The sequence below is a fragment of the Chionomys nivalis genome, unplaced genomic scaffold (genome assembly GCF_950005125.1).
Source record: "Chionomys nivalis unplaced genomic scaffold, mChiNiv1.1 scaffold_29, whole genome shotgun sequence".
Classification (NCBI taxonomy): Eukaryota; Metazoa; Chordata; class Mammalia; order Rodentia; family Cricetidae; genus Chionomys; species Chionomys nivalis.
This window is the reverse complement of record NW_026646888.1, coordinates 2,188,902-2,333,080: the sequence shown is the minus strand read 5'-3', so window position 1 is coordinate 2,333,080 and position 144,179 is coordinate 2,188,902.

The window sequence follows — 144,179 nt, the reverse complement described above, 5'->3', positions numbered from 1 at the left end:
CAGATCTCCATGCTGGTTGGGTATTCATAAACAAAGCACCTACCTTGCTGTGTGCAGGCAGGCCAGTGAAACAAAGGAACTCCTGCCTGCCTGTTTTCCCTGAGGATTCGACCCAGCGCCCAGACATGCTGAGCTAGGTGGTGTTATGTGCCCAAAGAAGGAAGGGGGCAGAAGGAAGAAGGGTTCTGGAGCAAGCTGGGTGGGATAGGAACAGAGAGGCAGTCTGCAGGGAGTAGAGTCTCTGCAGGGAGCCCAGGAGGGGTGGTGGGTGAGGGACTTCTGAGTTCCCTGTCTGGGGCTGCTGCCGCTGGTCACAAACTCACCCCAATGATGGCTCTCCTGGTACTGAGCTCAGATCTCCGTGCTAGTTGGGTATTTCGTAAACAATGTGCCTACCTTGCTTGGTGCAGGCAGGCCAGTGAAACAAAGGAACTCCTACTCGCCTGTTTGTCCTGAGGATTCTCCCCCAGTGCCCCGACAGGCTGAGCTAGGTGGTGTTATATGCCCAAAGAAGGAAGGGGGCAGAAGGAAGAAGGGTTCTTGATTCAAGCTGGGTGGGATAGGAACAGAGAGGTAGTCTGTGGGGAGTAGAGTGTCTGCAGGGAGCCCAGGAGGGATGGGCTGATATATGGCTTTACATCTGCATCTTCAATTTGATTCCATTGGTCCACGTGTCTGTTTTTATGACAACACTTCTTCCACCTCTTAACCAAACACTACCAGCAAGCACCACCACAAACAGTTAGTTTGGTTTTGGTTTTGTTTGGAGACAGGGTCTCATTAGGTAGGCCTAGCTGACCTGAAACATTCTAGGTAGATTAGGTTGGCCCTGAACTCACAAAGACCAACCTGCCTCTGCCCTCCAAATTCTGGGTTTAAGGATGTACCACCACACCTGTTTGTTTTAATTAAAATAAAATCACATTATTTCCCTTTCCTTCCTCCCTCCATCTATGCACTACCCCAACTAACACCTTTTAAATTCCTGGCCTCCTCCTCTCTAATTGTGCGCTAATGTGTGTGTGTGTTTGTGTGTGTGTGTATGTGTGTGTATACACAGATAAATATAGAGATGCAATACTATCAGTGTTGATGTACATGATTTCAAGACTGCCACTTGGTTGCCAGGCCATGGTGGCACACATCTTTAATCCCAGCACTCAGCAGGTAGAGACAGACATATCTCTGTGAGTTCGAGGCCAGCCTGGTCTACAAGAGCTAGTTCCAGGACAGGCTCCCAAGCTACAGAGAAACCCTGTTTTGAAAAACTAAGAGAGAGAGAGAGAGAGAGAGAGAGAGAGAGAGAGAGAGAGAGAGAGAGAAGGAGGGGGGGAGAAAAATAAGAAAAGACTGGCCATTTGGTATTGGAGAACTGACTTGGAGGCTCCCATGGGAAAGACTCCTTCTCCCTCTCTCTCTTTCTCAGCATTCCTTAATTGCTTGTAGTTCTTCTCCAGGGCTGGGGCACCACCTGTTTCCCGCTTCTGCATTAGCTTGCCTATTGTTGTTTTCCTCAATCAGGTCTTGTTTAAGCAGCCATACAGTTGCATTATCACAGGTTTAGTTTCCCTGTGGCTTCTAGGAGACACAAACTCATAGCAGAATTCCTCATCTCTGACTTTTGAAATCTTTCTGAGGCTCTCTTCTGAAATGTTCCCTGAGTCTTGGGTACAGGAGTTGTGTTGTAGATGAATCCACCGGGGTTGGGCACCCATGATCAGTTGTTCTCTATATTTAGGGTACTTGTGTTCTGTAATGGTTACTGTCTGTTGGAAAGAGAAGTTCTTTGGTGAGGTTGGGAGTGACTTATAAAGTATTTAGAAGGCATTTGGAATTATACTGGTTTAATAAAGTAGCAGTAGTACACACTCCTCTATGACCCATAACCTCACTAGCCCAATAGGTGACTAAGTTTCAGTACCAGGCATGCTTTCCCCAAAACCCCACCCCAAAGTGGGCTTTAAATCCCAGTAGACAACTTCTGGTTACCACCAAAACATAGAGTGTCAAGAATGCACCTTAACAGAGATCTTCTATGCTGGTGCTTGCTGTACTTCGTAGGACTATTGGTTGCTTCATTCTCTCATATTTTGAAAAATACCTTCCAGTTCCATGAAAGTTATTCCTCAGGGAGGAGAATTTCAGGGCAGATACAGCTCTGAGTCTAATGTCAAAAGTGCATAGTATATACAGCAATAGAAACTGAGCCCCACCTTCTGATAACCAAGGCAATGACCATAGCCTGTACTCCTTCAGCAGTCTCTTGGACTACCCGAACTAACACTCAAAAGGGGGCTTTTTGTATTCGTTACTGGGGTTCCTTATTAGGTAGTTTATAGCTCTTGAGGGGAAGATGGTCAGTCCAAGTGGCTTAATCTCATTTAAACTATTTCTTTGTTTGTATACACACATTTGTATTATGTGTAATTTTGGGTAAATGAAAAATATGATGCCACGTGGCCTTGTGAAGCATCCTCAGGAACCAGGTTTGGTGGCACATTCATTAGTTCCAGCCCTCAGGAGGCAGAGGTAGGCAGATCTCAATACCAGTATGGAAGTGAGACAGGAGGTTAATTGTGAGCTGGAAGCTAACACGGGTGTGTGCTGAGTGCCAAATTGGGTGGGAGAGTAGACCCTACTGAAGAGACAAAGGAAAAGAAAGATGAAAGGGAGGAAAGGAAACGAAGGCTAGAGGGAAAGAAAAGGGAGGGAAGAAGGAAAGGAAGGAAGGAAAGAAAGAAAGAAAAAGAAGGAAAAAAGAAAGCTACCTATATATCTTGGAGAGAAATTGTGCCACAGAGTGAATGCATTTGTGTGTTATTCTAAAGTTCCACTGCTCTAACAGTTCATATATCAAAAGCACCTAGAAAAACACATTTATTCTTTTTAAATACAGACTAAAGGTCCCAGCTAATTGCCTTGTTCCCCTGCCCTCTACCCACTCGAACACACAGCCACTGGTGAGTCTCTCTCTTTTCTGTGTCTTTCTCTGCCTCTGTCTCTGTGTTTGTGTGTTTTTCTTGCACATAAACAACTTTCAGGCAGGTCAGCTGCTCTGTCATATGTTAAACCCCCAGGGAATCACCAAGCACCAAAGATGGCCATAAACAGCAATAATAATGCAAATACAATATAAAAATTTCAATTGGTTTAATAGACACAGAAAATTAAAACAAATAAACTGACATAATACCTTGAGTGACCCACCCTAAAAATTACACACCCACAGAAATATACTAAGGGAACACATTCTATCTGCAATCAAAGATGAGAATTGGCTCTCATTCCCTGACAGGTGTATTAAGTGTTAGGTGTGAATAGGAGGGCACCTGATTTTTGGAATTGATCTTGTATCCTAAAACGCTACTAAAGGTGTTTATAAGCTGAAGGAATTTTTTGGTGGAGTTTTTGGGGTCGCTTATGTACCCTATCATATTGTCTGCAAATAATGGAAGTTTAACTTCTTCCTTTCCAATTTGAATCCCTTTGATCCCTTTATGTTGTCTTATTGCTATTGCTAGATTTTCAAGCACTATATTAAAGAGGTATGGAGAGCGTGGACAACCTTGTCGTGTTCCTGATTTTAGTGGAATAGCTTTGAGTTTCTCTCCATTTAATTTGACGTTAGCTGTCGGCTTTTATAACTAGCTTTTATTATACTTAGGTATAACCCCTGTATCCCTAATCTCTCTAAGACCTTTATCATAAAGGGATGTTGAATTTTGTAAAATGCTTTTTCAGCTTCTAATGAAATGATCATATGGGTTTTTTCTTTCAGTTTATTTATATGATGGATTACATTGATAGATTTTCGTATGTTAAACCAGCCCTGCATCTCTGGGATGAAGCCTACTTGATCATAATGGATAATTTTTCTAATGTGTTCTTGGATTAGGTTTGCGAGTATTTTTTTTGAGTATTTTGGCGTCGATGTTCATGAGTGAGATTGGCCTGTAATTCTCTTTCTTGGTTATGTCTTTGTGTGGTTTTGGTATCAGAGTAACTGCAGCTTCATAAAATGAATTTGGCAATGAGTTCTCTGTTTTTATATTGTGAAATACATTAAGGGGTATAGGTATTAGGTCTTATTGGAAGTTCTGGTAGAATTCTGCATTGAAGCCGTCTGGACCTGGGTTTTTTTTTTGGTGGGGAGGCTTTTTATAACTACTTCTAATTCTTTGCGACTAACAGGTCTATTTAGATTGTTCACCTGATCCTGGTTTAAATTTGGTATATGGTACTTATCTAAAAAAGTGTCCATTTCTATCACATTTTCCAATTTTGTGGCATACAGGTTTTTGTAGTAAAATCTAATGATTCTCTGAATTTCGTCTGTGTCTGTGGTTATGTCTCCCTTTTCATTTCTGATTTTGTTAATTTGCATATTCTCTCTCCACCGTTTGATTAGTTTGGATAGGGGTTTATCAATTTTATTGATTTTCTCCAAGAACCAGCTTTTTGTTTCATTGATTCTTTGGATTGTTTTCTGTGTTTCTATTTTGTTGATTTCAGCCCTCAATTTGATTATTTCCAGTCTTCTACTTCTCCTAGGTGAGTCTGCTTCTTTTTTTTCTAAAGCTTTCAGGTGGGATATTAAGTCTCCAATGTGTGCTTTCTCCATGTTCTTTATGTGGGCACTTAATGCTATGAACTTTCCTCTTAGCACTGCTTTCATAGTGTCCCATAGGTTTGAGTATGTTGAGTCTTTGTTTTCATTGAATTCAAGAAAGACTTTAATTTCTTTCTTTATTTCTTCCTTGATCCAGGTGTGGTTCAGTGGTTGACTATCTAGTTTCCATGAGTTCATAGGCTTTCTGGGGAGAGCATTGTTGTTGAAATCTAACTTTAATCCATGGTGGTCTGAGAAGACAGAGGTGGTTACCGATATTTTTTTTTAACTGTGTAAGTTTGCTTTGTTACTGAGTATGTGGTCTATTTTTGAGAAGGTTCCATGTGTTGGAGAGAAGAACGTATATTCTTTCCTATTTGAGTGGAATGTTCTATAGATGTCTGTTAAGTCCATTTGATTCATTACCTCCCTTAATCCTCTTATTTCTCTATTAGGTTTCTGTCTGATTGACCTGTCCATTGGTGAGAGAGGAGTGTTGAAATCTCCTACTATTAGAGTGTGTGGTTTGATGACTGCCTTGAGTTTTAGTAACGTTTCTTTTACATAAGTGGGTGCTTTTATATTAGGGGCATATATATTCAGGATTGAGACCTCATCCTGAAGAATTGTTCCTGTTATGAGTAAAAAATGTCCCTCTCCATCTCTTTTGATTGATTTTAGTTTGAAGTCAACTTTCTTAGAAATTAGTATGGCCACACCGACTTGTTTCTTAGGTCCATTTGCTTAATAATCCTTTTTCCATCCCGTTCCTCTGACTAGATGTCTGTCTTTGTGGTTGAGGTGAGTTTCTTGTAAGCAGCAGAATGTTGGATCCTGTTTTTGTATTCAATCTCTAAGCCTATGCCTCTTTATAGGTGAGTTGAGTCCATTGATATTAAGTGATATTAATGACCAGTGGTTGTTAACTCCGGTTAATTTTCCTTTCTTTCTTTCTTTCTTTCTTTCTTTCTTTCTTTCTTTCTTTCTTTCTTTCTTTCTCTCTCTCTCTCTCTCTCTCTCTCTCTCTCTCTCTCTCTCTCTCTCTTTCTTTCTTTCCTTCTTTCTTTGGCAGTAGAGTTTGTGTGTTTCCCTTCTTCAAGTTGTACTGGTGAAGGGTCATTAGATGTCTGAGTTATTGTGGGCATTGTTGGACTCCTTGGATTGAGATTTTCCTTCTATTATTTTCTGTAACGCTGGATTTGTAGCTACGTATTGTTTAAATTTGTTTTTATCGTGGAAATTTTTTTTTCTCCATTTATAGTGAACGAAAGCTTGGCTGGGTATAGTAGTCTGGGCTTGAATCCATGGTCTCTTAGTTTCTGCAGTACATCTATCCAGGACCTTCTGGCTTTTATGGTTTCCATATAGAAGTCAGGTGTTAGTCTGATAGGTTTACCTTTATAGGTAACTTGACCTTTTTCCTTTGCAGCTCTTCATATTCTTTCTTTATTCTGTATATTTGTGTTTTGATTATTATATGACGAGGAGATTTTTTTTTGATCCAGTCGATTTGTTGTTCTGTATGCTTCTTGGACCTTCAAAGGAATATCTTTCTTAAGGTTGGGAAAGTTTTCTTTTATAATTTTATTAAGTATATTTTCTGGACCATTGAGCTGTACTTCTTCTCTTTCTTCTAACCCTATAATTCTTAGGTTTGGTCTTTTTATTGTGTCCCAGATTTCCTAATGTTTTGTTATGAGAATTTGTTTGTTATGCTTTTTTCTTTGAATATAGTATTTATTTTCTCTGTGGTATCCTCAGTGTCTGAGATTCTTTCTTCTATCTCTTGTAATCTGTTGGTAGTACTTGTCTCTGTAGGTCCTGTTCATTTATTCAAATTTTCCATCTCCATCCTTCCCTCGGTTTGTGTTTTCTTTATTACTTCTACTTTATTCTTCAAGTCTTGAACTGCTTCCCTTACCTGTTTGATTACTTTTTCTTGGTTCCTTTGGTTTTCTTGGGTATCTTTGAGGGATTTATTCATTTCCTCTACCTTTTTGTTTGTAATCTCTAATTGATCATGGCAGTTTTTCCTCTCCTGTTTAAGGTCCTCTATTATTTTCATATAATTCACTTTTGAGTCGAATTCTTCTAATTCTTCTGGATTAGGGTGTACACTTCTTATTTTGGGATTCCTGGATTCTGATGATGTCACGTTGCCTTTCAAGTTGTTGGGGGAATTCTTGCATTGGCGCCTGCCCATCTTTTCCTTCAAATGGAGCCAGGAGAGGCCTGGTGTCTTGGACCAGTCTTTGCTGTGACTAACTCTCTGGGTGTATCTTCTCAGTGTAGGGGCAGGAACTGTTCCCTTCCAGATGAACTCCTCAACACCGAAACAGGGACACCTTGTATTCCAATGACCCACGGAAAAAAAGGGCGAATGCATGGTTAGGGCAGGGTCAAGTAGAACACAGGCAACACTGCAGTACAAGCTGGAGTTGCCTGCGCTCCCTTTCGGGGGTTGTTGAGGCCTGCCCACTAGGCAGGCACTCACTGCTCTGGTTGGGTAGCCTTAGTGAAGGGGGGTTTGTGCTCTCTACTGGGACAGTGTACTCCAGGATAGCACACACTCACCCGACCAGATGGAATTTCTCAGCACCTACACAGGGACTCCTGGTAGCCCCAATGAGCCAGGGAACAAGGGAAGTAGGAGGCAGGAGGAGCGGGTCCAGGAGAGCACAGCAGACCCAGCAGCCCCAGCAGCAGGGGCCCGCGTTCCCTGTCGGAGACCTTGAGGCCTGCTCTCTTGTCAGGCACTCACTGCTCTGGGTTGGTAGCCTTAGAGAAAGGGCAGGAAGCTGTTCCACAGCAAAGGACCTTGCAGACAAGGCAGGCTTGGGGGTGGGGGTGGGGGCGTGTGTGAAGGAAAGAAAGCCCTACAGCAGGACCTGGGGGAGGGGTGTTTGTGCTCTCTACCGGGACAGTCTGCCCCAGGATAGCACACACTTACCCATTCAGATGGAACTTCTCAGCACCTACACAGCGACTCCTGGTAGCCCCAATGAGCCAGGGACCAATGCAAGTAGGAGGCAGGCAGAGCGGATCCAGGAGAACACAGCAGACACTGCAGCCCCAGCAGCAGGGGCCCGTCCTCACTGGCGGGGACCTTGAGGCCTGCCCTCTAGTCAGGCACTCACTGCTCTCTAGTTCTATCTTCTTATTGGCTAATTCTCACATCTTGATTAACCCATTTCTAATAATCTGTTTAGCACCACGAGGTTGTGGCTTACCGGGAAAGAATCAGCGTGTCTGTCCTGATGTCTGGTTCCATGGCATCTGGCCCAGAGGGAAGAGGCATGGCGATTGCCTCCCTTCCCTCTTCCTCTCAGCATTCTGTTCTGTCTACACCATCCACCTAAGTGCTGGCCTATCAAATGGCCAAGGCAATTTCTTTATTAACCAATGAAATCAACACAAAACAGAAGACCCTCCAACATCACACACAGAGTCTTGCCCTCTAAGTCGTGCTGGACTGAAACACAGTGTGTATGTAGTCTAGGCTGACTTTATAGTCCTGAAGATGCTGCTGCTTCAGGTCCTCCTTAGCTGCACTGAATCACTGTTAGTATTGTGGGTTAATCAAGGACTCATATAGCCCAGGCTGGCCACTCTGTAGCCAGCGATGACCTTGAGCAGGATCCTCATCTTCTCAACTCTAACCGCCCACTGCAGGAATTCCTGCTCTCCAGCCACTCTGCCATGTTAAGTAGGAAAACCTCCAGGTCAGGGTAGGCATGGGTGAGTTCCAGGCTGAATGGAAACCTGTCTCCAAAAGAATATGCTAATTCTAAATGTTTTGAAGTATCAAATCTGGAGACCAGGCCTGGCCAGATGGGTGGACGGGACTGTGTGGCAACAGGACATGCCAGCATCCTCGTGTCATCTTCGCCTCCTGGGGAAGGGAGCAGGTGTGGGAACTTGCTAGCCCATATCAGTGAGACACCCTGTCTCCAAGATTAAAGTAGGGAAGCACCCATTTGCCTCAAGATGGGGAGCTAGATGCAGGCAGATCTCTGTGAGTTCAAGGATAGCCTGGTCTAGAGAGCCAGTTCCAGGAGAGCCAAGTAAACACAGAGAAACCCTGTCTCAAAAAACAAGCAAAAAGATTTAAGGAACAAAAGCATTTGATGAATATTCCTGGTCTACGTTTGTGCTCAAAGGGTGAGGACACACAGACAGCCACACACAAACAACCACACACAGACTTATGGCCATGCATGTATCATGCACAAACACATATACACATTTTGTAGAGTTCTTCAACCCTGTCTTGTCTGTTCCCCTTCACTGCTGACTGTACCTTGTACTCATGGAATTCTTTTTTCTTTGTGAAACCACATGACTCCTAAACCTTACAGTGACATAACTATTAGTTCCTTATAATAAAGCAATTTTTTGAGGGTGTTCACAACAACATTCCAGGAGGGCGTGGTCTATCATACCATGTTGGGGTCGAATAAGATCCACAGGGTGTCATCGTCCCACCTAGCTCAGTCAGTAGAGCATGAGACTCTTAATCTCAGGGTTGTGGGTTCGAGCCCCACGTTTGGCGCCATTCTGTAAGTAGGAGCTGCAGGCTGTGCTCCTGCTGCCCCAGTTCCTGGTCGCCTGGCTAGCTCATGTCCCAAAATAACAACACACAAACTGTATTCTGCTTAGCCTATTATATCTAGCCTCTTCTCTGTTAACTCGCACCTGGACTAGACCATTTCTAATAATCTGTATAGCACCCCAAGGTGCGCTTACCGGGAAGATTTTAGCCTACTTCCATCCTGGGTCGGAGCTTCATTGCATCTGTCCCAGAGAGCAGAGCTAAGGTGTATAAGCTCACTTCCTCTTCCTCCCAGCATTCTGTTCTGTTTACTCCAGCCACCTATATACTAACCTATGAGGGCCAAGCAGTTTCTTTATTTTTTAACCAATGAACTTCCTCCATCAATTATGTATATAGAATTCTACCTGCATGTATTTTTGCATGCTAGAAGGTGGCATGAGATCTCACTAGAGATGGTTGTGAACTACCATGTGGATGCTGGGATTGAACCCAGGTCCTCTAGAAGAGCAGTCAGTGCTCTTAACTTCTGAGCAATTTCTCCACCCCTGCATGGCCACGTGGATCATGCTGTCCTTGAACTTACAGAAATCTGCCTGCCTTTGCTTCTCCAGATGGGATTAAGGCGTTTACCAATTATGCCCAGCTGAGAGCTTCTTTAGAGGCTGTGGCATAAAAATACAGCTATACTTCAACCCTTGGCTGAAGAAAGTCAATTATCATAGAGGGACATCCTCTTAAGTGCAGATTGAGAAGGTCACACTTAGAACAGCGAGGAAGGAAAAGAACACCTTCCTGGCTAGCCATATCAGCCTGTCAATCTTGTGATCAATGGGGTTATGATGTCACCACCGTATTACCTTCACATCTCGAGTACTAACATTCTTATTCCAAATAAGTTGTGAACTGTAGCTCTGTTTTTCATTTTTCAAATCCCATATCTGTATTTCTACTCTTATTTATCACATTATTTAACTAATAGTCATTTCCGTATTTTGCTTGGTGGGTCAGAGCAATTGGCATTCACTCTAATTGTACTTAAAATATTGTTTTTAAAATTTTTCCTTGAATAATAAAATACATTGCCATTTAAAAAATAGCTTTATAGCCATGTGTTCATGCATGTATCCCAGCACTTGGTTGGTGACAGCAGGAAGACAGGGAGATAAGAGAGACATCTTTGGCTACATTGCAAGTTCCAGACCAGCCTGTAGTATATGAAACACTATCTTTCAAAAGTAGCTTTAGTGAGATATAATTCATATGATAGCATATGATCTACATATTGTTTAAAATGTGTAACTGCCTAGGTGGTGGTGATGCACACCTATAATCCCAGGACTCATGAGGCAGAGGCAGGCAGTTAGTCCCCTGTGGGTTCTTTCATAGCCAGGTCTGTTTCACATACAAACCGTGTCTTGAAAAAACAGAAATAAACAAACAAACAAACAAACAAATAAATGTGTAACTGAGTGGCTTGTAGTATATTGGTAGAGTTGTGCAGCAATCACCACAGTCTAATTTAGGACTATTTTACCTTCCCCAAACAAACATATATTCTTTGAGAATCACTGTTCATTATTTGTCTCTCTTCCATGCCATTCTTCCTTTCCTGTTTTGTTTATTTTTTTCAAGGCTCTTCTTGAATAACTTTGAGCTCTAGATCTTTTTGCCGCACCTCCTAAATGCTGGAATTACAGTTGTGCACCACCACATTCGGTATCCCACTTGCTGCTTTGGACATCTGGCCATGTTGTGTAAATAAATTTATACAGGAATTAATTTTTTGCTACTTACAGAAATGTTTACAAGGTTTATCCATATGGCTATGTATCTGAATTTATTTCTTTTTATTGCTGAATAAACTCCATTGTATGAATGTACTTGTATCACATTTTTTTGTTCATGAAGGTGATGCATATTTTGATAATTTCCATTTTGGGATTGTTGAGAACAATGTACTATGTCCGGTTTTTGTGTGTGTGTGTGTGTGTGTGTGTTGACTCATGTTTTCCTTTCTGGTGATTGGAGCAAGCAGTTGTGATCATTGTGCAGCTTCCCTAAGGCAGTCCCAGAATGTTCCAAATTTCCAGTGGTGTAAGGGTGATTTGGTTGTCTGCTTGACTGACATCCCCTTTGCTGAAGGCACTTAGAGCAATGGAGTGTATAGCAGCTGCCAATTAGAAAATCAGATTACTCCATTCTCCAAGATTTTTACTTATTAAAAAATAGACATCAGAAGGTTTCATTTTTATATTTACTTTTTTTAATTAAGATTTTTTAAAACATACAGTCTCCTCCTTTTACATAACTATCCCCATTCCCAACCCTTCCTCTCCTCCTGCTTCCCTCATCTTCCCCATCCCACTCCCCCATCCACTCTTCATAAAGGGTAAGGCTTCCTATGGGGAGTCAACAACGTCTGACACTTCACCTTGAGGCAGGTCCCTCCCCTGAGCAACGTTATCCCTCCAAAAAGAATGTGCTCCTAGATGCCAGTTCAAGTGCTAAGGATAAAACCTGATCCTATAGCCTGTGGCCCCACAGACTGCCCAAGCCTTACACTGTCCCCCATATTCAGTGGGCCTAATTTGGTCTTCTGCAGGTTCCCCCGCTGTCAGTCCAGAGTCAGTGAGCTCTCACTAGCTCAGGTCAGCTGTTTCTGTGGGGTACCGGGCGCGACATTAACCCCAACCAACCAGCTCCCTCATGCTACACCCGGGTTTAATTCCCTGCACCCACATTGCAGCTCGCAGCTGTCTGTAACTCCAGTTCAAGAGAATCTGACATCGTTATACCAATGCACATGAAACAAAGTTAAATAAAGTTAAAAAAAAAGATAAGTAATGTAGAAACTATTCTGGCTGGAACATTTATTTCTGACCAAGGAAATAATTTAATTGAAATGTCTGTAACTTATCCTGCTCCAGATGAAGTTTTTTTAAGTGTTTAGATAATTCTCAATAAGTGAGTAATAAATTTAAGCATGTAATAGATATTTGTACAACTAATTTAGGACTTTAAAATATAAGCTACATATTGAAACATCTAAGCAGTCTAGAACACAGTTGTTAGCGTCAGTGTTATTTGTTTTGTGTTTTGAGACAGGGTTTTGCTATGTAGTCCTTTCTGGCTACGAACTCAAAGGATCTGCCTGTCTCTGCCTCTAGACTATTGAAGGCATGGGATCAGACACCCAGCTTTAGTGGTTTTTGTAATGGTGCATATAGAGTTAGGACTCTGTAAAGTGCTACATAAGGTTAAGTCTTGAAGAGTTAACATGCATCTTGCGTTGTACTACATTTGGTTCTTCATTTAGTTATGTGCTTTGAGAATAGATTGGTGATTAGCAAAAGCTAAACCAGTAATAATAGCCACAAATAGTTCTAAGTATTTGGGTATTTATGTATTTAGCTTATTTATTTATTTATTTATTTATTTTTTTATTTTGATAGTCTTACATAGTCTTCTGTAGTCTAAGCTGGCCTGGAACTCATGAAGTTTAGGATGAATCATTCCTGCTGCCAATTCTACTTTAATGCTGTCGTTATGGGTGCACATCACCGAACCTGGGACATTTGAATATTTTCATTCTTTTGGAGTTTAACAATCTACGTAATTGTTACATTGTATGTTAGATAAGTAATGATGTTCATTTGTCAAAATGATGTTTAATTAAAGTATTGCTTTATATAAAATTTTAAAAAGTTACGTTTTTGTGTGTATGTGTGTGCATATGTTTGTGTGCTTTGATTTGTGTGTAGAATCAGAGTGCAAGTTTGCAGATTTTGTACTCTCGTTCCACCTTTATGTGGATTCTGGTGATTGAATGTATTTCATTAGGCATGTGCAGAAAGTACTTTTACTTGCTAAGTCATTTTGCTGCCCTCACTTTACATAGTTTTAATTTTGTTGTTGTTGTTAAAATTGCAGAAGAATAGACTTTATAGACCTGGTTTTGAAGGAGGTTTTATTGGCCTGATATGATCTCAAGCATGTTTGTTGTTCTGGTATTACAGAGTAGAATACCAGTTTCTTCATACATATTCCCTGTCTAGTTTCATTCTTTTTATTGGCTGCATCTGTATTATTCTTTTGTGTTTTTTGATGCAGGGTTTCTCTGTGTAGTCCTGGCTGTCCTGGAACTTTGTCTGTAGACCAGGCTGTCCTGGAATGGAGATATCCACCTCCCTCTGACTCCCAAGTGCTGGAATTAGAGGCTTGTCTCACCACTACAGGCAGCATCTGTACTTTTAAAACTTTTATTTTTCTTCTCTTTTGAAAGTTGTGTCTTTACTTGTTTCTTTACATTTGTGCTTGCCATTTTTAAAAATTCTTCCTCCTATTTCCTGTAATTTAGAACTTTGAAACACACATTGTTTGGTGAAATAGTCAAGTAAGTGAGCAAGCATCATTGCTGTGAAAACAATGTCTTTCCTGGGGAAGCTCTGATGTGAGTAAACAGTAAACTTCAAAAGGTTCTGTATGGAATGTGATCTTGTCAAGCAATATGGATGTATAAAAAACAGACTCTGGACCTGATTGGTTTTCATATGGACTTTGATTTAAGGAGTGGCTTTTATGGAGCACATTTGGTAATAATAGAACCGGCCAAATGTTTGGGTTTGTGTGAGGTGAAGGACTTTATGACATTGGTAAAGAAGGGTGGTCAGTGGAGACCATGAGCCTTGGAGAAACAAAGAAGAAGGTGGGGTGAGAATAGCTCTTGAAGTCCAAAGGAAATATAATTGAAAGCATTCAGATAGTCATGGTGGTGCAAGCCTGTCATCCCAGAACTTGGGAAGTGGAGGCAGGAGAAACTCAAATTTGTATGCAGTCTGCTCTGTGTATCAAGTTCTAAGGTAGTCTGGGGTACACAATGAGAACCGCTGGCAAGAAAACATTTAAAATAGATGTGGATCTGAGTGAATGTATCTTTTAGGTTTTGAATCATTTTTAGATGACTATAAATTTGCATGTAGTTGAACAAAATAATACAGGGATTCCTCTGTACTCTTTACTCAGTTTTCCCCATTGATAACATCTTATAAATACTACGATGTCAGGTCCACAGTATTGATATTGTACCTTGATAATTAAATTGACATACTTCATCATCACAAGGAATGCTCAGGGTACCTTTCTTATAGCTTGGCTCATTTCCCTCTGCCTGTATTTTCTCTTCCAACCTGACAACCAGTCATGTGTTTTGTATCAGGTTTTCAAAGAACCATATCTTATATACCCTACCTAACATTCTAGGATTTACTTTTTCCACTTAGCGCTGAGGTTTATCCTTTTGTTATAATGTAGCAACAGTGTACTTTTTTTTAATTGCCGAGTAGTTTGCCACAGTATAACTGTACCACCTTTTATCATTTACTCTGAAGACATCTTGGTTGTCTCTGGGTCTTGGCTATTATAAATAAAGCTCTTATATAAACATATACATATAGACTTGTCTTTGAACATATGCTTTTCTTTTCTTTTTTTTAAATTTTGTTTTGTTTTGTTCTTTTCGAGACATGGTTTCTCTGTAGCTTTTGGAAACTGTCCTGGAACTACCTCTTGTAGACCAAGCTGGCCTCTTACTCACAGAGATCTGCCTGCCTCTGCCTCATGAGTGGTGGGACTAAAGCTGTGTGCCACCACCGCCTGGTTGAATATTGCTTTTGATTCTTTTAGCTTATCCATGAGTAGAATTGCTAGTGTTATAGTAACTAACTTGATTGCCAAAATGTTCTAATTCCTTCATGTCATTACTAGCATTTGGTGTTGCCATCTTTACAAGTTTGGTTAGTCTCTTATATATGTAACAGTTTTAACTGTAGGTGTTTTGTGTTTTGTTTTTTTTCAACTGGTTCTTAGGTAACTGAGGCTGCTCTTGACATTCTGGTGTTCTCCTGCCTCTATTTGAGCTACTGCATCAGGCTTCATTGTAGTTTTCATTTTAATTCTTGTTGTTAATGATGTTTAACATTTTACATGTGCTCATTTGTTTTATATATCACTCAGGGCTTCTTGCACTCAGGTACTTCACCACTGACCTCTACCTACTGCTTTTTTTCTTTCTTTTTTTTTTGGCATGAGCTTAATTGTTTTTTCCTGAAAGGTCGAGGTATTTTTTTTAAGAAACTGGTTTAATATAAATAAACACACGCATATGTGTGTATGTGTGTGTGTGTTAAGGAAAGGGGCAGTTGTACACACAGTAGTAAGGGTGGGTATAGACTTCTCAAGATAGAGTTGCCAGCAAGACACTGTTCTTTGCAATAATGTATCAGGATTAGCTTTTCAACTAGAAAACACCATTGTTTTTATTCTTTTTTAATTAATATTTCCACCTGCTCCCCGTTTCCCATTTCACTCCCCTCCTCCCAAATATTGCTCCCTCCCGCCACCCCCTTCCCTCTATCCCCACTCCTCTTCTCTGTCCCCCCACCATTTCCCCTCCCTTTCGATACTGAAGAGCAGTCCAAATTCTCTGCCCTGCAGGAGACGAAGGTCTTCTATATACGTCCAGGAAGGTGAGCATCTAAAAAAGCTAAGCTCCCACAAAGCAGGTTCATGTATTAGGATCGAAACCTAGTGCATTGTCCTTGGCTTCTCATCAGCCTTGATTGTCCACCATGCTCGGAGAGTCCAGTTTCAACCCATGCTTATTCAGTCCCAGATGAGCTGGGCTTGGTAGGCTCCCAATAAATCATATCCACTGTCACAGTGGGTGGGTGCATCCCTCGTGGTCCTGATTTCCTTGCTCATGTTCTCCCTCCTTCTGCTCCTCATTTGGACCTCAAGAGCTCAGACCATTGCTCCAAAATGAGTCTCTGTCTCTACCTCGAACCATTGCCAGATGAATGTTCTAAGGTGATTTGTAAGACATTCATCAGTATAGGATAGGGGCATTTCAGGTTCCCTCTCCTCAGTTGCCCAAGGTACCAGCTGGGGACATCTCCCTGGACACCTGTGAACCCCTCAAGAGTCAAGTCTCTTGCCAACCCTAAGATGGCTCCCTTAGTTAGGATATATACTTCGCTGCTCCCGTAACCTCCCTTCCTATATCCCAACCATCCCAATCCCCCAATCTCCTCCCATCCTCCCCTTCTCATGTTTCTCATCCCATTTCCCCTTTGCCCCATGCCACCTCACCCTCAAGTTCCCAGTTTTTGCCCTGCAATCTTGTCTTCTTCCCCTCTCCAGGCAGGTGACTATACGATTTTCTTTGGGTTCACTTTCTTATTTAGCTTCTCTAGGATCACAAATTATATGCTCAATGTCCTTTATTTATGGCTAGAAACCGATTATGAGTGAGTACATCCAATGTTCCTCTTTTTGGGTCTGGGATACCTCACTCAGGATAGTGTTTTCTATTTCCATCCATTTGCACGCAAAATTCGAGAAGTCATTGTTTTTACTGCTGAGTAGTACTCTAATATGTATATATTCCACAATTTCTTCATTCATTCTTCCATTAAAGGGCATCTAGGTTGTTTCCAGGTTTTGGCTATTACAAACAATGCTGCTATGAACATAGTTGAACAGATACTTTTGTCATTTGATGGTGCATCTCTTGGGTATATTCCCAATAGTGGTATTACTGGATCTTGGGGTAGGTTGTTTCCAAATTTCCTGAGAAATCGCCACACGGATTTCCAAAGTGGTTGCACAAGTTTGCATTCCCACCAGCAACTAATGAGTGTGCCCCTTTCTCCACAACCTCTCCAGCAAAGGCTATCCTTGGTGTTTTTGATTTTAGCCATTCTGACAGGTGTAAGATGGTATCTCAAAGTTGTTTTAATTTGCATTTCCCTTATCGCTAAGGAGGTTGAGCATGACCTTAAGAGTCTTTTGGCCATTTGAATTTCTTCTGTTGAGAATTCTCTGTTCAGTTCAATGCCCCATTTTTAATGGGTTAATTATCATTTTAACATCTAGTTTCTTGAGTTCTTTATATATTTTGGAGATCAGACCTTTGTCTGTTGCAGGGTTGGTGAAGATCTTCTCCAGTCAGTGGGTTGCCTTTTTGTCTTAGTGACAGTGTCCTTGCTTTACAGAAGCTACTCAGTTTCAGGAGGTCCCATTTACTCAATGTTGTCCTTAATGTCTGTGCTGCAGGGAATAAACGTAGGAAGTGATCTCCTGTACCCATATGTTGTTGAGTACTTCCCACTTTTTCTTCTATCAGGTTCAGTTTTTTCAGACGAATATTGAGGTATTTAATCCATTTGGACTTGAGTTTTGTGCATGGTCTATTTTCATTCTTCTACAGGTTGAAAACCAGTTCTGCCAGCACAATTTGTTGAAGATGCTCTCATTTTTCCATTGATACTTTTAGCTCCTTTATCAAAAATTAGGTGTTCATATGTTTGTGAGTTAAAATCAGGGTCTTCTACTCGGTTCCATTGATCGACTTCTCTGTTTTTATGAAAATACCAAGATGTTTTCAATACTGAGGCTCTGTAATAGAGTTTGAGGTCAGGGATGGTAACGCCTCCAGACGATCCTTTATTATATAAGATTGTTTTGGCTATCCTGGGTTTTTTGTTTCTCCATATAAAGTTAATTATTGTCCTCTCAAGATCTGTGAAGAAAATTGATGGGATTTTAATGGGATTGTATTGAATCTATAAATTGCCCTAGGTAGAATTGCCATTTTTACTATGTTGATCCTCCCAATCCAAGTGCAAGGGAGATCCCTCCATTTTCTGGTATCCTCCTCAATTTCTTTCTTCATAGATTTAAAGTTCTTGTCAAATAGATCCTTTACTTCCTTGGTTAGAGTTACGCCCAGATATTTTATGCTATTTGTGGCTATCGTGAAGGGTGATGCTTCTCTGATTTCCATCTCTGCTTCCTTATCCTTTGTGTATAGGAGGGCAACTGATTTTTTGGAATTGATCTTGTATCCTGAAACACTACTAAAGGTGTTTATCAGCTGAAGGAGTTCTTAGCTGGAGTTTTTGGGGTCGCTTATGTACACTATCATATCGTCTGCAAATAATGAAAGTTTAACTTCTTCCTTTCCAATTTGAATCCCTTTGATCCCCTTATGTTGTCTTATTGCTATTGCTAGAATTTCAAGCACTATATTGAAGAGGTATGGATAGAGTGGACAACCTTGTCATGTTCCTGATTTTAGTGGAATAGCTTTGAGTTTCTCTCCATTTAATTTGATGTTAGCTGATGGCTTGCTATAAATAGCTTTTATTATATTTAGGAACGACCCTTGTATTCCTAATCTCTCTAAGACCTTAATCATAAAGGGATGTTGAATTTTGTCAAATGCTTTTTCCGCATCTAATGAAATGATCATATGGTTTTTTCTTTCAGATTATTTATATGATGGATTACATTGATAGATTATCGTATGTTGAACCAGCCCTGCATCTCTGGGATGAAGCCTACTTGATCATAATGGATAATTTTTCTAATGTGTTCTTGGATTCGGTTTTCCAGTATTTTATTGGGTATTTTTGCGTCGATGTTCATGAGTGAGATTGGCCTGTAGTTCTCTTTCTTGGCTGTGTCTTTGTGTTGTTTTGGTGTCAGAGTAACTTCAGCCTCATAAAAGGAATTTGGCAATCACTTCTCTTTTTCAATATTGTGAAATACATTAAGGAGTATAGGTATTAGGTCTTCTTGGAAGTTCTGGTAGAATTCTGCATTGAAGCCGTCTGGACCTGGGCTTTTTTTGTGGCGAGGTTTTTTATAACAACTTCTAATTCTTCGCGACTAACAGGTGTATTTAGATTTTTCATCTGGTCCTGGTTTAAATTTGGTATATGGTACTTATCTAAAAAAGTGTCCATTTCTATCACATTTTCCAATTTTGTGGCATACAGGTTTTTTTAGTAAATTCTAATGATTCTCTGAATTTCGTCTGTGTCTGTGGTTATGTCTCCCTTTTCATTTCTGATTTTGTTAATTTGCATATTCTCTCTCCGCCGTTTGATTAGTTTGGATACGGGTTTATCAATCTTATTGATTTTCCAAGAACCAGCTTTTTGTTTCCTTGATTCTTTGGATTGTTTTCTGTGTTTCTATTTTGTTGATTTCAGCCCTCAATTTGATTATTTCCAGTCTTCTACTTCTCCTAGGTGAGTCTGCTTTTTTTTCTAAAGCTTTCATGTGGGCTCTTAAGTCTCCAATGTGTTCTTTCTCAGTGTTCTTTAAGTGGGCACTTAATGCTATGAACTTTCCTCTTTGCACTGCTTTCAGAGTGTCCCATAGGTTTGAGTATGTTGAGTATTCGTTTTCATTGAATTCAAGAAAGACTTTAATTTCTTTCTTTATTTCTTCCTTGATCCAGGTGTGGTTCAGTAGTTGACTGTCCAGTTTCCATGAGTTCATAGGCTTTCTGGGGATAGCATTGTTGTTGAATTCTAACTTTAATCCATGGTGATCTGATAAGAAACAGGTGGTTACCGATATTTTTTTGTAACTGTGTAAGTTTGCTTTGTTACCGAGTATGTGGTCTATTTTTGAGAAGGTTCCATGAGCTGCAGAGAAGAAGGTATATTCTTTCTTATTCGAGTGGAATGTTCTATAGATGTCTGTTAATTCCATTTGATTCATTACCTCTCTTAATCCTCTTATTTCTCTGCTAGGTTTCTGTCTGATTGACCTGTCCATTGGTGAGAGAGGAGTGTTGAAATCTCCTACTATTAGAGTGTGTGGTTTGATGACTGCCTTGAGTTTTAGTAACGTTTCTTTTACATAAGTGGGTGCTTTTATATTAGGGGCATATATATTCAGGATTGAGACTTCATCCTGGTGAATTGTTCCTGTTACGAGTAAAAAATGTCCCTCTCCATCTCTTTTGATTGATTTTAGTTTGAAGTCAACATTCTTAGAAATTAGTATGGTCCCACCTGCTTGTTTCTTAGGTCCGTTTGCTTGATAAACCTTTTCCCAGCCCTTTACTCTGAGTAGATGTCTGTCTTTGTGGTTGAGGTGTGTTTCTTCTAAGCAGCAGAATGTTGGATCCTCTTTTCGAATCCAATCTCTTAGCCTGTGCCTCTTTATAGGTGAGTTGAGTCCATTGATATTAAGTGATATTAATGAACTGTGGTTTTAACTCTGGTCATTTTTCCCTTTCTCTCTTTCTTTATTTTGGTAGTAGAGTTTGTGTGTTTTCCTTCTTCAAGTTGTGCTGGTGAAGGGTCATTAGATGTCTGAGTTATTGTGGGCATTGTTGGACTTCTTGGTTTGTGATTTTCCTTCTATTACTTTCTGTAGGGCTGGATTTGTGGCTACGTATTGTTTAAATTTATTTTAATCCTGGAAAATTTTGTTTTCTCCATTTATAGTGAACAAAAGCTTGCCTGGGTATAGTAGTCTATGCTTGCACCCATGGTCTCTTCATTTCTGCAGCACATCTATCCAGGACTTTCTGGCTTTCATGTTTTCCATTGAGAAATCAGGTGTAAGTCTGATAGGTTTACCTTTATAGGTAACTTGACCTTTTTCCTTTGCAGCTCTTCATATTCTTTCTTTATTCTGAATGTTTTGTGTTTTAATTATTATATGACGAGGAGATTTTTTTTTTTTTTGATCCAGTCGATTTGGTGTTCTGTATGCTTCTTGGAAACTCAAAGGAATATATTTCTTAAGGTCGGGAAAGTTTTCTTCTATAATTTTATTAAATATATTTTCTGGACCATTGAGCTGTACTTCTTCTCCTTTTTCTATCCCTATTATTCTTAGGTTTGGTCTTTTTATTGTGTCCCAGATCTCCTGAATGTTTTGTGATGAAAATTTGTTGGTTATGCTGTTTTATTTGATCAGAGAGTTTATTTTCTCTATGGTATCTTCAGTGTCTGAGATTCTTTCTTCTGTCTCTGGTAATCTGTTGGTGGTACTTGTCTTTGTAGTTCCTCTTCCTTTATCCAAATTTTCCATATCCATCCTTCCCTCGGTTTGTGTTTTCTTTATTACTTGCACTTCAAGTCTTGAACTGTTTCCCTTACCTGTTTGATTTCTTTCTCTTGTTTCTCTTGGTTTTCTTGGGTATCTTTGAGGGATTTATTCATTTCCTCTACCTTTTTGTTGGTAATCTCTAATTGATTATGGCAGTTTTTCACCTCCTTTTTATGGTCCTCTATTATTTTCATAAAATTCACTTTTGAGTCGAATTCTTCTAATTCTTCTGGATTAGGGTGTACACTTCTCATTTCGGGATTCCTGGATTCTGGTGATGTCACGTTGCTTTTCAAGTTGTTGGGGGAATTCTTGCATTGGCACCTGCCCATCTTTTCCTTCAAATGGAGCCAGGAGAGGCCTGGTGTCTTGGACCAGTGAATATTTCCATTCTTTTGGAGTTTAAGACTCCATGTAATTGTTACATTGTATGTTAGATAAGTAATGATGTTTGTTTGTCAAATAGGATCACTTTAATTAAAGTATTGCTTTATATAAAATTTTTAAAAAGTTACTTTTTTGTGTGTATGTGTGTGCATACGTTTGTGTGCTTTGTTGTGTGTGTAGAGTCAGAGTGCAAGTTTGCGGAGTATGTTCTCCCATTCCACCTTCATGTGGATTCTGGTGATTGAATGTAGTTCATTAGGCATGTGCAGCAAGTTCTTTTACTTGCTGCCCTCACTTTACATATTTTTTGTTGTTGTTGTTGTTGTTGTTGTTAAAATTGCAGAAGAATAGACTTAATATACCTGGTTTTGTAGGGGGTTTTATTGACCTGATATGATCTCAAGCATGTTTGTTTTTCTGGTATTACAGAGTAGAATATCAGTTTCTTCATACATATTGCCTGTCTAGTTTCATTCTTTTTATTGGCAGCATCTGTATTATTGTTATTCTTTTGGGTGTCTTTGATGCAGGGTTTCTCTGTATAGTCCTGGCTCTCCTGGAACTTGCTCTGTAGACCAAGCTCTCCTGGAATGCAGAGATCCACCAGCCTCTGACTCCCAAGTGCTGGGATTAGAGGCTTGTCTCACCACTCCAGGCAGCATCTGTATTTTTAAAATTTGTATTTTTTTCTATTTTGAAAGTTGTGTCTTTACTTGTTTCTTTACATTTGTGCTTGCCATTTTTAAAAATTCTCCCTCCTATTTCCTGTAATTTAGAACTTTGAAACACACATTATTTGGTGAAATAGTCAAGTAAGTGAGCAAGCATCATTGCTGTGAAAACAATGTCTTTCCTGGGGAAGCTCTGATGTGAGTAAACAGTAAACTTCAAAAGGTTCTGTGTGGAATGTGATCTTGTCAAGCAATATGGATGTATAAAAAACAGACTCTGGACCTGATTGGTTTTCATATGGACTTTGATTTAAGGAGTGGCTTTTATGGAGCACATTTGGTAATAATAGAGCTGGCTGAATGTTACGGTTTGTTTGAGGTGAAGGACTTTATGACATTGGTAAAGAAGGGTGGTCAGTGGAGACCATGAGCCTTGGAGAAACAAAGAAGAAGATGGGGTGAGAACAGCTCTTGAAGTCCAAAGGAAATATAATTGAAAGCATTCAGATATTCATGGTGGTGCAAGTCTGTCATCCCAAAACTTGGGAATTGGAGGCAGGAGAAACTCAAATTTGTATGCAGCCTGCTCTGTGTATCAAGTTCTAAGGTAGTCTGGGGTACACAATGAGACCCGCTGGCAAGAAAACATTTAAAATAGATGTGTATCTGAGTGAATGTATCTTTTAGGATTTGAATCATTTTTAGATGACTATAAATTTGCATGTAGTTAAACAAAATAATATAGGGAGTCCTCTGTACTCTTTACTCAGTTTTCCCCATTGATAACATCTTATAAAACTACAATGTCAGGTCCACAGTATTGATATTGTACCCTGATAATCAAAACGACATTCTTCATGCTCACTAGGAATGCTCAGCGTACCTTTTTTTTATCTTGGCCCATTTCCCTCTGCCTGTATTTTCTCTTTCAACCTGACAACCAGTCATGTGTTTTTGTATCAGGTTTTCAAAGAACCATAACTTATATACCCTACCTAACATTCTAGGATTTACTTTTTCCACTTAGCGCTGAGGTTTATCCTTTTGTTATAATGTAGCAACAGTGTACTTTTTTTAATTGCCAAGTAGCTTGCCACAGTATAACTGTACCACCTTTTATCATTTACTCATGAAGACATCTTGGTTGTCTCTGTGTCTTGGCTATTATAAATAAAGCTCTTATATAAACATATACATATAGATTTGTCTTTTAACATATGCTTTTCTTTTGTTTTTTAAATTTGGTTTTTTGTTCTTTTCGTGACATGGTTTCTCTGTAGCTTTTGGAAACTGTCCTGGAACTACCTCTTGTAGACCAAGCTGGCCTCTAACTCACAGAGATCCGCCTGCCTCTGTCTCATGAGTGGTGGGACTAAAGCTGTGTGCCACCACCGCCTGGCTGAACATCTCTTTTTGATTCTTTTAACTTATCTATGTGTAGAATTGCTAGTGTTATAGTAACCAACTTGCTTGCCTAAAAGTTCTAATTCTTTCATATCATTACTAGCATTTGGCGTTGCCATCTTTAGAAATTTGGTTAGTCTTTTATATATGTGACAGTTTTTCATTGTACCTGTTTTGTGTTTTGTTTTTTCCAACTGGTTCTTAGGTAACTGAGGCTGCTCTTGTCCTCCTGATGTTCTCCTGCCTCTATTTGAGCTACTGCATCAGGCTTCATTGTAGTTTTCATTTTAGTTCTTGTTGTTAATGATGTTTAACATTTTTCATGTGCTCATTTGTTTTATATATCACTCAGGGCTTCTTGCACTCAGGTACTTCACCACTGACCTCTACCTACTACTTTTTTTTTTCTTCAATTCTTTTTAAATTAAGGATGAGCAGAATTGTTTTTTCCTGAAAGGTTGGGGTTTTTTTATTTTTTTTTATTTTTTGAGGAAATGGTTTAATATCAATAAACACACGCATGTGTGTGTGTATGTGTGTGTTAAGGAAAGGGGCAGTTGTACACACAGTAGTAAGGGTGGGTTAGACTTCTCAAGATAGAGTTGCCTGCAAGACACTGTTCTTTGCAATCATGTATCAGGATTATTTTTTCAACTAGAAAACACCATTTGTATGGAGCAGGGAATTGCCAAATGTTTCTTGCATAATTCTAGAGGAAGAACGTCTTTCTAAGTAAGGGCTTTATTTTGTTTGAAATTTTTAAGTCAGTTTTAAACTATAAGTACTTATATGTGATACTAGTAATGAATCAGAAAGTGGCTTCTTTTTAAAAGTTCTATGAAAAAATACTTGATATCACTAATCATTTGAGTAATGAAAGCAAAACCACAGTGAGATATCATGTTATTGCCTCTTCTATGTTCAGAGGGTCATTGTGGAAAAGACAAAAGAAGTAAAGCTTGTGGTGCACACCTTAATTCCAGCTCTTGGAAGGCTGAAGTGGGAGAACTAGGAGTTCAGCCTAGGTAAGTGTACCGTTGCCAAATAGTGCATAGTGAGCTCAAGATCACCTTGCAGTATTAACCCCCCCCCCCCAAAAAAAAAGAATAAAAGAAAAGAAAAAAAAAGACAAAGTCATTTTGGTAAAGACATAATAACAATCTCTATAGGCTGTTGGTGGAATTATGGCTTGGTACAGTCATTATGGAAAATAGTATGGAGATCCCTTAGAAATTTAAAAGTAGAAACAAGATGATCAGCAATAGATAATGATAGCATGGTGTTTACAAGCATGCATGTATACACACAGTGGAAGACAACTCATACTTAATGAAGGGAATCCCATCATTTTATGTGATCTAATCTGGAAGACATTATAATAAATGAAATAAGCCTAGAACTGAAAGACATGGAAATACTGATTGTTTTAACTTATAAATACAATATAAAAAGTTGAACTCAGAGACAGAGGCTAAATGGTGGTTATCAGAGGCTGCCTGGGAGAGGAGATAGAAAGATATTATTCCTAGGGTACAAAGTTTTAGTTAGGCTGAGTATGTTCTAGAGGTCTATTATACATCACAATTGCTATAAACAATAATGTAGCTCTTTAGAATGGCTCAGTGATTGATGTACCATAACAGTTTCTACAAACTGCCTCTGACAAAACTATGCTGTAATAGAATGGAATAGAAAACCCTTGTAATAGAATTGTTTACTTTCATACAAAGAAGATTGAGAAAACACCAAAATCTGCATGCGGTGTGTGCTCATTTCATCTTTAAGGGGTTTGTGTGGTGAGATTCATGACACCATCTAAATCAGAATGGTTCAGCAGGGCCTATATTGAATCCATGTATGCTAAATACGTTCATGACAAGATCCAGGACTTTCCTTATTGAAGATCAGAAATCACTGTAAAAGTATTGTAGCCGAGAATTATAAAGCTAAAAAATGTAGTCTTTTTAAGGAATAAGAGAAACACATACTTGAAAATTGCAAAGAGTGTGGATCTTAAATGTCAGCAATAAAATGTGATAGGTAAGTGAAATGATAGTTGGTTACTTCAACTTAGACATTTTGTAATGTTTATCTGCATTAAGACTTTTACCCTGTAAATTTATCTGTTGGTTATACTTTAATAAATCTGAGTAAAATTGAAAAAAATGAAAGTATGCACTATCATCATTAGAACAAAAAAAAAGACATTGGCCTCTTTCAATAAGTTAAATTCTGGCAGATTGCTAGGGTAGGAAAATTAAGCCTTTAGTGTTTTATCAGCTGTCAGCTGTCATGCTTTGGACATCATGGCCTAGAATCTGTTCTTGTTATAAGCTTATTAAAGTAAGCTAGGGGTTTATTATTAAAGTGAATTCTGAAAAGAATCTCTTGGGCCATCTTTGTATTTTTTTATTAAATATCCTACCCTCGGCTTGTTAAGGAATTTTATTTTTTTTACACTACAGTAAACTGGGTCCTGGAAGCTCAGTTTTCTTGCTGCTCAATTTTTTTTATTTTACAAATTTTTTAATTTTCAAAGTTTGTTGATAAGAGGGGAGAAATTGTCAGGATATATGAGACAGAGTCTCAGAGGGTTCTCATTTCCTTCTTTTTCTTCTGTTTACATTTTTATTGATTATTTGGGAATCTCACATTTTATGCCTCCATGGTGCTCACCTCCCAGTCTTCCCGTATCTATTTCCTGTCCACCATGATCTCCCCACTTCAAAAAAGACAAATCTATTTTGTATTGACTGTATATTCACTGAAATGGTAAAATTCTTTGTGGACAAGTTCCCAAAGGAAATGAGTCTTTCTCAGCCTATATCCATGCCAGAAACCATCCATCAGCTGAGGAAACTTTGCAGTGGCTGGGATGGGGCTGGAATTGATGTCCTGCACCCATTCTACTGCCTGTATTGCCTGCACTGAGGGGCAGAGCAGGCTCTCCCATACTCACAGACATTAACATGGCTTCAGACATCAACTCTGACCATGGGCTTCCTCATGGTCTTTGGTGGTAACGTGGACCACAGACATCAACCTGGCTGTTGGCCATATCAGAACCCTAGAGACTGCATGGACCGTGTCCCTCACACATGGTCTCAGGTGGTTACACATGCCACTCACACGGGCTTGGTGCACCAAGACAGCAGAGCCTGAGGACATCACCAAGGCATTGGAAAGTAGCACAGACTGTGTAGGTCCATGTGGATCTCAGGCTTCATCTCTGTCTGGTAAAGCAGCATGAACCTCTAACACCAACATAGCCTCTTGTGCTATCGTGGACCACACTGGTCCTTCGAGGAGGTCCAATCAAGAAGATGAATGTTGCCTCACGTCAGGTCTCCATTGGTGCCCAGAGCCAGGAGGAACTGCTGCCTGGCAACAGCTTGAAGGATGTTGTATATCATGCTGTACTTGAACCTTTTGTGCATACCCTGCCTCCAAACTAAGCATCCCCTGCCTCAACCTCTCAAATGTTAGGATTATTGATATGACCCACTATGTCCAACAAAGCAGACTGGATATTTTTCTTCATTTTTAGGGTAGACCCTCGATCTTATACACACTAGACAAATTCTTAGCTTCATCTTCATACCAGAGAACTTGGTTTATTTTATAGATTGATTTTATTTTTATTTTATGTGTTACTGTTTTACCTGGATGTGTATTCTGGGTGAAGTTCCCAAAGTGCAGAAGAGGGTACTGGAGCCTCTGGAACTGGAGTGATGATTGCTAGCCTCCAATTGGGTGCTGGGAGCCAAACCAGGGTCCCCTGGAAACGCCATTATGTACTCTTAACCTCTGAGCCATCTCTCTGGCTTCAATGAAAGGTTCTTTTAATTGAATTTTCTGTGTTTAGTTCATTCACAGGTTAGTAACTCCAAAGTCTTAGAAATGAAAAACTTGCTTTCAGTAGATGACTGTACAGTTTCCATGAGTTTGTAGGCATTCTGGGGGTAGCATTGTTCTTGAATTCTAGCTTTAATCCATGGTGATCTGATAAGATACAGGTGGTTACAGATATTTTTTTGTAACTGTGGATGTTTGCTTTGTTACCGAGTATGTGGTCAATTTTCGAGAAGGTTCCTTGAGCTGCAGAGAAGAAGGTATATTCTTTCCTATTTTGGGTGGAATATTCTATAGATGTCTGTTAAGTCCATTTGATTTATTACCTCCATTAATTCTCTTATTTCTCTCTTAGTTTTCTGTCTAACTGACCTGTCCATTGCTGAGAGAGGAGTGTTAAAGTCTCCTACTATTAATGTCTTCTGTTTGATTGCTGTCTTGAGTTTTAGCAATAATTCTTTTACATACGTGGGTGCTTTATATTAGGGGCATAGATATTCAGGATTGAGACTTCATCCTGATGAATTGTTTCTGTTAGGAGTAGAAAATGTCCCTCTCCATCTCTTCTGATTGATTTAAGTTTGAAGTCAACTTTGTTAGAAATTAGTATGGCCACACCTGCTTGTTTGTTAGGTCAATTTACTTGATAAGCATTATCCCAACCCTTTACTCTGAGTAGGTGTCTGTCTTTGTGGTTGAAGTGTGTTTCTTGTAAACAGCAGAATGTTCGCTCCTGTTTTCGTATCCAATCTCTTAGTCTGTGCCTTTTTATAGGTGAGTTGAGTCCATTGACATTAAGTGATATTAATGACCAGTGGTTGTTAACTCCGGTCATTTTTTTAGTAGTAAATTTTGTGTGTTTGCCTTCTTCGAGTTGCGCTGGTGAAAGGTCTCTAGTTGTCAGAGATATTGTGGTCATTGTTGGACTCCTTGGTTAGGTTTTTTCGGTTCCTCCCTGCCTCCCATTTCTCTCTCCCTCCCTCGTCCCCCTCCCCCTACCACCACTTCTCTTCTCCTCCCTCTCCAGTCCCAAGAGCAGTCAGGGTTCCCTGCCCTGTGGAAATTCCAAGGTCCTCCCCACTCCATCCAGGTCTAGAAAGGTGATCATCCAAACTGTCTATGCTCCTACAAAGCCAAAACATAAAGTAGGATCAAAACTCCGTGCCACCGTCCTTGGCCTCTAGCATCAACTCTCATTGTCCGCGATGTTCAGAGAGTCCTGTTTTATCCCATGCTTTTTCAGTCACAGTCAGCTGGCCTTGGTGAGCTCCCAATAGATTGGCCCCACTGTCTCAGTGGGTGGGTGCACCCCTCGTGGTACTGACTTCCTTGCTCATGTTCTTCCTTTTTCTGCTTCTCATTAGGACCTTGGGAGCTCAGTCCGGTGCTCCAGTGTGGGTCTCGGTCTCTCTCTCGATCCATTGCTAGATGAAGTTTCTATGTTGATATGCAAGATATTCACCACTATGGTTATAGGATAGGTTCATTTCAGATTCCCTATCCTCTGGTGCCCAAGGAACTAACTGGGGACATTGCCCTGGACACCTGGTTGCCACTCCAAGCTCAAGTCTCTTGCCAACCCTTATGTGGTTCCCTTAACTAAGATATGAGTTCCCTGCTCCCCAATACAAACTTCCTATTTCCCCAATCATTCCGTTTCCTCAAGTTCCTCACATCTTCTCCTTCACACTTTTCTCTCCCAACTCCCCTCACCCCCATCCCACCCCACCCCCAATATTCCAAATTTTTGCCCCGCAATCGTGTCTATTTCCCATAGCCAGGAGGATAACTATATGTTTTTCCTTGGGTTTACCCTCTTGTTAGCTTCTTTAGGATCATAAATTATAGACTCAGTGGCCCCTATCCATGGCTAGAAACCAATGATGAGTGAGTACATCCCATGATCTTCTTTTTGAGTCTGGGTTACCTCACTCTGGATAGTATTTTCTATTTACATCCATTTGCATGCAAAATTAGAGATTAATTGTTTTTTACCGCTGAGTAATACTTTAATGTATATATATTCCACACTTTCTTCATCCATTCTTCCATTGATGGACATCTAGGATGCTTCCAGGTTCTGGCTATTACAAATAATGCTGCTATGAACATAGTTGAACAAATGCTTTTGTCTTGAACAAATGCTTTTGTCATATGATAGGGCATCTTTTGTGTATATTGCCAAGAGTGGTATTGCTGGGTCCAGGGGTAAGTTAATCCCAATTTTTCTGAGAAACCGCCACACTGATTTCCAAAGTGGTTGCACAAGTTTGCAGTCCCACCAGCAATGGATGAGGGTACCCCTTTCTCCACAATCTGTCCAGCAAAGGCTATCCTTGGTGTTTTTGATATTAGCCATTCTGACTGGTGTAAGATGATATCTCAAAGTTGTTTTGATTTGCATTTCTCTGATCACTAAGGAGGTTGAGCATGACCTTAAGTATCTTTTGGCCATTTAAACTTCTGTTGAGAATTCTCTGTTCAGTTCAGTGCCGCATTTTCTAATTGGGTTAATTATATTTAACTTCTAGTTTCTTGAGTTCTTTATATATTTTGGAGATCAGACATTTGTCTGTTGCGGGGTTGGTGAAGATCTTCTCTCAGTCAGTAGGCTGACTTTTTGTCTTAATGACAGTGTCCTTTGCTTTACAGAAGCTTCTCAGTTTCAGGAGGTCCCATTTATTCAGTGTGCCCTCAATGTCTGTGCTGCTGGGGTTATACATCTTGTTGATATTTCTATAATTAGATTAAGAATTTTATTTGTTTTTTTTGAGTCACACTAGGTAGGGCTGCTTACTTTTCATAACTTGTACTATTTGGAGATGTTTCCATAATTAGATTGGGATTATTATTTGTTCTTTTTGAGTCACACTAGGTGGGACTGTTATTTATGATATTTTATGTATTTATATCTTTTAACTATTATCAGCAAACAGTACATTATTAGGACTTGGCTTTCATTTTTGTACTACTAATAGTACCAAGAGGTGTTTAATAGACCTTTTTTTCCTACATGATGCAGTGTAGATCCAGGCTGAGTGCTGACATAAGCGTTTTGTTTACAGCTAATCACTTTGAAAGGGAGGGCATCAGGTTTTTTGTTTGTTTGAAAAAGTGGTTTTTTAGCTTTACTTATTTTCCATTTGTAGGGCTGCATCTCTGATTTGACACATTAGATTCTACTTCAGTATACCTGTGCTATAGCCACAACTTGTTATTTCTGTTTTCTGTAAGTTTATTCCACACAGCATCACTTGAAAGGGAAGTCAGTTGGTTAAGTGAGCTAAGGCGTGGTGGCATGACTAAGACCCTAAGCAATAGAGGTGAGGCGGCCAGATCTTTAGTTGCCCTCTATCCAGACTCATGATTATCATAAATATCACCATAGAACCTTCATCCAGCAACTAATGGCAACAGAGGCAGAGATCCACATTGGAGCACTGGACTGAGCTCCCAGAGTCCAGTTGAAGAGTTTAAAGTTGTTTTCTTCTACTTCTTTTGGTTTAGGATTATCAAGTCTTCCTGTTGTGTGACCCCTGGGTTCTGGTGTTACCATGTTGTTTGTTAGGTTGTTGGAGGGATTCTTACTTTGGCGCCTACACATCTAGTCCTTCAAATGAGACCTGCAGTGTTTTTGTGTCTTGGTCCAGTCCTTGAAGTGGCTGTCTGAGTGTTTGGGAGTTTTTCTTGATAAGCTTTACTGTCACTGTCTGTCTCAGAAGCTTCTGAGGTCTCTATACGCCTGCTCTCTAGGTCTTCTTTCCTGGTTTGCTCTCTTGGTGCTCTCTTAATCCCCTCAGTGTTGTAGCAGGCTCTTATTCCCCTCAGTATTATAGCAAGCTTTCAGCTCTTAGGCAGCGTGTGGCTAGTACCTTGGGGGGTGTCCCATGGGTGTGATTGGGTTTGAGGGGAACCTAGTCACAGCAAACTCCCTGCTGGCTGGCTAGAAAAGCCCAGGGAGTTGGGGAGGGGCTTGGAGTTTTGTCCCACTTGGGAGGTCCTAGAGAGTGGGGCGTCCTGCCATGTGACTGTTCACTCACCTCTTAAGTCCCCTCAGTATTGGAGCAAGCTGTGTTTTAAAGTCCAACACAAGTTGCAGAAGAATAGCCTTTATTATTTTTTAAAAAGATTATTTTAATAAAGATTTATTTTATTTGTATGTGTGTCTTGAGTATGTACCAGGTATGTGCTGGTGTCTTTTGGCATGGTGAGAAGAGTTCAGATATCCTGGAACTGGAGTTACATGTACATGAACTTACTCATGGGGCTGCTGTGATCCAAACATAGGTCTCCTAGAAGAGCAGCAAGTACTCAGTGCAAAGCTATCTTCTCAGCCCCACGTTGAGTACATTGTTTTACAAAAACTTAAACTGTAATCTTTACTATGTTGGTAATAAATTAAAGAACTAGAAGTTTTTTACATTTATTTCCACACACGGGGTGGGGGGAGAGAAAGAGAGAGAGAGAGAGAGAGAGAGAGAGAGAGAGAGAGAGAGAGAGAGAGAGAGAGCACGATACCAAGTTAACTTATAAAAGAAAGCATTTTACAGTTTCAGAGGGTTAGTGCATCACTGTGACTCTGGAGTCTCCTACATCTTGGATCTTTAGTACAAATCCAAGCATCATGTTCTCAGCTTTATATGATGGCCTCTATGGGCCTGCATGCCACATGCCTTCAGGGCTGTAACATTTTTTCTGAACTAATGAGGAAGATTTCACAACTTCTTAACTCCAGTATTTTGGATTCTAAAGTCAGGCAAGTATTGTTGTACATTTTGGATGGAATATGGCTCTCTCATTGGATTCCATTTGTATAAACTTTGAACTCTTGGTGTTTTCCTTTGTTGAATAAGCTTTACTTTGTTTTTGGAGTAGATTCTCTAGGGATTTTCTTTTTACAGGTTTCATGGTTAGCTAGGTGGGATCTTTACCTTCATTCCAATTCTCTGTACCTCTTTCAGCACAAACCTAGGTGTAGGCATTTTATTTCCTGGTCTTCCTTTTTCTCCTCAGATTGTGCATTTGTATTTCCATTTGCCCTGTTTGCACTTTTCTTTCTTTCTTTTTTTCTTTCTTTCTTTCTTTCTTTCTTTCTTTCTTCCTTCCTTACTTCCTTTTTTTTGGGGGGGACAGTGTTTCTTTGTAGCTTTGGAGCCAGTAGTTGGGGTTTTAGGTCAGTGGTAGAACACTTGCTTAGCACTTTTTCATTTTAGAGCTGCATTAAGAATGATTACTAATAACCATGAGTCAATACTGTCTTGAATGAAATCTCTGCCAATAATATTGTTCCAAAACTCTTCAATTTAGCCTCAAGCAGGTTCTTAGGACTAGGGCCAAAAGCAGCCACATTCTTGGCTAAAACATTACAAGAATTGTTTTTATTCCAGTTTCTTTTTAAATATTTTTTTAAAAATAATACCATTCAAAATTTGCACTTCCTCCCCTCCTCCCATTTCCCTCCTGCTTCCCCACTCACTCTCCCCCCTCTCCCCCACACCTGAGAGGGCAGGGTACCCAGCCCTTTGGGAAGGCCCTCCCCCCTCCAACCAGGCCTAGGAAGCTGTGCATTCAAACAGACTAGGATCCACAAAAGCCAGTATATGCAGTAGAGTCAAATCTCAGTGCCATTATCATTGGCTTCTCAGTCAGCCCCCATGCCTCCACCTGGATTTAGCTCAGGCACACTGTCTCAGTGGGTGGACCAACCCCGCCTGGTCCTGATGTCCTTACTCATCTTCTCCCTCCTTCTGCTCTTCAACTGGATCTTAGGAGCTCAGTCTAATGCTCTGATGTGGGTCTCTGTCTCTATCTCCATGCATCGCTGGATGAAGGTTCTATGGTGATATTCAAGATAATCATCAGTGTGAGTATGGGACAAGGCCAGTTCAGGCACCCTCTCATCTACTGCCCAAGGACCTAGCTGGAGATATCCCCGTGGACACCTGAGAATCCTTCTAGAGCCAAGTTTCTTGCCAACCCTAAAATGGCTCCCTTAATTAAGATATTGTCTTACCTGCTCCTATAGCTACCCTTCCTCCATTGCAACCATCCCACTCTCCCAAGCTCTCCCTAATTCTTCCATTCTCCCTTCTCTCTCCAACCTCCCCTTCCTCCCACCCTATCCCCAGCTTCCCAACTTTTTCCTAGTGCTCTTGTCTGCTTCCAGTTTCCAGGAGGATCTATATGTTTTTCTTTGGGTTCACTTTATTCCAGTTTCTAATACTGTTTCACCCTGAAACTACTTGAACTGGGCCTCTATATTCCACAATGCTCTCACTACTACTGTCTTCAAAGCTCTTATAGCATTTTTACAGCCCCACTTAAAACATTCAACCACTTCCCTCATGCAGAGTTCCCAAGTCAACATTCCTCTAACAAGCAGCTTGACCAGTCCTGTCACAGCAATACAATGTAACAACTTTATCATAGTTACTTTTTTATTGTAGAGAGACACCATAATGAAGGCAGCTTATAAAAGAAAACATTTAATTGGGGGCTTGCTCATGGTCAGAGAGTGAGTCCATGACCATCACGTCATGGGGCATGGCAGCACACAGGCATGACACTGGAGAGTAGCTGGGAGTTTTAACCTGATTTACAAGTTGGTAGCAGAGGTGGTGGAGGGAGGGGCTGGACCTGTCTTAGGCTTCTGAAATCTCAAAGTCCACCTCCTGTGAAACACCTGTCCAACGAGGTCACATCTAATCTTTCTCAAAATTGTTCCACCAACTAGGGATCAAGCATTTAAATATAGGAGCTTTTATGGAACTATTCTCTTTCAAACCACCACATTAATCAAAATACCATTTTACGACCCAAATTGCTTAATATTATATGATTAAGAAACAGCAAAGCAGATTCGGAGACTACTAGAGAAAAGAAATATATATTATAAGCATTATAAGCAACTTCTAAAACTTGACAGAGATATCTTGCTGCCTGGACAGTAACCCAAAGTTCTTCTGTAACATTGGGAAATCCTTCTTCAGCCTACAGGCCCATAGTATCTGGCAGACTTTTCCATGAAGCAGTGAATTTGCAAGACTGTTTTGCCTCTATTGGCAGTTTGTCAGTCACTTTCTTCTGTGTCCTGCAGAATGTCTGGAACATTTCATGAAGCAGGAACCCTGAAGGACTCAGGAGACATTTTTATGGTGTTGGTTTTCTTCTACTTTATGCAAGTTACAGGGACCAAACTCAGTTTGCCAGGCCTTGATGGCAAACAACTTTGCCTGTTGAGCCCTCTTATATTTTCATTTATCTTTTTTCTCACACTGGACTAAGAGAATAGACTTCCTCCCTTTCCTGAAGAATCAAAGAAAAGGCCTTTTTCTTTTAGTGGGGCATGAGAATGTTTGGAGTTGGAGTATTAAAGGATGTTTTGCACACATTTTCTCTGTCTCTTCAGAAAACTGCCCTTGTTGAGGTACCAGGTGTATGCCAAGTTTGCCTGTTTAGTATTGGTAGTGATAAGCCAGAGAAAATGAGGGGGTTGTCTGAGTTTCCTACCGGACTCAGGCATTGAGATCCAGAATGGTGTTTTCCAGCAGTAGTTTCTTTTCAATTCTATTTTGTTTCTAATTGCCGTTTCTTGAGAAGTTTCTTCAGGTACTTAATGGTCTTTGGGCTTCCCCTCCTGAGAAGTACCTCATATGTTTATTATTTGTTTGTTTTAAAGTTTTTCTGAGGTCTATATTTGAACATAATATGCAGCCGAGGCTGGCCTGGGACTCAGGATCCTTTCCCCTCAGTCTCTCAAGTGCTAGGATTACAAGCATGTGCCACCAGTGTCTAGCACTGAGCAATACTCTAGCCTGAGATATTTGAACAACATCAACTTTGACCCACTGGGAAGTGTACTTTGTGGTATACCTTTTCCCTCTTGGTAATTGTCTCTTTCTTGTTCTTGGGTGATCTCTTGAGGCCTGAGTGAAACTGGTGTGGTTGAAGACTGAGTCAGAGGAGCTGAGGGGGGATGCCCAGGAGAACTCTTCATCCAAACTATAAATACCCATTGATGCAGAGTGACAGGGGGAGGACTTGTGTGTTGTAGTGGTGAGCTGAGGGCCTCTACCCACAGCCGGGCTCATGGCTGCCTGGCTAGCTCATGCCCCAAAATAACGACACACAAACTGTATTCTTTAAAACATTGCTTGACCCATTATCTCTAGCCCTTACTGACTAAATCTCATATCCTGCAATGAGTCGGATTCCCATGAGCTCGGTCACTGTGATCTCACATAGATAACTCATTCAGTGTTCACTTTCATGACATTGAGTTTTAATTTTTGTCCTAATCTGATAAAGAAAAAAAGATGAGGAGAATAGAGGAGCCTTATGTAAGGCCTCAAAATGGGTCATTTGAAAAGGTAAGACTGCCTGCCTCCATGTGTGCTGCCAACCTTTATTAGCAAATCCATCCTTCCATAGATTAGCTATACACAACCCAAGTGTCCAGCAAACTATAAAACACAGGTTGGTACCTAACTGCCTTTAATTTCTGGAGCAATTGCTGTCCCATCAAGGTCTCCTAACAACACAGTGAGTTATGTAACAATGCCCCACCACCACCTTAGAGGAATTTCAGGACCCCAAAGTGGCAGCAAGTTATCTTTATTGGAAATACAAATGTTTCTGCAGGGACAAAATGATGTACATGAAAAAACAGATTGGTGTACTCACTATGATTGTATGTGATATGCCACACACAGGATTTTGGTTCTGAATACTTGGTCACTAGGAGGTTTTTAAGGTTGTGGAGAATCAGAAACTTGCTGGAGAAATTGGTGTCTGAAAGGATTAGCCTTGATTAATCAGGGCATCTTTCTTTGGTCCCCAATGTTTACTGATTTCCTTACAGAGAAAAAGAAGCCTCCAACTCATGCTGCAATGGCTTCTGCAACATGAAATTTGAGATCCCCCTCCACACCCTGGTTGTTTTCATCACCAAGAAGGTGTAACTCACAAACAATCTCCCACACCAGTTTAGAATTATGATTCATAAAATGGTTATTTCTTTTAAGGGGAAAAACTTACAAATTACCATGCCAGACAACAGCCATCTGCAAGATCAGGAGGGGAGCCTAGTTGCTGGATGAAAAGGTGCATGAAAGAGAACAAGCTGAAGGCAGTTGCCCCTTATTGAAAGAGAGAGAGACCACATCCCAATGGCCTTATCTCAGTTGCTATAGCCTGAAGGAATAGAAGGAGCTCCTGCAACACACCTATTTGGACATAGCACCATAATTTACCAGTATGTGACAAAACCTATTTTACTTTACTGTTTTCAGTCTTTCAGGATACACGGCAGAGACAGAATCTGCTTCATGCATTTGTGTGACCAATGATTTCCCTATAAGAAAAAACCCAAAAACACTCCCAACAACATCACCAGCATTCAACAACATGTCCATGATTTCTTTGCTTTGCCTTTGATGGAGTGGTAAATCATGCTGCTAGTTAATCTGTGCAAGCAATGTGAATTTCCCTGTGAATATATAGAGAGAATAGACAGTTTATCTTAAAAATGTCAGGTACAGGGCAGAGATAGGATCTGCTTCATGCATTTGTGTGACCAATGATTTCCCTTTAAGGAAAACCCACAAACACTCCCAAGACCATCATCAGCATGACGAAAGGAGATGCAGTGTGTGGAAGAGGACAAGATGGCTGTTTAGGAAACAGAGGAGAGTGGCCAAAACGATGTAGGATCTCAGAGAGGGATAAAGCGTGAGGAAAAAACATGTCATATGGAAAGACGTGACATCGAGGTGTTGGGACTTAAGAGGATAGAGAGTAATCATGAAGGGTCACAAATGTGTACTCAGAATCAAAGAAAATTGGGTTTCATTTGATTAATGGTTTAATTCATACCATCTGGAAGTCACTGGGTATATGAACTCCACTGGAGCATGTTGAGTGACCCGGACCCTCCTGCCTAAAGAAAAGTGTCTCCTCTCAGGGGCTCTTCTGCAATGGGGTGGACCTCAGGCTACCTACTTACTTTTGCCAGGCTTCTATCTACTACCTATTTTGTCATGCCTGGATTCTTTCTGTCTTGCACTCTCACAGGTCTTATGCATGCCATTCAACCCCTGTGAGTTCATTTAAACAATTGGCCTGCCTTAACTGTAAAACACTGTTCCCTTGTCATTGATCATGTTCTGTGGGATTTGGGCTATAAAACTCATAAACAGACTCACCCGCACCCAGGCTAAACTAGAGGTACATTGAATCACATTGGTGTGTGACATGCACAGATATGATGAATGCACCGAGCTCCATAAAATCAGTTACCTAGGGAATCAGTGATGTTAGGTGAAGTGTGGCAAAGACCCCACAAACCCATCAGACCCGAGGATACCAGTATGATATTGATGCCTGACTCCCATCATGCAAGGATCCTGACATCTTTAACAGGGCAGTTTTGGTTCCTTCATCTTCAAAAACTTGGTTAGTAAGGTTGTAGGTGTCAAACTGCCATTCAGGGCCCAGCATGTAGGTCACCTGTGCCAGGTCAGGTGATTTGGATACAATGTGGGTGAAAACTTGTAACAGGGCATGCTAGTACCCTCGCCCCTTCTTCTCCTCAACATCATCATCACTCTCCTGGGTGGGTCTAGAGCACAAAGAAGGCAAAATGGACTAAGCTTCCTCCTTAGTGGATAACCTTATCTACCCTCAATTTGGACTGACTTTCAGAGGGCATGCAGCACATTTTATCCTATTAGCCATCTCTTTCATTGGATCACTCACTTATCCAATGAATGATTTAATTTATCCATTCCTCCATGTCTCTATCTTCTTCAATCCCTTCTTCCATTTCCCCATGTCTTGTGTCTACAGGTTGCCAAGATAAATCTACTATGTCTCTTCTGTTCTAGAAACTTTCATTTGTAAAGAAGTTGCCCTCTCAGGGGCGGATTTTTCTGAGTTCTCTGTAGATGGAGACCATATGAGGAGGAACAGAGGAGCAACCATGACAACACTTGCGCAGTAGAGTTAGGCAGATTACAGATTGATGCCTGGCAAGCCTGCAAAATGACTCAGATTCCCATGAGCTCTGTCACTGTGGTCTCACATAGATATATCATTCAGTGTTCACGTCCAGGACATTGAGTTTTAATTTTTGTCCTAATCTGGTAAAGAAACCAAGATGAGGAGAATAGAGGAGCATGTTGTAAGGCCACAAAATGGGTCATTTGAAAAGGTAAGACTATACGCCTCCATGAGTGCTTCCACCCTTCTTAGGAAATCCATCTTTCCATAGATTAGCTATAGGCAACCCAAGTCTCCAGCACACTGCTAACCACAGGTTTGAACCTAACTGCCTTTGATTTCTGAAACAATTGCTGTCCCGTTAAGGTCTCACAACAACAAGCAAGGTATGTAAGAATGCCCCACCATCACCTTAGAGCATGTTCAGGACACCAAAGAGCCAGCAAGTTATCTTTATTGGAAATAAAAATGTTTCTGGAGGGACAAAAGGATGTACATAAAAAAAAAAAAACGATTGGTGTCCTCACTACGATTTTATGTGATATGGCCCACACAGGCTTCTGGTTCTGAATACTTGGCCTCAGGAGGTTTTGTAGGTTGTGGAGACCCAGACCTAGCTGGAGGAATTGCGGTCTGAAAGCTCAAGCCTTGATGTTTCAGGGCATCCTTTCACTGGTCCCCAATGTTTACTGATTTCCTTACAGAGAATGAGAGGCCTCCTACTCCTGCTGCCATGGCTTCTGCAACATGAACAGTGAGAACCCCCTTCACACCCTGGTTGCTCTCATCACATAGGAAGGTGTAAGTCACAAACAATCTCCCACACCAGTTTAGAATTATGATTCATAAAATGGTTATTTCTTTTAAGGGGCAAACCTTACAGATTGCCATGCCAGACAACAGCCCTCTGCAGGATGAGGAGAGGAGCCTAGTAGCTGGATGTGGAGATGGATGCAAGAGACCAAGCTGAAGGCAGTTGCTCCATTTTGAAAGAGAGAGACACCACACCCCAATGGCCTTTATCTCAGTTGATATAGCCTGAAGGAGCAGAAAGAGCTCCTGCAACACACATATTTGGACATAGCAGCAAAATTTACCAGTATGTGACAAAAACCTATTTTAGTTTATTTTTTTCATGCTTTCAGGTACATGGCAGAGACAGGCTCTGCTTCATGCCTTTGTGTGACCAATTATTTCCCTTTAAGAAAAAACCCACAAACGCTCCCAACAACATCATCAGCATTCAACAACATGTCCATGATTTCTTTGCTTTGCCTTTGATTGAGTGGTAAATCATGCTGCTAGTTAATCTGTGCAAGCAATGTGAATTTCTCTGTAAATATATAGACAGAATTGACAGGTATCTTAAACATGTCAGGGGGTCACACTGCAATGGAGTGGGTTAATCATCACCATGTGACAGTGACATATTTAAGATCTCTCCTTTGTCATTAAATCTCAGAATTGTCAAGATGTTATGTTTTTGTGCAGACTTCTCAGGGTTTTCTCCCATTCATGGTTTCCATGGATGTTTGCTAGTTACGCTTTCATGGCTTTTGCCAGATTCTGTCAGTTTTTGGCATGCACTCTCAGCTCCACAACTTCTCCTGCCCTAAGATTCTAGTTCCAGGCATTTTAGACACTTGTGACTGTTGCACGAGTGTCTCATGTTCCGCCTAAATGATTTGGAATGTTTTTTATCCTGAGTTTTAACTTCCATCCCTGAGTTCATTGACTTTCCTTGACCATCTTTCTTGGGACACTGAGCTGAACTACTAGGGGTTTGCTCCAGTTACTTCTCCATGCTGAGACAGCCTACACTCTCAGTACTACTTTGATAGTGTTTCTGTAGCAAGTATTCTTCTCAAGATAAGAAGAAATTTCAATATTATAATCCATCTGCTGTTATTGTGTCTTAAACACACAAACACACCCCCATAAGTTAATGCAAACACACTGTTGATATCTCAACCTTAGGGTGTTGTTCTGGGGTTAGTAAGAGGCTTCTCTCTAGAGGGGTTCCCAGAAAGCCATGGGGTGACAACAACGAGGACCTTGGGCAGGTGAGCTGTGGGTGCCTGCACTGTGCCATGTCCCTAGGCACTACGGGTGCTTTGTCCCATAATCAGACTGATGACTATCTTGAATATCACCATAGAACTGTTGTACGGAAAAGGATGGAGATAAAGACAGGGACCCACATCAGAAAACTAGACTGAGCTACCAAGCTCCAGTTGAAGAGCTGAAGGGGAGAGAATAAGAGCAAAGAACTAAGGAATACAAGGGCTTGGTCCACCCTCTGAGACACTGTGTCTGAGCTAATGGGAGATCAACAATCCCAGCTATGCTGGGACTGACAGAGCATGGGATCAAAGTGGAAGCATTGAATGTGGCTGACAATTGGGGCAGAAGGAGAACCCAATGATAATGACACTGGGATTTGTCTGTACTGCACATACAGGCTTTAATCGATCATATTATATGTAGATGCATACCTTCCTCAATCTGGATGGAGGGGGGGCAAGGGCTTCCCACAGGTCAAGGTACCCTGCCCTCTATTAGGACTGGATTGGTGTGGAGAGGATTGGTGGTTGCGTGAGTAGTTAGGGGGAGGAAGAAAGGAAGTGGAAATTTGAAATTTATTATTTATGAAGGAAGAAAAAATCAATAGAAGATAACCAATGGAGAGACGGGATCTAAGAAAAAAAAACTTTCATGTGATTTGTTGACTCAGACACCAAAGACATTTTCAGAAAAATAAGATACAGGGATTGAGTTGCTTGGGCAAGAGTGTGACTTGAGTAATTGGGAAGATGAGTGGGGGCTTATTTTGGGTCCCCTTGTGGCTGTATACAGCTTTTGAGGAGCTGAATGCTGGATGTTTCTGTGGGTAAATAGGGAAGTAAAAAGCTTGTGAGGGGATTTCTGACATAAGTAGAGCCTTGGTGATGTCACAAAGCCTTGGTTCGTTGGGTAGCAACTCTGTTCCACTCAAAGCACTAGTCTTTCATGAGGGGGGGTTTATTATCCTCACAGTGCCTGAGGAGGACAGTTTAGCTCATGGTCTCCACAACTGTTCAACCGGCTTTTTGCACCTGAACATTTCCGGAAGATGGAATCTGGAGAGGTAGGACATTTTCTTTTGGTAAATATGTTTACAAAGCAACTAAGACCTCTGTCGTACAAAAAAGTTTTCTTTCAAATGTCCTGCGGGTCCACCATTTCTGTTGTTACCAGCTCCTATATTTGATAGCTGTGGGGATGGTGAATCCCAGCTATTCTTCCCACTTTATCTTTGCTAACAATATCAAATTCATCAATCCACTAAAATGGCAAAGCTCCTCTTTGTCCATAGGTGTTTTAAAAGATACTAATTATTTCTCAATGGCTGCTGTTGCCCAGAATAATGAGTCTTTCAGGTTGAAGTGCGTCTCACAGTACTCACTTCCACAATGAAGACACATAATGTCTTTATGTAATAGACCTGGGTCTGGATCAGGAGACCTAATACAGAGAGCCAGTGGATTGGAGTGCCATGACCTTGGGCAGGCTGTCTTGGATTGAGCCCCCTACCTATTAGCTTGATGTTGAAGGAGACATGTGGATGTCCTTTGAATTCTTTGTTATCTGTTTAGATTTTTCTTACTCGTTTCGGGGATAGGCATACCTTCTCCTCTCATTGACTTAGTCAGTCAGAAAGTAGGTTTCTCAGCAGAGGTCATTTGCCTTTGGGCAGCAGGAATGTGTCTCTGAGATTGATATACTGAGCTCTAGAGAAAAATTTGCAAATTGTCCTATTTATTTCTTAGAAGAAAATTACAGTTAGGTATGCAAACCTGTTGATCAATATCTTTGTCTCCTGCACCACAGTTCTTCCAGAAAAGAGCCTTGACCTCATAGCCTCCCCTTGTTGTCCTTGCAGGCACTCATGGTTGAGGCCACGACTTTGATTCTGAATTAAACAGAAGGAAAGTTCTTTCAACCTAGAGAGTGGGCAGCTATGAAGCCCAAGCACAGAAAGATATCCAAGAAACAGCGGACCAGGAGGTCAGTGGCCTATCTCAGTAAGTCTACAGCCATGATGAAGATGCCTCTTAGTATGAGATGCATGCCACCTGTCCAGAAGAGGAATGGGTCATCTCTCCAGAAGCAAAAACTGAGGAGGCCTTTTGAGGCCCTGGAGAATATTGTCGGCCGCAGAATTTCTCATGGCTGGAAGGAAGCCAATGAACCAGTCACCCAGTGGAAAGCCATCATTCTAGATCAACTGCCAACAAATCCCTCTCTCTATTTGTTGAAGTATGATGGGATAGATTGTGTCTATGGATTGGAGCTTCACAGTGATGAAAGGATTTTAAACCTTAAGTTCCTGCCTAACAACGTACCATCTCCTCAGGAGACAGACACTCATCTCTCAAACACCATAGTTGGCAGAGCAGTGAAACATACATGTGAGGGCACAAATGGCTCTAAGGATGACTGGAAGGGGATGGTCCTAGAGGAGGTGCCAATCATGAAGACGTGGTTCTATATTACCTACAAGAAAGATCCGGTCTTGTACGTTTACCACCTCCTGGTTGACTACCTTGAAGGCAACCTCCACATCATGCCAGGCTCTTTGGAGGAGTGGACTGGGGTGGTCCAAGATGAGGTGCAGACCATGAAGACCTGTTTCTACATTACCTACAAGAAAGATCCAGTTGTGTACCTTTACCACCATCTAGATGACTACATTGAAAGCAACCTCCATATTATGCCAGGATGTCCTCCAATAGGGGTGAATTTGGAATTAGGCAGGGATTCCTTGGCAGGCAAAAGCGTGCAGCACAACGAAAAAGATGGAACCCAAAAGATAGGTAAAATTATTTACCAAGTTCCCACCAAACCTTCCGTGCATTTCATCAAGTTTGATAATGACTTCCATATCTATGTCTATGATTTGATGAAGATCTGTTAAAGTCAAATTCACAAATTTTGGGGGTCAGACTTAAATCTGTGTTTGGGGAACTCTTTTTTGCAGAAATACCTCAGGTCTTCTATTAATCCTGGTATCTTTCCCAATGGAATTTTTTTTGCTCTAAAAACAAAAATTTGTGAAGATGTTATGTTGTTTGGTCAATGATGGAGTTTCTGGTGGATGGGACATCACAGAAAGACAGGCCTCAAAACAAAACAGGACTTATGGTCTTTTCCCCTTGGAGAGGGAATGACGAATGGAGATGCAGTGTGTGGAAGAGGACAAGATGGCTGTTTAGGAAACAGAGGAGAGTGGCCAAAACGATGTAGGATCTCAGAGAGGGATAATGCGGGAGGGAAAAACATGTCATATGGAAAGATGTGACATCGAGGTGTTGGGACTTAAGAGGATAGAGAGTGATCATGAAGGGTCACAAATGTGTACTCAGAAGCAAAGAAAATTGGGTTTCATTTGATTAATGGTTTAATTCATACCATCTGGAAGTCACTGGGTATATGAACTCCACTGGAGCATGTTGAGTGACCCGGATCCTCCTGCCTAAAGAAAAGTGTCTCCTCTCAGTGGCTCTTCTGCAATGGGGTGGACCTCAGGCTACCTACTTACTTTTGCCAGGCTTCTATCTACTACCTATTTTGTCATGCCTGGATTCTTTCTGTCTTGCACTCTCACCGGTCTTATGCATGCCATTCAACCCCTGTGAGTTCATTTAAACAACTGGCCTTCCTTAACTGTAAAACACTGTTCCCTTGTCATTGCTCATGTTCTGTGGGATTTGGGCTATAAAACTCATAAACAGACTCACCCGCACCCAGGCTAAACAAGTAGTACATTGAATCACATTGGTGTGTGACATGCACAGATATGATGAATGCACCAAGCTCCATAAAATCAGTTACCTAGGGAATCAGTGATGTTAGGTGAAGTGTGGCAAAGACCCCACAAACCCATCAGACCCGAGGATACCAGTATGATATTGATGCCTGACTCCCATCATGCAAGGATCCTGACATCTTTAACAGGGCAGTTTTGGTTCCTTCATCTTCAAAAACTTGGTTAGTAAGGTTGTAGGTGTCAAACTTCCATTCAGGGCCCAGCATGTAGGTCACCTGTGCCAGGTCAGGTGATTTGGCTACAATGTGGGTGAAAACTTGTAACAGGGCATGCTGGTACCCTCGCCCCTTCTTCTCCTCAACATCATCATCACTCTCCTGGGTGGGCCTAGAGCACAAAGAAGGCAAAATGGACTAACATTCCTCCTTAGTGGATAACTTTATCTACCCTCAATTTGGACTGACTTTCAGAGGGCATGCAGCACATTTTATCCTATTAGCCATCTCTTTCATTGGATCACTCACTTATCCAATGAATGATTGAATTTATCCATTCCTCCATGTCTCTATCTTCTTCAATCCCTTCTTCCATTTCCCCATGTCTTGTGTCTACAGGTTGCCAAGATAAATCTACTATGTCTCTTCTGTTCTAGAAACTTTCATTTGTAAAGAACTTGCCCTCTCAGGAGTGGATTTTTCTGAGTTCTCTGTAGATGGAGACCATATGAGGAGAACAGAGGAGCAACCATGACAACACTTGCACAGTAGAGTTAGGCAGATTACAGATTGATGCCTGGCAAGCCTGTACAATGAGTCAGATTCCCATGAGCTCTGTCACTGTGATCTCACATAGATAACTCATTCAGTGTTCACGTCCAGGACATTGAGTTTTAATTTTTGTCCTAATCTGGTAAAGAAACCAAGATGAGGAGAATAGAGGAGCCTGATGTAAGGCCACAAAATGGGTCATTTGAAAAGGTAAGACTACATGCCTCCATGTGTGCTGCCACCCTTCTAAGGAAATCCATCTTTCCATAGATTAGCTATAGGCAACCCAAGTCTCCAGCACACTGCTAACCACAGGTTTGAACCTAACTGCCTTTGAATTCTGAAACAATTGCTGTCCCGTTAGGGTCTCACAACAACACAGCAAGGTATGTAAGAATGCCCCACCATCAACTTAGAGCATGTTCAGGACACCAAAGAGCCAGCAAGTTATCTTTATTGGAAATACAAATGTTTCTGGAGGGACAAAAGGATGTACATAAAAAAAAAAAAAAACGATTTGTGTACTCACTACGATTTTATGTGATATGGCCGACACAGGCTTCTGGTTCTGAATACTTGGTCCTCAGGAGGTTTTGTAGGTTGTGGAGACCCAGAACCTAGCTGGAGGAATTGCGTACTGAAAGCTCAAGCCTTGATGTTTCAGGGCATCCTTTCACCGGTCCCCAATGTTTACTGATTTCCTTACAGAGAATGAGAGGCCTCCTACTCCTGCTGCCATGGCTTCTGCATCATGAACAGTGAGAACCCCCTTCACACCCTGGTTGCTCTCATCACATAGGAAGGTGTAAGTCACAAACAATCTCCCACACCAGTTTAGAATTATGATTCATAAAATGGTTATTTCTTTTAAGGGGCAAACCTTACAGATTGCCATGCCAGACAACAGCCCTCTGCAGGATGAGGAGAGGAGCCTAGTAGCTGGATGTGGAGATGGATGCAAGAGACCAAGCTGAAGGCAGTTGCTCCATTTTGAAAGAGAGAGACACCACACCCCAATGGCCTTTATCTCAGTTGATATAGCCTGAAGGAGCAGAAAGAGCTCCTGCAACACACATATTTGGACATAGCAGCAAAATTTACCAGTATGTGACAAAAACCTATTTTAGTTTATTTTTTTCATGCTTTCAGGTACATGGCAGAGACAGGCTCTGCTTCATGCCTTTGTGTGACCAATTATTTCCCTTTAAGAAAAAACCCACAAACGCTCCCAACAACATCATCAGCATTCAACAACATGTCCATGATTTCTTTGCTTTGCCTTTGATTGAGTGGTAAATCATGCTGCTAGTTAATCTGTGCAAGCAATGTGAATTTCTCTGTAAATATATAGACAGAATTGACAGGTATCTTAAACATGTCAGGGGGTCACACTGCAATGGAGTGGGTTAATCATCACCATGTGACAGTGACATATTTAAGATCTCTCCTTTGTCATTAAATCTCAGAATTGTCAAGATGTTATGTTTTTGTGCAGACTTCTCAGGGTTTTCTCCCATTCATGGTTTCCATGGATGTTTGCTAGTTACGCTTTCATGGCTTTTGCCAGATTCTGTCAGTTTTTGGCATGCACTCTCAGCTCCACAACTTCTCCTGCCCTAAGATTCTAGTTCCAGGCATTTTAGACACTTGTGACTGTTGCACGAGTGTCTCATGTTCCGCCTAAATGATTTGGAATGTTTTTTATCCCGAGTTTTAACTTCCATCCCTGAGTTCATTGACTTTCCTTGACCATCTTTCTTGGGACACTGAGCTGAACTACTAGGGGTTTGCTCCTGTTACTTCTCCATGCTCAGACAGCCTACAATCTCAGTACTACTTTGATAGTGTTTCTGTAGCAAGTATTCTTCTCAAGATAAGAAGAAATTTCAATATTATAATCCATCTGCTGTTATTGTGTCTTAAACACACAAACACACCCCCATAAGTTAATGCAAACACACTGTTGATATCTCAACCTTAGGGTGTTGTTCTGGGGTTAGTAAGAGGCTTCTCTCTAGAGGGGTTCCCAGAAAGCCATGGGGTGACAACAACGAGGACCTTGGGCAGGTGAGCTGTGGGTGCCTGCACTGTGCCATGTCCCTAGGCACTACGGGTGCTTTGTCCCATAATCAGACTGATGACTATCTTGAATATCACCATAGAACTGTTGTACGGAAAAGGATGGAGATAAAGACAGGGACCCACATCAGAAAACTAGACTGAGCTACCAAGCTCCAGTTGAAGAGCTGAAGGGGAGAGAATAAGAGCAAAGAACTAAGGAATACAAGGGCTTGGTCCACCCTCTGAGACACTGTGTCTGAGCTAATGGGAGATCAACAATCCCAGCTATGCTGGGACTGACAGAACATGGGATCAAAGTGGAAGCATTGAATGTGGCTGACAATTGGGGCAGAAGGAGAACCCAATGATAATGACACTGGGATTTGTCTGTACTGCACATACAGGCTTTAATCGATCATATTATATGTAGATGCATACCTTCCTCAATCTGGATGGAGGGGGGGCAAGGGCTTCCCACAGGTCAAGGTACCCTGCCCTCTATTAGGACTGGATTGGTGTGGAGAGGATTGGTGGTTGCGTGAGTAGTTAGGGGGAGGAAGAAAGGAAGTGGAAATTTGAAATTTATTATTTATGAAGGAAGAAAAAATCAATAGAAGATAACCAATGGAGAGACGGGATCTAAGAAAAAAAAACTTTCATGTGATTTGTTGACTCAGACACCAAAGACATTTTCAGAAAAATAAGATACAGGGATTGAGTTGCTTGGGCAAGAGTGTGACTTGAGTAATTGGGAAGATGAGTGGGGGCTTATTTTGGGTCCCCTTGTGGCTGTATACAGCTTTTGAGGAGCTGAATGCTGGATGTTTCTGTGGGTAAATAGGGAAGTAAAAAGCTTGTGAGGGGATTTCTGACATAAGTAGAGCCTTGGTGATGTCACAAAGCCTTGGTTCGTTGGGTAGCAACTCTGTTCCACTCAAAGCACTAGTCTTTCATGAGGGGGGGTTTATTATCCTCACAGTGCCTGAGGAGGACAGTTTAGCTCATGGTCTCCACAACTGTTCAACCGGCTTTTTGCACCTGAACATTTCCGGAAGATGGAATCTGGAGAGGTAGGACATTTTCTTTTGGTAAATATGTTTCCAAAGCAACTAAGACCTCTGTCGTACAAAAAAGTTTTCTTTCAAATGTCCTGCGGGTCCACCATTTCTGTTGTTACCAGCTCCTATATTTGATAGCTGTGGGGATGGTGAATCCCAGCTATTCTTCCCACTTTATCTTTGCTAACAATATCAAATTCATCAATCCACTAAAATGGCAAAGCTCCTCTTTGTCCATAGGTGTTTTAAAAGATACTAATTATTTCTCAATGGCTGCTGTTGCCCAGAATAATGAGTCTTTCAGGTTGAAGTGCGTCTCACAGTACTCACTTCCACAATGAAGACACATAATGTCTTTATGTAATAGACCTGGGTCTGGATCAGGAGACCTAATACAGAGAGCCAGTGGATTGGAGTGCCATGACCTTGGGCAGGCTGTCTTGGATTGAGCCCCCTACCTATTAGCTTGATGTTGAAGGAGACATGTGGATGTCCTTTGAATTCTTTGTTATCTGTTTAGATTTTTCTTACTCGTTTCGGGGATAGGCATACCTTCTCCTCTCATTGACTTAGTCAGTCAGAAAGTAGGTTTCTCAGCAGAGGTCATTTGCCTTTGGGCAGCAGGAATGTGTCTCTGAGATTGATATACTGAGCTCTAGAGAAAAATTTGCAAATTGTCCTATTTATTTCTTAGAAGAAAATTACAGTTAGGTATGCAAACCTGTTGATCAATATCTTTGTCTCCTGCACCACAGTTCTTCCAGAAAAGAGCCTTGACCTCATAGCCTCCCCTTGTTGTCCTTGCAGGCACTCATGGTTGAGGCCACGACTTTGATTCTGAATTAAACAGAAGGAAAGTTCTTTCAACCTAGAGAGTGGGCAGCTATGAAGCCCAAGCACAGAAAGATATCCAAGAAACAGCGGACCAGGAGGTCAGTGGCCTATCTCAGTAAGTCTACAGCCATGATGAAGATGCCTCTTAGTATGAGATGCATGCCACCTGTCCAGAAGAGGAATGGGTCATCTCTCCAGAAGCAAAAACTGAGGAGGCCTTTTGAGGCCCTGGAGAATATTGTCGGCCGCAGAATTTCTCATGGCTGGAAGGAAGCCAATGAACCAGTCACCCAGTGGAAAGCCATCATTCTAGATCAACTGCCAACAAATCCCTCTCTCTATTTGTTGAAGTATGATGGGATAGATTGTGTCTATGGATTGGAGCTTCACAGTGATGAAAGGATTTTAAACCTTAAGTTCCTGCCTAACAACGTACCATTTCCTCAGGAGACAGACACTCATCTCTCAAACACCATAGTTGGCAGAGCAGTGAAACATACATGTGAGGGCACAAATGGCTCTAAGGATGACTGGAAGGGGATGGTCCTAGAGGAGGTGCCAATCATGAAGACGTGGTTCTATATTACCTACAAGAAAGATCCGGTCTTGTACGTTTACCACCTCCTGGTTGACTACCTTGAAGGCAACCTCCACATCATGCCAGGCTCTTTGGAGGAGTGGACTGGGGTGGTCCAAGATGAGGTGCAGACCATGAAGACCTGTTTCTACATTACCTACAAGAAAGATCCAGTTGTGTACCTTTACCACCATCTAGATGACTACATTGAAAGCAACCTCCATATTATGCCAGGATGTCCTCCAATAGGGGTGAATTTGGAATTAGGCAGGGATTCCTTGGCAGGCAAAAGCGTGCAGCACAACGAAAAAGATGGAACCCAAAAGATAGGTAAAATTATTTACCAAGTTCCCACCAAACCTTCCGTGCATTTCATCAAGTTTGATAATGACTTCCATATCTATGTCTATGATTTGATGAAGATCTGTTAAAGTCAAATTCACAAATTTTGGGGGTCAGACTTAAATCTGTGTTTGGGGAACTCTTTTTTGCAGAAATACCTCAGGTCTTCTATTAATCCTGGTATCTTTCCCAATGGAATTTTTTTTGCTCTAAAAACAAAAATTTGTGAAGATGTTATGTTGTTTGGTCAATGATGGAGTTTCTGGTGGATGGGACATCACAGAAAGACAGGCCTCAAAACAAAACAGGACTTATGGTCTTTTCCCCTTGGAGAGGGAATGACGAATGGAGATGCAGTGTGTGGAAGAGGACAAGATGGCTGTTTAGGAAACAGAGGAGAGTGGCCAAAACGATGTAGGATCTCAGAGAGGGATAATGCGGGAGGGAAAAACATGTCATATGGAAAGATGTGACATCGAGGTGTTGGGACTTAAGAGGATAGAGAGTGATCATGAAGGGTCACAAATGTGTACTCAGAAGCAAAGAAAATTGGGTTTCATTTGATTAATGGTTTAATTCATACCATCTGGAAGTCACTGGGTATATGAACTCCACTGGAGCATGTTGAGTGACCCGGATCCTCCTGCCTAAAGAAAAGTGTCTCCTCTCAGTGGCTCTTCTGCAATGGGGTGGACCTCAGGCTACCTACTTACTTTTGCCAGGCTTCTATCTACTACCTATTTTGTCATGCCTGGATTCTTTCTGTCTTGCACTCTCACCGGTCTTATGCATGCCATTCAACCCCTGTGAGTTCATTTAAACAACTGGCCTTCCTTAACTGTAAAACACTGTTCCCTTGTCATTGCTCATGTTCTGTGGGATTTGGGCTATAAAACTCATAAACAGACTCACCCGCACCCAGGCTAAACAAGTAGTACATTGAATCACATTGGTGTGTGACATGCACAGATATGATGAATGCACCAAGCTCCATAAAATCAGTTACCTAGGGAATCAGTGATGTTAGGTGAAGTGTGGCAAAGACCCCACAAACCCATCAGACCCGAGGATACCAGTATGATATTGATGCCTGACTCCCATCATGCAAGGATCCTGACATCTTTAACAGGGCAGTTTTGGTTCCTTCATCTTCAAAAACTTGGTTAGTAAGGTTGTAGGTGTCAAACTTCCATTCAGGGCCCAGCATGTAGGTCACCTGTGCCAGGTCAGGTGATTTGGCTACAATGTGGGTGAAAACTTGTAACAGGGCATGCTGGTACCCTCGCCCCTTCTTCTCCTCAACATCATCATCACTCTCCTGGGTGGGCCTAGAGCACAAAGAAGGCAAAATGGACTAACATTCCTCCTTAGTGGATAACTTTATCTACCCTCAATTTGGACTGACTTTCAGAGGGCATGCAGCACATTTTATCCTATTAGCCATCTCTTTCATTGGATCACTCACTTATCCAATGAATGATTGAATTTATCCATTCCTCCATGTCTCTATCTTCTTCAATCCCTTCTTCCATTTCCCCATGTCTTGTGTCTACAGGTTGCCAAGATAAATCTACTATGTCTCTTCTGTTCTAGAAACTTTCATTTGTAAAGAACTTGCCCTCTCAGGAGTGGATTTTTCTGAGTTCTCTGTAGATGGAGACCATATGAGGAGAACAGAGGAGCAACCATGACAACACTTGCACAGTAGAGTTAGGCAGATTACAGATTGATGCCTGGCAAGCCTGTACAATGAGTCAGATTCCCATGAGCTCTGTCACTGTGATCTCACATAGATAACTCATTCAGTGTTCACGTCCAGGACATTGAGTTTTAATTTTTGTCCTAATCTGGTAAAGAAACCAAGATGAGGAGAATAGAGGAGCCTGATGTAAGGCCACAAAATGGGTCATTTGAAAAGGTAAGACTACATGCCTCCATGTGTGCTGCCACCCTTCTAAGGAAATCCATCTTTCCATAGATTAGCTATAGGCAACCCAAGTCTCCAGCACACTGCTAACCACAGGTTTGAACCTAACTGCCTTTGAATTCTGAAACAATTGCTGTCCCGTTAGGGTCTCACAACAACACAGCAAGGTATGTAAGAATGCCCCACCATCAACTTAGAGCATGTTCAGGACACCAAAGAGCCAGCAAGTTATCTTTATTGGAAATACAAATGTTTCTGGAGGGACAAAAGGATGTACATAAAAAAAAAAAAAAAACGATTTGTGTACTCACTACGATTTTATGTGATATGGCCGACACAGGCTTCTGGTTCTGAATACTTGGTCCTCAGGAGGTTTTGTAGGTTGTGGAGACCCAGAACCTAGCTGGAGGAATTGCGTACTGAAAGCTCAAGCCTTGATGTTTCAGGGCATCCTTTCACCGGTCCCCAATGTTTACTGATTTCCTTACAGAGAATGAGAGGCCTCCTACTCCTGCTGCCATGGCTTCTGCATCATGAACAGTGAGAACCCCCTTCACACCCTGGTTGCTCTCATCACATAGGAAGGTGTAAGTCACAAACAATCTCCCACACCAGTTTAGAATTATGATTCATAAAATGGTTATTTCTTTTAAGGGGCAAACCTTACAGATTGCCATGCCAGACAACAGCCCTCTGCAGGATGAGGAGAGGAGCCTAGTAGCTGGATGTGGAGATGGATGCAAGAGACCAAGCTGAAGGCAGTTGCTCCATTTTGAAAGAGAGAGACACCACACCCCAATGGCCTTTATCTCAGTTGATATAGCCTGAAGGAGCAGAAAGAGCTCCTGCAACACACATATTTGGACATAGCAGCAAAATTTACCAGTATGTGACAAAAACCTATTTTAGTTTATTTTTTTCATGCTTTCAGGTACATGGCAGAGACAGGCTCTGCTTCATGCCTTTGTGTGACCAATTATTTCCCTTTAAGAAAAAACCCACAAACGCTCCCAACAACATCATCAGCATTCAACAACATGTCCATGATTTCTTTGCTTTGCCTTTGATTGAGTGGTAAATCATGCTGCTAGTTAATCTGTGCAAGCAATGTGAATTTCTCTGTAAATATATAGACAGAATTGACAGGTATCTTAAACATGTCAGGGGGTCACACTGCAATGGAGTGGGTTAATCATCACCATGTGACAGTGACATATTTAAGATCTCTCCTTTGTCATTAAATCTCAGAATTGTCAAGATGTTATGTTTTTGTGCAGACTTCTCAGGGTTTTCTCCCATTCATGGTTTCCATGGATGTTTGCTAGTTACGCTTTCATGGCTTTTGCCAGATTCTGTCAGTTTTTGGCATGCACTCTCAGCTCCACAACTTCTCCTGCCCTAAGATTCTAGTTCCAGGCATTTTAGACACTTGTGACTGTTGCACGAGTGTCTCATGTTCCGCCTAAATGATTTGGAATGTTTTTTATCCCGAGTTTTAACTTCCATCCCTGAGTTCATTGACTTTCCTTGACCATCTTTCTTGGGACACTGAGCTGAACTACTAGGGGTTTGCTCCTGTTACTTCTCCATGCTCAGACAGCCTACAATCTCAGTACTACTTTGATAGTGTTTCTGTAGCAAGTATTCTTCTCAAGATAAGAAGAAATTTCAATATTATAATCCATCTGCTGTTATTGTGTCTTAAACACACAAACACACCCCCATAAGTTAATGCAAACACACTGTTGATATCTCAACCTTAGGGTGTTGTTCTGGGGTTAGTAAGAGGCTTCTCTCTAGAGGGGTTCCCAGAAAGCCATGGGGTGACAACAACGAGGACCTTGGGCAGGTGAGCTGTGGGTGCCTGCACTGTGCCATGTCCCTAGGCACTACGGGTGCTTTGTCCCATAATCAGACTGATGACTATCTTGAATATCACCATAGAACTGTTGTACGGAAAAGGATGGAGATAAAGACAGGGACCCACATCAGAAAACTAGACTGAGCTACCAAGCTCCAGTTGAAGAGCTGAAGGGGAGAGAATAAGAGCAAAGAACTAAGGAATACAAGGGCTTGGTCCACCCTCTGAGACACTGTGTCTGAGCTAATGGGAGATCAACAATCCCAGCTATGCTGGGACTGACAGAACATGGGATCAAAGTGGAAGCATTGAATGTGGCTGACAATTGGGGCAGAAGGAGAACCCAATGATAATGACACTGGGATTTGTCTGTACTGCACATACAGGCTTTAATCGATCATATTATATGTAGATGCATACCTTCCTCAATCTGGATGGAGGGGGGGCAAGGGCTTCCCACAGGTCAAGGTACCCTGCCCTCTATTAGGACTGGATTGGTGTGGAGAGGATTGGTGGTTGCGTGAGTAGTTAGGGGGAGGAAGAAAGGAAGTGGAAATTTGAAATTTATTATTTATGAAGGAAGAAAAAATCAATAGAAGATAACCAATGGAGAGACGGGATCTAAGAAAAAAAAACTTTCATGTGATTTGTTGACTCAGACACCAAAGACATTTTCAGAAAAATAAGATACAGGGATTGAGTTGCTTGGGCAAGAGTGTGACTTGAGTAATTGGGAAGATGAGTGGGGGCTTATTTTGGGTCCCCTTGTGGCTGTATACAGCTTTTGAGGAGCTGAATGCTGGATGTTTCTGTGGGTAAATAGGGAAGTAAAAAGCTTGTGAGGGGATTTCTGACATAAGTAGAGCCTTGGTGATGTCACAAAGCCTTGGTTCGTTGGGTAGCAACTCTGTTCCACTCAAAGCACTAGTCTTTCATGAGGGGGGGTTTATTATCCTCACAGTGCCTGAGGAGGACAGTTTAGCTCATGGTCTCCACAACTGTTCAACCGGCTTTTTGCACCTGAACATTTCCGGAAGATGGAATCTGGAGAGGTAGGACATTTTCTTTTGGTAAATATGTTTCCAAAGCAACTAAGACCTCTGTCGTACAAAAAAGTTTTCTTTCAAATGTCCTGCGGGTCCACCATTTCTGTTGTTACCAGCTCCTATATTTGATAGCTGTGGGGATGGTGAATCCCAGCTATTCTTCCCACTTTATCTTTGCTAACAATATCAAATTCATCAATCCACTAAAATGGCAAAGCTCCTCTTTGTCCATAGGTGTTTTAAAAGATACTAATTATTTCTCAATGGCTGCTGTTGCCCAGAATAATGAGTCTTTCAGGTTGAAGTGCGTCTCACAGTACTCACTTCCACAATGAAGACACATAATGTCTTTATGTAATAGACCTGGGTCTGGATCAGGAGACCTAATACAGAGAGCCAGTGGATTGGAGTGCCATGACCTTGGGCAGGCTGTCTTGGATTGAGCCCCCTACCTATTAGCTTGATGTTGAAGGAGACATGTGGATGTCCTTTGAATTCTTTGTTATCTGTTTAGATTTTTCTTACTCGTTTCGGGGATAGGCATACCTTCTCCTCTCATTGACTTAGTCAGTCAGAAAGTAGGTTTCTCAGCAGAGGTCATTTGCCTTTGGGCAGCAGGAATGTGTCTCTGAGATTGATATACTGAGCTCTAGAGAAAAATTTGCAAATTGTCCTATTTATTTCTTAAGAGAAAATTACAGTTAGGTATGCAAACCTGTTGATCAATATCTTTGTCTCCTGCACCACAGTTCTTCCAGAAAAGAGCCTTGACCTCATAGCCTCCCCTTGTTGTCCTTGCAGGCACTCATGGTTGAGGCCACGACTTTGATTCTGAATTAAACAGAAGGAAAGTTCTTTCAACCTAGAGAGTGGGCAGCTATGAAGCCCAAGCACAGAAAGATATCCAAGAAACAGCGGACCAGGAGGTCAGTGGCCTATCTCAGTAAGTCTACAGCCATGATGAAGATGCCTCTTAGTATGAGATGCATGCCACCTGTCCAGAAGAGGAATGGGTCATCTCTCCAGAAGCAAAAACTGAGGAGGCCTTTTGAGGCCCTGGAGAATATTGTCGGCCGCAGAATTTCTCATGGCTGGAAGGAAGCCAATGAACCAGTCACCCAGTGGAAAGCCATCATTCTAGATCAACTGCCAACAAATCCCTCTCTCTATTTGTTGAAGTATGATGGGATAGATTGTGTCTATGGATTGGAGCTTCACAGTGATGAAAGGATTTTAAACCTTAAGTTCCTGCCTAACAACGTACCATTTCCTCAGGAGACAGACACTCATCTCTCAAACACCATAGTTGGCAGAGCAGTGAAACATACATGTGAGGGCACAAATGGCTCTAAGGATGACTGGAAGGGGATGGTCCTAGAGGAGGTGCCAATCATGAAGACGTGGTTCTATATTACCTACAAGAAAGATCCGGTCTTGTACGTTTACCACCTCCTGGTTGACTACCTTGAAGGCAACCTCCACATCATGCCAGGCTCTTTGGAGGAGTGGACTGGGGTGGTCCAAGATGAGGTGCAGACCATGAAGACCTGTTTCTACATTACCTACAAGAAAGATCCAGTTGTGTACCTTTACCACCATCTAGATGACTACATTGAAAGCAACCTCCATATTATGCCAGGATGTCCTCCAATAGGGGTGAATTTGGAATTAGGCAGGGATTCCTTGGCAGGCAAAAGCGTGCAGCACAACGAAAAAGATGGAACCCAAAAGATAGGTAAAATTATTTACCAAGTTCCCACCAAACCTTCCGTGCATTTCATCAAGTTTGATAATGACTTCCATATCTATGTCTATGATTTGATGAAGATCTGTTAAAGTCAAATTCACAAATTTTGGGGGTCAGACTTAAATCTGTGTTTGGGGAACTCTTTTTTGCAGAAATACCTCAGGTCTTCTATTAATCCTGGTATCTTTCCCAATGGAATTTTTTTTGCTCTAAAAACAAAAATTTGTGAAGATGTTATGTTGTTTGGTCAATGATGGAGTTTCTGGTGGATGGGACATCACAGAAAGACAGGCCTCAAAACAAAACAGGACTTATGGTCTTTTCCCCTTGGAGAGGGAATGACGAATGGAGATGCAGTGTGTGGAAGAGGACAAGATGGCTGTTTAGGAAACAGAGGAGAGTGGCCAAAACGATGTAGGATCTCAGAGAGGGATAATGCGGGAGGGAAAAACATGTCATATGGAAAGATGTGACATCGAGGTGTTGGGACTTAAGAGGATAGAGAGTGATCATGAAGGGTCACAAATGTGTACTCAGAAGCAAAGAAAATTGGGTTTCATTTGATTAATGGTTTAATTCATACCATCTGGAAGTCACTGGGTATATGAACTCCACTGGAGCATGTTGAGTGACCCGGATCCTCCTGCCTAAAGAAAAGTGTCTCCTCTCAGTGGCTCTTCTGCAATGGGGTGGACCTCAGGCTACCTACTTACTTTTGCCAGGCTTCTATCTACTACCTATTTTGTCATGCCTGGATTCTTTCTGTCTTGCACTCTCACCGGTCTTATGCATGCCATTCAACCCCTGTGAGTTCATTTAAACAACTGGCCTTCCTTAACTGTAAAACACTGTTCCCTTGTCATTGCTCATGTTCTGTGGGATTTGGGCTATAAAACTCATAAACAGACTCACCCGCACCCAGGCTAAACAAGTAGTACATTGAATCACATTGGTGTGTGACATGCACAGATATGATGAATGCACCAAGCTCCATAAAATCAGTTACCTAGGGAATCAGTGATGTTAGGTGAAGTGTGGCAAAGACCCCACAAACCCATCAGACCCGAGGATACCAGTATGATATTGATGCCTGACTCCCATCATGCAAGGATCCTGACATCTTTAACAGGGCAGTTTTGGTTCCTTCATCTTCAAAAACTTGGTTAGTAAGGTTGTAGGTGTCAAACTTCCATTCAGGGCCCAGCATGTAGGTCACCTGTGCCAGGTCAGGTGATTTGGCTACAATGTGGGTGAAAACTTGTAACAGGGCATGCTGGTACCCTCGCCCCTTCTTCTCCTCAACATCATCATCACTCTCCTGGGTGGGCCTAGAGCACAAAGAAGGCAAAATGGACTAACATTCCTCCTTAGTGGATAACTTTATCTACCCTCAATTTGGACTGACTTTCAGAGGGCATGCAGCACATTTTATCCTATTAGCCATCTCTTTCATTGGATCACTCACTTATCCAATGAATGATTGAATTTATCCATTCCTCCATGTCTCTATCTTCTTCAATCCCTTCTTCCATTTCCCCATGTCTTGTGTCTACAGGTTGCCAAGATAAATCTACTATGTCTCTTCTGTTCTAGAAACTTTCATTTGTAAAGAACTTGCCCTCTCAGGAGTGGATTTTTCTGAGTTCTCTGTAGATGGAGACCATATGAGGAGAACAGAGGAGCAACCATGACAACACTTGCACAGTAGAGTTAGGCAGATTACAGATTGATGCCTGGCAAGCCTGTACAATGAGTCAGATTCCCATGAGCTCTGTCACTGTGATCTCACATAGATAACTCATTCAGTGTTCACGTCCAGGACATTGAGTTTTAATTTTTGTCCTAATCTGATAAAGAAACCAAGATGAGGAGAATAGAGGAGCCTGATGTAAGGCCACAAAATGGGTCATTTGAAAAGGTAAGACTACATGCCTCCATGTGTGCTGCCACCCGTCTTAGGAAATCCATCTTTCCATAGATTAGCTATAGGCAACCCAAGTCTCCAGCACACTGCTAACCACAGGTTTGAACCTAACTGCCTTTGATTTCTGAAACAATTGCTGTCCCGTTAAGGTCTCACAACAACACAGCAAGGTATGTAAGAATGCCCCTCCATCACCTTAGAGCATGTTCAGGATACCAAAGAGCCAGCAAGTTATCTTTATTGGAAATACAAATGTTTCTGGAGGGACAAAAGGATGTACATTAAAAAAAAAAAACGATTGGTGTCCTCACTACGATTTTATGTGATATGGCCCACACAGGCTTCTGGTTCTGAATACTTGGTCCTCAGGAGGTTTTGTAGGTTGTGGAGTCCAGAACCTAGCTGGAGGATTTGTAGTCTGAAAGCTCAAGCCTTGATGTTTCAGGGCATCCTTTCACCTGTCCCCAATGTTTACTGATTTCCTTACAGAGAATGGGAGGCCTCCTACTCCTGCTGCCATGGCTTCTGCAACATGAACAGTGAGAACCCCCTTCACACCCTGGTTGCTCTCATCACATAGGAAGGTGTAAGTCACAAACAATCTCCCACACCAGTTTAGAATTATGATTCATAAAATGGTTATTTCTTTTAAGGGGCAAACCTTACAGATTGCCATGCCAGACAACAGCCCTCTGCAGGATGAGGAAAGGAGACTAGTAGCTGGATGTGGAGATGGATGCAAGAGACCAAGCTGAAGGCAGTTGCTCCATTTTGAAAGAGAGAGACACCACACCCCAATGGCCTTTATCTCAGTTGATATAGCCTGAAGGAGCAGAAAGAGCTCCTGCAACACACAATTTGAACATAGCAGCAAAATTTACCAGTATGTGACAAAAACCTATTTTAGTTTATTTTTTTCATGCTTTCAGGTACATGGCAGAGACAGGCTCTGCTTCATGCATTTGTGTGACCAATGATTTCCCTTTAAGAAAAAACCCACAAACACTCCCAACAACATCATCAGCATTCAACAACATGTCCATGATTTCTTTGCTTTGCCTTTGATTGAGCGGTAAATCATACTGCTAGTTAATCTGTGCAAGCAATGTGAATTTCTCTGTAAATATATAGACAGAATTGACAGGTATCTTAAACATGTCAGGGGGTCACACTGCAATGGAGTGGGTTAATCATCACCATGTGACAGTGACATCTTTAAGATCTCTCCTTTGTCATTAAATCTCAGAATTGTCAAGATGTTATGTTTTTGTGCAGACTTCTCAGGGTTTTCTCCCATTCATGGTTTCCATGGATGTTTGCTAGTTACGCTTACATGTCTTTTGCCAAATTCTGTCAGTTTTTGCCATGCACTCTCAGCTCCACAACTTCTCCTGCCCTAAGATTCTAGTTCCAGGCATTTTAGACATCTTGTGACTGTTGCACGAGTGTCTCATGTTCCGCCTAAATGATTTGCAATGTTATTTAGCCTGAGTTTTAACTTCCATCCCTGAGTTCATTGACTTTCCTTGACCATCTTTCTTGGGCCACTGAGCTGAACTACTAGGGGTTTGCTCCAGTTATTTCTCCATGCTGAGACAGCCTATACTCTCAGTACTACTCTGATAGTGTTTCTGTAGCAAGTATTCTTCTCAAGATAAGAAGAAATTTCAATATTATAATCCATCTGCTGTTATTGTGTCTTAAACAAACAAACACACCCCCATAAGTTAATGCACACACACTGTTGATATCTCAAACTTAGGGTGCCGTTCTGGGGTTAGTAATAGGCTTCTCTCTAGAGGGCTTCCCAGAAAGCCATGGGGTGACACCAACGAGGACCTTGGGCAGGTGAGCTGTGGGTGCCTGCACTGTGCCATGTCCCTAGGCACTACGGGTGCTTTGTCCCATAATCAGACTGATGACTATCTTGAATATCACCATAGAACTCTTGTACGGGCTAGGCGGCGGAAGCACCGGCGCGCAGGCAAGTCCGGGCGGCAGAGGCACCGGCGTGCAGGCAGGCCCAGGTGGCGGAGGCACCGGCAGTCAGGCCCGGCAGGCAGGCCTAGGCGGCGGAAGCACTGGCGCGCAGGCAGGCCCGGGTGGCGGAGGCACCGGCACGCAGGCCTAGGCGGCAGAAGCACAGGCGCACAGACAGTTCCGGCCGGCGGAGGCACTGGCAGGCAGGCCTAGGCGGCGGAAGCAACGGTGCGCAGGCAGGCCCGGGCAGCGGAGGCACCAGCACGCAGGCAAGTCCTGGCGGCAGAGGCACCGGCGTGCAGGCAGGCCCGGGTGGCGGAGGCACCGGCAGTCAGGCCCGGCAGGCAGGCCTAGGCAGCGGAAGCACCGGCGCACAGACAGGCCCGGGCGGTGGAGGTACCAGCACGCAGGCAAGTCCGGGCGGCAGAGGCACCAGCGTGCAGGCAGTCCCGGGTGGCGGAGGCACCTGAAGTCAGGCCCGGCAGGCACGCCTAGGCGGCGGAAGCAATGGCGCGCAGGCAGGCCCAGGTGGCGGAGGCACCGGCAGGCAGGCCTAGGGGGCAGAAACATCGGCGCACAGACAGTTCCGGGCGGCGGAGGCACCGGCAGGCAGGCCCGGGCGGTGGAGGCACTGGATACAGGATAGTGCGGGCAAGAAACAGTGAAGCCTGCACTGAGAACAGATTGCCCCGCTACAATTAAATCAAACCCAATAGATAGCATCGGTAAGAGGAGATGGGCAGACGCCAAGGCAAGAATTCACCCAACAATCTGAAAAACAACATGAAAACACCAGAACCCAATGATCTTACAACACAAGGACTTGAACACCCTATCACAGGAGAAGAGGAAAAAACTGACTTTTTGAAAGCAATAGAGTCCCTTAAACAACATGTAAAAAACGCCCTCATAGAAATGGATGAGAAGTATAACAAAAAGTTTGAAGAAATGAGTAAATACGTAAATGATACCCTGGGAAGCCAAGAAAAAACGATCAAACAGGTCATGGAAACAGTCCAAGAATTGAAAACTGAAATGGAAGCAAGGAAGAAAACACAAACTGAGGACCAGCTGGATATGGCAAATATAGGTCAACGAGCAGAGACTACAGAAACAAGCATAATCAATAGAATACAAGAGATAGAAGAAAGAATCTCAGATTCTGAAGACAACATAGAGAAAATAAACGGACTGATTAAAGAAAACACCAAAACCAACAAATTCTCATCACAAAACATTCAGGAAATATGGGACACAATAAAAAGACCAAACCTAAGAATAAAAGGGATAGAAGAAGGAGAAGAGGCACAGCTCAAAGGTCCAGAAAACATTTTTAACAAAATTATGGAAGAAAACTTCCCCAACATAAAGAAAGATATTCCTTTGAATATTCAAGAAGCATACAGAACACCAAACAGACTGGATCAAAAAAAAAATGTCCCCTCGCCATATAATAATCAAAACACAAAATATACAGATTAAAGAAAGAATATTAAGAGCTGCAAAGGAAAAAGGCCAAGTAACTTATAAAGGTAAACCGATCAGACTTACACCTGACTTCTCTATGGAAACCATGAAAGCCAGAAGGTCCTGGATAGAGATACTACAGAAACTAAGAGATCATGGATGCAAACCCAAACTACTATACCCAGCCAAGCTATCGTTCACTATCAATGGAGAAAACAAGACATTCCAGGATAAGAACAAATTTAAACAATACGTTGCCACAAATCCAGCCCTACAGAAAGTAATAGAAGGAAAATCACAACCCAAGGAATCCAACATTGCCAACACTGCCTACAATAACCCAGGTATCTAGCGACCCTTCAACAGCACAACTCAAAGAAGGGAGACACACAAACTCTTCTACCAAAAGCAGTAAGAATAACCGGAGTTAACAACCACTGGTCATTAATATCACTTAATATTAATGGTCTCAATTCACCAATAAAAAGGCACAGGCTAAGAGATTGGATACGAAAACAGGATCCAACAGTCTGCTGTTTGCAAGAAACTCATCTCAACCACAAAGACAGGCATCTACTCAGAGTAAAGGGTTGGGGAAAGGTTTTTCAAGCAAATGGTCCTAAGAAAAAAGCAGGTGTGGCCATACTAATTTCTAACAAAACTGACTTCAAACTAAAATCAATCAGAAGAGATCGACAGGGACACTTTATACTCATAACAGGAATGATTCAGCAGGATGAAGTCTCAATCCTGAATATCTATGCCCCTAATATAAAAGCACCCACTTATGTAAAAGAAATATTGCTAAAACTCAAGGCAGACATCAAATCACACACACTAGTAGTAGGAGACTTCAACACACCTCTCTCACCAATGGACAGGTCAATCAGACAGAAAACTAATAGAGAATTAAGAGAATTGTTGGAGGTAATGAATCAAATGGACTTAACAGACATCTATAGAACACTCCACCCAAATAGGAAAGAATACACCTTCTTCTCTGCAGCTCATGGAACCTTCTCGAAATTGACCACATACTTGGAAACAAAGGAAATCTCCACAGATACAAAAAAATATCAGTGTCCACCTGTGTCTTATCAGATCACCACGGATTAAAGTTAGAAGACACCAACAAAGCTACCCCCAGAAAACTGACAAACTCATGGAAACTGAACAGTCAACTACTGAACCACACCTGGGTCAAGGAAGAAATTAAGAAAGAAATTAAACTCTTCCTTGAATTTAATGAAAACAAAGAGACAACATACTCAAACCTATGGGACACGATGAAAGCAGTGCTAAGAGGAAAGTTCATAGCACTAAGTGCCCACTTAAAGAAAACGGAGAAAGCATACATTGGGGACTTAACAGCACACCTGAAAGCTCTAGAAAAAAAAGAAGCAGACGCGCCCAGGAGGAGTAGAAGACTGGAAATAATCAAACTGAGGGCAGAAATCAACAAAATAGAAACACAGAAAACAGTCCAAAGAATCAATGAAACAAAAAGTTGGTTCTTGGAGAAAATCAACAAGATTGACAAACCCCTATCCAAACTAATTAAACGACAGAGAGAGAACACGCAAATAAATAAGATCAGAAATGAAAAGGGGGACAAAACCACAGACACAGAAGAAATTCAGAGAATCATTAGATCTTACTACAAAAGCATGTATGCCACAAAACTGGAAAATGCAAAAGAAATGGACACTTTTTTAGATAAGTACCATATACCAAACCTAAACCAAGACCAGGTGAACGATCTAAATAGACCTGTTAGTCGCGAAGAATTAGAAACAGTTATCAAAAATCTCCCTTCCAAAAAAAGCCCAGGGCCAGATGGTTTCAATGCAGAATTCTACCAGAACTTCCAAGAAGAGCTAATACCTATACTTCTTAATGTATTTCACAATATAGAAACAGAAGAGTCATTGCCAAATTCCTTTTATGAAGCTACAGTTACCCTGATACCAAAACCACACAAAGACCCAACCAAGAAAGAGAATTACAGGCCTATCTCACTCATGAACATCGACGCAAAAATTCTCAATAAAATACTGGTAAACCGAATCCAAGAACACATTAGAAAAGTTATCCATTATGATCAAGTAGGCTTCATTCCAGAGATGCAGGGCTGGTTCAACATACGCAAATCTATCAATGTAATCAACCATATAAATAAACTGAAAGAAAAAAACCATATGATCATTTCATTAGATGCTGAAAAAGCATTCGACAAAATTCAACACTCCTTTATGATAAAGGTCTTGGAGAGATTAGGGATACAAGTGGCATACCTAAATATAATAAAAGCTATTTACAGCAAGCCGACAGCTAACATTAAATTAAATGGAGAAAAACTCAAAGCCATCCCACTAAAATCAGGAACACAACAAGGATGTCCACTCTCTCCATACCTCTTCAATATAGTGCTTGAAGATCTAGCAATAGCAATAAGACAACATAAGGGGATCAAGGGGATCCATATTGGAAAGGAAGAAGCTAAGCTTTCATTATTTGCAGATGATATGATAGTATACATAACCGACCCCAAAAACTCTACCAAAGAACTCCTACAGCTGATAAACACCTTTGGTAATGTGGCAGGATACAAAATCAACTCCAAAAAATCAGTTGCCTTCCTATACACTAAGGATAAGGAAGCAGAGAGGGAAATCAGAGAAGCATCACCTTTCACGATAGCCACAAATAGCATAAAATACCTTGGGGTAACTCTGACCAAGGAAGTGAAAGATCTATTTGGCAAGAACTTTAAGTCTTTGAAGAAAGAAATTGAAGAGGATACCAGAAAATGGAAGGACCTCCCTTGCTCTTGGATTGGGAGGATCAACATAGTAAAAATGGCAATTCTACCAAAAGCAATCTATAGATTCAACGCAATCCCCATCAAAATCCCATCAAAATTCTTCACAGATCTGGAGAAGACAATAATCAACTTTATATGGAAAAACAAAAAACCCAGGATAGCCAAAACAATCTTATACAATAAAGGATTGTCTGGAGGCATTACCATCCCTGACTTCAAACTCTATTACAGAGCTACAGTACTGAAAACGGCTTGGTACTGGCATAAAAACAGAGAAGTCGACCAATGGAATAGAATAGAAGACCCTGACTTTAGCCCACAAACCTATAAACACCTGATTTTCGATAAAGGAGCTAAAAGTATACAATGGAAAAAAGAGAGCATCTTCAACAAATTGTGCTGGCAAAACTGGAAGTCAATCTGTAGAAGAGTGAAAATAGATCCATAAATATCACCATGCACAAAACTCAAGTCCAAATGGATTAAAGACCTCAATATCAGTCCAAACACACTGAATCTGATAGAAGAGAAAGTGGGAAGTACTCTACAACACATGGGCACAGGAGAACACTTCCTACGTACAACCCCAGCAGCACAAACACTAAGAACATCATTGAATAAATGGGACCTCCTGAGACTGAGAAGCTTCTGTAAAGCAAAGGACACTGTCACTAAGACAGAAAGGCAACCCACTGACTGGGAGAAGATCTTCACCAACCCCGCAACTGACAAAGGTCTGATATCCAAAATATACAAAGAACTCAAGAAATTAGACGGTAAAAGGTTAATCAATCCAATTATAAAATGGGGCACTGAGCTGAACAGAGACTTTTCAACAGAAGAAGTTCAAATGGCCAAAAGTCACTTAAGATCATGCTCAACTTCCTTAGCAATCAGGGAAATGCAAATCAAGATAACATTAACATACCATCTTACACCGGTCAGAATGGCTAAAATCAAAAACACCAATGATAGCCTCTGCTGGAGAGGTTGTGGAGAAAGGGGCACTCTCATCCATTGCTGGTGGGAATGCCAACTTGTGCAACCACTTTGGAAAGCAGTGTGGCGGTTTCTCAGGAAAGTCGGGTTCAACCTACCTTTTGACCCAGCAATACCACTATTGGGAATATACCCAAAAGATGCCCAAACATACAACAAAAGTATATGCTCAACTATGTTCATAGCAGCATTGTTTGTAATTGCCAGAACCTGGAAACAACCTAGATGTCCTTCAATGGAAGAATGGATGAAGAAAGTATGGAATATATACATATTAGAGTACTACTCAGCAGTAAAAAACAATGACTTCTTGAATTTTGCAAACAAATGGACGGAAATTGAAAACAATATCCTGAGTGAGGTAAGCCAGACCCAAAAAGAGGAACATGGGATGTACTCACTCATATTTGGTTTCTAGCCATAAATAAAGGACATTGAGACTATAATTCGTGACTCTAGAGAAGCTAAATAAGAAGGTGAACCCAAAGAAAAACATATAAGCATCCCCCTGAATATTAACCTTCATCAGGCGATGAAAGAAGACAGAGACAGAGACCAACATTGGAGCACTGGACTGAAGTCTCACGATCCAAAGGAGGAGCAGAAGGAGAGTGAGCACGAGCAAGGAACTCAGGACGGCGAGGGGTGCACCCACACACTGAGGCAATGGGGATGATCTATCGGGAACTCACCAAGGCCAGCTGGCCGGGGACTGAAAAAGCATGGGACAAAACCGGTCTCGCTGAACATAATGGACAATGAGGACTACTGAGAACTGAAGAACAATGGCAATGGGTTCTTGATCCTATTGCATGTAATGGCTTTGTGGGAGCCCAGGTAGTTTGGATGCTCACCTTAATAGACCTGGATGGAGGTGGGTGGTCCTTGGACCTCCCACAGGGCAGAGAAACCTGCTTACTCTTTGGGCTGAGGAGGAAGGAAGACTTGATTGGGGGAGGGGGAGGGAATGGGAGGTGGTGGCGGGGAAGAGGCAGAAATCTTTAATAATTAAATTAATTAATTAATAAAAAAAATAAAATAAAAAAAATAAAAATTAAAAAAAAAAATTAAAAAACAAAAAAAAAGAACTGCTGTACGGAAAAGGATGGAGATAAAGACAGGGACCCACATCAGAAAACTAGACTGAGCTACCAAGCTCCAGTTGAAGAGCTGAAGGGGAGAGAATAAGAGCAAAGAACTAAGGAATACAAGGGCTTGGTCCACCCACTGAGACACTGTGTCTGAGCTAATGGGAGATCAACAAAACCAGCTATGCTGGGACTGACAGAGCATGGGATCAAAGTGGAAGCATTGAATGTGGCTGACAATTGGGGCAGAAGAAGAACCCAATGATAATGGCACTGGGATTTGTCTGTACTGCACATACAGGCTTTAATCGATCATATTATATGTAGATGCATACCTTCCTCAATCTGGATGGAGGGGGGGCAAGGGCTTCCCACAGGTCAAGGTACCCTGCCCTCTATTAGGACTGGATTGGTGTGGAGAGGATTGGTGGTTGCGTGAGTAGTTAGGGGGAGGAGGAAAGGAAGTGGAAATTTGAAATTTATTATTTATGAAGGAAGAAAAAATCAATAGAAGATATCCAATGGAGAGATGGGATCTAAGAAAAAAAACTTTCATGTGATTTGTTGACTCAGACACCAAAGACTTTTTCAGAAAAATAAGATACAGGGATTGAGTTGCTTGGGCAAGAGTGTGACTTGAGTAATTGGGAAGATGAGTGGGGGCTTATTTTGGGTCCCCTGGTGGCTGTATACAGCTTTTGAGGAGCTGAATGCTGGATGTTTCTGTGGGTAAATAGGGAAGTAACAAGCTTGTGAGGGGATTTCTGACATAAGTAGAGCCTTGGTGATGTCACAAAGCCTTGGTTCGTTGGGTAGGAACTCTGTTCCACTCAAAGCACTAGTCTTCCATGAAGGTGGGTTTATTCTCCTCACAGTGCCTGAGGAGGACAGTTCAGCTCCTGGTCTCCACAACTGTTCAATAGGCTTTTTGCACCTGAACATTTCCGGAATATGGAATCTGGAGAGGTAGGACATTTTCTTTTGGTAAATATGTTTCCAAAGCAACTAAGACCTCTGTAGTACAAAATAGTTTTCCTTCAACTGTCCTGCGGGTCCACCATTTCTGTTGTTACCAGCTCCTATATTTGATAGCTGTGGGGATGGTGAATTCCAGCTATTCTTCCCACTTTATCTTTGCTAACTATATCAAATTCATCAATCCACTAAAATGGCAAAGCTCCTCTTTGTCCATAGTTGTTTTAAAAGATACTAATTATTTCTCAATGGCTGCTGTTGCCCAGAATAATGAGTCTTTCAAGTTGAAGTGGGTCTCACAGTACTCACTTCCACAATGAAGACACAGAATGGTTTATGTAATAGACCTGGGTCTGGATCAGGAGACCCAATACAGAGAGCCAGTGGATTGGAGTGCCATGACCTTGGGCAGGCTGTCTTGGATTGAGCCCCCTACCTATTAGATTGATGTCGAAGGAGACGTGTGGATGTATTTGAATTCTTTGTTATCTCTTCAGATTTTTCTTACTCGTTTCGGGGATAGGCATACCTTCTCCTCTCATTGACTTAGTCAGTAGAAAGTAGGTTTCTCAGCAGAGGTCATTTGCCTTTGGGCAGCAGGAATGTGTCTCTGAGATTGATATACTGAGCTCTAGAGAAAAATTTGCAAATTGTCCTATTTATTTCTTAAGAGAAAATTACAGTTAGGTATGCAAACCTGTTGATCAATATCTTTGTCTCCTGCACCACAGTTCTTCCAGAAAAGAGCTTTGACCTCATAGCCTCCCCTTGTTATCCTTGCAGGCACTCATTGTTGAGGCCATGACTTTGTTTCTGAATTAAACAGAAGGAAAGTTCTTTCAACCTAGAGAGTGTGCAGCTATGAAGCCCAAGCACAGAAAGATAGCCAAGAAACAGCGGACCAAGAGGTCAGTGGCCTATCTCAGTAAGTCTACAGCCATGATGAAGATGCCTCTTAGTATGAGATGCATGCCACCTGTCCAGAAGAGGAATGGGTCATCTCTCCAGAAGCAAAAACTGAGGAGGCCTTTTGAGGCCCTGGAGAATATTGTCGGCTGCAGAATTTCTCACGGCTGGAAGGAAGCCAATGAACCAGTCACCCAGTGGAAAGCCATCATTCTAGATCAACTGCCAACAAATCCCTCTCTCTATTTGTTGAAGTATGATGGGATAGATTGTGTCTATGGATTGGAGCTTCACAGTGATGAAAGGATTTTAAACCTTAAGTTCCTGCCTAACAACGTACCATCTCCTCAGGAGACAGACACTCATCTCTCAAACACCATAGTTGGCAGAGCAGTGAAACATACATTTGAGGGCACAAATGGCTCTAAGGATGACTGGAAGGGGATGATCCTATAGGAGGTGCCAATCATGAAGACCTGGTTCTATATTACCTACAAGAAAGATCTGGTCTTGTACATTTACCACCTCCTGGTTGACTGCCTTGAAGGCAACCTCCACATCATGCCAGGCTCTATGGAGGAGTGGACTGGGGTGGTCCAAGATGAGGTGCAGACCATGAAGACCTGTTTCTACATTACCTACAAGAAAGATCCAGTTGTGTACCTTTACCACCATCTAGATGACTACATTGAAAGCAACCTCCACATTATGCCAGGATGTCCTCCAATAGGAGTGAATTTGGAATTAGGCAGGGATTCCTTGGCAGGCAAAAGCGTGCAGCACAACGAAAAAGATGGAACCCAAAAGATAGGTAAAATTTTTTACCAAGTTCCCACCAAACCTTCCGTGCGTTTCATCAAGTTTGATAATGACTTCCATATCTATGTCTATGATTTGATGAAGATCTGTTAAAGTGAAATTCACAAATTTTGGGGGTCAGACTGAAAACTGTGTTTGAAGAACTCTTTTTTTCAGAAATACCTCAGGTCTTCTATTAATCCTGGTATCTTTCTCAATGGAACTTTTTTTTTTGCTCTAAAAATAAAAATTTGTGAAGATGTTATGTTGTTTGGTCAATGATGGAGTGTCTGGAGGATGGGAATCACAGAAAGACAGGCCTCAAAACAAACACGACTTATGGTCTTTTCTCCTTGGAGAGGAAATGACGAAAGGAGATGCAGTGTGGGGAAGAGGAGAAGATGGCTGTTTAGGAAACAGAGTAGAGTGGCCAAAAAGATGTAGGATCTCAGAGAGGGATAATGCATGAGAGAAAATCATGTCATATGTCAGGCTACACTCTCAGTCCTATTATGACTCTGTTTCTGTAGCAAATATTCTTCTATAGATAAGAAATATCAATATTACAATCCCTCTATTTTTATTGTTATTTAAACACATATACACACACAAGTTAATGCTCACCAACTGATGAGAGCTCAACTTAGGGGGCCATTCTGGGGTTGGTAAGAGTCTTATCTTTAGTGGAGTTCCCATAAGGCCATGGGGTTACTCAAACTAGGACTTTGGACTGGTGTGGAGAGGGTGCCTTCAGTGTACCATGTCCCTAGGCACTAAGACTGCCTTGTCCCATAGTCCGACTGATGACTATCTTCAATATCATCACAAAAGTTTTGTTTGGCAAATGATGGATATAAAGACAGTGATCCATATCAGAAAACTAGACTGAGCTTTCAACTCCTGTTGAAGAGAAGAAGGGGGGAGAATATGAGCAAAGAAGTAAGGAATATAAGGCTAAGTCATTCCGCTGAGACACTCTGCCTGAGCTATTTGGAGCTCAACAGAACCAGCTCTGCTGCGACTGACAGAGCATGGGATCAAAGTGGAAGATCTAAATGTGGCTAACAATTGGGGCAGATTGAAAACCCAATGATAATGGCACTGGGATTTGTCTCTACTTCACATACAGGCTTTATGTGATCCTATTATGTCTGAATGCCTACCTTCATCAATCTGCATTGAGGGGGACTACGGTTGTCCCGACTAACGAATCTTTTATTTTGCAGTGGGTCTCACAGAACTCACTTCTTTAAAAAACACACAGAATGACTTTATGTAATATCCTGAGTCTCAATGAGATGACAACATACTGACAGTCAGTGGACTGGAGTGCCATGACCTTGGGCAGGTTTTCTTGGATTCAACCACCTAACTACTAGCTCAATGTTGAAGGACAGGCGTAGCTGTCCTGCAAATGCTTTTCTATCTGTTCAGATTTTTCTTACTCATTTTGGAGATAGGCATACCTTCTCTTTTCATTGACTCAGTCAGTCAGGAAGTAGGTTTCTCAGCAGAGAACAAAATACATACATCCTTCCCTTCTTATGCTTGCTTGAACTCATAATGGAGACAACGAATTTGTTTCTGACTTAAACAGAAGAGTTTTTTCAACCTAGAGAGTGGGCAGGTAAGAAGCTCAAGCACAGAAAGATAGCCAAAAGACAGCGGACCACTAGTGAACCTGATAGAAGGGATAGAAGGAAGTACTCTACAACATATGGGCACAGGAGAACACTTCCTAAATAAAAACCCAGCAGCACAGACATTAATGGCAACTTTGAATAAATGGGACCTCCTGGAACTGAGAAGCTTCTGTAAAGCAGAGTACACTGTCACTAAGACTAAAAGGCAAACAACTGACTGGAATAAGATTTTTACCAACCCCTCAACAGACAAAGGTCTGATCTCCAAAATATATAAAGAACTCAAGAAACTCAATGTTAAAATACTAATTAACCAATTAAAATTGGAGTACTGAACTGAACAGAGAATTTCAACAGAAGAAGTTCAATGGACAAAGACACTTAAAGTCAGGCTCAACTTCCTTAACAATAAAAGGAAATGCAAATCAAGACAACTTTGAGATATCATCTTACACCTGTCAGAATGGCAAAAATAAAAGACACCAATGATAGCCTTTGCTGGAAAATTGTGGATAAAGGGGTATACTCATCAATTGCTGTTGGGAATTCAATATGTGCAACCATTTTGAAAAGTAGTGCTTCGGGTTCTGAGGAAATTTTGGATCATCATATCCTTTGCTCCAGCAATACCACTCTTGAGAATATACCCAAGAGATGCCCTATCATAAAACAAAAGTATATGCTCAAATATGTTCATCGCAGCATTGTTTGTTATAGCCAGCACCTGGAAACAACCTAGATGCCTAACAATGGAAGAATGAATGAAGAAAGTATGGAATATATACATGTTAGAGCACTACTTAGGAGAAAACACTATCCTGAGTTAGTTAAGCCAGACCCAAAAAGAGGAACATGGGATGTACTCACTCATATTTGTTTTCTAGTCATAATCAAAAGACATTGATCCTATAATTCATGATCCTAGAGAAGCTAAATAAGCAGGTGAACCTAGAGAAAAACATATAGGCATCCTCCTGAATATTAGCCTTCATTAGGCAATGAAATAAGACAGAGACAGAACCCACATTGGAGCACTGAACTGAAATTTCAAGGTCCAAATCAGGAGCAAAAGAGAAAAGAGCACGAGCAAGGAACTCAGGACCGCGAGGGGTGTACCCACACCCTGATGCAATGGGGATGGTCTATCAGAATCTCAGCAAGTCCAGCTGGCATGGTTCTGTAAAAGCATGGGATAAAACAGGACTCGCTGAAAATAGTGGACAATGAGGACTACTGAGAACTCAAGAACAATGGCAATGGGTTTTTGATCGTACTTCACGTACTGGCTTTGTGGGAGTCTAGGCCATTTGGATGCTCACCTTACTAGACCTGGATGGAGGTTGGTGATCCTTGGACTTCCCAAAGGGCAGGGAACCCTGATTGATCTTAGTGCTGAGGAGAGATGTGCACTTTTTGGGGGGTAGGTGAGGGAAATGGGAGGCGGTGAGGGGAGGAGGCAGAAATCTTTAATAAATAAATAAATTTTAAAAATTGCTTTGTCTATCCTGTGTTTTTTGTTTTTCCATATAAAGTTGATTACTTTCCTCTCAAGTTATATGAAGAATTTTGATGTGATTTTAATGGGGATTGCACTGAATCTATAGATTTCTTTGGAGAATTGCCATTTTTACTATGTTGATCCTCCCAAACCAAGAGCAAGGGAGATCCTTCCATTTTCTGGTATCCTCTTGAATTTCCTTCTTAAAAGTCTTAGAGATGTTTTCAAATACATCTTTGTCTTCCTTGTTCAGAGTTACCCCGAGATATTTTATGCTATTTGTGGCTATCATGAACGGTGATGCTTCTGTGAATTCCATCTCTGCATACTTATCTCAGTATATAGGAGGGCAAGTGATTTTTTTAGAGTTAATCTTGTATCCTGCCACATCACTAAAGGTCTTTATCAGTTTTTGAAGTTCTTTGGAACAGTTTTGGTGTCACTTATGTATCATATCATCAGCAAATAATGAAAGTTTAACTTCTTCCTTTCCAATTTGAATCCACTTGATCTCCTTATGGTGTCTTATTGCTATTGATAGAACTTCAAGCACATTATTGAAGAGGTAAGGAGAGAGTGGAGTCACTTATCTATCATATCATCAGCAAATAATGAAAGTTTAACTTCTTCCTTTCCAATTTGAATCCACTTGATCTCCTTATGTTGTCTTATTGCTATTGCTAGAACTTCAAGCACTATATTGAAGAGGTAAGGAGAGAGTGGAGTCACAGTCACAAGCCTTTGCAGGGGCTGCATTAACTGAGAAATTAGGGCACTCTTTTGAATATAGTGATCAGAGCTCTAAGGCTCAAGTCCCAGCCTGAGTCCTACCTCTTTGTTGGTCTACATGGTTTTCACATCAGAAGCATGTGGAGTTTATGAGGCAAGTCCCAAGAGGTTTGAAATACTGCAGGAATTGATATGCATGAAGCATCTGGGTGCACACTAATGCTAGTCTTTATCTCATGTAAAGTTGGTGCCTAGGATGTTGTGGTGATGGCTGCTTGGTATAGTGTAAGCATCAAAGGTCTGATCCCCCAGAAACCCACTTGGTGTTCTGGCTAAAGAGTCTGGCCTCACTGTCAATGGATATATTTGTTTAAGAAGTTCTGCATGAATGACTGAAGTTAGAGAATTACTGAGCTTTACTCCCAACATTGATCTCTGTGCTAATTAATTCATGTTCACACATACATGCATGTGAACCCACACACATGAAGAAACAAGCATACACACATATACTCTGTAAGTAAACCACACACAAAATGAATAAAAGGCAAAGAGTGCCTAAGTCTCTGCTTGATCCCACAGTACCCCAGGAAATGGTAATTGGAGTCTTTTATAAACCTCTTACAAAGGACTTCAAAGAATGTCTGTCTTCCCAGGCCATGACATTATGTTTCAGTACCTTTAGCATTCCTCATCAGACCACACTGGGATCTGTCCATAGAACACTTGCACAGGACACTCATGTTGATAGGTTACCCAGATAAACTGAGAAGATAGTTAGCAAGATCCCCACCTCATCACACAGCCTTCATCTAAGGGAAAAGTGCTCTCCAGCTCAATAAGCCAGCATTCTTTCACACCTTCCTGACATCAAACACAGACTTACAGTCAGATTTCCTTCCATGAACTTTCAGGAGAAAAGCATGGAGAAAAACAGCAGATCTAAGGAAACACCTGGCCATGCTTCATTCCCTCAGGACCTTTCTGCTCTCTTTGGATATGCCAAAACCTTATTCATCCCTTTAACACTTACTAAGAGCCCTGAATTTGTAAGGTACCATTAAAACTTCTGGGACTGGGAGGTGAAAATTGAGACATATCTATGGCCCTCAGGGAACTCATCTTATATTCCAAAGAGATGTCAGATGGAAAAGTTTGTCCTAGATACTGTGAAATTTTTAGTGTCAGAAGAAATTTCAGCTGTAGCTGATACGAAAGCCCCTGCCTAATTGAGGGTGCTGGAAGAAAGTAGACATTGGAGATGGCCGGAAACCCAGTTCCCTAAGAATTTCCTTGAGTCCTGTGCTAACCCCACAGTATCCTGCAGGCATTTTTTGTAAGCTGGTGCCTCAAGAGTTGTAAAACTCCAATGAGGTATGCTTAGCTAACACAGACACACCATTATAGATACCACCTACTTTCTGGAGTGTTCTTTATCTGCAAGAGAAGCAAGTGAATTGAGGGAGAGCAGCAACTATCCTATATCTCTTTGGGTTTTACTCTTAGATGATATTGAAGATTTTGCCTTCAACAAAATCATAAAGAACATACTGTCCACCAAGTCAGCCACAGGGGGAGAAAATTCATCACTGAGTGAATTATACCCTCCTCCAGGGGTCTCTGATACCAGTTGTCAACTAGGTGCTCTTTGGGTCAGGCACAAACTTCTGACCCTTCCCTCTTATGTAGGACAGATAAAGGAAGAGATATGCTTACTCCAAGACCAGACAAAACTCTCTGTATTTAAGAATAGTCTGTTAAGCTCAGCAGAGAGACACTACCAAGGAAAAGCACTTCAGTTATTTCCATTTTAATGTCCCTGATACATTCTAAAGTTTCAGCAAGATAGGTCTAAAGTGAAGAGTCAAATACCTGTCTCTCTTCTATACCAAAGAGCCTACATTTACACTTGACTCTCCCTCGACTGTTGACTCCAATATAGACCCAAGCTGTGCGTGTTGTTTAATTTATAACTTGCAAATTTCGGCAGTCCCTGCAGCACAAGTGTAGTGGATGCCACTTGCTAACTTGCTTGCAGCCTCAAACTCAGCTAGGTTTCATACACAGCACATGACCACTTCCAAGGGAATGATGCTACCCACAGTGGACTGGGTTTGATTAACACTTGACTAACAGTCATGCTTACAGACACACCTGATGAGGCAATTCCTCAACTGAGACTCTTATCTGCTTCTAAGTTGGGTCAGGTTGGCAGTTAAAGCCTAATGTGATAGGGATGATGCGTAATTTTGATAAATCAATATATTGGTAAAACACCTATTATATAAAAAAGCCTATCTGATTTTCATTAAAATATTTACCTTTCATGGACATCCATTACTGCTCTGAAAATTTGTTAGGACACGTCTGGCAGAGGTTGACCCTCTTGTGTCATATATATCCTTGTCACATATAACCTCTCCCTAGATACACTCCTACTTGGGACTGAATCTTACATGTGTGTGACTTAGATGAACTTGGCAGCTTGTTTCAATTCATGCCAATATAGCTGATATCTCCACCTACAATCAAATTACACTTAGGTCAAATAAAAAATACATTTGATATCACGGAATGCCCAGGGAGCACATATCTAGGAGACAATAATGTATCTGTGGAAGTCATGGGTACAAGCAACCAGATCTGCACAGGTCTTTATAAAAAGAAGGAGAGCAACAGGTGTTCAAATCATAAAATGGTTGGGAAGGAAGTGCAGGTGTACAGCTCCTGGGAGAATCCAGAGGAATGTAGGTTTGAGCTGGCTCACTCCAAGATTGCCCAGATATATGCAGAAGTAGTGCCAGGATTCTTATTTCTTAATTAGAAATGTCAAAGATGAAAAGGAACAAATGCTCAGATTGATGTTGGAATTGTAATGAAGTTTACAGAACAAAAGATTGAGAATACAGCAGTGTGTATGCCTGACCAATATATCACAGATCTCCAAAACAAAATGAAACAATAAACATCCAAATTACCAGCAAAAAGAAGGACAGAATTCAGGAACAGCAAGAGCCAAACTGCCTGACAAATTGTTCTTACCTGTATGGCTCCTGGCAATGTGGGGCAGGAAGGAAATTTGTGCCCAAAGATAGACAAAGAGTGGGGCTTTTTTATATAGAATATTTTTTGTGTGAAGCATTGTACATTGCAAGAGGAAAAAAATGGCTTTAAATCTCTGATTTTTTTAACACTCTCTCTATGTTCTTACAAGTCAAATTGAAAGAGGCAGTTGGTGGATTTGGGTTTCTGTGTTGTGAAACAATAATGAGAATAATAGTTGCTCATTCCAGAATTCATCCTTTTCCTTTCAAATAGCCCTCTCCCTATCTCTTACACCTGGCCTGTTCCCATTGCTTGAGGGCTGATGTCAACTCATGTGTCTCCCTGAGGAGCCCTCTCAGACCACACTAGCCTTCCATTTAATCTACTCTGGAAGCCCAACACTTAGGGTGACTTTGATCACACAGCCTACTGTGGTTGCACACACTGACACAATAAAGCTGTTACATTGGTTCTTGCTCTCATTTCCCATGGAGCTTCAATGACCAGCTCCTCAAACAGCTCATCAAGCTAGAGAACACTTTATCCTTTTCTGTGTTATTCACGTCGTTGCCTCTTTTCTCCCACAAACCAGCTTCTTCCGAAGCAGGATCCTTGATTGTGGTTAGACTTTAAAATATTATATTTTAATAAAACATTAAATAGACTTTAAAATATTAAGATTGATTAGACTTTCAAGGTTGCATTATTATGAACCGACCTGATACCTATATGTTATGCATGTAATTATGACAGCCTAAAGTTACAGGAGCCATTTTCAAGTGTGCATGCGTTTATATTTATCTTCCCCTGAGTATAACAAGCTGCCCATCATGGGTGATACTAGTTTTTACTGGTTAGTTCTGGAATCTATTGGCATAGAACATGTTGTGGTTTGAGTCAGAAATGTCCCCCATAAGCTCCCATATTTGAACATTTTTTCCCAAACAGGTGGTGCTCTTTGAAGTGGTTGCCGACCTTTAGGAGGCAGAGAATTGCTGGAGGAAGTGGACACTGAAGATAGGCTCTAAGAATCTATAGACTCACCCGACTTCCTGATCTCTCTCTGCTTCTTAATTGTTAATGCAATGTGGCCAGCGAGCCTCAGACTCCTGTTGCTCTGCCATTTCAATAGCTATTGAAACAATCCCTCTGAAATGCTGGGCAAAATAAAACTTTCTCTCCCTTAAGTTGTTTTTGTGTTGATGCTTTTTGCTTGCTTGTTTATTTGCCACAATGTTTTGCATAGCAGATGGAATGAAACCATTACATTTTGTAAGTATATACATGAGATTAAAACAAAAACAACCCTCAGAAGGACAGATGCCCAAGGATGAAAGAATATTTAACATATTGAAATAGCATTTCATTTCCTTTCTCTCAAGATCATTAAAGATTCTATTTAACAAAGGAAAAACCAATCACACAGGGTCACCTAAAATGTAGTGACTCCTGCCAAGTAACACAGTCTTAATCCTGAGAATTTGTAAATACACAGTACAGCAGGAAACCACACCATAAAAGTGATATATCCAAGTTTTAGGCCCCACTGAGAGGGATCATAATTTAAAAATATTACTTTGCAAATAGAAGATTAAGATTCACAAAAATGTGTCATCTTAGAATAAAATGGTCTTTAAATTCAATGGCAAACCTCTGTATCAAAAGAGACACAGGAAAACAGTTGTGTTCTCACAAAACAGTGGAGACAGTAAGAGAACTGATACATACTGAGGAATATCAAAAGTCAACTTTCCTAGCACATCTTGATGAAGTAGGGTCCCCACCAATCCATTTATTCCAGATCCTGAGAATTAACATCAACCCCTTTCAAGTATTTGTTTTATTAGAAAATTTTATACCAGTCCTTGGAATTAATACTTTGGACAAAGGGTTGGTTTGGGAAGTCCTTCTGTCTATGTTTGCTTTTATTGGTTAATGAATAATGTTGTTTCAGACAGTAGCTTAGCAGAATAGACCTAGGTGGTAAAAGTAAACAATGATAGGAGAAACAGGGTAGGGTCGGTGAGAAGCCAAATAGACACCACCATGGAAGAACACCTTCTCTGGAGTTGCCAAAAATTTGTTGGTAAGACATGAACTACTGGTGATACAGATAAATGCAAATAGGTTTGTTTAGAATAAGGGAGGAATCTAGAAATACGTTTAAGCTATTGGCCAAACAGTGTTGTGAATAATATAGGTTTTATGTGATTATTTCAAGTCAAGGTGGTCAGGAAACTAACTAATGAGTGGCCTCCACCAACAAAGGGTATTGCAGATTCATTGACTATCCTGAGATGGCTTGTCTGGGTAAAACCTATGTTGTATGAATAAATTGGCTACACACCAGAGATATGGAACTAACAATAGACAAAATCTAACTAGGTGAACCAATGAATAATTTTCGGGTTACTTACAGGAAAATTGGTGAGCGAGAACGTACAGTAGAAATGACTCAATAGCAGTTGGTTCAACAAAGCCCACCCCAGCATGGTTAATAGTTCAGTAAGGCTGAGAACCTGAAATTCACTGTGCAGCCTTGAGGCAGATCAGTGATCTGAAGAGTGTTTTTTTTTTTTTAATCTTTGGCTCAGTTGATCTGAGCCTCATCTAAGCATCTCTATTTGTCTGTGATGATTGCTCGGTTATATATTTACTGCCAATATACTGTTTGGAGGACGTTGCCTTGTGAATATGCTCAGGTTATCAAACTCTCTATAGCTAATTTGAGTTGTTTGCTTCCTATCTAAGTAGATTTCCTGCAGGATAGAGTCTATCAACCAAAACTACATATTGGCATTAAAGAACTTTATATGTGGAGATGGAAGGGTCAGAGTCAGATAAGAAAGTAAAATTATGGGTTCACACAGGAGAGATAAAAGAAAAGGAGAGGGAGTATGAGAGCACTACCCTGTAGGATTTCAAAATGGAAGAGGAGACCTGAGCTAAATAGGAAACAGCCACAGCATTTTCCATAGTCACTACTCCTGTTTAGGCCACAAAATCTCTAAGCAGCTAGCTCAAGCATTGGAAGTTTCTACTCTGAGAGGGCCAGCTAGATTGTGGCACAGATGACCTTTTTCTGTAGTTATCCTCACCATTGGCAGAAGGAGGCATATCTCCCTAGAGTCTCAACAAAAAGTCTCACTGATGTAACAAACGGCTTATGAAGGACCCTTGGGGAAGATTCAAAACTAACATAATTGGGAAAAAATGCATCTTCCAGGATGTTATGATGTCAGTCTACACTGTCACATCTGCCTTTCTTCTGATCATATGAACAGGATGCTTGCTGCTTGGGGAAGCATCTCATCTGGCATTGTAATACCAGGGCATCAAAATGTCCTCTTTGCTCGTCTTCTCCCCCAGAGGAGTCTCTATCTCAGGTACAGTGCATTGAACCACTTGCAGGAATAATAAAAACAGATAGAGCATCCAGCTTGAGATATGACATACATGGCCACAATCACATTGGCAGCAACAAGAAACAGATGAAGAATTCTGAGCATCAATGGAAGCTGAGGACGTAATACCAAAGCTAAGATATGTAACACCATGGGGAGTTGCAGAGTTCCAGAGAATATATTCAGTTACATTCTGGAAGAAGCTAAGACTGCAAAAGATGGCTTTCCTAATCAGAAAGTAGAAAAATTGGGACTGCAAAAAGGAGGCAGTGAGGGAGTCAAGGGTGGTCACTGAAAATGAAGAACCCCATGTCCCAATTTCAGGAAGATAATGAAAGCATTTTTAAAGGTTAATGAGCCACAAATCCTGGCAGTCAAAGCTCAGGAGATGGAATACCATTTCAATCCCATGTAATGAATCTCTGCCTTAAGCATCTAAAATGATGTATCTCTGCCTTGAGCATCTGGAGCAATATTTCTTTGCCTTAAGCATCTATAACAATGCATCTCTGCCTTGAGCATCTGCTGTCATGCCCCTCTAAAATGAGCAGAAATTAACATCTGCTTTGAAATGCAATATACTACTGGGATAGACCAACCATAGCATGCTACTCTGGATGTACACTTTTATATATTTACACCCTAAATTGATATCAAGACCTGAGCCCAAACAGACTTCACAGTTCGGCGTTTCCCAATGCTGTGATAATTCAGTAGCCCTCTGGACACATCCACCAGGAGTCTTGAGGGGAGGAAGCAAAGGCATTTGTGATTGAATGTCTCTCATCTCAATATCCCCAACATTTCTTTTAAAGTCATACCATTCCCTTTTCTGATTCAGAATATTATCTCAGACCTCAATACTTTTTAACCAACTGTCTTGTTCTTCAGCCATGGCTCAGTCAGTAAGGTGCTTTCCATACAAATGAAGAACATAAGCATCTTCAACAAATTGTGCTGGCAAAACTGGAAGTCAAAATGTAGAAGAAGGAAAATAGATCCATATCTATCACCATGCACAAAACTCAAGTCCAAATGGATTAAAGACCTCAATATCAGTCCAAACACACTGAACCTGATGGAAGAGAAAGTGGTAAGTACTCTACAACACATGGGCACAGGAGAACACTTCCTATGTACAACCCCAGCAGCACAAACACTAAGGACATCATTGAATAAATGGGACCTCCTGACACTGAGAAGCTTCTGTAAAGCAAAGGACCCTGTCACTAAGACAGAAAGGCAACCCACTGACTGGGAGAAGATCTTCACCAACCCCGCAACTGACAAAGGTCTGATATCCAAAATATACAAAGCACTCAAGAAATTAGACCATAAAAGGTTAAGCAATCCAATTATAAAATGGGGCACTGAGCTGAACAGAGACTTTTCAACAAAAGAAGTTCAAATGGCCAAAAGACACTTAAAATCGTGCTCAACTTCCTTAGCAATCAGAGAAATGCAAATCAAGACAACCTTAAGATAGCATCTTACACCTGTCAGAATGGCTAAAATCAAAAACACCATTGATAGTCTCTGCTGGAGAAGGTGTGGAGAAAGGGGCACTCTCATCCATTGCTGGTGGGAATGCAAACTTGTGCAACCACTTTGGAAAGCAGTGTGGCGGTTTCTCAGGAAAGTCGGGTTCAACCTACCTCTCGACCCAGCAATACCACTATTGGGAATATACCCAAAAGATGCACAAACGTACAACAAAAGTATATGCTCAACTATGTTCATAGCAGCATTGTTTGTAATAGCCAGAACATGGAACCAACCTAGATGTCCTTCAATGGAAGAATGGATGAAGAAAGTATGGAATATATACATATTAGAGTACTACTCAGCAGTAAAAAACAATGACTTCTTGAATTTTGCATACAAATGGACGGAAATAGAAAACACTATCCTGAGTGAGGTAAGCCAGACCCAAAAAGAGGAACATGGGATGTACTCACTCATATTTGGTTTCTAGCCATAAATAAAGGACATTAAGACTATAATTTGTGATTCTAGAGAAGCGAAATAAGAAGGTGAACCCAAAGAAAAACATATAAGCATCCCCCTGAATATTAACCTTCATCAGGCGATGAAAGAAGACGGAGACAGAGACCAACATTGGAGCACAGGACTGAAGTCTCACGATCCAAAGGAGGAGCAGAAGGAGAGTGAGCACGAGCAAGGAACTCAGGACCGCGAGGGGTGCACCCACACACTGAGGAAATGGGGATGTTCTATTGGGAACTTACCAAGGCCAGCTGGCCGGGGACTGAAAAAGCATGGGACAAAACCGGTCTCGCTGAACATAATGGACAATGAGGACTACTGAGAACTGAAGAACAATGGCAATGGGTTCTTGATCCTATTGCACGTAATGGATTTGTGGGAGCCCAGGTAGTTTGGATGCTCTCCTTATTAGACCTGGATGGATGTGGGTGGCTCTTGCACCTCCCACAGGGCAGAGAAACCTGCTTGCTCTTTGGGCTGAGGATGAAGGAAGACTTGATTGGGGGAGGGGGAGGGAATGGGAGGTGGTGACGGGGAAGAGGCAGAAATCTTTAATAATTAAATAAATAAATTAATAAAAACATAAAAAAATTTGATCCCTTCAACTTGTGCAAGAATCTCAGAATTAAAGATAAAAACGCACCACTCAGTTCTGAGGAGAGAGCCCCACCTGGGTCTCTGAGTCTCACTCTTTGGTCAAGGGGAATTGGTCAGCTCCAGGTTCAAAGAAATGATGTATCTTAAACATGACAGAGAGTAACTAAGAAAGACACCCATGGTTAATTCTGGCCTCTGCATGCATGCATACACATTTCCATAAAATGTTACACTCATCTTTTTAAACAACTGTGTTTCCAATTTATATTATACACATTTCAGTGGCAGAGCTTTGACCTAAACTTTGACTGCTCTTTGGTGTTATAGGAATGGCCGGCTGCATCCTGCCACCTGTCTCCAGCTCTGGCTAGCTTTTCCAGAAATAATTTTACAGAAAATGTATTCTTTTAAATACTGCTTGACCCATTATTTCTAGCCTCTTATTAGCTAATTCTCACATCTCGATAGAGCCATTTCAAATAATCTGTGTAGCACCATGAGCTGCTGGCTTACCAGGGAGATTCTTAAGCTGCTTCTGTCTCAGAGAGGGGTGGCATGGCATCTGTCTTACTCAGCTTCTTTCTCCCAGCATTCTGTTCTGTTTACTCTGCCTATCTAACCTGCTTTCCTATCAAAAGGGCCAAGGCAGTTTCTTTATAAACCTATAGACATACAGCCCTCCTCCATCACTTTGGCCTGCCTCACACAATGACATTAGAAGAAATCTTTCTATAAGAACCCTGTCCACTATCTCATTTGGCCTTTTGAATCCTGTCTCCTCTCTTCCTAAGACATAAGGAAGCTAGGCTCAGGCATGTTACACAGTCTAACAAAGTTCCAACAGAAAGGAAGGATGGAATCAAGATCTGAATTTATTGCCAAAGTCTAAAATCTTAACCAAGGAACTAAGTGCATGACCATACTTTTCTTTCCACTGAGAATGAACCCACACTCTGAGGAGCTGAAAGGCAAATTCATACTGCATCTACCCCACATTGGTCCTTGACAGATGTGAAGAGCATTATGATGGCCCCTGATACAATGACATTTTATTCCTCTGGAGTTGACTGGCCAGTTGGCCACCTACCTTACTCAATATTTCCTTCTGTGATTGGATTTCCAGAATCCTCCATCCCTTCACATCATTGCTAAGTCACACACTTCCTAATGCCGCTTTCAGATTTTACATAGACAGACTTTGCCACCAGAGTGATGGGATGAACTGTAGTATGTGTCCCATTATTTTATAAAAGAGGGGCCCTGAATAATAACCTTTCTATATTCCTGCAAAATCTAAACCAGAAAATCAGCATGTAAATGTGATATCCCTGCACCCCCACAAGGAGTTAAACTGGTGGTGTAGATTGCAGTGAACAGGATTGACATTCCAATGAAGGGGCATCTCTGCCCGACTTAAGAAAAGTCTCATAGGAAGTGAAGTATATCTGTGGCCATACAACCTTGGAGGATTTTATGAGGTAGAAATACAGATTTCTATATGAATAGACAATATATTCATAATGATGGGATGGCTATTCTTAGTTGTCAACTTGACTACATTTAGAGTTAATAAGTATTTTAATGACTGGGCATATTTATGGAGGGGTATTTCTTCTTAATTTCAATTTTGAAGTGGTAAGACACACTCCTAATCTGGATCTTTGAGATAGGACTCTTTTGAGGTGGGAAGAGGCATTTTTGTCTGGGCCACACCATCTTCTGGCAGCTTATATAAAGGAGATGGAAGGAGGAATCTCTTTCTCTGCCTGCTTGCTCTCAAAGGCAAGGCTATTCCCTCACCAGCATTAACACAGAATTCTTTATAATTCTGGTGTGTACCAAAGACTAGCTGACACATTCAGAGTCTCGGACTGAATACCTACTTTGCTTTTGGACATTCCTTTCATAGTGGGATTAACAAGGCCACAACCTATAAACCATTGTGTTAAAACTTTTTCTATGAGTTCTGTTACTCTAGAAAACTATGGCTAATAGAAATGTTACTGAATTAAATAATAGTAACATTAATTAACTCATGGGCCAGGAAGTTGGCACAGTAGGCAAAACACTTGCCATGAAAGTGAAAGGCACTGTGACTGAATTCTCAGAATCTACTTAAAATCAGGATGTGTACAAGTATCTGCAAGTCCAGTTCTCTTAAGACGAATTGGGAGGTGGAGACAGGAGACTCTTCAGAAGCTTGCTAGTGAACTAGCCTTGTATAAGCAACAAAAACAACAAAGACACCATATCAAACAAAATGGAAGGCAACCACTGATATGCTGGGTTGTCCTCCCCTCTCTTCAAGCCCACATGCTTACTGTGGCAATGCCCACTTGCACTCACATTCATGAATACACACACACATATATACACACACACACAAAGAATGAAACAGCTTCCATATGTATGAAGGCACACATACACATCCTTAGGCGCTTCTGGGCCAAGTCTGGCAGTAAGCTACCTCTCTTTGATCTAGAGTCAACCATATCCATACTTATACACCAATTAGACCACCTGTTCTGGAAAAATCAGTAACCATCTGGTTCAATGAGATAACCTGTCTCAAATATATGGCTGTGTGTGTTTCCATGTGTGAAGATATGCATTGTCAGTCTGTCTCATATGTACCTATCTCCTAAACTCAGGTTTTTCTTGACTCCTAATATGGAAGCCCTTACTTTGTTTAATTTGTTATACCTAACGAGCACAAGGATTGCCAGGAGTTCTAAGGCAAGGCCATATTATAAGTATTAAACCAGCCCAGACCCAGAAAACAAAGACCCAGAGAGTGGAAGGAAGAACATGAGTCTAGACAGCCGTCTTGTAACCTCCACATTAACAGATGATAATGTAAGTTGGAAAAGCCTAAGACCAGGTCTCATTTCACCTCTCAAAAGAAGCAGATGAGATGTGAAGAGCAGGATCTTTGGGTGAATTTAATTATCCTACACTATCTGAGCCAATTGGAACTGGGAGCTCTCTGATTGATTCAAATTTAGAACCTGTTTTCTCTGCAGTTTCTGTAAGATGAGCAATGAGCAACCAATATGCAAAGAAAAGGGGGGGCAACATAAATACTAATTTTTAAGATTCTTGACAGAAAGTAAGGACAATGAAATTTCCAGAAGTTTCTGAAAGAAATTGGAGTCAAAATATTGATCACAAATGAAGAGAATTGGGTAGAAGTATCCCATGTCCAGATATCTCAAATGCAATATGGGTGTTACTTTGCTGGTATTCAAATTAAGCCAGGATGTGCATGATGATACTTTTTATTTTAATAGTCTTTTATTTTAATGTATATTAATAAAATTTTAACTTATCAAGCGAGTGTGGTTTATTATCTTACTTTGACCCCAAATTAGTTTTAAGCCAAAGTAAAGAGGGTTTAATGGTATGAGACTTCATCCAGATAATGCAGACAGCTGCTGCAGGAAAGTAGGGTACATAAAGAAAGCTGACTCAGTAAATTATTCAACTAGGCATCGCCAGTGAGTAGGTTGCCAAAATAAAGGAAGCAGCCCACTTAAGAGAAAGACAGAGAGGAAGGAAGAAGAGGGAAAAGGGAACAGATCATCCGTTGAGACAAAAAACCAGCAAAGGAAACAGAAGCTTCTTTGTTGACCATAATCTCCTCTTCTGTAAGGGCATTTCCATTCCTTCAAATGACAGAAATTCAGACAGAACATGCAAGAGAGAAAAGTGTGAACATGGTGGTGGTGAAGGGAGAGAAAAAGCTGTCTTCTGACCTCTACATAAACAGATGCATAATGTAAGTTGGAAAAGCCTAAGACCAGGTCTCCTTTCACCTCTCAAAAGAAGCAGATGAGATGTGAAGAGCAGGATCTTTGGGTGAATTTCATTTTCCTACACTACCTGAGCCAATTGGAACTGGGAGCTATCTGATTGATTCAAATTTAGAATCCTTTTTCTCTGTGGATTCTGTTAGAAGAGCAATGAGCAACCAATATGCAAAAAATAGTGGGGACAACATAAATACTAATCTTAAATCTTTCTGACAAAAAGTAAGGACAATGAAACATCCAGAAGGTTCCAAAAAAATTTGGAGCCAAAATATTCATCGATCACTAATAAAGAGAATTCGGGAGAAGTATCCCATGTCCAGATATCTCAACTACAAGCTGAGTGTTCCTTTACTGGTATTCAAATTAAGCCAGGATGTGCATGATGTTGCTTTTTATTGTTATATCAATAGCTTTTACTTTAATGTATATTAATAAAATTTTAACACATCAAGCTTGTGTGTTTTATTATCTTACATTGACCCCAAATTAGTTTTTAAGCCAAAGTAAAGGAGGCTTTAATGATATGAGACTTCATCCAGATAATGCAGACAGCTGCTGCAGGAAAGTAGGGTACATAAAGAAAGACTACTCAGTAAATAATTCAACTAGGCATTGCCAGTTTGTAAAACCTGCAATGATGTGTCGATTGCCAAAGTAAAAGAAGCAGCCCTCTTATGAGAAAGACAGAGAGGAAGGAAGAAGAGGAAAAAGGGAAGAGATCATTTGTTGAGACCAAAAACCAGCAAAGGAAACAAAAGCTTCTTTGTTGACAATAATCTCCTCTTCTGTAAGGTCATCTCCATTGCTTCAAATGACAGACATTCAGACAGAACATGCATGAGAGAGAAGTGTGAACATGGTGAAGGTGAAGGGAGAGAAAAAGAAAGAAAACATTCTGGAGATTTAAAGACAGAGAGAATGAAACACCAGAGCATGAGTGTTTCTCTGGTACCTTCACAAAATCTTTATCAGGCCACCAGCATTCCAGATACTCCAAGACATCCAACACAAAATTTTCTTCTTGAACCCTATGACGTTTCCAGGGAGGATGGTGTTGTTCAAGAGTTCTGTGTCCTAAGCAAGAGAGAAAAGGGCACAAGATAGCAAGCAGGTGACAAGAGTGAGAAGGGGAGGGAGGGCGACTGAGTGAGTCACCCACCACCTGGACTCCTGTTAGGACTACAAAATATCCTCCACAGGTTTTGGTGGTTAGGCCTGTTAGTAATTAGGCCTTCCCCTGAAAGGGAACTATCATTCTTGCATGAGAGAGATGGCTCAGCATTTAAGGTCACTTGCTTGTCTTCCAGAGGACAGAGTTTCAATTCCTCCCCCTCATACAAACATCTGTAACTCCAGTTATAAAACATCTGACCCTGGCCAACACAAGCACTGAATGCACATGGTGAACACACTAATGTGCAGATAAACTCACACTCATAAAAAGAAATTTAATCATTTCTATTAAAAATAGTAGTCACTCTTTTACTTCAAACAAGCAGGGAACTATATTCAAGAGCACAATCCTCTTACAGAATGGAATTATTCAGTTCTGAGGTAGCATGACTCCCAGTTTCATGAAAAACTGCCACATTGATTTCCCAAGTAGTTGCACTAGTCTGCATTCCCGACAACAAGGGATGGGTGTTTCTCTACTCTACATCCATTTCAGCATAGTCTATCATTGGTGTTTTTGATTTTAGCCATTCTGACAGTTGTAACATGGTATAGCAGAGATGTTCTGATTTGCATTTCCCTGATTGCTAAAAAGGCTAAGCATGACATTGTCTTTTGCCCATTTGAAAGTCTTCTGTTGAGAATTCTGTGTTCAGTTAAGTACCCCTTTTTAATTGTAGTAATTTAAGTGTTAATGTCTAGTTTCTGGATTTCTTTACATATTTGGAGATCAGAATTTTGATTACGGACTGGTGAAGATTTTTCACATTCAAAGGGATGCCTTTTTGTCTTAGTGACAATGTCTTTTGCATTACAGAAGCTTCTCACTTTCAGGAGGTGTCACATTTATTCCTTTTTGGTCTCATTGTCTATGCTACTCAGGTTCAACACTGGAAGTAGTCTCCTGGGTCCATGTATTGCAGATTCATTTCAACTTCTCGTCTATCAAGTTCAATGTGGTCAGATTAATATTGAGGTCTTTAATCCATTTGTAGTTGCATTTTGTGCATGCTGAACAATATGGATCTATTTTTCTTCTTCTACAGGTTGACACCCATTTATGCTGTCTGTCTTCACAAGTCTTTCTCCATGCTTTAAAGGAAACAAATTCTTCCCATTACAGCTCCTGTCATGTTCACCTGCTGTATTTCTCATATAGTTCATTCTGCTCTCCCTCTTACTTCCAGGTCTGATAACGATAATGTGAATTTTTCAACTAATGTACCACACCCCTGATGAGCTGGCTTCTTTTCCCAACCACTCCAAAGCAGCTCCAATATATTTAACAGCCAGTAGCAGTGACACTCTTTGAGACCTTATGGAGATGTTAATAGATGGAGTTCTTAAAATGGGATGGGACCCTGGTAGCTGGAAGATTCCAGAAAGTTGGGTGGGGTGAAGATAATAAAGCCACCCAATAGCAAAAATCTCATTATTCCCATTGGAAGGGGCACTGTTCAATCATCTAATCTTGCACAAATGACAGACATTGACACAAAAATAATGCCAATTGTATTAACCAATTAGCATTTGTACATCTGCAGTTATATGGTTTGGAAGGTTATTTGGTGGCTTTTCCTCTGTGTGTGTGTGTGTGTGTGTGTGTGTGTGCTTGTGTGTCTCTGTGTGTGATTTGACCAAAGGACAACTTCAGTGGTCATTCCTCAGAAATCATCTACCATGCTTATTTAGACAGTATCACTTACAGGGACCTAGGATATTCTGAATAGAAGATGCAGTTTGGCCAGTCAGTACCAGAATCCACAGTGTCTGCCTCTCAAGCAGTGACATTACAAGCACACACTACCACGCTGGGAAGCTTTGAATAAGGTCTCTGGAGTCTGAACTCAGGCCTGTATACACACAGCTGATTTATCACTGACAAAGAAAATCTCTTTTCAGTATGTTAGTCTTAACTTTAGACTCATATAGAAAGTGATTGCTCATTTATGAATTCACAGCACAGTGACTACAGAATTCCAATGGTGTTCAAATTAAGAAAACAATATCACAAAGTTAAACAAAGTACTGATTATAAATAAGCACTTGTATACCCCATCTGCCACATGGACCTTGCTGCCCCTTCCCTTTAGTTCTCTCTGAAACACTCCTCCAAATCCTGGCATGGGTGGCTTTTCCTGCCTTGCCGTGGCAAACTGTTGGACACTGTATGTTCTATCTTCCTCATTTAGCTAGACCAGTCATTTTATGGCATAATGTTTTTGTTAGAGTTACCTCAACTGACCACTTTAGGCTTTGTAAAAACTCAAATGACCTTAAAACAGCCAGGGAAAACATCTTAACATTGTGTCCATTATAATGTCAGTAAAAAAAATTAGAAATCAAGACCTGCATCCTGGTCAAGACTTTTTAATCACCATTCCAGTTCCATCTGAGGTTACTCACTGTCTTTTGATGCCTAGATGAATTTTTGCTTTAACTAAACTTTGGCTTTCCCTAAAGCCAGTTTGAATTGTGTTTTATCACTTGGAACTGAAAAGTCTCCTGCGAGACTAGGGGATATGATCGGCTCTGGAGAATGAAGCCAGCTCATGCATCCCTTTATGTCCTAGGGGAGCTGTTAAAGAGACACTGACATTTCTACCAGCTTGAGTTTCAAGGGCAAGGATAAGTATCCTATAGCAAATCAAGGCTGTCCCTGACTCACAACCCTGTTGTATGTTTCTCAGTGTCGCAGTTTCCGTGTTTCCTCTCTTCCTGCAGTTGCTTAGATTTCTGCTCCTTACCATCATCCATGTATATCTATCACTCCCTTCTCTCAGAAAATTGAAAAAGAAATTGCCATGATCAACATCACAGCACTATCATCCACTGCCGAAGATGCACGGAAATCATCTGTCGGGGGAAATAACTCTTCATCTCCTGATCTGGGAAGGGCTAGGCTTCACACTAATGTGGGGAGACAGTCTTTCAGAAGTGTATTTCTATGAGTGTTCAACTGAATGATACCACAATGGATGGCTGGGTAAGATAAGTAGAAAGAAGATTGTATGTCCTTTGAAAGCAACAAAGAAGCTGACAAATACGATGGATCACAATTATTCCAAATGCATATGGGACCCTTTTTTCAAGAATGCAGAATCTGGGCTTTTTAAGCAGAAGGAAACAGAGAACTCAGTGACATTTACCCTAAGATCTCTCCTTGTCTCCAGAGCTAGAGTGCTCTTAAACATTGTCATCTTATGTTCACAGGAATGCCTATAGTGTAGACACTACCCAATGGGTGCAGCTGGAGATTTTTCAATATCTCATCACAGTTGGATCTGCTTGGCATACTGTGTGAGATCTGAGTCTAGGTTCAGCAAATGTTAAATCCTTCTACTAAGAGTAGTTTGTCAAGCAGAATTAAGGTCAATAATTTAATACCAGTGTTGTCAGAGGCTTTGGTTAACAGAAAGATCTTGATCAAAATCTTATGGGCAAAACACAGGGAGAGAGTGGATGGTGGGAACTTTAAAAGGTTATGACTTAATACTGGGAAATAACAGATATGAAAATTGACAAGCACATAGAGAGACTGTAGATAGATAAATAGTTATATAGATGGAATATAGATAGAGAATAGATAGATTAATGGACAGAAAGAATTATATAAATGGACATTGATTAATATAATAATCAACATACAGATATATACAGATAGATAGATTGATACATCAATAGAATAATATAGAAACATAGAGGAAACATGTACAGAGGAATAATTATACATATCTTAGAGATACAGAGATAAATACATAGAAAGACTAATAGATACATAGATACACCTAATAGATTGAAAGTGTGATTAAATAGGAGTTAACATAGGTAGATAAGTAGGTAGATGGATAGATATATGACTGATAGAGTAACAAATATACTCATATGTGACAGATAAATTATAGCGCGATGGTAAATAATAATTGATCATCCAAATATAAATGATTAATAGATATGTGGTGGTTTGAATAAAAATGATACTCTATCAGCCTATGGGGAGTGACATTATTGGGAGGTGTGGCCTTGTTGGAGAAAGAGTGTCACCAGAGATACTCTTTGATGTCTGAAGCTCAACATAGGTCCAGTGTCTTATTCTTCCTTCCTGCTCCCCAAGGGTCTGGATGTAGATCTCTTCACTTCTCCTGCGCCATGTCTCCCTGAAGTCTGGTATAATTCTGCCATGATGTTAATGGTCAGAACCCAATTAAATGCTTTCCTTTATAAGACTGATGGTGGTCATGTTATCTCTTCACAGCAGTAGAAACCATAACTAAGAAAAGATAAATAGAAAGATAGATAGACAGAGAGACTGGTGTTAGATATTTGGTAGACAAATGAGGAATAAATGGATAGATGGAAGGATGGATGGATAGATGAATAATGAGAGAGATTATATTAATAGATTAAAAGAAATATAATTAATACATTATTGAAAGTCTCATGGCTTCTAGGACCCAGGAAAAGACAGAGAAGTATCCTTCAGCTGCCTAGTTCTTGATATGCGGAATGAGTAATGTGCCTCCAATGCACAATACTACTAACAGTAGCTGTAAGTAACTTCCTGACACATTGATTATAACTTCTCAGAATAAAGATTCAAACTTACTCTATACACACACACTGAGCCCTGTTTAGATTGTGTCTTTCACAGTCTAGCAGGTGATTTAGCAATAAAACCATATCGGGATAGTGAGGAATGAGAGCAACAGCTTTTCCACTAGAAAAGTGAGTCTTAAAATGGAAAGGAGATGCATTGGGAACTCTAAGCACGAAGTAGATCAGGGAGAACAAGTGAGAAAACTCATGTGCTGACCTATAGGTGTTCACGTGTATGCAGTAGTGAGTGTACGTGTGTTTATATAAAAGGCTTTTCCTGATGTTAGTTCTCTGAAAGGCCACAGATGCAAACATCAGACTCATTCAGTATTTATCATTCCAAGTGCTGGGGTTTAATTTCTGATATCATTCCCCGAAGAAGAAGATAACAGCACTCCATGGAGAAATGGTGGATTGATAGGCAGAGGGAAGATGAAAGCAGAAGCCTAAAATATCTCATGCATCCAGGGAGTAACTAAGTTCTCAAACAACACAAATGTCAAAAGGAAAACATGAGATGGCATGAAGGCTTGTTGGTTGCTGACCAGGGACAATTTAACATCGCAGAAAACAATAATAGCTGCCATTTTAAATCTTTGGAAGAAAATGTTTCTGAATCCCAACTGCTTTGATTAAAAAAAAACAGTGGAGGAGAAAACTGGGTCTTTGGGGTGGCATTCCAACTCATCAACGCAAAGGAATCATGAAATTAGAACCCCACCACCTGGCAGCCACCATATATGCCTTAATTGGCTCAGGTAAGAATCGTTAACGGATTCTGCCGCTGACTGGAAGTCTAAGAAAATGGCTATTTGCAAAGTGTCAGCATCTTGATGCAGAAGAAACAACTTTGAAATGAAGCAACTGCAGCTCATCCTGATGATCAAAGATACCATCACTTGTGAAGAAACAGCCTGGATATTTAAAAGGACCCATTGGAAGTACAAACAGAACTTGGAACAAGGACATGAAATAATACCAGCCAGAGGTTGTTCAACAAAGAGAAAATGAATTGTATAATCGTGTCACAGTCTGAACACAAAGTGTGGGAATGTGCTATGGAATAGGGACAGGTCACATACAGTGTCTTAGACTACGGCCTCAGTTGGAAAACAGTAATTTGGCTGCAATGAACACAATCAGACAAATAATAAAATGATTAGAAAGCATGGAGTTGAAGTAATCATTTGTAGAAATCTTTCTACAATTGAGAACCACAGTGAATCCCTGTGGATAAGTTTTCAGGATAAAATCACAACAGAAAAACAACAACAATAATAAAAGTAACATCAATAACAATAGTAATAATAGTAATAATAATAATAATGTCATTTGTTTGTCTTGAGAAAGAACACTAACCATTGTGGGAATTCTGGAGAAGAAATTTGAGAAAGGAATTTTTTCAGAATCATGAAAGCAATCAAAAGACCAACAGAGCACAGCAAGGAGAAATAATCAATCAGGACTTGAGGTTGAAGTGCCTGATGAATATAAGTAAACAGAGATAATGCTTTCTTAAATATTAGATAAGCAGCAGTTAATATGACAAGTGACATCTCTCATTTATTGAAATCTGATCTAAGAGGAAGTGATGAGGCATGTAAGCCATCATGCAGGCAATAAAGAAGGAAGGGCAGAGATGAGAATTGGGGGCTTCTGAGTCCTTGCTTGCATATGACACCTTCCTCCTCCTCATATGCCAGGATGCACCATGCCCCAGCAAAGAATCACCACTTTTGGCTCCTAGTGTTTCCAGTGGGTTTCTGTCACTTGCTGCTCATCACAGTTTGCTTTACCTTTAAACTAGCTATTAACCTTGAGTCATATGGAAAGATGGAACCGTGGCTATCTGAATGGAATAAGTGAATGTCTATGGGGCTATTACTGCTAATTGATACAGAACAGTTATACCACTGTGGGTGTTACCTTAGTGCATCCAGAAGCAAGTTGGCCTAGGCAGTATAAGATATTGCCTGGAAAGCACATCCTCCATGGCAGCTTCAACTGTCAGTAGTCTATAAGTAAAGTGATAGGGAATAATGCACTTCCTTGATTTCAGATTCAGCTGTCAGTACCTCCCCAATAAATGTCTGGGCCTCTTCTGGCAGTGGTTTTTTTTTTCTTTTTTTTTCTTTTTAGGACGATCTCATTTTACATACCCGAGTTAAATCAATCCGCTGTCCTTCCACTCCTGCCAACTTCTCCCTTCCCCATCCTCCATCCACTACTCCAATAAGAACTCAGTGTTTGATAAGGCCAGGAAAACATATCTGATGGCAGTTTCAATTGCTAATAGCTCCCCAATAAGAGCTAAGGCCTAGAGGACCTGTCCTCGATGGCCACTTCAACGGGAAAAAGTTCTTTGCTTGGGCATAAGGCCACATATGTTGCCAATAACTTCAAAAGAAACAGGAGGGCTGGAAGAGCATCAAACTCATGATAGCTTCATTTGCCAGCTGTCCCAAGTAAGCATATGACCTAAAAGATACTTTCCTAAGACAGAATTGCCAGTCTTACTACCATTAGCTCATAAGTAAGGGAGAAAACCTGGAGAGTTACCCACAGTAACTCCTCCTGTCAGCAACCCTTCAGTAAGAAAAAAATCATGGAAGTGTACCACACTCTTTGAATCTTTTTCTCCCAGTAGCTCCCCTGGTTGACGAGAGTCTGTTGCTTTGCACGAGAGGCAGAGTGGGCTCTCCTAAGTGTTTCTGGTACCACAAAGTCACACCACACATGGTTCAGCCTCTCAAAGGCCATTGGCCAAAGGAGTTTCCACATCACCTCCCCTTTTACCTAATAAGAATGTTCAAAACCAATACAGGACTACATATAATAAGAACAGATATCAAGTATAAAAGTTAGATTTATAGCCAGTATAGGCAATATTTTTTCTCATTTTTTTTATTCTTTTTTAATTAAAATTCCCAACTGCCACCCGTTTCCCATTTCCCTCCCTCTCCTCCCATATATTGCCCCCTCCCCCTGCTATCCTCCCCCTATATCCACTCCTCTTTTCCTCCCCCCAGTCAATTCACCCTCCCTCTCGATACTGAAGAGCATTCAAAATTCCCTGCCCTACAGGAAAACCAAGGTCCTCCCACTTCTATCTAGGTCCAGGAAGGTGAGCATCCAAACAGGCTAAGCTCCCACAAAGCCAGTTAATGTATTAGGATTGAAACCTAGTGCCATTTTCCTTGGCTTCTCATCAGCCTTCATTGTCCGCCATGTTCAGAGAGTCCAGTTTCAACCCATGCTTATTCAGTCCCAGTCCAGCTGGCCTTGGAGAGCTCCCAATAGATCAGTTCCACTGTCACAGTGGGTGGGTGCATGCCTCGTGGTCCTGATTTCCTTGCTCATGTTCTCCCTCCTTCTGCTCCTCATTTAGACCTTAAGAGCTCAGACCGTTGCTCCAAATTGGGTCTCTGTCTCTCTCTCGATCCATGGCCAGATGAAGGTTCCCGTGCCATTCTCCTTGGCCTCTCGTCAGCTCTCATTGTCTGCCACATTCAAAGAGTCCGGTTTCTTCCCATGTTTTTTCAGTAGCAGTTCAGCTGACGTTGGTGAGCTCCCAATAGATCGGCCCCACTGTCTTAGTGGTTGGGTGCACCCCTCATGGTCCTGACTTCCTTGTTCATGTTCTCTCTCCTTCTGCTCCTCATTACAACCTTGGGAGCTCCGTCCGGTGCTGCAGTATGGGTCTCTGTCTCTATCTCCATCCATCGCTAGATGAAGGTTCTATGGCGATATGCAAGATATTCATCAGTATGATTATAGGATAGGTTCATTTCAGGTTCCCTATCCTCAGGTGCCCCAATGAACTACCTGGGGACATTGCGCTGGGCATCTGGTAGCCATTCCAAGTTCAAGTCTCTTGCCAACCCTTAGGTGGCTCCCTTAACTAAGGTATGAGTTTCTCTGCTCCCCTATCCAAACTTCCGATATCCCGAATCACCCCGATTTCCACAGTTCCCCTCATCCTCTCCTTCACACTTTCCTCTCCCCATTACCCCTCATCCCCATCCCACCCCACCCCCAAGATTCCAATTTTTTGCCCATCAATCTTGTCTATTTCCCATAGCTGTGAGAATATCTATATGTTTTTCCTTGGGTTTACCCTCTTGTTTAGCTTCTTTAGGATCAGAAATTATAGACTCAGTGGCCACTATCCATGGCTAGAAATCAATTATGAGTGAGTACATCCCATGATCTTCGTTTCGGGTCTGGGTTACCTCACTCAGGATCTTATTTTCTATTTCCATCCATTTGCATGCAAAATTCGAGAAGTCATTGTTTTTTACCGCAGAGTAGTACACTAATGTGTATATATTCCACATTTTCTTCATCCATTCTTCCATTGAAGGGCATCTAGGTTGCTTCCAGGTTCTGGCTATTACAAATAATGCTGCTATGAACATAGTTGAACAAATGCTTTTGTCATATGATAGGGCATCTCTTGGGTATATTCCCAAGAGTGGTAATGCTGGGTCCAGGGGTAGGTTGATCCCAATTTTTCTGAGAAACCGCCACACTGATTTCCAAAGTGGTTGCAAAAGTTTGAGTCCCACCAGCAATGGATGAGGGTACCCCTTTCTCCACAACCTCTCGAGCAAAGGCTATCCTTGGTGTTTTTGATTTTAGCCAGTCTGATAGGTATAAGATGATATCTCCAAGTTGTTCTGATTTGCATTTCTCTGATCACTAAGGAGGTTGAGCATGACCTTAAGTATCTTTTGGCCATTTGAACTTCATCTGTTGAGAATTCTCTGTTTAGTTCAGTGCCCCATTTTTTAATTGGCTTAATTATCCTTTTAAAGTCTAGTTTCTTGAGTTCTTTATATATTTTGGAGATCAGACTTTTGTCTGTTTCAGGGTTGGTGAAGATCTTCTAACAGTCAGTAGGCTCCCTTTTTGTCTTAATGACAGTGTCCTTTGCTTTACAGAAGCTTATCAGTTTCAGGAGGTCCCATTTATTCAATGTTGCCCTTAATGTCTGTGATGCTGGGGTTATACATTGGAAGCGATCTCCTGTGCCCACATGTTGTAGGGTACTTCCCATATTCTCTTCTATCAGGTTCAGTGTGTTCAGATTGATATTGAGGTCTTTGATCCAATTGGACTTGAGTTTTGTGCATGGTGATAGATATGGGTCTATTTTTATTCTTCTACAGGTTGACATCCAATTGTGACAGCACCATTTGTTGAAGAGGCTTTCTTTCTTCCATTGTATACTTTTAGCTCCTTTATCAAAAATCAGTTGTTCATAGGTTTGTGGGTTAAATTCCGGGTCTTCTATAAGATTCCATTGGTCGACTTCTCTGTTTTTATGCCAGTACCACTCTGTTTTCATTACTGTAGCTCTGTAATAGGATTAGAAGTCATGGATGGTAATGCCTCCAGAAGATCCTTTATTGTATAAGATTGTTTTGGCTATCCTGGGTTTTTTGTTTCTCCATATAAAGTTGATTATTGTCCTCTCAAGATCTGTGAAGAATTTTGATGGGATTTTAATGGGGATTGCATTGAATATATAAATTGCCTTTGGTAGAATTGCCATTTTTACTATGTTGATCCTCCCATTCCAAGAGCAAGGGAGATCCTTCCATTTTCTTGTATCCTCTTCAATTTCTTTTTTCAATGCCTTAAATTTCTTGTCAAACACTTCCTTGGTTAGAGTTACCCCAAGATATTTTATGCTTTTTGTGGCTATCGTGAAAGGTGATGATTCTCTTATTTCCCTCTCTGCTTCCATATCCTTTGTGTATAAGAGGGTGCCTGAATTTTGGAGTTGATCTTGTATCCTGCCACATTACTAAAGGCGTTTATCATTTGTAGGAGTTCTTTGGTGGAGTTTTTGGGGTTGCTCATGTACACTGTCATATCATCTGCAAATAATGCAAGTTTATATTCTTCCTTTGCAATTTGATTCCCCTTTATTCCCTTATGTTGTCTTATTGCTATTGCTAAAACTTTGAGAACTATATTGAAGAGGTATGGAGAGAGTGGACAGCCTGGCGTGTTCCTGATTTTAGTGGGATGGCTTTAAGTTTCTCTCCATTTAATTTGATATTAGCTGTCGGCTTGCTGTATATAGCTTTAATTAAATTTAGGTATGACCCTTGTATCCCTAATCTCTCCAAGACTTTTATCATAAAGGGATGTTGAATTTTGTCAAATGCTTTTTCAGCATCGAATGAAATGATCGTATGGTTTTTTCTTTCAGTTTATTTATATGATGGATTACATTGATAGATTTGCGTATGTTAAACCAGCCCTGCATCTCTGGTGTGAAGCCTACTTGATCATAATGGATAATTTTTCTAATGTGTTCTTGGATTCGGTTTGCCAGTATTTTGTTGAGGATTTTTGCGTCGATGTTCATGAGTGAGATTGGCCTGTAATTCTCTTTCTTTGTTGGGTCCTTGTTTGGTTTTGGTATCAGAGTTACTGTAGCTTCATAAAAGGAATTTGGCAATGACTCTTCTGTTTCTATATTGTGAAATACATTAAGGAGTATAGGTATTAGCTCTGCTTGGAAGTTCTTGTAGAATTCCGCATTGAAACCATCTGGTCCTGGACTTGTTTTGGAAGGTAAGTTTTTGATAACAGCTTCTAATTCTTCACAACTAACAGGTGTATTTAGGTTGTTCACCTGGTCCTGGTTTAACTTTGGTATGTGGTATTTATCTAAAAAAGTGTCCATTTCTTTTACATTTTCCAGTTTTGTGGCATACAGGCTTTTGTAGTAAGATCTAATGATTCTCTGAATTTCCTCTGTGTCTGTGGTTATGTCCTCCTTTTCATTTCTGAACTTATTAATTTGCATATACTCTCTCTGCCGTTTGATTAGTTTGGATAGGGGTTTATCAATCTTGTTGATTTTCTCCAGGAACCAGCTTTTTGATTCATTGATTCTTTCAATTGTTTTTATTTTGTGTTTCTATTTTGTTTATTTCAGCCCTCAGTTTGATTATGTCCAGTCTTCTACCCCTTCTAGGTGAATCTGCTTCTTTTTTTTCTTGAGTTTTCAGGTGGGCTGTTAAGTCTCCAATGTGTGATTTCTCTGTTTTCTCTAAGTGGGCAGTTAGTACTATGAACTTTCCTCTAAGGACTGCTTTTATAGTGTCCCATAGGTTTGAGTATGTTGTTTCTTTATTTTCATTGTATTCAAGGAAGACTTTAATTTCTTTCTTTATTTCTTCCTTAATCCAGGTATGGTTCAGTAGTTGACTATTCAGTTTCCATGAGTTTGTAGGCTTTCTGGGGGTAGCATTGTTGCTGAATTGTAGTTTTAATCCATGGTGATCTGATAGGATACAGGTGGTTATTAATATTTTTTTGTAACTGTGGATGTTTGCTTTGTTCCTGAGTATGTGGTCGATTTTTGAGAAGGTTCCATGAGCTGCAGAGAAGAAGGTATATTCTTTACTATTTGGGTGGAATATTCTATAGATGTCTGTTAAGTCCATTTGATTCATTACCTCCATTACTTCTCTTATTTCTCTGTTAGGTTTCTGTCTATTTGACCTGTCCATTGGTGAGAGTGGAGTATTAAAGTCTCCGACTATTAATGTGTGCGGTTTGATGGCTGCCTTGAGTTTTAACAATGTTTCTTTTACGTACGTGGGTGCTTTTATATTAGGGGCAGAGATATTCAGGATTGAGTCTTCATCCTGCTGAATTGTTCCTGTTATGAGTAGAAAATGTCCCTCTCCATCTCTTCTGATTGATTTAAGTTTGAAGTCAACTTTGTTAGAAATTAGTATGGCCACACCTGCTTGTTTCTAAGGTCCATTTACTTCATAAGCCTTATCCCAACTCTTTAATGTGAGTAGGTGCCTGTCTTTGTGGTTGAGGTGTGTTTCTTGTAAACAGCAGAATGTTGGATCCTGTTTTCGTATCCAATCTCTTAGTCTGTGCCTTTTTATAGGTGAGTTGAGTCCATTGACATTAAGTGATATTAATGACCAGTGGTTGTTAACTCCGGTCACTTTTTTAGTAGTAGATTTTGTGTGTTTCCCTTCTTTGAATTGTGCTGGTAAAGGGTCTCTAGATATCTGAGTTATTGTGGTCATTGTTGGACTCCTTGATTAGTGATTTTCCCACTATTACTTTCTGTAAGGCTGGATTTGTGGCTATTTATTGTTTAAATTTGTTTTTATCCTGGAAAATTTTGTTTTCTCCATTTATAGTGAACGAAAGGTTGGCTGGGTATAGTAGTCTGGGCTTGCATCCATGGTCTCTTAGTTTCTGCAGTACATCTATCCAGGACCTTCTGGCTTTCATGGTTTCCATAGAGAAGTCAGGTGTAAGTCTGATAGGTTTACTTTGATAAGTAACTTGGCCTTTTTCCTTTGCTGCTCTTAGTATTCTTTCTTTATTCTGTATGCTTTGTGTTTTGATTATTATATGGCAAGAGGATTTTTTTTTTGATCCAGCCTATTCGGTGTTCTGTATGCTTCTTAAACCTTCATAGGTATATCTTTCTCTATGTTGGGAAAGTTTTCTTCTATAATTTTATTAAATATATTTTCTGGACCGTTGAGCTGCGCTTCTTCTCCTTCTTCTATTCCTATTATTCTTAGGTTTGGTCTTTTTATTGTGTCCCATATTTCCTGAATGTTTTGTGATGAGAATTTGTTGGCCTTGCTGTTTTGTTTCATCAGCATGTTCATTTTCTCTATGGTATCTTCAGAATCTTAGATTCTTTCCTCTATCTCTTGTATTCTATTGGTTATGCTTACTTCTGTAGTCTCTATTCGTTTACCTAGATTTTCCCTGTCCAGCTTGCCTTCTATTTGTGTTTTCTTCTTTGCCTCCATTTCAGTTTTTAAGTCTTGAACTGTTTCCACTATTTGTTTGATTGTTTTTCCTTGGTTTCCTAGGGTGTCATTCACTGATTTACTCAATTCTTCAAACTTTCTGTTATACTTCTCATCCATTTCTATAAGGGCATTTTTTACATGCTGTTTAAGGGTGTCAATCACTTTCATAAAGTCAATTTTATCTACTTCTTCATCATGATTAAGGTGTTCATGTCCTCCTGTTGTGAGGTCGCTGGGTTCTGGTGGTTTCATATAGTTTTTCAGATTGTTGGGTGAATTCTTGCATTGGCACCTGCCCATCTCTTTTCTCCGAATGCTACCGTATGGGTCTTCTTTTACCGGATCAGGTCTCCTTGCCTACTTATGTACCTTCCCATTGATGGCACTCTGCAGTGATAGCTCTCCTGGTGCTCCAGTGATGTCTCTCCTGGTACCAATATCAGATCTCCATGCCCAAAGACGTCTTTCCTGGTACCGAGATTAGCTCTCCCACTGATGGCTCTCCTGGTGCCAAGATCAAATCCATGCAGGTTGGGTAGTTCGTAAACAAAGCCCCTACCTTGCTAGTTGCAGGCACGCCAGTGAAACAAGGGAAGTCTCGTCTGCCTACTTGCCCTGAGGATTTGCCCCCAGTGCCAGACAGACTGAGCTGGATGGTGTTGTGTGCCCAAAGAGGAAAGGGGGCAGAAGGAAGAAGGGTTCTGGATGCAAGCTGGGTGTGACAATAAGAGAGAGGCTGTATGCGGGGTGTAGAGCCCATGAAGGGAGCCCAGGGAGTATAGGGTGGGGGGTGAGGAACTTCAGAGTTCCCTCTCCAGGGCTGTTTTCGTCCCCGGTCACAAACTCACCCCACTGCTGTCTCTCCTGGTGCCCAGATCAGATATCCGTCCCGGTTGGGTAGTTCATAAACAAAGCCCCTACCTTGCTTGGTGCAGGCAGGCAGTGAAACAAAGAAAGTCTCGCCTGCCTACTTGCCCTGAGGATTTGCCCCCTGTGCCAGACAGACTGAGCTGGATGGTGTTATGTGCCCAAACAGGAAAGGGGGCAGAAGGAAGAAGGGTTCTGGATGCAAGTTGGGTGGGACAAGAAGAGAGAGGCAGTATTCGGGGTGTAGAGCCCCTGCAGGGACCCCAGGGAGTATAGGGTGGGGGATGAGGAACTTCAGAGTTCCCTGTCCACGACTGCTTCCTCCGCCGTTCACAAACTCACCCCACTGCTGTCTCTCCTGGTGCCGAGATCAGATCTCCATACAGGTTGGGTAGTTCGTAAACAAAGCACCTACCTTGCTTGGTGCAGGCAGGCCAGTGAAACAAAGGAAGTCTCGCCTGCCTACTTGCCCTGAGGATTTGCCCCCAGCGCCAGACAGACTGAGCTGGATGGTGTTATGTGCCCAAATAAGAAAAGGGGCAGAAGGGAGAAGGGTTCTGGATGCAAGTTGGGTGGGACAAGAAGAGAGAGGCAGTATGCGGGGTGTAGAGCCCCTGCAGGGAGCCCAGGGAGTATCCAGTATAGGCAATATTGAACAAGAAATATTTGCTCAAAGTTTCAATGATTATTTTATTCCTAGGATTCTTAGTCTTGTATTAGAAATGGGTTGGCTAAACCATAAGAGGAAGTTATCTACAACTATCAAGTCTTCAACCTCCATCAAGGCCTGAGAATTGAGATAGAATATTACTTGAGTAGCCAATAAATGCATTAAAGCTGCTTCCAAAATATCCAGTAGATTACAAAGACATATGTCTACCTGGGAAATCACCCAGTGTCTCATTTGCCATGTAGAAGCAAACCACTTTGGCTAAGTCCTAGAGTAACTGACAGCCCTTTTATAGAGGCAGGAAGATTTTGAAAACAATCTTACCCTATTTTGGCAAGGTTTGACAGTCATTTTTCTTGTATCTTGCTTGTCAAGTACAGACACCATGCATTTTATCAGTCAAACAAGTGCAATTACTTCACCAAAGACCAGTTTTCCAAAGAATAGTACAAACTCCAAGTACAGTGTCTTTGATGCTCAACATTCTTTCAGGAATAGATCAGTGCTGCAAAGAGCCATTGTGTCTCACATCAACAAAACCCTAAGTTATTTAAATACCAGTTTCTGCAGTTCCTTTAAGTGTTTGATGATTACCTATCTGTACAGAATACAGTCTCTATGTATCATAAGAACCTGATTATTGTAAATATATGTTTGGAAAACATGGGTGAATATTAACCTATAATACTTACTGCTTTAATATATAACATAAAGACTATTACTTCATATTACAATATTAAACAATCTTTGAACATATGTGCAACAAATGATGACAACAGCCTCAAAATGGAAGCAGCTTATAGATACCTTGACAGAAGTAGAGATGTATGATACAGTATAATAGAGGAGTCAACCAACCTTGGAATCCAGTAATTTCAATTTTGCGGAATATATCCAGAGATACCCAATCATACTACAAAAGCATTTGTTCAACTATGTTCATACCAGCACTATTTGTTATAGCCAGAACCTGGAAACAACCTAGGTGCCCCTCAATAGAAGAATGGATAAAGAAGGTGTGGCATATATTCACTTTAGAGATGCACTCAGTGCAATAAAACAATGACATTTTGAATTTTGCATTCAAAGAATGGAAATAGAAAACATTTTACTGAGATAACCTAGATACAAAAAGATGAATAAGTTATGAACTCAATCAGAAGTGGATTCAAGTCATAAGCAACGGACATTGGGCCTATAATTCATGATCCTACAGAAGAAAACAAGAAGGAGAACCCAAAGAAAAACATATATTTATCTTCCTAGATACTGGATGTAGACAAGATTGCCAGGTGAAAGTTGGGATCATGGGGGTGGCAGTGGGGAGAGAGAAGGGAGAATGGGAGGATTGGGAATAGGGATGAATGAGATTGAGGAAAGATGGATATCGGAGCAGAAAAGAAGATATCACAAGGAAGGGAACCATTTTAGGTTTGGCAAAAGACTTGGCTCTAGAGGGGGTCCCAGGTGCCCTGGAAGATGTCCCTAGCTCTTACATCTTGCAGCAGATGAGGGTGTCCCAGAACTGGCCTTATTCCATAGCCCTACTGATAAATATCTTGCATATCACCTTAGAACCTTCATCTAGCAATGTATGGAGATAGAGACACTGACACACATTGGAGCACTGGACTTAGTTCCCAATGTTCAGATGAAGATCATAAGGAGAGAGAACATGAGTAGGGGAGTTAGGACCTCAAGAATTGCTTCCACAAACAGAGACTACGGGACATATATAATAGAAGCTCAGCAAGTCCAGCTGGACTGATACTGAATGAGTATGTGATCAAACAAGATTCTCTGAATGTGCCTGACACTGAAAACTGACTGAGAAGCCAATGATAATGGTACTGGGTTTTGATTCTACTGCGTGTACTGATTTTTGCACGCCTAGTCTGTTTGGATTCAGACCTTCCTAGACATGGATGGAGTGGGGAGGGCCTCGGACTTCCCAATGGGTAGGGCACTCTGTTATCTCTGAGGACTCCAGAGGGACAGAGAGGGGGATGGCAGAGTGTGAGTGAAATTTAAAGAAGGGAAGTGGAAATTTTTAATAAATAAATTAAATAAAATAATACCATACCAAGAGATACATTTTTATCAGTGGAATTTTCTGCCTACCATTAATGAGATCAAGAGAAATAGGAAAAGATGCTAAAGAAATATGTGATAGAGATCTTAGAGAATGAGATGATACATAAGTGATAAAGACAGATGATAATGAAGAGGTCATAGAGAAAGAGATGACATAGAGATTAAAGAGCAAGATATGATAGAGCAAAAGATGATAGAAGAAGATATGATAGAGAAAGAGATGCTAGAGAAGAGATGCTAAAAATGTGATGGTAGAGTACGGGATGATAGTGGAAGAGATGATAGAAGAAAAGATGAGAGAGAATCAGATGATAGAGAAGTGTTAGAGGAAATCATGATGGAGGAAATATGATAGAGGAAGAGATGATAGAGAAAGACATGGTAGAGAAATAGAAGACAGAGAAAGAGATGGCAGAGAAATAATAGAGTAGGAGAAGATAGAGAGATGGTAGAATAGGAGAAGATAGACTGGAAATGAAATGATGGCAGATAGAGGTAATTGAGAAATGAATAATAGATGATCGAGAACAAGATGATAGAGTAAGTGATGACAGAGGTATTAGAGAAACTGATGATAGATAATAGACAATACAGAAAGAGATGATAAAGAAAATGTTATCATAGTAAGATACGATAGTAAATGCAATGATAGAGGAAGAGATGATGAGAAAGAGATGAAAGAGGAAGTGATGATAGACAAAGACATGGAGGAAAAAGTGATGATAGAGGAAGTGATGATTGAGCCATGATAGAGAAATAGAAGAGATGATACATGTGATAGAGAAAGGGATGGAAGAGAGACAAGAAAAATAAATGCTGGAGGATAGACATAGAGACAATAGAGAGATGATAGAAAAGGAGATGATAATGAGATGACAGAGTGATGATAGAGATGATAAAGAGATGACAAAGAGATTATAGAGAGATGATAGACAATGAGATGAACTAGAGATAATACAGGAAAAGATGATAGTATAGAAAAAGAAATGATGGAGTATAGAGATGATAGAGAGATGGTGAAAGGTATATGGAAAAAAATCGTGAAATACATACAGAAAGAAGAGCAAATTGTAGATACAGATAGCCCTTTCATTGCTTGGTCACGGAGACCCAAGTTTTCACACAGAAACTACATTAATTACAACCTTGTTTGTCCAGTAGCTCACACATATGCCTAGCTAGCTCTTATAACTTAAATTAACCCATAGGTCTTATCTAAGATTAGCCTTGTGGTTTGGTAGCTTACTCAGTGCAGCATTCACATTTTGTTTCCAATACATCTGGATGGCGATTGCAGAATGAATATTTTCCTCTTCCCAGGATTCTCCTAGTGTGTTTACCCTGCCTATACTACCTGCCTGGATTCTGGCCAATGAACATTTTATTGAACCAACACAAATAACAAATATATACAGGATATAAGAGCATTATTCCACAGTAGTAAACAAAATGTCCCAACACTTCAAGATAACTGAGTTCAAACCTGGCCACTTTTACAATATGGAGCCTTACCCTGGAATTCTGGTCTACTAAGTTACACTGTATCACGATGCTTTTCCACAAGGTCAGGGCAATCCTTCAAACTATAAGAGGCACAGAGGTAAACTAACTTGGGAGTTCCCTCACTATATACATGAGTCAGCAGAAGCCATAAAAACAAATTACTTGATACAGAGTCATTCTAGGTTTAAGCAAATGACTCTAAATATTCTGCTAGAAAATTTTTAGATGACCAATATGTGCAGGACTATCAGCTGTTAGCATGACGAGGGCACAAGGCTGATGCATAGAGTGTATATATAGGACTGAAATTTCAAAACCCATCTATTCATAATTTGGTCTTCTATACTTCAAGACAAAAAGGATGCTTTTCTTTTAATTTCAGAAAGTTTGGCCAAGCTCTCAAACTCTCCAATCTCTGCCAAACTCCAGATAAAGGAACACATTAAATATGAAAATTCAACTTCCTTGTGACTAACATGATATGCCTTCTCATTGGCTAAGGCCATTCACACCTATAGACTGCAACTTCTACCTTCAATATATATACTAAAGCTAAACAAATGAAATAAAACAGAGCTCTTTCTTTCAAAGAAAAAAAAGGGGAACTACTGTGGATAACATTCTTGTAGACTATAAAGATTAGTCACTGGAAAGGTACAGACTTTCCTGTAACTAGGCAGGTAATATAGTTGAGGCTACTACACTAAGTGAAATATGGGAAGGGGATGGCAGAGTGACTTATCAGCTAGAGGCAGAAAAAAATAATGAGAATGACTTATTGAGAAAAGGTAATAAGCCATGTTTCTAAACATAGATAAGAATTAAGGGTTAATATAAAATGTAACAGCTAGCCCTAGCCAATAATAAGTGTGAGCTAATCGGCCAAATAGTTCATAATTAATATAAGCCTCTGTGTGCTCTTTAGAAGTAAGTCACTCTGGGAATAGGCAGGATAAACTCATCTGTCAACAAGAAGGTAATATGGAGGATCTTAAATGATGCATGCATGGATAGCCCTGGGAAGTAGAAACAGAAAAGAGCACCCGAAAAAATTGGGAACAGTGGAGGAGGAAAGGTGGGAGGAAGAGGATGGAGATGGAAGAAGGGGAAGGCAAGGAGAAATGAAAGAATGGGATGGTTGAGATTCAAGAAGGACAGAGATGGATAAAAATGAAGAAAATATCTCTTATTTATTTATTTCTATGTTTGTTAAAGATTTCTGCCTCCACCCCACCACCACCTACCATTTCCCTCCCCCAATCAAGTCCCCATCCCTCATCAGCCCTAATAGCAATCAGGGTTCCCTGCCCTGTGGGAAGTCCAAAGACCATCCACCTCCATCCCATCTAGTAGGAGGAGTATCCAAACTGCCTAGGCTTCCACAAAGCCAGTACGTGCAGTAGGATCAAAAACCCATTGCCATTGTTCTTGAGTTCTCAGTAGTCCTCTTTGTCCGCTATGTTCAGTGCGTCTGGTTTTATCCCATGCTTTTTCTGACCCAGGCCAGCTGGCCTAGGTGAGTTCCCAATAGAACATCCCCATTATCTCAGTGCACCCCTCATGGTCCTGAGTTCCTTGCTCGTGCTCTCTCTCCTTCTGATCCTGATTTGGACCTTGAGATTTCAGTCTGGTGCTCCACTGTGGGTCTTTGTATCTGTCTCCTTTGATCGTGTGATGAAGGTTACTGTTCAGGAGGATGCCTATATGTTTTTCACTGTGTTCACCTTATATTTAGCTTCTCGAGAATCACAAATTCTAGGCTCAATGTCCTTTATTTATGGTTAGATACCAAATATGAGTGAGTACATCCCATGTTCCTCTTTTTGGGGCTGGCTTACCTCACTCAGGATACTGTTTTCTATATTTGTCCATTTGCATGTAAAATTCAAGAAGTCATTGTTTTTTACTGCTGGGTAGGACTCTAATATATATATATTCCATATTTCTTCATCCATTCTTCAATTGAAGTGCATCAAGGTTGTTTCCAGGTTCTGGTTATTATAAACAATGCTGCTATGCACATAGTTGAGCATATATTGTTGTATGATAAGGCATCTCTTGGGTATATTCCCAAGAGTGGTATTGCTGGGTCCAGAGGTAGGTTGATCCCAAATTTCCTGTGGAACCACCACACTGCTTTCCAAAGTGGTTGCACAAGTTTGCATTCCCACCACCAATGGATGAGTGTACCCCTTTCTCCACAACCTCTCCAGCAAAGGATATAATTGGTGCTTTTGATTTTAGCCAATCTGACAGGTGTAAGATGGTATCTTAAAGTTGTCTTGATTTGCATTTCCCTGATCGCTAAGGAAGTTGAGCATGACCTTAAGTGTTTTTTGGCCATTTAAAATTCTTCTGTTGGGAATTCTCTGCTCAGCTCAGTGCCAGATTTTATAATTGGGTAATTGGGTTGATTAGCCTTTTACGGTCTTAGTTTCTTGAGTTTTTTATTTAATTTGGAGATCAGACCTTTGTCAGTTCCAGGGTTGGTGAAGATTTTCTCACAGTCAGTGGGTTCCCTTTTTGTCTAGTGACAGTGTCCTTTGCTTTACAGAAGCTTCTCAATCTCAGGAGTTCCCATTTAATCAATGATGCCCTTAATGTCTGTGCTGTTGTCGTTGTATGTAGGAAGTGGTCTCTTGTGCCCATGTGTTGTAGAGTACTTCCCACTTTCTCTTCTATCAGGTTCAGTGTGTTCTGACTGTTAGTGAGGTCTTTAATCCATTTGGACTTAAGTTTGGTGCATGTTGATAGACATGGATCTATTTTCATTCTTCTACAGATTGACATCCAGTTTTGCCAGCTCAATTTGTTGAAGATGCTCTCTTTTTTCCATTGTATACTTTTAGCTCCTTTGTCAAAATCAGGTGTTCATAGGTTTATGGGTTAAAGTCAGGGTCTTCTATTCGATTTCATTGGTCAACTTCTCTGTTTTTATGGCAGTACCAAGCTTTTTTCAATACTGTAGCTCTATAATAGAGTTTAAAGTCAGAGACGGTAATGCCTTCAGACAGTCCTTTATTGTATAAGATTGTTTTGGCTATCCTGGGTTTTTTGCTTTTCCATATAAAGTTGATTATTGTCTTCTCCAGATCTGTGAAGAATTTTGATGGGATTTTGATGGGGATTGCATTGAATCTAAAGATTGCTTTGGGTAAAATTGCCATTTTTACTATGTTATTCCTCCCAATCCAAGAGCAAGGGAGATCCTTCCATTTTCTGGTGTCCTCTTCAATTTTTTTCTTCAAAGACTTGAAGTTCTTGTCAAATAGATCTTTCACTTCCTTGGTCAGAGTTACCCCAAGATATTTTATGCTATTTGTGGCTATCGTGAAGGGTGATGCTTCACTGATTTCCTTCTCTGCTTCTTTATCCTTAGTGTATAGGAAGGCAACTGATTTTTTTGAGTTGATTTTGTATCCTGCAACATTACTAAAGGTATTTATCAGCTGTAGGAGTTCTTTGGTAGAATTTTTGGGGTCGCTTATGTATACTATCATATCATCAGCAAATAATGAATGCTTAACTTCTTCCTTTCCAATACAAATCACCTTGATCCACTTATGTTGTCTTATTGCTATTGCTAGAACTTCTAGCACTATATTGAAGAGATATGGAGAGAGTGGACATCCTTGTCCTGTTCCTGATCTTAGTTGGATGGCTTTGAGTTTTTCTCCATTTAATTTAATGTTAGCTGTTGGCTTGATTTAAATAGCTTTTATTATATTTAGGTATGAACCTTGTATTCCTAATCTCTCCAAGACCTTTATCATAAAGGGGTGTTGAATTTTGTCGAATGCTTTTTCAGTATCTAATGAAATGATCATATGGTTTTTTTCTTTCAGTTTATTTATATGGTGGATTACATTGATAGATTTGCATATGTTGAACCAGCCCTGCATCTCTGGGATGAAGCCTACTTGATAATAATGGATAATTTTTCTAATGTGTTCTTGGATTTGGTTTGCCAGTATTTTATTGAGAATTTTTGCGTCAATGTTCATGAATGAGATAGGCCTATAATTCTCTTTCTTTGTTATGTCTTTTGTGGTTTTGTTATCAGAGTAACTGTAGATTCATAAAAAGAATTAGGCAATGACTCTTTTGTTTCTATATTGTTAAATACGTTAAGGAGTATAGGTATTTGCTCTTCTTGGAAGTTCAAGTAGAATTCAGCATTGAAGTCATCTGTTCCTGGACTTTTTTAGGAAGGACTATTTTTTATAACAATTTCTAATTCTTCGCGACTAACAGGTCTACTAGATCTTTTACCTGTTCTTGGTTTAGCTTTGGTATGTGGTACTTATCTAAAAAAAATGTCCATTTCTTTGCATTTTCCAGTTGTGTGGCATATAGGCTTTTGTAGTAAGATCTAATGATTCTCTGAATTTCCTCTGTGTCTGTGGTTATGTCCCCCTTTTCATTTCTGATCTTCTTTATTTGCATGTTCTGTCTCTGTCATTTAATTAGTTTGGATAGGGGTATGTCAATCTTGTTGATTTTCTCCAAGAACCAACTTTTTGTTTCATTGATTCTTTGGACTGTTTTTTGTGTTTCTATTTTGTTGGTTTCTACCCTCAGTTTGATCATTTCCAGTCTTTTACTCCTCCTGAGCGAGTCTGTTTCTTTTCTTTCTAGAGCTTTCCAGTGTGCTGTTAAGTCCCCAATGTATGCTTTCTCCGTTTTCTTTAAGTGGGCACTTAGTGCTATGAACTTTCCTCTTAGCACTTCTTTCATCGTGTCCCATAGGTTTGAGTATGTTGTCTCTTTATTTTCATTAAATTCAAGGAAGAGTTTAATTTCTTTCTTAATTTCTTCCTTGACCCAGGTGTGGTTCAGTAGATGACTGTTCAGTTTCCATGAGTTTGTTGTCTTTCTTGGGGTAGCATTGTTGTTGCCTTCTAACTTTAATCCATGGTGATCTGATAAGACACAGGTGGAAACTGATTTTTTTTTGTATCTGTGGAGGTTTCCTTTGTTTCCGAGTATGTGGTCAATTTAGGAGAAGGTTCCATGAGCTGCAGAGAAGAAGGTATATTCTTTCCTTTTTGGGTGGAGTGTTCTATAGATGTCTGTTAAGCCTTTACCTCCAACAATTCCCTTAATTCTCTATTAGGTTTCTGTCTGATTGACCTGTCCCTTGGTGAGAGAGATTTGTTGAAGTCTCCTACTACTAGTGTGTGTGGTTTGATGTCTGCATTAAATTTTAGTAATATTTCTTTTAGATACATGGGTGCTTTTAAATTAGGAGCATAGATATTCAGAATTGAGACTTCACCCTGATGAATTGTTCCTGTTATGATTATAACATGTCCATCTCGATCTCTTCTGATTGATTTTAGTTTGAAGTCTGTTTTGTTAGAAATTAGTATGGCCACACCTGATTTTTTTTAGAACCATTTGCTTGAAAAAGATTTTCCCAACCCTTTACTCTAAGTAGGTGCCTGTTTTTGTGGTTGAGATGTGTTTCTTGCAAAACAGCAGAATGTTGGATCCTGTTTTTGTCTCCAACATCTAAGTCTGTGCCTTTTTATAGGTGAATTGAGACCATTCATATTAAGTGATATTAATGACCAGTGGTTGTTTGCTCCAGTTATTCTTATTGTTTTTGGTAGTAGAGTTTGTGTGTCTCCTTTCTTTGAGTTGTGCTGTTGAAGGGTTGCTAGATGCCTGAGTTATTGTAGGCAGTGTTAGCAATGTTGGATTCCTTGGGTTGTGATTTTCCTTCTATTAATTTCTGCAGGGCTGGATTTGTGGCTACGTATTGTTTAAATTTGTTCTTACCTGGAATGTCTTGTATTCTCCATTGATAGTGAATGATAGCTTGGCTGGGTCTAGTAGTTTGGGTTGGCATCCGTGGTCTCTTATTTTCTGCAGTTCCTCTATCCAGGACCTTCTGGCTTTCATGGTTTCCATAGAGAAGTCAGGTGTAAGTCTGATTGGATTACCTTTATAAGTTACTTGCCCTTTTTCCTTTGCAGCTCTTAATATTCTTTATTTAATCACTATATTTAGTGTTTTGAATATTATATGGTGAGGGGATGTTTTTCTTTGATCCAGTCTGTTTGGTGTTTTGGATGCTTCTTGAATATTCAAAGGAATATCTTTCTTTAGGGACTCTATTGCTTTCATAAAGTCAATTTTTCCACTACTTCTGTTTTAGGGTGTTCAAGTCCTTCTGATGTAAGTCATTGGGTTCTGGAAAGTTTTCTTCCAGAATTTTTTTAAAAATATGTTCTGTGCCTTTGAGTTGTGACTCTTCTCCTTCTTCTATACCTATTATTCTTAGGTTTGTTCTTTTTATTGTGTCCCATAATTCCTGAATGTTTTGTGATGAGAATTTGTTGACTTTGCTGTTTACTTTGATCAGTGCATTTACTTTCTCTATGATGTCCTCAGAATCTGAGATTCTTTCTTCATCTCTTTTATTCTATTGATTATGCTTGATATTTTAGTCTCTGCTGGTTGACCTAGATTTCCCATACCGAGCTGGTCTTCAGTTTGTGTTTTCTTCCTTGCTTCCATTTCAGTTTTCAATTCTTGAACTGTTTCCATTACTTGTTTGATCGTTTTTTCTTGGTTTCCCAGGGTATCATTCACGTATTTACCCATTCCTTCAAACCTTTTGTTATATTTCTCATCCATTTCTATAAGGGCATTTTTCATGTAGTTTAAGGGACTCTATTGTTTCATAAAGTCAATTTTTCCACTACTTCTGTTTTAGGGTGTTCAAGTCCTTCTGGTGTAAGATCATTGGGTTCTGGTGTTTTCATGTTGTTTTCAGATTGTTGGGTGAATTCTTTCCTTGGTACCTGTCCATCTCCTCCTATCAATGTGATCTAATGGGTCTTTTAAGGCAGGATCAGGTTCCCTGCTGGGCCAGTGGCCTCGCTTACAAAATGCCCTTGCTTCGTTTCCTGTCTCCCACCACGGGCAAAGATCCTTCTCACCACTCAGAAGGGTCTTCAGGAACAGGGCCAGGCTCCCCGTTTGCCAGGGATCTCACAAAAAAAGGCCTACCACTCTGTGGGCCAGCCACCAAAACAGAGAATCTCCCACTGCCCTTTGTCCTGAGCGCCTGACCCAGAGCCCAAATAGGCTAAACTGGGTGATCCCATGACCCTGCTAAGGGAGGGAGAGTGATGGCGTCCCCTGGGCGCAAGCTGGGCCAGGGGGAGAGAGGTCACAGAAGAGGAAGAGCAGCCCCAGCAGAGGGTACCAGCCCTCACACACTAACTGAGGGGTCAAGGGGGTCTGGGAATGGCCCTGCTACATTTCCTGTGGCCCGCCGTGGGCCAAGAACACTCTCCCCACCCAGGAGTGTCTTCAGGGAAGCCCAGTGGATCTCGCCAATACAAGGCCTCCCAATCTGTAGGTTAGGCACCAAGAAACCTACTTGATTTAATAGTAGTGGGGCGATCTGCTCTCAGTGTGGGCTTCACTGTTTCATGCTCAGACTATCCCACCTCTGCCGGTCTCTGCCGCATCTGCGCACCTGTCACTGCCGCTTCTGCCCGCAGGTCTCCACCATGTCTGTGTGCCAGTCTCCTGCCGCGTCTGCATGCCTGTCTCTGCCGATTCTGCCTGCTGGTCTCCACCCGCAGCGTGTGTCTGCCCACTGGTTTCCCCCGGCACGTGCGTCTGCCCTGAAAATATGTTGATATAGAAAGCAATACTAGGCTTAGAGAGAAAACTGCTGCCAGAAAAATTCTCAGTAATCCATAAAAACAGTCCCAGATAAAAATTCTAGTACTAGTGCAGAGGGTTTTGAACTGGCCTGCATCTGTAATCACATTCTTGACCACTCTAATATCATCATAGAAGTTTTATTCAACCACTGATGGAAAAAGATGCTAAAATCCATAGCTAAACAGTGAGCGAAGCTACTGAGGTCCAGTTGAAGAGAGGCAGAAGAGAGTATACAGGCAATGGAGTCAAGACCATGGTGGGGTAACCCACAGAGACAGCTTACCTGAGCTAGTGGGAGCTCACTGACTCAGGGATGACATCTGAGAATACCACATTGAACAAAACTAGGTTGTCTGAATGTGACTGACATGTATATGGCTTGGGCAGACTGTGGGTCCACTGGCAGTAAGACTGGTATGTAATCCTATTTCTTGAATTAGTTTTTTCAACCCCATTTACTTTGGAGGGATGGATATCATGCTCACACTAGATAAGGGGAGAGGGACTTGATCCTGCATCAAAGTGATGTATCAGACTTTGCTGACTTTCCATGAGAAGACTTTCCATCTCTGAGCAGTGGATGGGAGTTTGGGAGGGTATAAGTTGGGGGGAGTGTACGAAACAGAGGAAGTAAGAACTGGGACTAGTATATAAAAGATTGTTTTAAAGTAATAAATAAATTAAAAATTTGTTTTTCCCTTACATGAGATCTCGGTCTGGCATATGCAGTGTTCTTTTTGTGTAGTGCATGTAACCAAATGAAAAATTTGGGTACAAATTTTAGTGATCTTGATACTTAGTGTAAAGCATTTTCTTATAATCTTCTTTCACAGTTATGTGCTCAAGAGTTAAGGTTACATTTCTCTGCATCCCGTTCTGCCCTATCCATAATTTTATGCTTTGTATTGAGTATGCTTCAACATAGAAATGCTTCTCTCCTTTTAGTTGTCAATTCAAGGCTCACTAGAGTGTACTGATATGTTCCAATCAAATGACAATAGAGAACAAGTCTGAATTTATGTAATGAATGACCCTTGCCAAAACAAGCAAGTCACATTATTGTATATTCTTTCATATGCCTTGTTATTTAGATAGGAAAAGAAATAAAGTCAGGAGGTGAGGGCAGCCAGGAAGGAATTTTGTTTGTTTCACTGATCTTCAAGCAGCAAGCTAGTCCTCTTATCTGTGAGTTCCCTGAACAGAAGGTGGTCCTAATTCTGAAGAGTAGATCCATCAGCAAGTTGAGTGTGTTCCTGAATGGTTGGCCGATGCTATTAATGGAGCACAGACACCCCCAAACGCCCTAAACTTTGTGGTCATTCTGCAGGAGCTTCTCTCCCCAGTTACTGCCTCTCTTATCCGATTCCATTCCAGCTTGCTCCCAGGAACACATTCCCTTCTGTGAGGCCATAAAATACCCCTGCTCAGACTGTTTGAGGGCTGAGGCTCTGGGATGGTGTGGTGAGTGCAACCGGGCAGGATTTTCTTTGTTTCACTCAGTTTGGAAACAGCAAGCTAGTCCATTTTTCTGAGATGTCCCTGGCCAGCAAGTGGCTCTGATTCTGTACCAGAAGATCCATCAGAAGGCAATGGAAGGAAGAAATGAGAAGACAATTTCCTCCACCAACCTGAAAAGCATGATTACACCAGAATCCAATAAACGTATAACAGGAAGACTGGAACACACTTATGCAGAAGAAATAGAAAAAATAGACATTATGAAAATGATAGAGTCCCTTAAACAGGATGTGAAAAACTCCGTTAAAGAAATGGATGAGAAGAATAACAAAAAGTTTGAAGAAATGATTCCGAAAAGATACCCTAGGAAACCAAGAAAAAACAATGAAACAGATAATGGAAACAGTTCAAGACTTGAAAACTAAAATGAAGGTAATGAAGAAAACAAGAAACAAGGGCCATCTGGATATGGAAAATCTAGGTAAACAAACAGAGATTACAGAGAAAAGCAAGCATAACCAACAGAATACAAAAGATAGAAGAAGCTATCTCAGATGCTGAAGACCATATAGAGAAAATAAACACACTGTTCAACGAAAACAGCATATCTAAAAATATCTCATCACAAATCATCCAGGAAATCAGGGACACAATAAAGAGACCCAACATAAAAATAATAGGGTTAGAAGAAGAAGATAAATTGCAGCTCAAAGGCCCAAAAATATATTCAAAGAACTTCAGAAAAGGATATTCTTATAATAGTTCAAGAAGCATAGAGAATACCGAATAGAATGAGTCAAAAAAAAACCCTCACATTATAATAATCATTGGGAATAAAAATATATTCCCAATAGTGGTATTACTGGATCTTGGATCGAGGTAGAGACAGATTCTCAATTTGGAGCAACGGTCTGAGCTCTTAAGGTCCAAATGAGGAGCAGAAGGAGGGAGAACAAGAGCAAAAAATCAGGACCACGAGGGATGCACCCACCCACTGTGACAGTGGAACTGATTTATTAGGAGCCCACCAAGGCCAGCTGGTCTGGGACTGAATAAGCATGGGTTGATTCCGGACTCTCTGAGCATGGCGGTCAATGAAGACTGATGAGAAGCCAAGGACAATGGCACTAGGTTTCAATCCTAATACATGAACTGGCTTTGTTTAGAAGCTCACCTTCCTGGACGTAGATAGAGGACCTTCGTCTTCCCGCAGGGCAGAGAATTTGGACTGCTCTTCAGTATCGAGAGGGAGGGGGAATGGTGTGGGGGTAGGAGAAGAGGAGTGGGGATAGGGGAAGGGGAGTGGGGGGAGGGGGCAATATTTGGGAGGAGGGGAGGGAAATGGGAAACGGGGAGCAGGTGGAAATTTTAATTAAAAAAGAATAAAAAATAAATAAAAGAAAAAAAAAGAAAAAAAAAGGCACAGGCTGAGATATTAGATACGAAAATAGGATCCAACATTCTGCTGTTTTACAAGAAACACATCTCAACCACAAAGACAGGCATCTACTCAGACTAGAGGGTTGGGAAAAAGTTTTTCAAGCAAACGGGCCTAAGAATCAAGCAGGAGTGGCCATACTAATTTCTAACAAAACTGACTTCAAACAAAATCAATCAGAAGAGGTTGAGACTTTTTATACTCATAACAGGAAAATTCATCAGGATGAAGTCTCAATCCTAAATATCTATGCCCATAATATAAAAGCACCCACTTATGTAAAAGAATTATTACTAAAACTCAAGGCAGACATCAAACCACACACACACTAGTTGTAGGAGACATCAACACACCTCTCTCATCAATGGACAGGTCAATCAGACAGAAACCTAATAGAGAATAAGAGAATTATTGGAGGTAATGAAGCAAATGGACTTAACAGACATCTATAGATCACTCCACTCACATAGGAAAGACTACACCTTCTTCTCATGGAATCTTCTTGAAATTAAACAAATACTTGGTAACTAAGAAAACCTCACAGATACAAAAAAAATCAGTGTCCACCCGTGTCTTATCAGATCAGCATGGATTAAAATTAGAAGGCAACAACAATGTTACCCCCAGAAAGCCGACCAACTCATGGAAACTGAATAGTCAACTACTGAACCACACCTGGGTCAAGAAAGAAATTAAGAAAAACATAAAAATCTTCCGTGAATTTAATAAAATTGAAGAGACAACATACTCAAATCTATGGGAAAGTATGAAAGCAGTGCTAAGAGGAAAGTTCATAGCACTAAGTGCCCACATAAGAAAACAGAAAAACCATACAATGGGGACTTAACAGCACACCTTAAAGCTCTAGAAAAAAAAAGAAGCAGACACACCCAGGAGGAGTAGAAGACTGGAAATAATCAAACTCAGGGCTGAAATCACCAAAATAGAAAGACAGAAAACAATCCAAAGAATCAATGAAGCAAAAAGTTGGTTCTTGGAGAAAATTAACAAGATCGACAAACCCTTATCCAAACTAACTAAACGACAGAGAGAGAACACTCAAATAAATAAGATCAAAAATGAAAAAGGGGACATAACCACAGACACACAGGAAATTCAGAGAATCATTAGATCTTACTACAAAAGCCTGTATGCCAAAAAACTGGAAATGCAAAAGAAATGGACATTTTTTTAGATAAGTACCATATACCAAAGCTAAACCAAGACCAGGCGAACAATCTCAATAGATCTGTTAGTCGCAAAAAATTAGAAGCTGTTATCCAAAACCTCCCTTCCAAAAAAAGCCCAGGACCAGATGGTTTCAATGTGGAATTCTACAAGAACTTCCAAGAAGACCTAATACCTATACTCCTGAAGGTATTTCACAATATAGAAACAGAAGAGTCACTGCCAAATTGCTTTTATGAAGCTACAGTCACCCTGATACCAAAACCTCACAAAGACTTAACCAAGAAAGAGAATTACAGGTCAATCTCACTCCTAAACAGTGATGCTAAAATTCTCAATAAAATACTGGCAAACCAAATCCAAGAACACATGAAAAAAAAAATCCATTATGATCAAGTAGGCTTCATTCCAGAGATACAGGGCTCATTCAACATAGGGAAATCTATCAATGTAATCCATCATATAATAAACTGAAAGAAAAAAAACATATGATCATTTCATTAGATGCTGAAAAAGCATTCGACAAAATCCAACACCCCTTTATGATAAAGGTCCTGGAGAGATTAGGGATACAAGGGTCATACCTAAATATAATAAAAGCTATTTACAGCAAGCCAACAGCAAACATTAAATTAAAGTGAGAAAAACCCAAAGCCATCACACTAAAATCAGGAACACGACAAGGCTGTCCTTTCTCTCCATACCTCTTCAATATAGTGATTGAAGTTCTAGCAATAGCAAAAAGACAAAATAAGGGGATCAAGAGGATTTATATTCGAAAGGAAGAAGTGAAAATTTGTTATTTGCAGATGATATGATAGTATACATAAGCGACCACAAAAACGCTACCAAAGAACTCCTATAGCAGATAAACACCTTTAGTAATGTGGCAGGATTCAAGATCAACTCCAAGAAAGAGGTGCCTTCCTATACACTAAGGATAAGGAAGAAGAGAGGGAAATCAGAGAAGCATCACCTGTCACGATAGCCACAAATCTGTCACGATAGCCACAAATAGCATAAGATATCTTGGGGTAACTCTGATCAAGAAAGTGAAAGATCTCTTTGACAAGAACTTTAAGTCTTTTAAGAAAGAAATTGAAGAGGACACCAGAAAATGGAAGGATCTCACTTGTTCTTGGATTGGGAGGATCAATCTAGTAAAAATGGCAATTTTACCAAAAGCAATATATAGATTCAATGCAATCCCCATCAAAATCCCATCAAAATTCTTCACAGCCCTTGAGAAGAAAATAATCAACTTTATATGGAAAAATAAAAAACTCAGGATAGCCAAAACAATCTTATACAATAAAGGATTGTCTGGAGGCATTACCATCCCTGACTTCAAACTCTATTACAGAGCTACAGTATTGAAAACAGCTTGGTATTGACATAAAAACAGAGAAGTCAACCAACGGAATGTAAAGAAGACCCGGACTTTAACCCACAAACCTATGAACACCTGATTTTCGATAAAGGAGCTAAAAGCATACAATGGATAAAAAAGATCATCTTCAACAAATTATGCTGGCAAAACTGGATGTCAATCTGTAGAAGAATGAAAATAGATCCATGTCTATCACCATGCACAAAACTTAAGACCAAATGGATTAAAGACCTCAATAAGAGTCAGAACACACTGAACCTGATAGAAGAGAAAGTGGGAAGTACTCTACAACAGATGGGCACAGGAGACCACTTCCTACGTATAACCACAACAGGACAGTTATTAAGGGCCTCTTTGAAAATATGGGACCTCCTGAGACTGAGAAGCTTCTGTAAAGCAGAGGACACTGTCAATAAGACAGAAAGGCAACCCACATACTGGGAGAAGATCTTCACCAACCCCACAATTGACAAAGGTTTGATCTTCAATATATATAAAGAACTCAATAAATTAGACCGTAAAAGGCTAATCAACCCAATTATAAAATGGGGCAATGAACTGAACAGAGAATTCTCAACAGAAGAAGTTCATATGGCCAAAAGACACTTAAGGTCATGCTCAACTTCCTTAGAGATAAGGAGAATCCAAATCAAGACAACTTTATGATGTCATCTAACACCTGTCAGAATGGCTAACATCAAAAACACTAATGATAGCCTTTGCTGGAAAAGTTGTAGAAAAAGGGGTATACTCATCCATTGCTGTTGGAAAAGCAAACTTGTGCAACCACTTTGGAATGCAGTGTGGCACTTTCTCAGGAAATTCGGGATCAACATACTCCTGACCCAGCAATATCACTCTTGGGAATATACCCAAGAGATGCCCTATCATACAACAAAAGTATATGCTCAACTATTTTCATAGCATCATTGTGTGTAATAGCCAGAACCTGGAAACAATCGAAATGCCTTTCAATGGAAGAATGGATGAAGAAAGTATGGAATATATCCATATTAGAATATTATTCAGCAGTAAAACAATGACTTCTTGAATTTTGCATTCAAATGGACAGAAATAGAAATACTATCCCGAGTGAGGTTAGCCAGACCCCCCAAAAAAAGAGGAACATGGGATGTACTCACTCATATTTGTTTTCTAGCCATAAATAAAGGACATTGACTCTATAATTTATGACCCTAGGAAAGCTAAATAAGATGGTGAACACAAAGGAAAACATATAGACATCCTCCTGGATTTTAACCTTCATCAGGCGATGAAAGGTGACAGAGACAGAGTCCCACATTGGAGCAACAGACTACAACCCCAAACCAGGAGCAGAAGGAGAGAGCGCATGAACAAGGAACTCAGGACTACGAGGGGTGCACCCACATACTGAGACAAAGGGGATGTTCTTTTGGAAACTCACCATGGCCAGGTGGACTGGGTCTCAAAAAACATGGGATAGTACTGGACTCAATAAACATAGTGGACAATGAGGACTGCTGAGAAGTCAAGAACAATGGCACTGGGTGTTGATCCTACTGCACATACTGGCTTTGTGGGAGCCTAGGCTGTTTGGATGTTCACCTTAATAGACCTGGAAGAAGGTGGGATGTCCTTGAACTTCCCACAGGGCAGGAAACCCCGATTGCTCTTAGGACTGATGGGGGAGGGGGAAGGTTATGGGAGGCAGTGCTGGGGAAGAGACAGAAATCTTTAATAAAGAAATAAATTAATAAAAAAAACTGAAAAAAAGTCAACTGTGATATTGATGGTGAGTAATTTTGATAACATCAATGCATTGGAAAAACACCTATAACATAAAAGAAAGCCTATCCGGTATTCATTTAAAGATTTACCTTTCATGGACATCCATTACTGCTCTGAAAAGTTGTTAGGAAACATATGGCAGAAGTGGTCACTAGCCTTGTCACATATATCCTGTCCCTAGATACACCCCTACTTGGGACTGAATCTTACATGTGTGTGACTAAGTTGAACTTGGCAGTTTGTTTCAATTAATTCCAATAAAGCTGATAGTTCCACCCACTAACTAATTACACTTACATCAAATAACAAAATGTATTTGAATCACTTAATTCCCAGGGAGCACATGTACAGCAGACAATAATTGTATCCATGGAAGTCATAGGTACCAGCAACCAGATCTGCCCAGGTCTCTGTCTAGAGAAGGAGAGCAACAGGTATTCAAATCATGTAATGGGTGGGAAGGAAGTGAAGTTGCACAACTCCTGAGAGATGCTGGAAGTATGTAGGTTCAAGATGGCTCATTCCAAGATTGCCTTGATAAAGGTAGAAGTAGTGCCAGGATGCTTATTCTAAATTAGACATGCCAAAGGCAAAAATTAAAATATGCTCTAATTGATATTGAAAGTGTAATGTGTTGCGGGAGGTCCTTCTGCTCTTCCAGCCAATAGCCGCCGAGATACCAGCCCATTGGGGCATGGTCTGTTTCCCTTTAAAAACAAAGTGGCTACTTCCCTCCTCTCTCTCTTTACTTTCTGCTCCGGTTCCGGCGACTAGACTTCTTCCTAATTGCATGCACAGAGGGCTGTTGTCTGGGACAGTGATCTGTAAGTTTATTCCCCTTTAAATAAATACCACCCTAATAATCACAATTCCAAACTGGTGTGGGATTGTTTATGAATTGCGCCTTCATCTGGAACCCAAAGTTTGGTTTTAGGACCCCTCCTTCCCCCCGCCCCCCCGCTCGGCTGCCAGCCGCCAGTTCGCCCACGGCCTGTTCCTTGCGGCCTATGCCTTGTGCGTGGAGCCAGCAGTTTAACATAAATCATCATGCAGTGGCTTTTCTTCCTGCAGTTTTTTATATTTTCCCGTTAGACACCTCAGATTGACTTCAAGTCCCGACGCAGCCTATCGTTTGCCTCGCTATGTGGATTTAAATTCCACAGGCCCGCATATTCTTTGCCCAAGTGGTATGCTCTTTTCTGAATCATTTTCAAATCTCCCTTGCAAGCGCAGCTCTTAAGCGGAATGAACCAGAGCACGCGGTTACCGGTTGTGGAAAGCTGCAACCCCTTGGGACAACTCTGTCACGTGGAGGCATACACGGCTTCCGGGTTACTCTTCTCTACCCCTGGATTCTGGGTTTATGGTTCCGTGTACGGAATTGATTTAATTACATTTACTTTGTTGAGCAACTTACATTTCCCAGTTTTTAACAAATACTAGGCGGACACTGAAACAGGACCCTGTTTTCGTCGCAACTTGGGAACAGCGCCACCTGCTGGATAATAGGTAATATGAAAGTTTTCATTTCCAACATGAATTTTACTGTTTTGACTACCAAAACAATGGGTTTTTTCATGCAAGGTTTATATCACTATGGAGATAACTTAATTTACTGGTTACTAGATTTCAGTATTCTTTTGAATATTCTATTATTTAGGAAAAATATGGTCCTAAGAACCATACAATCTTTAACAGAAACTAATACAGGTCAGGAGATTCAGGATTCAAAAGCTTTGAAATCACAGGTGCAGAATGCGGACAAAAAAATTGATACCTCAGTGAAATCACTAGAAACACATGTAGCCCAGGAGATTCAGGATTTAAGAGAGAAAATGATAAAAAGACTTGAAATGATTGAAGAAATTATTGGAGCTGGTGAACAGAGTGAGAAGGCACAAGGACAGGATACAATGCCACCACCAGCTATTAGATCTGGCTTACCCAGGGTTTTAGTGACATACCCTGTAATTCGTTCTGACAAAGCGTCAACTTCTAAAGGCTCAAAGGGAGTCAGAGAAGCTAGATGGATGCCAATAGCAATGAATAATCTAAAAGAAATTAAGCAAGTTATTGTTACCTTTGGCTTGCACTCTGCATATATTAAGGAAATGATAAAGACTTGGGCTTCTAATGCTAGAGTTAAGCCCCACGATTTCCATCAGTTAGTGTCTGCAGTTTTAGATAATGGACCTTCCTTGATGTTTGGAATCTTTTTCAGAGAAGAATCTAAACATATGGAACAGCAAGGAAGAGCAAAAGGTGTGGAGGTTTCCCAAGATCAAATTCTTGGTGTAGGACAATATGCTGATCCACAGGTACAAGCTCTTTATGATGATGAAGTACTGTGTTTATGTCACCAAGCAGCTTTAAATGCTTGGAATAGGCTACAAGATCCAGCAAAAAGGGTTGAATCATATACCAGAATTAGGCAGGGACAGAGAGAACCCTTTATTGACTTTTTGCAAAGATTAATTAAGGCTCTGGACATAGGGCTAACAGACCCAGAAGCTAGACGACTACTTCTTGAATCTCTAGTTTTTGAGAATGCAAATATAGAATACAAAAAGATAATTGGGACTTTAAAGTTTAGATCAGCACCTATGGATGAATGGATTCAGCATACAATGAATGTTGAGACGTTTAGCTATAATGATGAATCTTGGGTAGGAGAAGTGATTTCCCAAGCAATGAGGAGACATCAAACTGCCAGGTGTTTTAATTGTGGTAAATTAGGACATCTGAAAAGGGATTGCAGGCAAAGGATTTCTAGGAATAATATCCCTTCTGGGAATGACAAAAATAGGAGACCTCGGCCTTCAGGTATATGTAGGAGATGCGGTAAAGGCCGACATTGGTCCAACGAATGCAGGTCAACAACAGACAGACAAGGCAACCCGATACCATTGGGAAACTCCTTGAGGGGCCTCTCGCAGGCCCCCAAGCCAACAGTGGCCCAGTCATTCCCAGTCACAGTAGAGAACGTGCCTCACCAAGAAAATTAAAAGCTCCAATTTCTGCCCTAAAAAATATTACTGGTCTAAATGATGAATTACGCATGGAGGATGAGTCAAAAAACCCAGTAGGACAGAGTAAACGCATATTTTGGCAGACTTCTATTAATGATCAAAGACCAAAGCTAAGAGTCTGTATTAATGGCACTTTTATTGAAGTCTTATTAGACACAGGTGTGTATGTAAGTATCATTACTCCAGAATCTTGGCATCCGAATTGGCCTCTTCAAGAGGTAGATGTTCAGTTCCTGGGAATTGGAACCCTATCTCGTGTAAAACAAAGCACAAGATGGGTTGAATGCATAGGGCCTGAAGGGCAAATAGGAAGACTAAGGCCATATATTGCCAATATCGCAATAAATTTCTGGGGCCGCGACCTGCTACAGCAATGGAATACCCAGATTAACATTCCTGTAGTTCCAGGAACTCATAATTCTGGGAAGGACATGATGAGATATTATGGGAAAACGTCACCAGCCATTCAGGCTGTACAAGAACATACAGCAAATACCGAACCTTTAGAGGTACCAACAGCCCTACCTTTAAAATGGCTAACTGAGAAGCCAATATGGATCAAACAGTGGCCTCTAGCTGAAGATAAATTACAGGCATTGGAACAGCTGGTGCAAGAGCAACTAGATGCTCACCATATTGAAGAATCAACCAGCCCTTGGAATTCTCCTGTGTTTGTTGTAAAAAAGAAATCCGGTAAATGGAGAATGGTGACAGATTTAAGAGCTGTCAACAAGGTAATTCAACCTATGGGCCCACTACAATCTGGAATTTCTTTGCCTTCTCTATTACCAAAAGGATGGCCTCTTATAGTTATTGATTTGAAAGATTGTTTTTTCACCATACCATTACAAGAAAATGATAGAGAAAAAATTGCCTTCACAGTGCCTACTTATAATAATTCTCAGCCTAATAGGAAATATCAATGGACTGTCCTCCCACAGGATATGCTCAATAGTCCTACATTGTGCCAATATTTTGTAAGTAAGCCATTGGAAATAATTCGTAAACAATTCCCCAAGTCCGTAATTTACCATTACATGGATGACATCTTGTTATCTGATTCAAATAAAGATACTTTAGAAAGGATGTTTGAAGAAGTAAAGAAAGTCTTGCCTAGGTGGGGATTACAAATTGCCCCTGAAAAGATTCAAAGAGGAAATTATATTAATTACCTAAGTTACAGAATAGGGTTAGAGAAAATTAAAACCAAAAGGCACAAATTAGGCGAGACCAGTTAAAGACTCTTAATGACTTCCAAAGATTGTTAGGAGACATTTCCAGTCTACGACCAGCTGTTGGGATAACACCTGATCTAATAGTTCATTTAAACAAAACCTTAGATGGTGATAAGGTTTGAATAGTCCAAGAAAACTGACAGCTGAAACAGAAAAGGAACTGACAATGATTGAGGAAAAATTACAGGAGGCACATGTGGATAGGATGAACCCAAATCTTAGCTGCATCCTAGTCATAATACCTTCCAGAATTTCTCCTACAGGGATTCTAATGCAGAGGGAAGATATTACTTTAGAGTGGATATTTATACCTAATAAACCAAGTAAAAAATTAAAAACTTATGTGGAAAAAGTCTCTGAATTAATTATAAAAGGTAAACTGAGACTTCGTCAACTAGCAGGTATAGACCCAGCAGAAATTATAGTGCCTTTTACTACTGAAGAAATAAAAAAGTTATGGGAAGACAATGAACCATGGCAAAGAGCTTGTGCTAATTTTTTGGGAGAAATTAATAGCAACTATCCCAAAAGTGGTAGACTTAACCTCATAAAGAGAACTTCTTGGATTCTTCCTAGAATTGTACGTGATGCTCCAATAACTGGAGCCTATACGTTCTATACTGATGCAAATAAATCAGGGAAAGCAGGTTATAAGTCAGATGAATTGAGTAAGGTGGAACAAAGCCCTTATAATTCTGTCCAGAAGGCAGAATTATATGCCATTCTTATGGTGCTAAGGGATTTTAAAGAACCTCTTAATATAGTTACAGATTCATAATATGCAGAAAGAGTTATCTTTCATATTGAAACCACTGAATTTATACCAGATGACACAGAGTTGACTTCATTGTTTATCCAGGTACAAGACATAATCAGGAACTGGCTTTGTCCAATGTACATAACACACATCCGGTCCCATACAGGTCTGCCTGGTCCTCTAACACAAGGCAATGCTGAGATTGATCAATTATTGATTGGAAGCGTGTTGCAGGCCTCAGAATTTCATAAGAAGCATCATGTCAATAGTAAAGGCCTAAAGAAAGAATTTTCCATTACATGGCAACAAGCTAAGGACATTATAAAGTGATGTCCTACTTGTTCTTTCTATAATCAAACACCGTTGCCTGCAGGGAGTAACCCAAAGGGTACTAAGAGAAATGAAATCTGGCAGATGGATGTGTTCCACTTTATGGAATTTGGTAAATTAAAATATGTACACCACACCATAGACACGTATTCAGGTTTTCAATGGGCTACTGCCCTGAGCTCAGAAAAGGCTGATTCAGTAATCACACATCTATTGGAAGTTATGGCCATCATGGGAATACCTGCACAAATAAAGACAGATAATGGTCCAACATATGTATCTAAGAAAATGAAATGCTTTTTTGCTTATTATAATATAAAACACATTACAGGTATACCACATAATCCCACAGGTCAGGCAGTTATAGAAAGATCAAATTGTACTATAAAGGATATGCTGAACAAACAGAAAGGGACCAAAAATACTCCCAGAAATAGATTACATAATGCTTTATTGACCTTGAAATTTCTTAACGCTAATGAGAAAGGAACGACAGTAGCAGAAAGACATTGGATAATGGAAAAGTCTGCTGAACTAATTCAACCAATTTACTTCAAAGATGTCCTGACCTCTCAATGAAAGCCAGGAGATGTGCTACGTTGGAGAAGGGGTTTTGCTCTTGTTTCCACAGGAGAAGAAAAATTGTGGGTACCATCAAAATTAATAAAGGTTTGATTTGAAGAGGAGAAACCTCTTGGAAAGGAGAAATGACAACTCATCCACAATGATGATATTCCTACAGGTGGTAAGAAAAACATATAGAATGGGGGCAGGGTTCTGTTCTTATCTCCACAGGAAAACACTCATCTTTGAAAATTTCAAGGGATCCTGGATGTTTGGATACTGACTGATGGAAAAATACCTGCCCAATAGGAACTATCAAGAAAACTAAATAAGTTGTGTAAGTAAAATATACTAAACCATATTTCTAAATTTATAGAGCTGGTTTTGAAGGTGGACTGGCTCAGTCCCTCTCCAATTCCAAGCCTGTTGGTAAGAGAAAAACCCAGAGTTTCTGGAGTTTCTGTCTATTGTAAAGAGCCATGATATGGGACAGAAAGAAATATGAGTTTAGAAAACATCTATGCTTTTCTTCATATCTATCATACTTTTCATTGAATATATCTATCATTCCTTTCATTGAATATATATGTGTGTGTGTGTGTGTGTATGTCTATATGATTAATGTTTAAGTTTTTCACAATGAACAATGAGTTTTTCCTGAAGTGACATTTAAAGTTTCCAGTAAGAAGATGGGGCCCCATAACAACGACTACACCTGGTTGATATGACGTCATGATACTGATAGAGCTACTACAAGACCTGTTTTGGGTACCAGCTGCACAAGATGATCCCAACTTGGTTAGCTGAAATGGTGCACCTCTTATACAACATTCTGGCCAGACTTGCACAATATGTCAGAGACTACTTGCAATTTTAAAAGACATCGATCTTGAAATTTAACCATCATTTTACTTTCACAGGATCTCCCAGAAAGAACGTCGCCCCCATGACAGCTGGAAGTAACTCTAGAGGACGACGTCCCCTCTCCCAGTAAAGTTTGCCCTTGGGTTTAGGGACATCATTTAGGGGTTGATTATAAATTGGTATATGGTTGAGGGTTGGGGAAAAAATTTTATAAGCTCGGGGATCATTTGGGAAAAAAAAAGAGGGATAATAGATTGGTACTTGTTGGTATTTGTGAGTTATTGTTTTGAGACAAATGTATTGGTATCGATTCTTATATATTGATACAAAGTGAAATTATATTGACTATTGTATGCATGCATGTTTCTACCTCTGTTTAAAAACATTTTTTATGTATTGACATATATTGTATTGATATATATTGTATATATTTACCATATTGCAGTGTACATTTCTACCTCTGATTAAGATACTTACATTTTGCTTGTGTATTGATATATATTTACCATACTGCAATGTATATTTGTACATTGCTTATATTTGGAGGTCATTATCCTCATTTGTTTCACAGTTGTTTATTGTCTTAGTCTTTAAGTTAGATAGGTATTGAGAATTATATAGATCAATATTATTCTAAGTTTGTCATTTATAATTAGACTAATCAGGTTCTTTAGATACATAGAGATTATACTCAGTATAGATAGATAATCTTCAACCTCTTCAAAGAGCTGTAGAAAATGTCTTTTAATCTAACTCAGAGTTTTGTGGTAGTGAGACACAATTGCTCCTGGCAACACCGCTCTATTCCCGAGAGAATGTTGAGCACCAAAGACACTCCACCTGGAGCCTTTCTTCTTGGCTGAACTGGCCTTTGGGTAAAGAAATGCTCATACCTCAACCACTGACAGAAATACAGAGTATCTGTGAATGGAAAAAACAGGATGTCATATCCTGCCAAGACAGGGTAAGATAGTTTTGACAAGTTTCTTGACTTTGAAAATGGTGTGTCAGTTATGCTAGGCCTTAGCCAAAGTTGGTTGCTTCAACACTGCAAAAGTGACCTTGGGTGATTGCCCAGGTAGCTAGTTGTCTCTGTGATTTGTTGCATGTTTTGGAAGGTGTTTGATTGCACTTTCTAATTACTCAGGAAACATTATTTCCCTTCACAGATCTTCGATGGGGTTGAAGACTATATAAATGTTGTTACTTTCGACTCATGACTTAGCCCAGCTATTTATTATATAAGACCTAAGCTAGTTAGAATAGGATATTTTTACTTATTGTATATAATTTCATAGTAGGTTTAGAACTCTCTTACTTAAACAAAAGGGGGAGGTGTTGTGGGACGTCCTTCTGCTCCTCCAGCCAATAGCCACCGAGATACCAGCCCATTTGGGTGTGGTCTCTTTCCCTTTAAAAAAACAAGTGGCTACTTCCCTCCTCTCTCTCTTTACTTCCTGCTCTGGTTCTGGCGACTAGACTTCTTCCTAATTGCGTGCGCAGAGGGCTGTTGTCTGGGATGGTGATCTGTAAGTTTATTCCCCTTTAAATAAATACCACCCTATTAATCACAATTCCAAACTGGTGTGGGATTGTTTATGACTTGTGACTTCAGTAATGAAGTTTCAGAAAAAAAAGATTGAGAATACACAGTGTATATGCCTGAACAATATATCACACATCTCCAACACGAAATGAAACAAAAAATTTCCAAAGTACCAGCAAAATGACCAAGAGCCAAACTGCCTGACAACTTTTTCTTAGCTGTGTGGCTCCTGGCAATGATGGAAAAGAAGGAAATTTGTGCCCAGAAATAGACAAATAGTGGGGCTTTATTATATAGTATTTTTTTGTGTGAAGCATTGTACATTAAAAGAGGAAAAGAAATGGCTTTGTCTCTTTGATTTTTTAGAATTCTCTCTATGTTCTTTCAAGTGAAATTGAAAGAGGCAGGTTTATTTGGGTTTCTATGATGTCAAAATACAATGGAAATAATAGTTGCTCATTCCAGAATTCATCCTTGTCCTGTCAAATCCCCCTCTCCCTGTCTGTTACACCTGGCCTGTTCCCACTGCTTGAGGGATGATGTCAACTCGTGTGTCTCTCTGAGGAGCCCTCTCAGAACACATTTAATCTACTCTGGAAGCCCAAATACTTAGGGAGACTTCGATCAAACAGCCTACTGTGCTGGCACACACTGATCCAATAAAGCTGCTACTGTGGGGCTTGTGCTCATTTCCCATGGAGCTTCACTGACCAGCTCCTCAAACAGCTGATCAAGCTAGAGAACATTTTATCCTTTTCCCTGTAATTCAACTTGTCACCTCTTCTTCTCCCACAGACCAGCTTCTTCAAAGAAGGATTTTTACATGGGGTTAAAAGACTTTAAAGTATTAATATTGATTAGACTTTCAAGGTTGCATTTTTATGAATCTACCTGATGCCTATACATTGTGCATGTAATTATGACAGCTTAAAGTTACAGGAGCCATCTTTAGGTTGTGCATGAGTTAATAATTATCTCTCCCTGAGTATGAGAAGCTGCCCATCATGGGTGATAATAGTTTTCACTGGTTATTTCTGGAAGCTACTGTCATAGAACTTATTGTGGTTTGAGTGAGAAATGTCCCCCATAAGCTCCCATATTTGAACATTTTATCGGCAACATGTGCTGCTCTTTAAAGAGGTTGCAAAACCTTTAGGAGGCATAGAATTGCTGGAGGAAGTATGCCACTGAAGATAGGCTCTAAGAATCTATAGAATCACCCAACGTCCTCTTCTCTCTCTGCCTCCTAACTGTTTAGGCAATGTGGCCAGTCAGCCTCACACTCCTGTTGCTATGCTATTCCCAAAGCTATTGAACCAATCCCTCTGAAATGGTGAACCAAATTAAACCTTTTCTCTCCCTTAAGTTGTTTTTCTCATGATGCTTTTTGATTGCTTGTTTGTCACGATGCTTTGTCACAGCAAACGGAATGAAACCATGACATTTTGCAAGTACACACCTGAAATTAACACAAAACCAACCCTCAGAAAGAAAGATGACCAAGGATTAAGGCATATTTAAGATATTGAAATAGCATTTCATTTCCTTTCTCTCAAATACATTAAAGATACTATTTAACAAAGGAAAAACAAATCACACAGGGTTAAGTAAAATGTAGTGCCTCTTGCCAAGTAACATAGTCTTTGTATTGAGAACAGGTGAATACACAGTAGAGTAGGAAACCAGGACATAAAAGAGATATACCCAAGTACTAGTTCCCACTAAGAGCATCATCTTTCTCGTAGCCACAAACAGCATAAAATATCTTGGGGTAACTCTAACAAAAGAAAGTGAAAGGTCTCTTTGACAAGAACTTTAAGAAATTGAAGGAAGAAATTGAAGAGGATACCAAAATGGAAGGACCTCCCTTGGTCTTTGATTGGGAGCATCAACATAGTAAAAATGGCAATTCTAGCAAAGGCAATTTCTTTTTTTTTTTTTTTTTTTTTTTTTTTGGTTTTTCGAGACAGGGTTTCTCTGTGGCTTTGGAGCCGGTCCTGGAACTAGCTCTGTAGACCAGGTTGGTGCTGGCAGAACTGGTTGTCAACGTGTAGAAGAATGAAAATAGATCCATATCTATCACCATGCACAAAACTCAAGTCCAAATGGATTAAAGACCTCAATATTAGTCTGAACACACTGAACCTGATAGAAGAAAAAGTTGGAAGTACTCTACAACATATGGGTACAGGAGATCACTTCCTACGTTTATCCCCAGCAGCACAGACATTAAGGGCAACATTGAATAAATGGGACCTCCTGAAACTGAGTAGCTTCTGTAAAGCAAAGGACACTGTCACTAAGACAAAAAGGCAACCCACTGACTGGGAGAAGATCTTCACCAACCCTGCAACAGACAAAGGTCTGATCACCAAAATATATAAAGAACTCAAGAAACTAAACTTTAAAATGCTAATGAACCCAATAAAAAAATGGGGCACTGATCTGAACAGAGAATTCTCAACAGAAGAAATTCAAATGGCCAAAAGACACCTAAGGTCATGCTCAACCTCCTTAGCGATAAGGGAAATGCAAATTAAAACAACTTTGAGATACCATCTTACACCTGTCAGAATGGCTAAAATCAAGAACACCAATGATAGCCTTTGCTGGAGAGGTTGTGGAGAAAGAGGCACACTCATTCATTGCTGGTGGGAATGCAAACTTGTGCAACCACTTTGGAAATCAGTGTGGCGATTTCTCAGGAAATTTGGGATCAACCTACCCCAAGATCCAGTAATACCACTATTGGGAATATACCCAAGAGATGCCACATCAAATGACAAAAGTATCTGTTCAACTATGTTCATAGCAGCATTGTTTGTAATAGCCAAAACCTGGAAACAACCTAGATGCCCTTCAATGGAGGAATGGATAAAGAAAGTGTGGAATATATACATATTAGAGTACTACTCAGCAGTAAAAAACAATGACTTCTCGAATTTTGCGTGCAAATGGATGGAAATAGAAAACACTATCCTGAGTGAGGTATCCCAGACCCAAAAAGAGGAACATGGGATGTACTCACTCATAATCGGTTTCTAGCCATAAATAAAAGACATTAAGCATATAATGTGTGATCCTATAGAAGTTAAATAAGAAAGTGAACCCAAAGAAAATCATATAGTCATCCGCATGGAGAGGGGGAAGTAGACAAGATTGCAGGGCAAAAACTGGGAACTTGCGGGTGAGGTGGCATGGGGCAAAGGGGAAATGGGATGAGAAATATGAGAAGGGGAGGATGGGAGGAGCTCGGGGGATTGGGATGGTTGGGATATAGGAAGGATGGATACGGGAGCAGCGAAGTATATATCCTATCTAAGGGAGCCATCTTAGGGCTGGCAAGAGACTTGACTCTAGAGGGGTTCGCAGGTGTCCAGGAATATGTCCCCAGCTGGTACCTTGGGCAACTAAGGAGAGGGAACCTGAAATGACCCTATCCTATACTGATGAATTTCTTGCATATCACCTTAGAACCTTCATCTGGCGATGGATCGAGGTAGAGACAGATTCTCAATTTGGAGCAACGGTCTGAGCTCTTAAGGTCCAAATGAGGAGCAGAAGGAGGGAGAACAAGAGCAAAAAATCAGGACCACGAGGGATGCACCCACCCACTGTGACAGTGGAACTGATTTATTAGGAGCCCACCAAGGCCAGCTGGTCTGGGACTGAATAAGCATGGGTTGATTCCGGACTCTCTGAGCATGGCGGTCAATGAAGACTGATGAGAAGCCAAGGACAATGGCACTAGGTTTCAATCCTAATACATGAACTGGCTTTGCGGGAGCTTAGCCTGTTTAGAAGCTCACCTTCCTGGACGTAGATAGAAGACCTTCGTCTTCCCGCAGGGCAGAGAATTTGGACTGCTCTTCAGTATCGAGAGGGAGGGGGAATGGTGTGGGGGGAGGAGAAGAGGAGTGGGGATAGGGGGAGGGGAGTGGGGGGAGGGGGCAATATTTGGGAGGAGGGGAGGGAAATGGGAAACGGGGAGCAGGTGGAAATTTTAATTAAAAAAGAATAAAAAAAAATAAATAAAAGAAAAAAAAAAAAAAAAAAAAAAAAAAAAAAAAAAGAAATTGAAGGAAGAAATTGAAAATTGAAGAGGATACCAAAATGGAAGGACCTCCCTTGGTCTTTGATTGGGAGCATCAACATAGTAAAAATGGCAATTCCAGCAAAGGCAATTTCTTTTTTTTTTTTTTTTTTGGTTTTTCGAGACAGGGTTTCTCTGTGGCTTTGGAGCCGGTCCTGGAATTAGCTCTGTAGACCAGGTTGGTCTCGAACTCACAGAGATCCACCTGCCTTTGCCTCCCAAGTGCTGGGATTAAAGGCATGCGCCACCATCGCCCGGCCCATCAAAATTCTTGACAGATATTGAGAGGACATTAATCAAATTAATATGGAAAAACAAAAAATCCTGGATAGCCAAAATAATCTTATACAATAAAAAAATGTCTGGAGGCATTACCATTCCTGACTTCAAACTCTATTACAGAACTACAGTAATAAAAACAGCATGGTATTGGCATAAAATCAAAGAATTCGACCAATTGAATCATATAGAAGATAATGATTTTAACCCACAAACATCTGAACACCTCATTTTCTATAAAGTGGCTAAAAGTATACAATGGAAGAAAGCAAGCATGTTCAACAAATGGTACTGGCAAAACTCGATATCAACCTGTAGAAGAATGAAAATAAATGCATATCTATCAGCATGCACAAAACTCAAGTCCAAATGGATCAAAGACCTCAATATCAATCTGAACACACTAAACCTGAGAAGAGAAAGTGGGAAGTACCCTACAACATATGGGCACAGGATATTGCTTTATATGTATAACCCCAGCAACATAAATGATAAAGGCAACATTGAATAATTGGGACCTACTTAAACTGATAAGCTTCTGTAAACAAAGGACACTGTCACTAAGACAAAATGGCAACCCACTGACTGGGAGAAGATCTTCACCAACCCTGCAACAGACAAAGATCTGATCTCCAAAATATATAAAGAAATCAAAAAACTAGACTTTAAAATGCTAATTAACTCAATTAAAACATGGGGCACTGAACTAACAGGGAATTCTCAACAGAAGAAGTTTAATTGGCCAAAAGACACTTAAGGTCATGATCAAACTCATTAGCGATCAGGGAAATGCAAATCAAAACAATTTTGAGATATCATCTTACACCTGTCAAAATGGCTAAAATCAAAAACACTAATGATAGCCTTTGCTGGAGAGGTTGTGGAGGAAGGGGTACCCTCATCAAATGCTGGTCAGAATGCAAACTTGTCCAACCACATTGGAAATCAGTGTGGCGGTTTCTCAGGAAATTTGGGATCAACCTAACCAAGGACCAAGCAATACCACACTGGGGAATATACCCAAGAGATTCCCTATCATATTACAAAATCATTTGTTCAACTATGTTCATAGCAGCATTATTTGTAATAGCCAGAATCTGGACACGACCTAGATGCCCTTCCATGTAAGAATGGATGAACAAAGTGTGGAAAATATACACAGTAGTGCACTACTCAGTGGTAAAAAACAATGACTTCTTGAATTTTGCATGCAAATGCATGGAAATAGAAAACACTTTTCTGAGTGAGGTTTCCCAGACCCGAAAAGATGAAAATAGGATGTACTCAGTCATAATTGGTTTCTAGCTATAAACAAAGAACATTGCATCTATAATTTGAGATCCCAAAGAAGCTATATAAGAAGGTGAACCCAAAGAAAACATATAGTTATTCTCCTGGATATGAAAGGTAGACCAAATTCTCAAGCAAAAATTTGGGATCTGGGGGGTGGGGTGGGATAGGATAAGAGGGGATTGGAGGAGAAAAGTAAGAAGGAGAGGATGGGGGGAAGGTGGGGAATTGGGATGATTGTGATAAAGTAAGGATGGATATGGGAGCAGGGAAGCATATATCTTAATTAAGGTAGCCATCTGAGAGATTTTATTTAAAAAATGAACTTGGTAAATAGAAGCTTATGATTCTCAAAAATTGGTCATTTCAGGTTAGGATGGTCTTTAAATTCAATGGCAAACCCCTATATCAAAAAGTCACTCAGGAAAACAGTGGTGTGCTCATAAAATAATGAAGACATTAAGAGAAGTGATACAAAATGACGAATATCAAAAGCCAAATTTCCTAGCCCATCTTGAGGAAGTAGGTTCCCCACCAACACATTTATTCCAGATCGTGAGAATTAACATCAACCTCTTTCAAGTACTTCGTTTAATAATAAATTTTTATACCAGTTCTTAGAATTTATACATTGGACAAAGGGTTGGTTTGGGAAGTCCTTCTGTCTATGTTTGTTTTTATTGGTTAATGAATAACATTATTTCAGCCAGTAGCTTGGAAGAATAGACCTAGGTGGTAAAAGTAAACATTGTTGGGAGAAAGGAGGTGGGGTCAGTGAGAAGCCACCTAGACACCACCAGGGAAAAACACCTACTCTGGAGCTACAAAAATTTGTTGGTAAGACATGAACTAGTGGTGATACAGATAAATGCAAATGTGTTAGTTTAGAATGAGGGAGGAATCTAGAAATATTGTTAAGCTATTGGCCAAAGAGTATTGTGAATAATATAGGTTTTATGTGATTATTTCAATTCAAGGTGGTCAGAAAACTAACTAATGAGTGGCCTCCACAAACAAATCAGCTTGTTGAACTGAAGAGTGTTTTTTTTTTAAAAAAAAAAATCTGTTTGCTCACTTGATCTGGGCTTCATCTAAGCATGTCTATTTGTCTGTGATGATTGCTCGGTTATATATTTACTGCCAATATATTGTTTGGAGGAAGGGGTCTATTGAATCTGCTCAGTTTAATGGAATCTCTATAATTAATTTGAGTTGGTTACTTTCTATCTTATGTAGTTTCCCTGCAGGATAGTGTTTACCAACCAAGACTACATGTTGGCATTAAAGATCTATAAATGGGGAGGTTGAGGGTCAGAGTCAGATAAGAAGTTGCAATTGTGGACGCAGACAGGAGAGAGAAAAGAGAAGGAAAGGGAGTATGAGATCACTACCCTATAGTCTTTCAAAATGGAGGAGGGGACCTGAGCTAAGAAGGAAACAGCCACAGCTCTTTCCACAGTCACTATTCCTGTCTAGGCCACAATATCTCCAAGCAGCTAGCACAAGCATTGGAAGTTTCTCTTCTGAGAGGGGCAGCCAGAGTGTGCCACATATGACCATTTTTCCTGGAGTTATCCTCATCATGGACAGAAGGAGGCATGTCTCCCTAGAATCTCAACAACAATCTCACAGATGAAAATAAAAAGGCTTATTAAGGACACTTGGAGAAGCATTATAACTAACAGAGTTGGGAGATAATACATCCTCTAGGATGTGATGATGTCAATCTACACAGGCACATCTGCCTGTCTTCTGATTATATGAACAGAATGCCTGCTGGTTTGGGAAGCATCTCATCTGGGATTGTAATACCAGGGCATTAAAATGTCCTCTTTGCTGGTCTTCTACCTCAGAGTGGTCTCTCTCTCAGGTACATTGGGATGAACCATTTGCAGGAATAACAGAAAAATAGGTAGAGCATCCAGAATGAGGTATAACATACATGGCCACAATTACATATGCAGCAACAAGGAAACAAATGAAGAATTCTGAGCATCAATGGAAGTTGAGGACCTAATACCAAAGCTAAGTCATGTAACACCATGGGTAGTTTCAGAGTTTCAGAGAGTAAATTCAGTTACATTCTGGAAAAAGCTAAGACTGCAAAAGATGGCTTTCATAATCAGAAAGTAGAAAAATTGGGACTGCAAAAAGGAGGCAGTGAGGGAGTCAAGGGTGGTCACTGAGCAATGAAGAACCCCAAGTCCCTATCCCAACATGATACTGATATCATTTTTAAAAGTTATTGAGCCACAAATCCTGGCAGTCAGAGCTCAGGAGCTGAAATTACATCTCAATCCCATGTAATGAATCTCTGCCTTGAGCATCTACAATGATGCATTTCTGTCTTGAGCATCTGGAGCAATATTTCTTTTCCTTAAGCATCTATAGCAATGCACCTCGGCCTTGAGCATCTGCTGTCATACCCCTCTAAAATGATTATCTACAGAAATTAACATCTGCTTTAAAAAGCGATATACTACTGGGATAGACCTACCATTGCATGTTTCCTTTGGATGTACACTTTTATATAATTACACCCTAAATTTGATATCAAGACCTGAGCACAAACAGATTTCACAGTTCGCAGTTTCCCCATGCTGTGATAATTCAGTAGGCCTCTGGACACATCCACCAGGAGACTTGAGGGGAGGAAACAAAGGCATTCACGTTTGAATGTCTCTCATCTCAATCTCCACAGCACTTCTTTTAAAGTTATACCATTCCCTTTTGTGATCCAGAATATTTGCTCACAGCTCAATATTTTTTAACCAACTGTCTTGTACTTCAGCCATGGCACAGTCAGTAAGGTGCATTCCATACAGATGGAGACCATAAATTTGATCCCTTCAAACTTGTGCAAAATTCTCGGCATTAAAGATATCAACTCATCACTCAGAGCTGAGGAGACAGCAACCCCTGGGTCTCTAAGACTCGTTGTTTGGTCAAGGGTAATTGGTCAGCTCCAGGTTCAAAGAGATGACGTATCTTAATCATGACAGAGAGTAATTAAGGAAGACACACAGGGTTAATTCTGGCCTTTGCATGCATGTATACACATCTCCATAAAAAGTTACACTCATATATTAAACAACTGTCTTTTGAATTTCTAAATATACACATTTCTGTGGTGAAGTTTTGAGCTTAATTTTGACTGCTCTTTTGAGTTGTAGGAACAGCTGAATGTTTTCTGCCACCAGGTTCCCACACTGGCTAGCTTTACCCAAAATAATTACATAGAAACTGTATTATTTTAAATAATACTTTGCGCATTAGGACTAGCCTGTTAGTTGCTAATTCTCACATCTTGATTAACCCATTTCAAATAATCTGTGAAGCACCATGAGCTTATGAGAATCATAAGCTGCTTCTGTCTTGGGGGGGAGGGGGCCATGGCGTCTGTTGACTAGGCTTCTTTCTCCAAGCATTCTGTGTTTTCTCTGCATATCTAACCTGCTGTCCTATCAAAAGATCCAAGGCAGTTTCTTTATTAACCTATAGACATTTAACCCTCATCCATCACTTTGGCCTTCCTCATACAATGACATTAGAGAAAATCTTTCTGTAAGAACCCTCTCCACTATCTCATTTGGCCTCTTGAATCCTCCCTCCTCTCTTCCAAAGATAAAAGGAAGCTAGTCTCAGACATGTTACACAGTCTAAAAAAGGAAGGATGGAATCAAGATTTGAATTCATTACCAAAGTCTAAAATCTTAACCAAGGAACTCACTGCACGACCATACTTTTTTTTCAACTGAGAATGAACTCACACTCTGAGGAGCTGAAAGGCAAGTTCATACTGCATTAACTTCACATGGGTCCTAGACAGATATGCACAGCATTATGATGGACACCTCACCACTGATATATTGACATCTTATTCCTTTGTATATAATGGGCCAGTTGGCCACATACCTTACTCAATCTTTCCTTCAGTGATTTGATTTCCAGAATCATCCATCCCCTCACTTTAATCCTAATTCACACACTCCCCAAAAAACCTTGATGGGAGTCAGGTATCAATATCGTACTGGTATTTTCGGGTCTGATGGGTTTGTGGGATCTTTTCCACACTCCTCTTAACATCACAGATTCCCTAGGTAACAGATTCTAGGGAGCTCGGTGCATTCATCATATGTGTGCATGTCACACAACAATGTACATCAATGTGTACATGTTTAGCCTGGGTGCAGGTGAGTCTGTTAATGACTTTTATAGCCAAGTCCCACAGAACTTGATCCATGAAAAGGGTACAGTGTTTTAGAGTTGTTGCAGGCCAATTGTTTAAATGAACTCACAAGGGTTGAATGGCATGCATAAGACCTGTGAGAGTGCAAGAGAGAAAGAATCCAGGAATGACAAAATAGGTGGCAGACAGAAGCCTATTGGAGGACATCCTGGCATAATGTAGAGGTTGCTTTCAATGTAGTCATCTAGATGGTGGTAAAGGTACACAACTGGATCGTTCTTGTAAGTAATGTAGAAACAGGTCTTCATGGTCTGCACCTCATCTTGGACCACCCCAGTCCACTCCTCCATAGAGCCTGGCATGATGTGGAGGTTGCCTTCAAGGCAGTCAACCAGGAGGTGGTAAATGTACAAGACCAGATCTTTCTTGTAGGTAATATAGAACCAGGTCTTCATGATTGGCACCTCCTCTAGGACCATCCCCTTGCAGTCATACTTAGAGCCATTTGTGCCCTCAAATGTATGTTTCACTGCTCTGCCAACTATGGTGTTTGAGAGATGAGTGTATGTCTCCTGAGGAAATGGTACGTTGTTAGGCAGGAACTTAAGGTTTAAAATCCTTTCATCACTGTGAAGCTCCAATCCATAGACACAATCTATCCCATCATACTTCAACAAATAGAGAGAGGGATTTGTTGGCAGTTGATCTAGAATGATGGCTTTCCACTGGGTGACTGGTTCATTGGCTTCCTTCCAGCCTTGAGAAATTCTGCGGCCGACAATATTCTCCAGGGCCTCAAAAGGCCTATCAGTTTTTGCTTCTGGAGAGATGACCCATTCCTCTTCTGGACTGGTGGCATGCATCTCATACTAAGAGGCATCTTCATCATGGCTGTAGACTTACTGAGATAGGCCACTGACCTCCTGGTCCGCTGTTTCTTGGCTATCTTTCTGTGCTTGGGCTTCATAGCTGCCCACTCTCTAGGTTGAAAGAACTTTCCTTCTGTTTAATTTAAAAACCAAGTCGTGGCCTCAACCATGAGGGCCTGCAAGGATAACAAGGTGAGGCTATGAGGTCAAGGCCCTTTTCTGGAAGAACTGTGGTGCAGGAGACAAAGATATTGATCAACAGGTTTGCATACCTAACTGTAATTTTCTCTTAAGAAATAAATAGGACAATTTGCAAATTTTTCTCTACAGCTCAGTATATCAATCTCAGAGACACATTCCTGCTGCCCAAAGGCAAATGACCTCTGCTGAGAAACCTACTTTTTGACTGACTAAGTCAATGAGAGGAGAAGGTATGCCTATCCCCGAAACGAGTAAGAAAAATCTGAACAGATAACAAAGAATTCGAAGGACATCCACACGTCTCCTTCGACATCAATCTAATAGGTAGGGGGCTAATCCAAGACAGCCTGCCCAAGGTCATGGCATTCCAGTCCACTGGCTCTCTGTATTGGGTCTACTGATCCAGACCCAGGTCTATTACATAAAGCCATTCTGTGTCTTCATTGTGGAAGTGAGTACTGTGAGACCCACTTCAAACAGAAAGACTCATTATTCTGGGCAACAGCAGCCATTGAGAAATAATTAGTATCTTTTAAAACACCTATGGACAAAGAGGAGCTTTGCCATTTTAGTGGATTGATGAATTTGATATTGTTAGCAAAGATAAAGTGGGAAGAATAGCTGGCATTCACCATCCCCACAGCTATCAAATATAGGAGCTGGTAACAACAGAAATGGTGGACCCGCAGGACATTTGAAAGAAAACTTTTTTGTACGACAGAGGTCTTAGTTGCTTTGGAAACATATTTACCAAAAGAAAATGTCCTACCTCTCCAGATTCCATCTTCCGGAAATGTTCAGGTGCAAAAAGCCTGTTGAACAGTTGTGGAGACCAGGAGCTGAACTGTCCTCCTCAGCCACTGTGAGGATAATAAACCCCCCCTCATGAAAGACTAGTGCTTTGAGTGGAACAGAGTTGCTACCCAACGAACCAAGGCTTTGTGACAGCACCAAGGCTCTACTTATGTCAGAAATCCCCTCACAAGCTTTTCACTTCCCTATATACCCACAGAAACATCCAGCATTCAGCTCCTCAAAAGCTGTATACAGCCACCAGGGGACCCAAAATAAGCCCCCACTCATCTTCCCAATTACTCAAGTCACACTCTTGCCCAAGCAACTCAATCCCTGTATCTTATTTTTCTGAAAAAGTCTTTGGTGTCTGAGTCAACAAATCACATGAAAGTTTTTTTTTCTTAGATCCCGTCTCTCCATTGGTTAACTTCTATTGATTTTTTCTTCCTTCATAAATAATAAATTTCAAATTTCCACTTCCTTTCTTCCTCCCCCTAACTACTCACGCAACCACCAATCCTCTCCACACCAATCCAGTCCTAATAGAGGGCAGGGTACCTTGACCTGTGGGAAGCCCTTGTCCCCCCTCCATCCAGATTGAGGAAGGTATGCATCTACATATAATATGATCGATTAAAGCCTGTATGTGCAGTACAGACAAATCCCAGTGCCATTATCATTGGGTTCTCCTTCTGCCCCAATTGTCAGCCACATTCAATGCTTCCACTTTGATCCCATGCTCTGTCAGTCCCAGCAAAGCTGGTTTTGTTGATCTCCCATTAGCTCAGACACAGTGTCTCAGTGGGTGGACCAAGCCCTTGTATTCCTTAGTTCTTTGCTCTTATTCTCTCCCCTTCAGCTCTTCAACTGGAGCTTGGTAGCTCAGTCTAGTTTTCTGATGTGGGTTCCTGTCTTTATCTCCATCCTTTTCCGTACAACAGTTCTATTGTGATATTCAAGATAGTCATCAGTCTGATTATGGGACAAAGCACCCGTAGTGCCTAGGGACATTGCACAGTGCAGGCACCCACAGCTCACCTGCCCAAGGTCCTCGTTGGTGTCACCCCATGGCTTTCCGGGAACCCCTCTAGAGAGAAGCCTCTTACTAACCCCAGAACGGCACCCTAAGGTTGAGATATCAACAGTGTGTTTGCATTAACTTATGGGGTTGTGTTTGTGTGTTTAAGACACAATAACAGCAGATGGATTATAATATTGAAATTTCTTCTTATCTTGAGAAGAATACTTGCTACAGAAACACTATCAAAGTAGTACTGAGAGTGTAGGCTGTCTCAGCATGGAGAAGTAACTGGAGCAAACCCCTACTTGTTCAGCTCAGTGGCCCAAGAAAAATGGTCAAGGAAAGTCAATGAACTCAGGGAAGGAAGTTAAAACTCAGGATAAAAAACATTCCAAATCATTTAGGCCGAACATGAGACACTCGTGCAACAGTCACAAGTATCTAAAATGCCTGGAACTAGAATCTTAGGGCAGGAGAAGTTGTGGAGCTGAGAGTGCATGCCAAAAACTGACAGAATCTGGCAAAAGCCATGAAAGCATAACTAGCAAACATCCATGGAAACCATGAATGGGAGAAAACCCTGAGAAGTCTGCACAAAAACATAACATCTTGACAATTCTGAGATTTAATGACAAAGGAGAGATCTTAAATATGTCACTGTCACATGGTGATGATTAACCCACTCCATTGCAGTGTGACCCCCTGACATGTTTAAGATACCTGTCAATTCTGTCTATATATTTACAGAGAAATTCATATTGCTTGCACAGATTAACTAGCAGCATGATTTACCACTCAATCAAAGGCAAAGCAAAGAAATCATGGACATGTTGTTGAATGCTGATGATGTTGTTGGGAGCGTTTGTGGGTTTTTTCTTAAAGGGAAATCATTGGTCACACAAATGCATGAAGCAGAGCCTGTCTCTGCCATGTACCTGAAAGCATGAAAAAAATAAACTAAAATAGATTTTTGTCACATACTGGTAAATTTTGCTGCTATGTCCAAATATGTGTGTTGCAGGAGCTCTTTCTGCTCCTTCAGGCTATAGCAACTGAGATAAAGGCCATTGGGGTGTGGTGTCTCTCTCTTTCAAAATGGAGCAACTGCCTTCAGCTTGGTCTCTTGCATCCATCTCCACATCCAGCTACTAGGCTCCTCTCCTCATCCTGCAGAGGGCTGTTGTCTGGCATGGCAATCTGTAAGGTTTGCCCCTTAAAAGAAATAACCATTTTATGAATCATAATTCTAAACTGGTGTGGGAGATTGTTTGTGACTTACACCTTCCTATGTGATGAGAGCAACCAGGGTGTGAAGGGGGTTCTCACTGTTCATGTTGCAGAAGCCATGGCAGCAGGAGTAGGAGGCCTCCCATTCTCTGTAAGGAAATCAGTAAACATTGGGGACCAGTGAAAGGATGCCCTGAAACATCAAGGCTTGAGCTTTCACACCGCAATTCCTCCAGCTAGGTTCTGGGTCTCCACAACCTACAAAACCTCCTGAGGCCAAGTATTCAGAACCAGAAGCCTGTGAGGGCAATATCACATAAAATCGTAGTGAGTACACCAATCGTTTTTTTTTTTTTTTTTTTTTTATGTACATCCTTTTGTCCCTCCGGAAACATTTGTATTTCCAATAAAGATAACTTGCTTGCTCTTTGGTGTCCTGAACATGCTCTAAGGTGATGGTGGGGCATTCTTACATACCTTGCTGTGTTGTTGTGAGACCTTAACGGGACAGCAATTGCTTCAGAAATCAAAGGCAGTTAGGTTCAAACCTGTGGTTAGCAGTGTGCTGGACACTTGGGTTGCCTATAGCTAATCTATAGAAAGATGGATTTCCTAAGAAGGGTGGCAGCACACATGGAGGCATGTAGTCTTACCTTTTCAAATGACCCATTTTGTGGCCTTACATCAGGCTCCTCTATTCTCCTCATCTTGGTTTCTTTACCAGATTAGGACAAAAATTAAAACTCAATGTCCTGGACGTGAACACTGAATGAGTTATCTATGTGAGATCACAGTGACAGAGCTCATGGGAATCTGACTCATTGTACCGGCTTGCCAGGCATCAATCTGTAATCTGCCTAACTCTACTGCGCAAGTGTTGTCATGGTTGCTCCTCTGTTCCTCCTCATATGGTCTCCATCTACAGAGAACTCAGAAAAATCCACCCCTGAGAGGGCAAGTTCTTTACAAATGAAAGTTTCTAGAACAGAAGAGACATAGTAGATTTATCTTGGCAACCTGTAGACACAAGACATGGGGAAATGGAAGAAGGGATTGAAGAAGAGAGAGACATGGAGGAATGGATAAATTCAATCATTCATTGGATAAGTGAG